We start from the raw sequence: 122558 nt of genomic DNA on the forward strand, positions 1-122558 counted from the left end.
TTCGATCGCTTCAAGAAAATCAAGGCACGGCCCGAGGCCGAATCGAACTGCAACCTCCTGGCGTTCCACTCGGATCGGGGCGGCGAGTTCAACTCGATCGCCTTCCGCAAGTACTGCGACGACGGCGGCATCAAGCACTGCACCACCGTGCCGTACACGCCCCAACAGAACGGCGTGGTCGAGCGGCGCAACCAGACAGTGGTCGAGATGGCCCGCTGTTTGCTGAAGGCCATGGCGGTGCCGACGACGTTCTGGGGAGAGGCGGTGAAGACTGCGGTCTACCTCCTGAACCGTGCGCCCACGCGCAGCCTCGACGGACTGACGCCGTACGAGGCTTGGCACAAACGAAAGCCGGCGGTGCACCATCTTCGCGTCTTTGGTTGTGTGGCGCACGTGAAGCGGCTCGGCCCTGACATCGACAAGTTGGCCGACCGCTCCACGCCGGCGATCTTCGTCGGGTACGAGGAGGGCGCCAAGGCCTACAGGGCCTACGATCCGTCGAGCAAGCGGGTGATCATAACCTGCGACGTCACCTTTGAGGAGCAGCAGAAGTGGGACTGGACGACCACGGCCAACGGAGACGCCGCGCCCGCGGTCGAACACCTTGTGGTCACCTACAGTGACGAAGAGCACAGCGAGCTGTCATCCCCGGCGCGCACTGGCTCTCCGGCGGCCTCCGCTACACCAATCAGCGCCAGCTCTTCGTCCTCCGGGGCGGCAGGGTCGCCTCCCATGGCGTCAGCAGGCAGCACGCCCATGTCCGTGGAGGACGGTTGGGCCACGCCGCCGGACGACGACAGCGAGCGCCACGACCTTGACCACACTCCAACCCGCTACCGCAAGATGAAGCACGTACTCGCGGAGCTGGACGCGGCGGCGAGGGAGGAGCACATCAGGCTATGTCTCATGGCTGTGGAGGAGCCGGACAACGTTGATGATGCACTTGACGAGGCGTGCTGGAAGCGCGCCATGGACGACGAGCTCGCGGCGATCCGCGACAACGGCACGTGGGAACTCGCCACGCTCCCGCCTGGCCACAGAGCTATAGGGCTCAAGTGGGTATACAAGATCAAGAGGGACGCCGCCGGCAACACGGTGAAACACAAGGCGAGGCTGGTGGCGAAAGGGTACGCGCAGCGGCAAGGCGTGGACTACGACGAGGTGTTCGCTCCGGTGGCGCGCATGGAGACTGTGCGGTTTCTGTTAGCACTCGCGGCGCATCGAGGCTGGCAAGTCCATCACATGGACGTGAAGTCCGCATTTCTGAATGGTGATCTCCGTGAAGAAGTGTACGTGCACCAACCGCCGGGTTTCGTCATCGGCGGCGACGCGGGAAAGGTACTGCGCCTTCGGAAGGCGCTGTACGGCCTGAAGCCGGCGCCACGGGCTTGGAATGCCAAGCTCGACGCGTCGCTCGTGTCGCTCGGTTTCGAGCGCAGCCCTCTTGAGAACGCGGTGTACAGGAGGGGTGCGGGCGCGTCGACTCTGCTTGTCGGCGTCTACGTCGACGACTTGATCATCACCGGCGCCGGCGACAAAGAAATTGCAGCGTTTAAAGAGCAGATGAAGAATATGTTTGACATGAGCGATCTTGGGCTTCTGTGCTACTACCTTGGCATAGAAGTTCAACAGAAGGCCGGCGTGATCACCCTCTGCCAGGGCGCGTACGCAGCCAAGATCTTGGATGCAGCAGGGATGAGGGGGTGCAACCCTGCAGACACGCCGATGCAGAATCGGCTGAAGCTTGGCAAGACCGGCGCCGGCGAGCCCGTGGATGCCACACGGTACAGAAGCATCGTCGGGAGCCTGCGGTACCTCTGCAACACGAGGCCAGACATCTCGTTCTCTGTTGGCATGGTGAGCAGGTACTTGGAGGCGCCGGCGGAGGCGCACTGGGCTGCTGTCAAGCAAATACTGCGCTACGTCAGTGGCACACTGAATCATGGCTGCTGCTACAAGCAAGGTGGTGCAGCAGTGCCGGAAGTGATCAGCTACAGCGACAGCGATCACGCCGGCGACGTTGACGATCGGCGGAGCACAACGGGAGTGGTCTTCTTCCTCAACTCCAGCCCGATCACATGGACTTCTCACAAGCAGAAGGTCGTCGCCATCTCGTCTTGCGAGGTTGAGTACATGGCGGCGGCAACCGCAGCCTGCCAAGGCATGTGGCTGTGCAGGCTCCTCGGCGAGCTCACCGGTGACACTCCGACGAGGGCGAAGCTGCGCGTCGACAACAAGTCGGCGATTGCTCTGAGCAAGAACCCGGTGCACCATGACAGAAGCAAGCACATTGACATTCGATATCATTTCATTCGTGAGTGCATCGAAGACGGCAAGGTGGACGTCGACCACGTCGGCACTGACGGACAGCTTGCTGATTTCCTCACCAAGGCGCTCGGCCGGATCAAGTTTGTTGAAATGAGGCAGAAGGTTGGCGTCGGAGTGGTGAGCACCGGGCGTCGGAATTAGGGGGTGAAATGTTGAACCTGTATTTCCTAGCCCGGTTCAGTAGCTAGCTTAGCTTTCTTTCAGTTAGCAAATAAACGGCCAAGTCACGTGTGCATGTACACGATGAGGCCGATCCTAATTTCAGTTAGTAGTTAGCTAGCTTGGCGCGGCCGTTAGTGTTGCATGGGATGGCATGCAGCGTAGCTCGCGGCACGCGCGCATCACTCGCACGTCGAGCATCGTGGGATGGCACGGCCGGTCTGCTCGCGTGTGGAGTTGATCTTTTCTTCTATAATCTCAGTACAAATAAAAGAAGAGGAAAACGGGAAAAGCTGCAATGCAGTATGCAGCACAAAACCACCTGAGTCATCGTCCTCCTCTCATCATTGTTGTCGTGAGCTAGAGTTTGCAGGTCTTCCTGGTTCCAACAGAGAAGCCTAGGCCTAGGCGAACGCGAGCACGGCTCGGCGGCTGGACCGGCGCCATTCCTCGACTGTGCGCCGGAGGCGGCACCGTGTTTCGAGGAGCCGGGCGTTGAACGCGCTGCATCGCGGGGAGCCACACAGGGAGGCGTTGGTCGTCTTTCGGCTGCAGAACTGCGCCGCCACGCCGTTCTGCGGGCTGAGGCGCCCTCGCGCCACAAGGCGTTGCCTGCCGCCGGCCTCCAGGCAATTGCTCCGCCAGCGAGCGTGCTGATAACGTGTTCCAAGGTTAAAGAGAATGAAGTGAATCGCAAATCTACTCTTATATTGATCGATGGAAAAGTTACAATATATACGTCCGTAAAGGACGCGATGGTACAAAGAGACGTCGGTTCCTACTTCCTAGCGAGCAGGCACTACGTCTCTGTAGGGATGTAACCGCAAGTTGGGGATATGGGTAGATTCCCTATTCATTAAACATGCTTAATTAATTCTAAGAATGAGGTACTCCCTCCTTTCCGGTTTATAGGGTTTATCTCAAAATCTTAGTTTTTCCATTTGATAAGGCTCAATTTGGTTATTCCCTATCACAAGAGTATATTTTAAGGAAAATAAGAGCATTAATTGGGTGCTTTTGATAAGGCTTAATTTTCCATTTGATAAGGCTCAATTTGTTTATAAGGCCCTATCACAAGAGTAGATTTTAAGGAAAACAAGAGCATTAATTGGGTGCTTTTGATAAGGCTCAATTTTCCATTTGATAAGGCTCAATTTGTTTATAAGACCCTATCACAAGTTTAGATTTTAAGGCGCATTAAATCATTGCATGCAAGTATTAAAAGAAAATTGACCAATCCATGTACTTTATGCATGCATGCATTGCAATTAATACATTGGTAAACATAAATTTTTTGAGGAAAACAAGAGCATTAATTGGGTGCTTTTGCAAATTACAAAAAGTACTCCACCACTCACCATCTACTTTGGTTGATGAGATTTTTAAATTGAGCCCTATAAACCGAAAAGGAAGGAGTAGGAAAAACGGAATAGTTCTATTGGCGTTCTTGGTAACTTGTGCAGGGCGGTGAGATGGTCCAGGAGTGCCGCAGTTGACGCGACAAAGCCGCAGCCAGAGACTGGGCACATGCACGGGCCGATCGGTCATCTTCCTTCTGCATCCGTGTTTGTAGGGAACGGACATGTTGTCGACGACACGCTCCATGATATAGCAACGCTGGGCGGCAGCACGCTCGCTTGATGGGAGTTGTTCGCAACAAGTCAAGCAGATGGAATTCCTCTTAGAACACTGTCAAGTGTATCCCACAAAGAAAGATTTCAATTTGTTATTAGTAAAAAAACGTAAAAAATTAAGAAAAGTTAAATTAATATCATTCAGAAAAAAATATCAAGTAAAGAAAGAATAATGAAAATAGGGTAACACCAGGAACAAAAACATAAACACAAATTATTCTAAGAATGAATAAATTAAGGACATTGGTATTGCCTAAAACAAGAATGAAAATGTTAAAATGAAACAAATAAAAAAGTGTATTCTTTTGTACTATGCACAAAACTTAAACACAAATTACACAAAAGTTGTACTCCTCCACACTGTGAAAGAACGAGTGTAAACTAGTGCAACTTTTAATAATTATTATGATTTAAGTATATTCGTTTGAAGTAGTGTCAAACTATTTCAACACCAAAAGCGTTGCCTCATGCATAAACATATGAGAAATTCAATCGCTCAAAAGTTGACTAAGCAACAAAAATCCTAGAGGAACTATTAACATGGGTTAAAAGATTTGTTCATTCTACTCACTTTTTTCTCATTAGTAAACAAAGATATATATTTTTTTAAGATGAAATTCTAAAACATAAATTCCAACTGAAGAAGAAGTAATCATGAAAATTATCTTACCTGAAACAAAATCATGAAATAAAATAAAAACATAAACAAAAATTATTCTAAGGATGACTGAATTGAGATCATTGGTACCTAAAATAAAAAATAAAATGAAACAAATAAAAACTTGCACACGAGGTACATCATAGTAGTGTAACACACATCTTTTATTATACTAAGTGATCAAAAATAAAATAATAATGTTGACATTGATGACACATAAAAACTGAATTACATCTCATATCAATGGTAACACCTGCCTTAACCCTATCTCACGCACACTCACAGACATGCACACACCGACACACAATTGCGGACATACACATCAATATACACAACAAATGGGAACCAACATGTGGTTGAATGGGTGTGAGGACAGTGGTATCCCCGACCACCAGGGTTCAAGTTCTAAACTTGACACTGGTGCTCACATTTCAGATTTATTTTAAGCCTTCCGGCGATGTATATTCAGTGTGAGGAGATGTTCCCGTCGACTATAAAAGCGTTGGTGGCGACTTCGTCAATCTCAAGATGATGTCTGGCTCAATCTCTCGGGGGTGCTCATAGGGGTAGGGTGTGCATGCGTGTATTCATAGGGTGAGTGTATATGTGTATGTATGAGCGTCTTTGTCTGTACTGTGTTAAAAAAAACACAGCACATGTGAACCAACTTGTGATGGGTTGGTTAGGTGGACTGTAGTATCCCAGCCCATCAGGGTTCAATCCTATGGGTTCAATCCTAGAGTTGACACTTGTGCTCGCATTTTACTGGATTTATTTCAGACCTATTGGAGTGTCAGGATCGGCCAAGTTCCTCAGAGCGTGTGTCATCTTATTGCATCAGACATTGTGAATTCTTGTGACATTGAATGAATCATTAGATCAGACATTGTAAGGCTCCGATTTCCATTGGTTCGAGATGTACTCTTCTCTGTTCTTGTGTGATTAGTTTGTGAATATCCCTACAAGTACTATGTAGTTCTCAAAAAAGAGAAAAGAATCAGTAGTATACACTAATGGACTACGCGTGGGATCCTACTTCAGCATATATATATTGCTGCCTTCATCCTTGTGCTTTCTTTTTTACATCAGCAATAACAACAAAACAATATTGTCCAACCAAAAATTTCTACAATTAATGTACTCAAGAGAGATCTCAAGATTCAATTACCATAGTGGCTCTGCTTAAATAAAGTCACACCATCAGTCCATCACATTACTGTACTGGAAATTAACTGAAGAGAGGCACCCTGCCAAGCAGGCAACTATATATGTTCAGCCCCGAATTAAGGTTCCAGGTACAGGTGATGAACTTGTAAACAAGAGCAGCATCTAGTACAAACTTACGTGCATATTACATCCAAGTGAAGGAGAGAAAAAAGCAAGGAAGCAAATGACAAACCGAATTTAAATGAGAGGCACTCGAGATACAAAACTATGCTACCAACATAATGACTGGTTTACAAGTTTTTACTAGCTTTTTTAGCCTCGGAGGGTCGCTAGGTACACGATTAATCCCCAACTGGCAACTGCGAAGCCGACCGAGCAATTACCGGTCAACAATTTCTTCATTGCCAGGCTGTGGCAGCGGGAACATGGACTGTGTAGTACATGTGTGCTCATGACGATACACGACTTGAAAGAGCAGCGGGTCAGCGTCAGTGCGCTGCATATGCTTGATCACTGGGCATTTATGCGATCTATAGTGTGCACAGCGGTAGTAATCTCTGTAAAAGTTCCAAGACAACAAAAACATGGGGTCAGCCTCCAGTTGCTAACCTTCGGAAAAAATGTGAGTTCCAGAAAAGGCCTTTGCTAACCTTCGGAACTTGCTGTCATGGATAGTTTTCTGGCCGAACTTCCTCCAGTTGAAGCCGTCAGAGGACAATGAGAGGAGTCCAAAGAACATTGAATTGTCAACACACGTAATGTCAGCTGTAGGACGACTTGAGCGCATATTAATGGCCTCCCTTAACGCTGACACTGCAGCTCTTGTAGTGGATCCCTCGGCACCATATCCCCCAACAATTACAAGGATTTCCTTGAGGCCTAATAGGTACTCGATACCCATAGGTGCACCACCGTAGAGAAAATTGAGTCTTACCTCAAGCTTTTCGAGACTGGGCATAGCCCCTGCCTCAAAAGTCAGCTGTGATATCCTGATGCAGGACAGCCTGAAATGCTTGAGAATAGGGAATCCAATTCCGCAGATGACTACTTTCTCTTTAGCTTCACAAGTTCCTTCGACGTGCAATTTGAGGTGGTTAAGAGATTGCAACTGTGCAAGAATTACAATATCATCTTCCAACACCTCAACTCTAAGATCAAGGTCTATGAGGTTATGGAGCTCGCCAATCCACTTAGGAACCATTGGAAACATGCACAACATGTGAAGCCTCCGGAGAAGGCAAAGAGAAACATGTGAGCTTAACGCATATATACTGTTGATATTAGAATCCGTGTGCAGATATCTGAGGTTGCAAAGTTTTTCAAGGGAACATCTCAAAACATCCAAGCGTTGTGTTGTTTTCCTGTCATGCAATTCATCCATGTAGTAACATATTCGAAGATTCCTCAAATTGGTCAGTTCTCCAAGGCCTCTGATGTTGTCTATAGAATTCAAGCCCACATCAAACTCTTGCAGCGTACATACAGATTTCATGTTGCCAATCCCATCGGGCAAATTTATCCCACTAGGGATGATCAGGTGCTGCAATCGGCGCAAATGAATAACATCTTGCGGAACTTCAAGAGGACATGCTCCTAACTCCAAGGTCTCCAATTGCTCTAGCCCCCGAATTTTCCTTGGTAACACTATTTCACCATCTGCTTTTATTTTTAGATACCTCAGATGGAACAAATGAGATATTCCAGTGAGGTCAGGTATCTCCGACCCATGGTTTCCACTTGTAAATTCAAGAGTTAAAACTCGAAGATGGTTGAACTTCAAGAGAGGAGGTGCATATGCAGAGGTACCGAATCTCGCCAGTGCTCTTACTTGTGAGAGTTGGGCGGTCTCCAATATGGTGCCATCTATTATACCATCCAGATAGAGGGAGAGCCTGCGGACCTTGCCAGACAAACCTATCATGGCTTGGATGTCATGTGTCGCAATTATAAAATTTTCATCTCTGCACTTGTGTACAATAAGGTCGAGGATCATATCATGCACTTTGCAAGATAACACTTCATTGTTATGATCTGTATCAACTGGTTGAATGATGCCCCTGTTAACAAGCTCGTTAAAATAGCCCTCTGCAATAGCCTCTGGATATTGCCCATGTACTTTACTTACAAAACCTTGGGCTATCCATTGCCTGACCAAATCATTTTTCCAGATTATATAGTCCTCTGGATACATACCCAAATATAGCATGCATGTCTTCAAATAATGAGGAAGATTTATGTAACTAAGGCTCAGTATTTGCCTCATTCCTTCCAATGTTGGATTCACCTCGAAATTGGGGCCCAATGAATTCTTTATATGCACCCAATTCTCCTTCAATGTGTTTTGCTCACTAGCCAAAAGGCTAGATATAGTCACAATTGCAAGAGGCAAGCCAGCACATCTTTTTAAAATCTGAGCTGAAACTTCTTCCAAATACAGAGGGCAGGCTTCCTCTGAACCAAATACTCTGTTGAAAAATAGCTTTCTTGAGTCTTCGTTGCTTAGTGACTTCATCTTATAAACATAGTCATGCTGGTTGCAGCAGCAAGCTCTAGCCACAGTATTAATTCGGGTAGTTGTTATTATCATGCTACCGTCCAAATTTTTTGGAAGAGCACATCTAATAACATTCCATGTAGTTTCATCCCAAATGTCATCAATTACAATCAAGTACCTGCAAAATTATCTCATAAAAACTACAATAAGTACTAGGCAATAGTAAACTATGGGCAAAATGTAAAATATACATGAAAGCATACTCAGTCTCTGCAACTGCATGTCAAACAGCAAAAACATCAAAAAAGAACCTTTATCAGTGGAACATTGAAAATGCAAATGTACTTGTCCATGTAATGGAGTAATAGTGGTAAAAGTTGAATCTTCTGTCGCATTTCTGGAAACCAAGTTCATTTGAGGAAGTGTATCTTCAGAATAGATGAGAAATAAATTGTTGCATTCTAGCTTTTCAAACTAATGTTTAACTAGTTTCTCTATGACCCATGAGCATAACAGTTACAAGATCAAACAATACAAAGTTTTCGCAATATGCAAAGCTTGCGTATCATGGGTTACAGTCAATGCAAACAATACAAGATCAAACAATACAAATAACTTTGGGTTACGGTCAATTCCGAACAGGCGTACCTCTTATCCATAAGGAATTGTCTGAGTGCACTGATCAGTTCATCCTCTGCCCATATTTCCATGTTGGTTCCCTCCAGCGCTACATAGCCAACTTGAGAGAGCATTCTTCTCAGAATCATTCGTATGTTTGGTTTCTGGGACACGGAAACGAAAGCCTGACACTCGTACTGCCACTTTAGCCTGTGGTAAATCTGGTTCGCAAGTGTAGTCTTACCAAGCCCTCCAAATCCCACTATAGAGAGGACCTTCCTCTGTTGTGCAGAAACACCCTCTTCACCCACCATCAGGTGTATTAATTCATCCCTCAGGCCATCGATACCCACAAGGCCCGATGTGTCCGCATAGAGTGCCAGCATGCGAATGTCTATGGTTGTATTGTTTGGCTTTGAGACAGCATCATCAATCTTGTACCTCATGCGTCGCTCGCTCACCTCCATGACACGGCTCTTGAGGCCTTGGAACTCCTTGGCGACCTTTTGCCGAGTGTTCATCGTCGTCAACAAGTTCATGCTCCTATGAATGAACCCCTTAAACCCATGGGACTCGCCGTTGGACTCACCTTCCACCAGGAGCATGAACTCATCGACGCTGTCCTCGATGTCATAGGACAGATCACGCACCTCGTTTGCCCAGCACTTGGCTTGCTTGTCGGGCTCCTCCTCCGCCTCCGACATCCTCTCCAGGAATGCTGGCATACTCTCGAGCTCAGCTTTAAGGAACATTATCTTGCCTTTGGCTTGTTTCAGCAGCTTGTACTTGCCAGCGAGCAGATCACCAAGCTTCGCAATCACGAAGCCAATGGCGCCATGCGACACGCTCACCACTGCTGCCTCCATGGAACCGGCAACAGACCCAGTATTGAATTTTCCTTTCTCTTTTTTCTTTCTAATTCAAGAGGAAAGAACTTAAATCACTTTTTGAATTCTGAAGCTGCTAACCCACACTCATGACTGAATTTTCGTTTTCTGGTTGTAGCCCTTACTCAAGATGTGCGTCCGTTGAGTGCATCTGCCATGTTGAAACCACTCAAATCAGCCTTTTGAATCGACTTAATACATGGCAGATGTGCTTGAAAAGGGATGTAAAAAAAAAGGAAGTGGAATCAAACCTTAGGGAAAACCAATCGGATCCCAACTGTCAGACGCAAACTGCGCTGGCTCGCCAAATCCCTCATCCACCGTCGCCCCCTCGCTAGATGGAGCTCGTCGGAGCCCCCGCCACCCTGGCCTCCGGGGTGGCCTCGTCGTCGCTGCAAGCGAATAAGGGAGATGCTCGACCGACCACCGGCTGGCAAGGCGCTCAAGGCACGGCCAGCTCTAGATCTATCGTCGTCGGTGGTTCTTGTGCCCCAGATCTGGAGATGCTAGTGAGTGAGGACTGAGGACCGAGGACGGTCTGCGCGTGGAATGCTTCTTGAATTGATAACAAGGGGACCCTATGCTCTTCAATGCTCTGGTTGGGCGCCATTACTTCTTCCCACTTTCTTGCCGAGCTCTGAAGGCCAGCACGATGCACTGTTCATCCGAGGTTAAATTCCTTTTTTTTTTCCAGAAAACTTCCAATCTATTCATCTTCAATTATGGCAGTACAACGAACATTAGAAATAATAAAAATTACATCCAGATCTGTAGACCACCTAGCGACGACTACAAGCACTGAAGCGAGCCGAAGGCGCGCCGCCGTCATCGCCCCTCCCTTGCCGGAGTCGGGCACAACTTGTTGTACTAGACAGTCGGGAAGTCGTCGTGCTAAGGCCCCATAGGACCAGCGTACCAGAACAGCAACCGTCGCCGATGAAGAATAACGTAGATCGAAAGGATCCAACTCGAAGACACACGAACATGGACGAACAACAACCAGATCCGAGCAAATCCACCGAGGATAGATCCGCTGGAGACACACACTACTACAAAACAGGGCTTTCGTCACAGGGCAATATTCACATTAGTCCCGGTTCAGTCACGAACCGGGACTAATGTGAGCATTGGTCCCGGTTCGTGCGGCTAAGGCATTAGTCCCGGTTCACCTGGGCCCTTTAGTCCCGGTTGGTGCCACGAACCGGGACTAAAGGGTGCGATGCCCATTAGTACCGGTTGGTGGCACCAACCGGGACTAAAGGTCCTTTAGTCCCGGTTGGTGCCACCAACCGGTACTAATGGGCTTTGAGGCATTAGTACCGGTTCATGGCACGAACAGGTACTAAAGGGCCCATCAAACTCTACCCCCCACGTGGACCGCCTTTTCAGTTTTAGAAAAAACAAAAGAAAATGATGGAAATGTCAAAAAATAAAATAAAATATGTTCCCATGTGATATGTGGTCTAGTTGTTGGGAAAATTAACAAATATGAATTTCGACTTTATTTGCAAAATCTCTCTGGAATTTCTTAAAATGGGCATAACTTTTGCATACGAACTCGGATGAAAAAGTTTTTAATATGAAAAATCATCTACTCGAAAAGTCACATCCGAATTTAACTAGGGGAACCCCGTTAAACATTTTCAAAATCCTCAAAAACCTAACAGAAAAAAAGATACGGGGCTTTTAAGATCTGGAGAGGCAAAAAATTTAAAAAAATTCAAATTGTGGTCAAACTGTGGTCAAACAATGGTGAAACTAATTATTTTAGAATATTAGTGTTATTAAATAATTACTTCAGTTTTTTTGAATTTTGGTCAAATCTGGTCAAACTGTGGTCAAACTGTGGTCAAACAATGGTCAAACTAATTATTCCAGAAATACTAGTGTTACTAAATAATTATTGTTTTTTAAAACAATAGTTTCAAACTCAAACAGTGAAATGTGTCACTTCATGCTCAAGCAAAATTCCTAAGGGTTAATAGAATTGACATCTTACTATTGTCAGGAAAACAACAAGTGCAGACTTGGAAACGAGGGAGAATAGAACCCGGAAGTTAAGCGTGCTCAGGCTGGAGTAGTGAGAGGATGGGTGACCGTCCGGGAAGTGAGATGATTTTGAATGATGAAGGGTGATTAGAGATTACAGGATAAATTGAGCAATGATGAGGGGTGATGATTAGAGATTAGAGGTTAAAATAATTCAGAAATTTGAAAATAAAAAAAAATCGCAAAAAAAATTTCAAAAATAAAATATCATATAATTTCCTTTAGTCCCGGTTAGTGTTCCTTTAGTCCCGGTTGGTAAGGTGGAGCTCCAGACTGCGTCCACGTGGACGGCCTTTAGTCCCGGTTCGTGTAAGAACCGGGACTAAAGGGGGGAGGCATTAGTAACGACCCTTTAGTCCCGGTTCAAAAACCGGGACTAAAGGCCCTTATCAATCGGGACAAAAGCCCCCTTTTCTACTAGTGACACCTCCACACGCCCACCAACGATGCTAGATGCACCATCGGAATGAGGGCTAGGCGGGGAGACCTTTATTCCATCTTCAGGGAGCCGTCGCCGTCTCGTCTTCCTGAGCAGGACACAAACCCTAACAAAACTCGAAGGAAGAACTGACAACGAAGCCCTCCCACCGGCCCTTGCCAAGATCCACCGTGCCCCTATGGCCCTAAGGCCACTGAAGACTAGGCGGACCTGCGGCGGCGCCGGCGAGAGGCACGAACCCTAGATTTGTTCATTCGAGGTTAAATTCCTTGTCGTAGCAAGATCGGACAGGAGATATAGTACTCCTAGTTTCGAAGAGGTTAAGAGCTACTCTAGCAAAACTGCTGAAACGGAGGCTGCCAAGGCTATCTGTAGATTAAGATTCGTCAAAATATTGCCACCATGATTTTGTCACAAAAAAGATTGCATACTGTTGAAAATTCTATTTTCAATTAGAGGCATTCAAACACCGACTAAAACTGAATGAACACTCAAACAATGATAAAAAATAGCTAGTTCATATATATTGGGGATAGAGCTACATATATTTAGCGACTAAAAATATTGAGAAGTGACTGACATTTGCTCTGCCATAGTGGAAGAAGAAGAAGCACCGTCAGACCATACCACCTAGACAATGCGCTCTCCTAGGCGAGGAGGTTCAGCCAATAGGCGGTGTCGTGGCACGACGACATGGTCGGAGTCGAAGAGGGGCTATGGGGGCGTTAGAGCTGAGCTAGGGAGAAGAAGAGAAATGGAACTGGCGATGCTCTATTTGGGAGAAGGTGGGCTAGGGTTTGTGCCCTCGGACATGTCGCTAACTGACTTCTAGATCTATGAGTGGCGTCGGAAATGGGGTGTGTGTGGCTGTCATCCAAGCAGGCGAGGCAAGAAGCTGTGTTGTGTGGGTTGGACACGTGATGTCCACCATTAATGGTCAGGGGCAGGTTTCCGATGGTTTTTTCTACATGCGGGCCTATCACGCGTGACAACCCATTAAACAATTAAACACATGGTTGGACTGAGAAGGAAGGATTTGAAAGTTCAGTGACGTGACATTAGTGGCTTTTATATTCTGCTGGAGTGAGTTTTTGCCCCTCCAGCCTCTATATTAACGGTAACTGTGGAGAGAGGGGACATATGACAACTCTGCAAAGGTTGCTCTAAGAAGTAGTGTTAAAGCATCTTCGACAGCTAGCCCAAAAGATGTTACTTAAGCTAGAAATAAATAATGGAGAAAAATGCTTTAATGTCATGTCTGATTAAAGAGATCGTTAATAAAGAATGGGGTTTCGAAAGATGAGAATGGAAGGGGAAAGATAATTAATGAGGCCAATTTGAACTGACGATCCACACATCCTCCCATATATCAATTTCTCTCTCGTCCCATACTCTACAAAAAATAGCTCCCTTGTTAAAAGTATATATGTAATCCCGTAGGATGCTCTGCCATGTGAATGAAGAGCCCCTCTTCATTTTGCTTGCATAGTGTCCCCATCATGGAAGTATTTACTCCTCAAAAATTCTGCACATAGGCTCTCTGGGTCTCATAAAATTCTCCAACTTGTGTAGTGTTATTAAATCAGTGCAAGTATCTAAATCCCATTCCTCCTCTTTTCTTTGAAACACAAAGTTTCCACCAGGCAAATAAGTGCATTTTTCTTGGTTTCGTGGCAATGCACAGACACTAGTTGGTCACCCGAAAAAATGAATTAACGAAATTTTACCGAGTACCGGCCCATATCAGCCCAGACCAACCCTTTCTTTTCTGCCGGTACGCCGAGGTCAGAGCTTTCCAAACAGGCCATGCCAGCTGGACACACAGGTTAAAGGGTGCGGGCTATACCTTGCTTCTAGTGAGGCAACCTTTTGAATCGCTGAATCATCTTCCAGTCCCGGGAGCGTATGGGCCGACCAAGTGCGCGGGAGGCCACTGCCTCTTTTCTTCTATTTTATTTTCATTTTTTTCCTTTTTACTTTTGTTTATACCTGCAAAGATTCTAAATAAAATATATTACAAAAAATTTTAAAAAAAATGTTAACCAAGCATTTGAAAATGCTAAATGTACATGGAGAAAATATTTCCCATGTGTAAAAAATGTATAAAAGAATATATAATATGTGTGAAAAAATTTGATCATGTATTTATAAATATTAATACAAGCATTAGAAAAAAAATTAAACAAGTATTTAAAAATGTTAATAAAACATTTAGAAATATATTAAATGTGTATAGAAAAATGTTGACCATGTATTTAGAAACTATAAATTTGTATTCAAAAAATGTTAATCAAACATTTCAAAAATGTTAAATGCGTATAGAAAAATTACTGATCATTTATTAAAAAATATTAAACTTGTATTAAAAAAATTGTAAATCAAGCATTTGAAAAACTATTAAATGTGTATAGAAAAATGTTGACCATGTATTAAAAATGTTAATCTAGTATTTCAAAAATGTTAAGCAAACATTTCAAAAGATGTTAAGTGTGTATCAAAAAAATGTTGACCATGCATTGAAAAACTTTTAATCTAGTATTTAAAAAATGTTAATCAAACATTTCAAAAGATGTTTTTTTTGTAAAATATGTATCGAAAAGATATCACCATGTATTTAAACAGGTTAATATGGTATTTGAAAAATGTTAATCAAGAATTTGTATGAATTTTTTAGTCCCTTAAAATTTATTTAATCAATGATTTGAATTTGTTAAACGTGCCCTTCTAGGCCGTGCCGTGCCAGGAACGATTGCCGGGCTGTGCAGTGGCGTGCCGGCCCGTTTGGCCAGCTCTGTCGCCTCCCGCTGCCTCGTCCCAAACCCAAACCCTCGCTTCTCAGAGAGAGAGAGGGGGGAAAAAAGAAACTTTCCGCCGTCGCCGGCGCTCCCGCTCCCACCGGCCTCGGATCAACGAGCGTGCTGTCCCGTCCGAGAGCTCACCGGCAAGGGAGCAGCTACCTCGTCGTCGACGGCGTCGCCATCAGGAGACGGCGACCTCGAGGCCGGCCATGGCGTCTAGGTCTTGCAGCGGATAGGCCCAGTATTAGTTCAGGTATGGCTGAATCCATCCCTATTCTGGATCTTCCTCCGTCGTCGGAGTCGCATTGCTAATGCCAATGCCCAAATTTGAGCCGGAATTTACCGTCTTTTCACTGCTTCTCTCTGTCAGATTACTCTTATTATCCCAGTAATGAGGCAAATCAGCTCAATGTTTACTGCCCCAAAACAAGAGAAATTACAGATGTGAGATTGTAGTACTCCACCACTCGATTAATTAGCCTGTGTGTAAATTGCGCTTGTCTGTTGCTTTTCCTTTACTATCTTGGCCCCAAACAATTACTTCCTCCGTTTCAAAATAGATGACTCAACTTTGTACATACCAGCGTCACTTCCAAATCCCTGAATTTTATCAGTATATCTTGTGGTCTTGTGCAACAGGCCGGAGAAAGGAGCGGTGGTTTGGATCTTGGTTTCGGTCTGCAGTACCAGCAGCAAACAGCAAGCAATTTAGTTCTGGTACACTTGAGTTTTGTTGGCGATGGACAGCAGCAACTCCAACAAGAGGAGAGGCGAAGCTCCGAGAGAGGGAGACCGCTGGATGGATGTCAGAATATTGAAGGAGACCCTTGACTGCACAGTCTGCTTTGAGCACTTCAGCACTGAGATTTATCAGGTAAATGCACTATGTATATGTACATATTGACCTGTTTTGAACACAAGCTTTTTTTCCATTTCTTATAAAGATCAAGATAAGAGAAGAGCTTTGACGAATTATCATTGTACGTAACATAATAGTTATGGTAGCTGAAATGATGAAACGTGTGGCACTAACCTGTCTTCTTGTTGTGTAGTATATTCTGTTTTCCCCTTCTTATTTATGTTATTAAAACTTATTCTCATGGGGACCCAATTAATCATTTTGTTTCCACAGTGTTCTGTGGGGCATTTCATATGCTCGTCTTGCCGCGACAAGATACTGGACAAGAAGTGCCCCACGTGCTCTATCAAAACTTCCTTCAACCACTGCTTTGGGATGGAACATGTTGTCCGGTCAGTTGCATTTCCTTGCTCCAATGCCAAGTATGGATGCAGAGAGGGTCACGCACATTGGCGGACCTAGAGGGTGTGCCGGGTGTGCCGTGGCACACCCTGCATTTTGCAGAGTTTTTTTACTATATGTCATCTTTTTCTGATTTTGTTGGTTTTACAGTACTAGAACTAATTCATCTGAAGCTGTACACATATATGCAAACCTAGCAAACCATAGAAGCAACTTGATTGATTTTTTCTACTAGCAACACTACGTGTGTGTCCAGCCAAAGACTCCTGTAGATACATGAGCCCGGTAGAAGCTAGCTAGATCAATTCCATCGATCAACTCAACAGAAACTCTAGCTGCGACTCGTGTAGATTGCAAACAGAAAAAACGAAAAAAATTAGGACTCTTCAATCTACCATGTTATTTTTCGAGACAACTTTGATCTACCACGTGATATTTTCAATGTTTTTTTTTGCAAAAAGGATCAAATCAATTATAAAGATTCACCGGAAGTACAAAACACCTCAAGCATAATAAAAATTACATCGAGGGCCATGGATCACCGAACGACCAGCCACCGTCAGAACGAGCCGCCGACGCGCCGCTATCGCCGCTCCCCTACCGGAGCCGGTCTGACCTTGTCGATAACAGCCGGGAAGTCTTCGTGCACGTGCCCCGAAGGACCGGCGCCCCGGAGCCGTAGTCGCCGCTGTTGAATCCTTGAATAGATCTGAAGAACCTGGCACCAAATATCGCCGTTGTGTGCACACGACGAGAAATCCTAACCTCACCGCCCCGAGGAGCTGGTAAGAATCTATGCCGAAGCTCCATCTAATCCGTCCCAACGGACGAACTTGAGAAGGATCGGAGCTCGGAAGACTGACTCAATGAAGAAGCGCCGTCATCCGTCCAAGCGCCGCCCCTGCAAGAACTAAAACCCTACATATCTACTAGTCGGATTCGCGACACTAGAAATCCCTTCCCCGCCACCGGCCGCCGGAGCGGCAGGCGGAGGGGAGGTGAATCCACGGACTCGTTGGTGAAGATCGAGGGGAGGAAGGCTTTCCCTAATTGCCTTGCGAGAGGGGAAGAAAAGCTAAACAAGATTAGATATTTTCAATGTTGACCCATAAATTTTCTCCCGCATTCGTCCACGGACAAATGGGGATCAGTTCACGGACACGAATGCGGGGCCAGCCAGCCAAACCTAATCACCCGTCTCGACTGCTCGTCTGCATTTCGGACATCGCCGCTCCCCATGCTTCCCTCCCCTCGGCTGCTCGCCTTGTCGCCCGGTCCCTTCCCCTCCTTTCGCCACTGGCCGTCCGCCCCGAAACGCTTGCCATTGACCGGCTGGATGCATGGATCACCTGCATCAGTTGCCCGCTGGTCCGTGGAAATAGGACATTGCAGCCCATTTAAGCCCACATTCTTGTTCGTTTAAAGACATAAAAACTATTAATCATTTGAACAAAACAATCATCACCGTTTTGTTGTAATTGTAGGACTCTTAATTCTTGTTTTGTTGTACTTGCATAACTCAAGACAAAGAGGATTGATAGTATTATGTCCATTTTGTTGAAAACATGAGGTCAAATAAAGAAGGTTGCAACTGAAGGGCAAACCGAAGTTATTCTTGTGTATCTTTCATGCAAGACTAGTTGTATTGTGATTTAGCAGATCCTGTATTGAAGGAAAGGGCCCGACTTCCTCTCAAAAGCTACTGTTTCCTGATTGTTCTTCTGATGACGATGATGATGTGCCCTCAAGATTCGAGCGTGCTCTCCAACGGGTGTCCCTGCTTGATTAATGGGCCGATTGATGATGTACCTTCAAGGTCCGATCGTGCTCATGTATGCTAGAGATTTAGCGTTGGTGTGTGGACGCCGTTAATATGCCTGGGTGGGTTTCACCATTCTGGTTCCAGGATATATGTATGACGAGGACCTGTATGATCTAAGTATCGGAGCTGTTTTGACCTTCTTTATGTGTTATGTTGTACGGAACTCCTGCCCCAACATGTTATGCTGTCCATGATGTACTAGAAAATATTGTGCTATGTCAGTAAATTTGTATGGATGAACCACTAACATGCAGTTATCCTGTTTTATAATCTTGCACAATAACAGGGGTGCCTTCTCTTTCAGTTTCTTTGTGCATTCATGAGTTCCCAATGTTGCATATATCAGCAATATCGACGAAATGAATTGTCTTCCTGAATCATAAGAATATTTTTATTTACTTGTGTGCACAAAGACCAAGCTAGACATATTGGTAATACTGCCAGGCACAATACTGTCTGCTACTATATGATAGCAAAATTGCAACTGGTTACTATGTCCGCACTTTTAAGAAGTTGGTCGTCACATGTTACTGTTTCAAGTTTGAAACAACTGAAATATGTCCACGTATCCCTGTAACGATAGATAGGCATAGATAAACTTACTGTATTTCCAAATATTGTTTATTGGATGCCACGCTATAATTTTTTGTTGGTGTTTTAGAATAAGGATATTAAACTTTTCAAACTCGTTTAAAATAAGTTGCTTGGAGATTTTTTGAATTTGTTTGCAAAAAAGAGACTATGTTTAAATATTGTTCTAAATGTGGTGCCCTTTTGTAATTTAGTTGATCATACTTGTTATCAAGTTGTCTTTTTTTTTTGCGATGAATCAAGTTGTCTTTATTAAACATGTGTCATCTTTGTCTGTTGGTGGATAAATATCTTAAAACTAGTAATCCTCTAAAATGTGCAATCACTTCAAACATATTCTTCTGTGGGGATCTTATAAAATTATTATTCTCCTTCAAGGTGTTTGTTCAATAGGACAGTTGCTTTGATAACTTTCCGTCCACGTCCAACGATGGCAGGCTGGTTCGGGCGAGGGAGTGGCATTCGGTGGCACGCCATCAGCGCGCTTGAGGGGATGAAGGCGGTCGACCACATGGACTTTGATGTAACTTTTTTTATTTTATATGGGGTGTTTGTAGTACTGGTTCAATTTATTAATCGAAGTGCTTTTCATAAAATAATAATTAAATCTCAAATTGTACTTGATTTGGAATTTCGAGACTAATCAACATCTCTGAATTTTTTGATTTAGAGAGAGAAACCGTCATGGAGAGAGAGAGAGAGAGAGAGAGAGAGAGAGAGAGAGAGAGAGAGAGAGAGTGTGTGTTCCAAGCCCATAACTACAGCCCATTATCCTCGGCTCCTACCCGTCTCGCCTGTCGCTGGCTCGCTGCCAGACCCTTGCCGCCGCCGTCGCCGTCGACGTGGCCTCCTCTTCCCCAACACCATAGCTCCGATCAGTCTCAGGTCGACGCGCGCGGGCGGCTGGGTCCAGGTTTCTCCGGCCAGGCCTACCCTCCGGCCGCGGCTCGCTTCCACCACGGCAGCAGCAGGTAACCTGCCTCCTGGCCCCCACCCTCCCTTTTCTTTCCTCCCTTAGATCCAAGAACCGACCCATCCACCCTCCTTCTTCCATCTCCCCTCCGTCAGCCAACCTCTGTTCGTATGGAAAATGTGATGATTACTCCTCTGTACTGCATACTGTGAGACTACATTGTGTAATGGAGCTTGCATGGAAAGTGTTTGTGAAAATGCTTGTATGGATTTTTGGGTTGGATGAGTACGTGCTATAATGCTTGCTGCAGAGCTTGATAGGTGGTTCTCACAAATGCTTGTAGGGGCAAATGTTTGCAAACTGTAGTTCGAATTAGTACACATGATAAAGTGTTTTTGTTCAAACGCAGGAGCAAATGTTTTTGTTTAAACATGTTTGCAGTGCTATGCTCCTGCGGATTGGATAGTGTTGAGTGCATGTTCAAGTTTATAAATTGTTAACATGCAGTACTAGTACCTAGTTACAGCTTTGTTATAGATAATCACAATAGTGTCTAGTTATAGAGGCTAAACATAAACAACAATGAGAGTGCTCAGATATTAAGAATGCCCATATTTGTGAAATTCCAGTCCTCAACCTGTTTGTTGATTAGCCTGTTTGCAAATGTTTAATTATTTTGTTGGCTTTCTATCAGAATATCTTGTGGAACGGGAGAATAGAGCAGTGAGGTTGTGTTGATCGATAGGTTTGGATCTCGGTTGCGGTTTGTGATACCAGCAGTGCACACCAAGGAAGATATTGCGGGCACCTTGGAATTTTGTTGGCGATGGATGGTAGTAGCTCCAGCAAGAGAAAACCTGAAGCGCAGCAAGACGGCGAGAGCAGCGCCAAGAGGCTCAATGTCACCGTGGGGCTGGAGTCCCTTGACTGCCCCATCTGCTTTGTGTCCCTCAGTCCTCCGATATTCCAGGTAAATGCTCTATGTGTTGGCTTGTCTTTGAACCCGAGGTTTTATTTCATTTGTGATAAAGCTCAACGTAAAATTAGAGCTTTTATGGAAGTGATCTTTCTTTGGACGTAGTGCTACTTGGCAAGGACGTGTTTCATGTGAATGTAGCATAATAGCTATGGTAACTCAAACAATGAACTATAGATTACTTACCTATCTTGTTGTTTTATTTTTTTCAAAATTAAAATATATTTATGTTACAAGTTATCCTCACGGAACCCAATTAATCCACAAAGGTTGTGGCTTCGCTGGACCCACAAAGGTGCTCCTGGACCATTTCACCACCCAGCACAAGTGTCCGTCGACAACCCTCCCAGACTCTGGCACGCTGTCTCTCTGCTTACAACCGGGTTTACATGTTGTGAAGTGCACCGGGAACAGCTACTTTTTCTTGCTCAGCATGGCATCAGAGCCTTACGGACATGCCATCTCAGCCGTCTGCGTCCAACCAAACATGACAGAATCCAAGTTCACATGTAATATGAGTTACGACTGCATAACGACGGGCTGTTGTGGAAGTGCAAGCTGCCACATAAGGAGCTCTTCACTCTCTGATGGGCTTCCGACAGTGTATGACTTAATACTTCCCAAGGGAAAGGTTTTTGATGATGCAAACGGTATCATGCTTAGAGCTAGCATTCATCATCAACCTTTAAGCCTCAGCAGATCTTGTTTTCAAGGAAATGGCCTGACTCCTGCTTTTCACGAAACGCCCGATACTTACCATGATGTGATGGTGATGAGGAGGATAATACACCTTTACGTCTCAGCAGATCCTGTCTTCGAGGAAAGACCCCGACTCCTGCTGTTCAACGAAGTCCCGATACTTATGATGATGATGATGATGATGATGATGTTGATGAATGGTTTGCGAGGATGATGATGCGCAGCATGAGGAGGGTATCTGATTATATACCTCTAAGTCTCAGCAGACCTCAAAGTATCTGTCTTGATACTGATGATGAGGAGGATGAAATACCTTGATCTCTCAGAAGATCCCACCCTGCTGCTGAACGAAGTCCTGATACTTATGATGATGATGCGCAGCAGGAGGAGGATGGGTATGATGATAGACCTGTAAGTCTCGGCAGACCTCGAATTGTTCGACGAAGGATCTATTCAGATACTGATGAGGAGGATAATACATGTACCTCTAAGTGCCAGCCGTGCTCGTGTACGCTAAAGGATTAGCGTGGACTTGCTGGTTGCTGTTATTCTGCCTGACTTTTGCACTTCTGGTTGCAGGATATATATGTCAAATCTTTATTTATGGTCTCAAGTATCACCGTTGTTTAGCATTGCTGCAGCTTCTTGAACGCATTAGTAGTGTTTGGCGTGTGGCTCTAGAGTCTGAATGCATGGATGTGATTGCAGCTTTGGGCTCGATGATGATGCCAGCTCATGCAATTTATGAGGAAATCAAGCTCCCTGTGATGCTTCTTCCAAGGGCAACCTTCGGATGATGTTAGATTAGTAACTTTAGCCAAATGATAAGTGTCATACATGTGGCAGGAAGCACTCCGGACTTGACGTTTTTTCGAACTAAAGTTGCCATCCAAAAAGAAAAGAAAAAACTTAAACTTGTTATCCGAAAAAAAGTTGTCATGCTTGACAATTAAAGTTACCATCTTCGCGTCACTGAACTTGCCATAAAAAACGTTCGAAGTTGCCATATATTCGTGCCACATATATGACATTTATCAGGGTCGTAAATATTACTCCACAACTATCAAGCTTATGAACAATAAGGGTAATTCATTTAGATGAACTTTGCAGCAATTTATTGCCCAATATGGTAAACAGTTAATTAGACTATAAGGTCATGCAATCTACAGAAAAAACATCTGTGCGGCACCTCCAAACTTGAGGGCCTCTTTGATTCGCAGAATTCTAAATATGCAGCACCTCCAAACTTGAGGGCCTCTTTAATTCACAGGATTCTAACACACGCGGGAATAGGAAAAACATATGATTGGAATGTCATGTTTATCTCAATCCCACGGCTCGAGAGATTCTAAACGTGGTGATTTATGGACCTGGAGCTTAGTCAAGATTCAAGAGATTTGTCAGCTTAGGAATTAGGCACTCAATTCCACCAACCCGTGTATGAAAGCATCGTGTCATTAATCTGAAGTGCAAAAATGGACAAATAACAAGACTAAAGAGTTTAGAATATCATGTTGTGGGAAGGAGAGTTTCGGGGCGGCCTTTTCTTCTAGCCGGGCCACTAGTTGAGAGATTATCCTATTGAAGGGAGGAAAGTGTTGAGATGGCCTTGTATTTGAGTGACCAACTAGTCAAAACACTCTCTTCATCACCTACCCCAAAAATGGATTGAGTCGCGCTCGAACGCCACAATTGAAACCTAAACATTAATGTATCCACTTTGTCTTGGTGCATGTCATCCTTCACATAAGGAACCCTGCTAACTTACTTCGCAAGCGCTAATGTCAACATATCCCCTATTGATGGATCGTTTGGCAAGGGAAGTTCAGCAGGACCAGGTATGGTGTTTAGAGATGTGGATGGTAGCTTTATATTTTTCATCTTGCGGAGATCTTTTTACCTATAGAGATGCTCTTGAAGTAGAGCTATGTGCTTGTATGGAGAGCTTGGCTTCTTCCATACAAAGATGTGATCTTCCAATAATGACCGAGATGGATTCTATTACTACATTCAAGCTTATCCAGGCGAAGGAGGTATATATAGACCAATCTACTCCTATCTTGTTAAAGAGATTAGACATCTTATGTGTCTTTGTGATTCTGGTATTACTCATGTAACTCACACTCAAAAGGGTTAGCAATAGCTTAGCTAAATTTGCCTGGAAGTTTCTTTAGAGCCATATCTGCTGATGATTGTAAGGACTTGAAGAGTTGAGTAATACAAGTTTTGACCCGCAAAAAGAAAACACCATATCCCCTACTCATACATTGGTTCTATGACAACAACTAGGTTTGTTTTTCTTTGTGTGTTTCCTAGTTGTATACATTTGTGAAGCAAAGGTAGGAAGCTGGACTCTTTTGGGATTGTATCATCTAAATGCGTGATTAAAAATCGATAGGCCTTTAGTAAAGAAATATCATAAGAAGAATACATGTACTTGTTGGGGTTCATAGCAGAATTTAAAAAAAAATTCCTACGCATCACCAAGATCCATCTATGGAGTATACTAGCAACGAGGGGAAAGGAGTGCATCTACATACCCTTGTAGATCGCGAGCGGAAGCGTTCTAATGAACGGGGTTGATGGAGTCGTACTCGCCGTGATCCAAATCACCGATGACCGAGTGCCGAACGGACGGCACCTCCGCGTTCAACACACGTACGGAGCAGCGACGTCTCCTCCTTCTTGATCCAGCAAGGGGGAAGGAGAGGTTGATGGAGATCCAGCAGCACAACGGCGTGGTGGTGGAAGTAGCGGGGATCTCGGCAGGGCTTCGCCAAGCTTCTGCGAGAGAGAGAGGTGTTGCAGGGGAGAGGGAGGCGCCAGGGGCTGTGGTGTTGCTGCCCTCCCTCCCCCCCACTATATATAGGACCCCTGGGGGTGCGCCGGCCCTGGGAGATCAGATCTCCAAGGGGGGGCGGCGGCCAAGGGGGAAGGGGGGGGTGGCTTCCCCCCCAAGCCAAGTGGGGCGCCCCCCACCCCTAGGGTTTCCAACCCTAGGCGCAGGGGGAGGCCCAAGGGGGGCGCCCCAGCCCACTAAGGGCTGGTTCCCTTCCCACTTCAGCCCATGGGGCCCTCCGGGATAGGTGGCCCCACCCGATGGACCCCCGGGACCCTTCCGGTGGTCCCGGTACAATACCGATAACCCCCAAAACTTTCCCGGTGGCCGAAACTGGACTTCCTATATATAATTCTTCACCTCCGGACCATTCCGGAACTCCTCGTGACGTCCGGGATCTCATCCGGGACTCCGAACAACTTTCGGGTTTCCGCATACTAATATCTCTACAACCCTAGCGTCACCGTACCTTAAGTGTGTAGACCCTACGGGTTCGGGAGACATGCAAACATGACCGAGACGCCTCTCCGGTCAATAACCAACAGCGGGATCTGGATACCCATGTTGGCTCCCACATGTTCCACGATGATCTCATCGGATGAACCACGATGTCGAGGATTCAATCAATCCCGTATACAATTCCCTTTGTCAATCGGTACGTTACTTGCCCGAGATTCGATCGTCGGTATCCCAATACCTTGTTCAATCTCGTTACCGGCAAGTCACTTTACTCGTACCGTAATGCATGATCCCGTGGCTAACTCCTTAGTCACATTGAGCTCATTATGATGATGCATTACCGAGTGGGCCCAGAGATACCTCTCCGTCATACGGAGTGACAAATCCCAGTCTCGATCCGTGCCAACCCAACAGACACTTTCGGAGATACCCGTAGTGTACCTTTATAGTCACCCAGTTACGTTGTGACGTTTGGCACACCCAAAGCACTCCTACGGCATCCGGGAGTTACACGATCTCATGGTCTAAGGAAAAGATACTTGACATTGGAAAAGCTCTAGCAAACGAACTACACGATCTTTTATGCTATGCTTAGGATTGGGTCTTGTCCATCACATCATTCTCCTAATGATGTGATCCCGTTATCAATGACATCCAATGTCCATAGTCAGGAAACCATGACTATCTGTTGATCAACGAGCTAGTCAACTAGAGGCTTACTAAGGACACGTTGTGGTCTATGTATTCACACATGTATTACGATTTCCGGATAACACAATTATAGCATGAACAATAGACAATTATCATGAACAAAGAAATATAATAATAACCATTTATTATTGCCTCTAGGGCATATTTCCAACAGTACTCGCATTTTCTTGCTCATGGTTGTATACATGTACTCAGCTAGCACGGTTTGGAGGACCCAGTACTTCAAGCATCCTGTCGGCAGGGATGAAGCCAAATGATTAGAGCTAAAGGTCAACTTCACTACCAAACAATAAATTTCTTATGGGATTTATGAAATTTCATTGAGTTCAAGTGAAATAGGTGATGGCTTTTTGCCTTGATAATTAGTGTGCTTCCTAGTGTTCTCGCGAGTTAGCTAGTTTGCAACCGGGAAGATCAACCGCTCAACATTTGAATGTTTGAGCAAACCTTTTATGTTTTGTTGACTTGAACTGATGCCTCAACATGTGAGGCTGTCCATGATTCTACTAAAAAAAAATATTATGCTATGCCAATACATTTGTATGGATGAACCACTAACTTGGAGCTATCATGTTTTATAATCTTGCACGATAACATGAATGCCTTCTCTTTTGTTATGTGCATACACATGAGATTCCAAGGTTGTAGTTTTTTTTTGCGAAATAACACTTGTATTACTCAAGAAGATTAAGGATTACAATCTCGTCCAACAATATTCAGGACTTCCTCTGGACCAGAGCTCAGCCAGACAGCAGTCCGGCCTTGCAGCCTACCAAAGTTGGCCATGAAATGGCTAGCATTATTAGCACTGCGACGAATATGAGTAATACAAGTATCACGTTCCCCCATACAAATTTCGATCTCTCTAATAAAAAAAGAATATTTAGACATGTTGCTCTGATCACTCTTTACCATGGTAACGGCTTCCAAAGAATCTGATTCAATATCTATTGGTGAGTTGCTCCACTGCAGTGCAAGGGATAGACCCTCCTTTAGTGCCAAAATTTCTGCTTCTAAAGCATCCTCACAAGTGAAAAGATACCGGCAGGAGCTGAAGATAATAGACCCTGCATGATCACGAAGAATCATACCTGCCCCAGCAGTACCCTTGGCCACCGAACCGTCAGTATTTAATTTGACTCTCCCAGGTTCCGGTGGAAACCAAGTACACGATGGGGTTACTGCAATATTCTTGCATGTTGCCATATGAGGAAAGTCAGAGTGGGATACCATTTTTCCTTTGATATCAGCAATGGGGGCAAGCTCCAGCGCATGTAGTGAGTTCACATAGCTACACAAGAACCGAACTGAAACATCAACTGGTGGCGCAGGTTTCGCATGCACAACCTCATTTCTAACATGCCAAATCCTCCACAACAACATCAGTAGCCGGACTCGTGATGCTTCGTCGGCATCGCACACCAAGTTCAGGAACCATTCATGACACGGCTGGATACTGGAGAGAGAGTGCAGTACCCACACGACCTCCATAGCGTGCCACAAATTCCTTCCATTAGTGCATGCACAGAATACATGAAAGCTGTCCTCGTCCTCCATACCACAAACTGGACACGTTTTGAAAACCTCAAGTGACCTTTTATGTTTATCGCACCATGCGGCCAGTGAGTCCGATGCAAGTCGCCAAGGTTGTAGTTGTTGATGAGATTAATTGTTTTCCTGAATCATTACTCCTAACTTGTACACACAAATTAAGTCCAAAGCTATGCATTGTGGCAATGCTGCTAAGCGTGATAATGAAGTATGTAACTATTCGATGTCAGATAAGTTATAACGTATTACGAATGTCTTACTCGCAAAAAATATATTATAATGTCTACATTTTTAACAAGTTGGTCACTACAGGTGACTGCTTCAAAATTGTGAACCACTAACTATCAGTTATCATTTTTTTTAAGTCTTGCATGATAACACGAATGCCTTATCTTTCAGTTATGTGTGCACACATGAGATTCCAAGGTTGACTTAGCATGCTATAGTGTTTATAAGAGGTCTGGCGCAAAGAGGCTTAGCGCGTTGTTAAAACTATAAGACCTACTAATAAAGCAAGGTATGTTTCTCTGATTTTTTTTTTCATCCATTCATCGTCGAACAGATTCTTTTTCTATCCAAGGTGCTAATAAATTTTTATGCTTTCGTTTGCTAGAAATGGAAAAATGGTTTGTCTAGAATCTTATACATGGCCCGCATGCGCTGTGGCCTAGTGAAGCCAGCCCACTTATTTTTTTTCTGCCCACGCAGCAGGGAAAACTCTATTTGCCGCATGTGACAGCAAATAGTCGGAGCTTCACACAAGGCTCCCAAGACTGGGTTGGCCCATTTTTGTTTTTTCTGTGTTTTGTTTCTATTTTCTCTTTATGTTCCTTTCTCTTTTTCTTTCTTGTTTCTTTTTATGCCTTACAATTTTATTCGTAAAACTAAAATTTTCAAAAAATGTTCAGAATTTCAATTTTTTATCAAATATTTGGAAAATGTTCAGAATTACAAAATTTTGTTCCCGTCTTAAAAAATGTGCAGAACTTGAATTTTTTGTTTTCCTTCTAAAATTTGTTAAAAATACAAAAAGCTTCCCATTTCTTCCAAACATGTTTGTGTTTTTCAAAATTGTTCAAGATTTTTAATAAAATTTTGCATTTTTTTCCAAATTTCAGAAAATATGTTTTTTTAGTGAAATATTCATAAATTCAAAATAATGTTTGGGTTTAAAATATAATTTTTCTAAAATTATTCTCAATGTTCAAAACAAGTTCCTAATTTCAAAAATTGTTCTCGAAAATGTTTGTGTTTTTATAAATGGTTCATGTTATAAATTTTTTTGTGAGTTTCAGAATAATATTCTAGTTTCAAATTTAGTTCATGTTTTTTCAAAAATGTACGGAATTTTTAAAAACTGTTAGGGATTCGATAATTGTTCTCGTTTCCAAGAATATTCATTTTTTATGAATATTTCAGAATATAAGAAAAATGTTTCGAATCTGACAATGCATAGTAAAGCCAACCCACTTATTTTCCTGCCCACGCTGCTCGGAAAACCATATTTGCAAAATACAAAAAATATTTCTAATTGTGCAGAGCAAATTCAAAATAGAAAAATTGTTCCATTTTTTATAAATTATTTTGTGTTCCGAAATTGTTTGTGATTTTCAATGTGCCAAATTCGGAAAATATTACTGTTTTTTAGTTCAATGTTCACAAATTCAAATAATTTTTGCTTTGAGAAAACACATTTTCTAAAATTGTTTTGAATGTTGAAAACATGTTCTAGTTTTGAAAAACTATTCAGAAATTTAATTTTTTCGTATTTTCCTGAAAGGTTCATGTTTTGAAAAGATGCTTGTGAATTTCAAGAAATATTCCTGTTACAAATTTTATTCTTGTTTTTTCAGAAATATATAGAATTTACAAAACATTTTTATGGATCTTAAAAATTGTTCATGTTTCCAAGAATATTCGGAAATTCATTCTTAGTTTTTTTCGAAAAGTTCAAAAAAATGTTTTGAATTTGACTCTGCAGTATATTCATAAATATTCCCACTGGGCATTGGTCAGTAGCACGCGTTTGTTCAAGTGGCTAAGAACACGTGGTTGGGTCTTTAAGGTCGTGAGTTCGATCCTTCAAGTCGTCTCAACTTGCGTGGGTCAACATACATGCTAATTAATTTGTTTAGTATAGCCCAACGCTGAGGTGCATGTATTCATCTTTGCTTTGCTTACATAAAAATGGTTGGTCCTCCGATTAAATATACATATAAATTTTGTCTCATCCGCATGTAGTTCCTTTTTTTTTGTTTGACCCCCAGGTGGGCTGAACTGGGCCTACCACGCATGTTTTTTTGTGTCGGACGGACGAGCAGCAAAAAATTTAGGCCGCAAGGGGATTGAACTATGAACCTTCCTTATTGTGGCGATGGACAAAACCAACTCAACTAGCTTGCAGTTGCGATAGGAATAATCCTAGAAGCTTTATACTAAATCCCACCAGTTTTTATATGTCCTTAGGTTGTCTGAAAATAGTCTCGAGAATCATGAGCAAAATGAGAGACTCCATAATTTTTTGTCGGTGCTAGCTTGCACGTGCCAATAAAAAAGAATATGCTGGTTCACTATAATTAAAAGAAATTGTGAGCACGTGCCAATAAAATAGAATATGTTAGTTTGGCTATGATGAAATAAAATTGTGGGCACCTGAGCGTTAAACTAATCGAAGAGAATAAACCTTGATAAAAAAGGGATATTCATGCGTGGCTATGCGTTGATTATGCTAATGAAATAGAATTTATGCACTATAATTAGTAATCCATCACGTTACGCCATCGCAGGACAGAGTGGTTGAAGCAACCGTGCCCCAAAGGTCGCCGCGATACCACAGAATGAGGAGGTAGCCACAAAGCCGAGACGGAGGCGGACCCGGAGGAAAGAAAAGACACGAGTTGGGTGGTCGCCGCCACACCGACCACGGACCAACCCCACCACTATCAAGATCTCGTGGACCAAACATGACATGCGAGATGACCGCATCTCCTCGCTCTATCACCATCGCTGCGGAGACCGTTTTCGGTGGACACATCATTTATCTCTCCCGTTGCTTCTCGCAAAAAATATCTCTTCCATTGCAACGCACGGGCATATGTACTATTAAGTTATGAAAAATTATCATGTCTACAATTTTAACAAGTTGAGCACTGCTTGTTACAGTTTCAAAGTTAAAGCAAAATGAAATATATCAGTATATATATCCCTATAGGTCTAGGCATAGCTTGAACTTTCTCTATGATCAAACTAGATTATTGGATATGATACCATGTTTTTTTTGTTGGTCTTTGTAGCATAAAGATGTTAAGCTTTTATGAACACGATTTAAAGCTTATGAAAGAGGAAAGGCAATTTTAAAGTTTATAAAAGATGCCATATACAGCTCGTATTGGAGTTTGAAACTATTTATTTCTAAGTTAATTAGGAGAGGCAAAATAAGCCTACTCACAAAAAAGTAGGGGCGAATCTACGTGCATGTCTGTGGGGGCGAATGCCCCCACTCGTTTTTTCAGCCCACTTTTACTAGGCCCAACATATGCAGCGTTGCCCCCACCCAGCCCAAAGGATTTGCCCCCACTCCTTTCTTTTTCTGTTGTATGTTTAAAGCTTGTGTGTGAGAAATAAATAATTTATTAGCCCGGCAGCCCATCCAAAGAAAATACGAGCAGGCCTTATGCATATGATCGTGGTTCTCAATTCCCTAAAGGAAACGTTTGGGGCCGGGGCACCGGCGGAACATTGGGCCGATCGCTCCCGCTTCCTCGCGTCTCCTTCATCGCAGCTCCCCCACATCTCGCGCAGCTCGCCGGGGGCGCGCGCCGCCCTCTTCTTCTGCCCCCCCTCCCCGCCCCCCGGTCGCAGCACCACGCCTCCATTCCCCGCTAGAAGCTCGCCATGGCTCTGCGCGGTGACCATCCCATCTCGCCGGCGACCGAGGGGGGTGACCACGGGAGATGCTACAACCGGGGCGACAGGGTGCTACCACAGCGACGCTGATTGAACCCCGCGGGAGGCTGGGGTGTGTGACGGCGATGACCGAGGTGACCGCGGGCTGCAACCACGGCTTTTTCCATCGCCGGTAGCCGGTTGAAGCTTTTCCTACATACGGTTGAAGCTTTCTCTGTCAATGTTCGCAACTTTTTCTGTCGCAGGTCTGGTTGAAGCTTTGTTTCTTAACGGATGAAGCTTTTTTATACACGATTGAAGCTTTTCCAAACCACAGTCGAAGCTTTTCTGAAAACGTTGGAAACTTTTTTCCTTTTTTTTGTGTTTGCTACAACCACATCATTTTTTGCTGCAATCGGCAAGCACAGAAGCTACATCCGTTTAACATTTTGCTACAATGACGGTGGCAGGCTACAGCGGCAAGGTTTTTTTGCTGGAAGCGATTAACTTTTTTGCTACAACCGTTGACATAGAATGCTACGACCCTTGATGAAAAAAGCTTCAACCGAAATGATATAGAAAGCATTAACCAAGACTGCTACAAAGAAAAAGAGCTGCAACCGTTGATAGAAAAGTTTCGACCGCAGATGCAAAAAGCTACAACCATTGAAAGAGAAAGCTACAACCATACACTGCATAATCAGAAAAGTTGCATCCGTTGTAGAGAAAGCTTCAATCATATGTGCGAAAAGCTTCAACCGGCGTGCGTTGCTATCGGGGCTGCAATCACAGTTGATTGCCTGGTAGCCACCGTCGACGCAATTTCGTGCAACGATGAGCATCAATGGTGAGTCTCGGCAGCGGAGCTACAACCGGGGAGAGCTACAAGCGTCGCCGCTGCAAGCTGCAACCCCAGATGTAGTTTTGTTTCATGCGTCGCGGCGATGACGAGGACGGCCGGCGAGGTTTAGAAGCGGCGACGGGGATGGGCGGCGAGGGTGGGGACCGGCGACGGGGATGGCCGGCGAGGGTGCGGACCGGCGATGAGGACGGCTATCGGAAGGGATAGGAGGCGCGGCGCAGCCCGAGCGAGGGGATCGAACCAGAGGAAGAAGAAGCTGGGGCGATTTTTTTTTGCTCGAGATCCAACCGCTGCGTGGCTCACATCGAGCGGCTAGGGCTGGACCGGCCGATATTTTCGGCCGGTGCGCCGGCGCCTAGCGGTGCCCATTCGCTAACCGCTAGCGTTAGAATAGAAACACACGAGTTCAGATCTTGGGATCGGGAGTTTCACACGCGTTTGTGCCCTGTGCGTTGTGACCACCTTGACGAGCCGAAGCCGCCACGACGCCGCCGACAGCGCTGCGCTACACATATCCAACGCCCCTTCGGCGATCAGCCTCAATCCGCACTGCACCGCCCGGCCGGCCGGCTTGCCATCCCCATGGAAGATGTTCTATTGATCAAACATTCAATCAAGGTAAGCCCTAGTAAATTTAGTTAACTTTTTTTAGACAAAGTAGGTTTAGTTATCTTGTTATTCTATTCTGATTTCCATGTAATGAAGCAAACTGTATCAAATATCCATGGGTATAAATTATAGTGTACAAATTGGTAATTAGATTTCGATTGATTGAATCTAGCTTCACCTATAATAATTTCATATGAATAAGTTTGAGCACGTGGGAGCAGAATAAAATCCATAGCAATATTCTGCCTCCATGATTCAAGTTATGTAACATTCAACTATTTGATATTGACAGACAAGTTAATGGAGCGATTTTTTGCAATATCCATAACTGGTAGTATGCCTGAAATAGTCGATCCGGACAAGCTTACTCGTGATTCATCTAAAAGGAAGAGACTTGCAGATTTTAATATCAACCAACATGAGGAGATTAGGAAAAATTGCCGTGGGATGAAACAGAAGGAGGTAACGTGTTTACATTTTCTTTCTATTTAAACACGTATATTTTTTATCACTGCTTGAAGGCTAGAAATCAGGGACGTAGCAACGAAAAGGAACGACATAGTCACATTTCTTAAGGTATTGTGCCTTAAGTGGTTAATTTACTTTTACTTTGGCAATCAACTTGTCATAATTATTTGTGTAATGACATTATCTTATAAGGAAATATTTGATTTTGATTCTTACATACTATATGTATGCTTGTGTGGTTAGTTTTTTAGATGATCTAGCCATTAGTTTGTATAAACGTTTCTGAAAAAAAAATCGTGTACATCTTTGCCCCCTCTTGGTTTTCATCCTGGCTCCGCCCCTGCAAAAAAGGATAGGTAATTTTTTGTGGCAACTTTGGTTGGTGTGAGGATGACAAATTTAGTTTACGGGCATGACAATTTTCTGGCAAGAAAATAAACTTGGGCGGATTTGTTATGGTTGGCAACTAAATTTTTCATCCTCGGTGATCACAAATTGACGTAAAAAACGTTCGGTTTGCCATGGTTAAAAATATGACGTCAGATTTGTATTATTTAGGGGAATGTCAGATTTTGTAGTATTTTTTGAGGAAAGTCAGATTTGTAGTTTTTTTTTTGAGAAATAGTCAGATTTGTAGTTAAGTCGAATTCTTTTACCCAAAACGCAGAGACGACCAGGCCCATTTTCCAGCCCACTCTCTCGGTCTCTCCTACCCCAAGCTTGGCCAGCCACTCCCCTCTCGCGCCGCCAAACCCTCCGCCGCCGTGCCGCCGTCGCGCTCGCATTCTCCTCTTCCCCAACTCCGATCAGGCCCAGGCCGACGACGCGCGGGAGGCGGGGTCCAGCGGAGGACTCGCCGGGGAGGGAGCATCAGTCTTCTGCCCACTTTCCTCGGAGAGGGAGGTCGCCGGAGGCGGCGACCTCGTCTCCGACGGCGCCGCCATCAGGAAACGGCGACCACGAGCCAGCGAAGGCGACCAGGTCTTGCAGCGGACAGACCCCTACGGAGAAAACCTAGGTACGTCTGCATCGCTCTCGATTCGAAAACCTAGGTCCGCCGGCAGTGCCAAAATCTGAATCGGGATAAAAATTTCTTCCTTTTACTGCTTCTCTGTCAGATTACTTGCATATGCATCGTCGCTCTGATTATTACCCAATAACGTACTGCTATCGCATCGGCGAACACCTAATAACGCAAATCGGCTCGAATACACTTATCTCCCAGATCAAGAAAACCACCATATTTGTTAAAAAAATTGCAGTCCTCAACCTGTTTGATCAATTATTCAGTCCCGTTTGCAGATGTTCCTTATGCGCACCACACAAGTGCCATTTTGTGAATTTTATCTGTGTATCTTGTGGAACAGGGGAGCGTAGCGGCGGTGAGATTGTGTTGACAAGCTAGTGTGTGTTGCGTTTGTAATACTAGCATACACCAACCAAGCCAGTGCGCGCATATTGGAATTTTGTTGGCGATGGATGGTAGTAGCTCCAGCAAGAGAAAAGCTGAAGCGCAGCGAGAGGGAGAGAGCAGCGCCAAAAGGCTGAATGTCACCGTGGGGATGGAGCACCTTGACTGCCCCATCTGCTTGAAGCCCCTCAGGCCTCCAATACTCCAGGTAAATGCACGACTTGTTGTCTTGTCTTCCAACTCAAGCTTTTATCTCAGTGATAAAGCTCAAGTATAATAAGAGCTTTGATGAATCTATCTTTGGACATGGTGCTACTTGGCAAGGACATGTTTCTCGTGAACGTAACATACTAGCTATGGCAACTCAAACAATGAACTAGTATAATATTACTTACCTGTCATGTTGTTGTTTTATGTTTCTTGAAATTAAAATGTACATTTATGTTAGAATTTATCCTCATGGGACCCAATTAATTCTTTCTATTCCACAGTGCTCCGTGGGGCATTTCATATGCTCGTATTGCTGTACATATCAAGTGGACAGTAAGTGCCATTTATGCTCTGAAGAAACTACATTCGAGCGCTGCTTTGGGATGGAACATGTTGTCGAGTCAGTCACAGTAGCTTGCTCCAATGAGATGTACGGATGTGCGGAGACAGTCACCTACTACAAGAAAGAAGAACACAAGGAGGCATGCCCATACGCCCCATGCTTCTGCCCAGAGTCTGGTTGTGGCTTCGCTGGACCAACAAAGGTGCTCCTGGAACATTTCACGACCCAGCACAAGTGTCCATTGACAACCCTCCCAGACTCTGGCACAGTGTCTCTCTGCCTGCAGCCGGGCTTACATGTTTTGCAATGCACCAGGAACAGCTACTTTTTCTTGCTCAGCATGGCATCAGAGCCTTTTGGACATGTCATCTCAGTCGTCTGTGTCGAACCAAACAGGAGGAAATCCAAGTTCACATGTAATCTGAGTTACGACTGCATAACAACTGGCTGTTGTGGAAGTACAAGCTGCCACATAAGGAGCTCTTCACTCTCTGATGGGCTTCCGGCAGTGTATGACTTAATACTTCCCAAGGGAAAGGTTTCTGACGATGCAAACGGTATCATGCTTAGAGCCACCATTAATCAGCAAGCTTTAAGTCACAGCAGATCTTGTTTTCGAGGGAAGGGCCCAACTTCTGCACTTCAACAAAGGCCCGATACTTGTGATGAATGATGAGGAGGATGATGATGATATACCTAAAAGTCATAGAAGATCTCACCCTGCTAAGGAGGAGGAGGAGGTGGAGGAGGAGGATGAGGATGATGAGGACAATGAGGAGGAGGAGGAGGAAGATGAAAGACCTTTAAGTGTCAGAAGATCCCACCTTGCTGAGGAGGAGGAGGAGGAGGAGGAGGAGGATGAAAGACCTTTAAGTCTCAGAAGATCCCACCCTGCTGTTCAACTAAGGCCCAATGCTTATCATGATGATGGGCAGGTGGAGGAGGACGAGGAGGATGCTAGACCTGTAAGTGTCAGCAGACCCCGTGTTCGAGGAACGGCTCCGGCTCGTGTTGTTCTACAATCTGATACCGATGATGAGGATGATTTTCCTATAGCTTTCAGAAGCGCCCGTCTCCGAGGAATGCGTCCAGCTCCTGCAGTTCAAGAAAGGCACTATTTTGACACCAGTGATGAGGATGATTTACCTATAGCTTTCAGACCCTTTATTCGAGGAACGGCTTAGACTCCTGCAGTTCAAAGAAGGGGCGTATTCTGATACTGATGGTGAGGATGAGAGGCCTTTATGTTCCAGACTTCCCGTACGCTAAAGGTTTTCCGTGCACTTGCTGTTCTTCTGCCTGGCTTGCACCGTTATGGTTCCAGGATATATGTATGTCAAGTCTTTATTTATGGTCTCAAGTGTCGCCATTGTTAAGCATGGCTGCAGCTCCTTGAACATATTACTGGGCGGCGTGTGGTTGCAGAGTCTGAATGCAGCTTTGGGTTTGATGATGATGCCGCTGATGCAATTTACGAGGAAATCAAGCTCCTGGCAAAGTTTCTCCCGTGGGCAACCTTCCGGATGATGTAACAGTCATGAATAAACTAGTAGAGGTTACCCTGAGGTTTTTACAAGAAGACCGCAAGTTGCTTCAACAATGTGGCTACTAGAAAACAGTACTGTATTCTATGTAGGTACATATCTCTGCATTTACATGACTGACTGCCGAGTATGAACCATGACCTTTTGCGGTTATGATGTTTGTATCTCTCTTTTCCTTTTCATTTCTGCATGGGTTCACGAGATCACAAGGTCGCAGATAGCGGCACAGTATCTGCAGGGTGATAAGACGCGATGTATTTTTCTTCTGAATCGTGCTTTGACTCAACAGATGTTTGGTTATCTGAAGATATGAGCGAAATTCTCTGTCATTTGTAGCTCGCTGCTTCTTTGTCAGCGAGTTATACTACTAGAGTTGTTGGACACTCAGAACAAATTTTGTGGAAGTAATCATGAATTTTGACGGTGAGTTATACAACTAGTCGTAGCCCTCACAGGAGCAGCTGTGGAGCCTTCCAGCGGCATTAGTCGTCTGTAGCTTCCTTTTATCTCTAGCAACTGAAACTTTTTCCACTGTTGTGTGAATAGTCAAATCCAGATGAGGATCCCATCTAGCCCAACATCGGTCTACATGCCAAATAGACAAAGTCAACTTAACAAATGTACAGGTAACTCGTAAATGTCAACAAGTGAAGGAGACGAATGAGCTAAGAGGGATAATCCAAGGATGAAGGTGGATGCGTGAGTGGGTTAGTCCACCATGGACCCTGCACCCCCCCCCCCCCCCCCCCCCCCCCCCCCCCCCACACACACACACACACACATCACCATTTATATCTTGGCCATGTATCAAGGGCTCCTATAGCCTATATAAAGCCCCACATAGGGCATGTAATCATTCACTCTCACTTGAATATAACTCAAGGGAGAGGCATTCAAATGATTTGAGAAGGATTTGGATAAAGTAGCTAGCTTCACGAGACCTCGAAAGGCTCAGAACGACGACGAGGGAAAGGGGAATTTTTTGCTCGACCCGAGCCACTTGAGCACTTCTCCCGTCAAAGGGAGGGAAGTCTTGAGGCGGCCTTACCTTCGATCCAAGTTGATAGTCGAGACACTCTCTTCATCACCTATCCCAAGATAGGATTAAGTCAAGTAACGCTCGAATGAGACGACCGAACCTATTCATAAACATCGACATACCAACTTTTGTCTCGGTATACGGCGACCTTCGCATACTCCCCCATACACAACCCCTGCTAACTTTACTTTGCAAGTGCTAACAATGACATATCCCCTCCTCTTCTGTCGTCTTTACGACAACTATATCCAGGTGTTTCTGTTTGTATGTTGCTGGTTGTGTACATCGACGATGCAGAGGTTGGAAACTGACCTCTTTGCAGTTGCATCATCTAGATACATGGAGAAGAATCTTTAAAACTCTTATTTAAAAAAATCACAACGAAATACACATACACACACTTGTACTTAGCTAGCACTGTTCAGAAGAACCATTACTTAACACATGCTATCGTAAAGCCAGATGATGAGAGCTCAACTTCACAACCAAACATTGAATTTCCTTTGGGGTTTATGAAATCACATTGAGTTCAAGTGAAATAGATGCTTGCTTTGTGCCGTGATAATTGATACTGCACTTCCTTCGAGCATTAGTTGAATTAGCTTGCAACTGCGAAGATCAATTGCCTGTTCCAATGAGTTTCAACTGTTCGAGAACAGATAAAAAGCGATGACATCAATCATATATACACACACTCATTTTTTTAAACATCGCTAGTTAATTAGTATCAAAAAGAAATTCCTGGAAAAGAAGGCATTGAAGAGAATTCAGGTGCCTTACAAGGTTATTATTTGGTACCCTCCAGTAGAACCCCTGGAGCAGGATTGGCGCGACGTTGCATGCTACCAGAACAAAAATCATTAGGGCATGCTTTCCCATCAACTCCATTGGGAGAACCGGCCTCTTGTAACCGTACACGTCCACCTACAAAAATAATATTTAGTACATAAAACAGAGAGAATCAAGTGAAATACCAGAGATAAATCCTACTCCATGCGCATGACAAAACTTTTTCTTTTCATGCTGCAAGGGCGTGCTCAATCCAAGCATTTAAATCTGTGATGCTCTCAGGACTGAACTGTGCCCTGCCAATGTACAAGACAGTGCTCCAAAGGCAACCAAAAACATGCATGGCTCCAACGCTTTTGTTTCTCAGTTTCCTCTTCTCTATTTTATATTTAGCTTTTTTTATTAGAGTAGAATTAATGTGTAAATATTTAAACTAGTCAAATTGCACCGAACCGCCAAAACCTAAACCGAACAACCAAAACCAGACACATTAAATTAATGAGACTATTCTGCGGATGTTTTGGATAATGTGAAAGTGGTTTCCTATGGTCAATAAATAAAGTCAACAAAATTGGAGTAAAACATATAAATAAAACATACCATTAAATTTATTATAAATCAATGAAAGTTTTACATACTATGTAAAATAATAGATACACTAGTACAAAACAGGGCTTTCGCCACAGGGCAATTTTCACATTAGTCCCGGTTCAGTCACGAACCGGGACTAATGTGAGCATTGGTCCCGGTTCGTGCGGTAAAGGCATTAGTCCCGGTTCACCTAGGCCCTTTAGTCCCGGTTGGTGCCACGAACCGGGACTAAAGGGTGCGATGCCCATTAGTACCGGTTGGTGGCACCAACCGGGACTAAAGGTCTAACCTTTAGTACCGGTTGGTGCCACCAACCGGTACTAATGGGCTTTGAGGCATTAGTACCGGTTCATGGCACGAACCGGTACTAAAGGGCCCATTTTCAAACTCTACCCCCCCTTTGGACCGCCTTTTCATTTTAGAAAAAACAAAAGAAAATGATGGAAATGTCAAAAAAATAAAATAAAATAATTTTCCCATGTGATATGTGGTCTAGTTGTTGGGAAAATTAACAAATATGAATTTCGACTTTATTTGCAAAATCTCTCTGGAATTTCTTAAAACGGGCATAACTTTTGCATACGAACTCGGATGAAAAAGTTTTTTATATGAAAAATCATCTACTCCAAAAGTTACATCCGAATTTAACTAGGGGAACCCCGTTAAACATTTTCTAAATCCTCAAAAACCTAACAGAAAAAAAGATACGGGGCTTTTAAGATCTGGAGAGGCAAAAAAATTCAAAAAAATTCAAATTGTGGTCAAACTGTGGTCAAACAATGGTCAAACTAATTATTCTAGAATATTAGTGTTACTAAATAATTATTTTAGTTTTTTTGAATTTTGGTCAAATCTGGTCAAACTAATTATTCCAGAAATATTAGTGTTACTAAATAATTATTGTTTTTTAAAACAATAGTTTCAAACTCAAACAGTGAAATGTGTCACTTCATGCTCAAGCTAAATTTCTGAGGGTTAATAGAATTGACATCTGTCCGGGAAGTTAGATGATTTGGAATGATGAGGGGTGATTAGAGATTAGAGGATAAATTAAGCAGTGATGAGGGGTGGTGATTAGAGATTAAAGGTTAAAATAATTCAGAAATTTGAAAATAAAAAAAAATTAAAAAAATTCGCAAAATTTTTTTTCAAAAAAAAATATCATAAAATTTCCATTAGTCCCGGTTGGTGTTACCAACCGGGACTAAAGGTGGAGCTCCAGGCTGCGTCCACGTGGACGGCCTTTAGTCCCGGTTCGTGTAAGACCCGGGACTAAAGGGGGGAGGCATTAGTAACGACCCTTTAGTCCCGGTTCAAAAACCGGGACTAAAGGCCCTTACCAACCGGGACAAAAACCCCCTTTTCTACTAGTGATAGTCGAAACCACCATGTTCCTAATTTATTTGTTTCTTGTATAGTTTTCTCCTTCTCCTCAATTTCTACATTTTGTTATTGTTTTATCTTTATTTTAATTAAGTTTTGAGATTACTTCTAAAAATCTCGTAGCTTTTCGTATGCTTGCTTGAAGATTTTTTTGTTAACTTTACTGGGTGGTCTAATGCCAACTACTACCATCTGAACACCCTTAGAGTACCAATCCTTTGTTTTCACGGTTGAGGTTTCTATTCGTCTAGTTTTAGAGTTGAGAGATGAAATATAAACTCAAGTTTTGGGATGTGGGATTAATAGTAGATTTTTATAATTAAGTTAAAAATCAAATACTTAAACTCCTTTTGTTTATAGTTACAGACCAACAGATAGATCCCGGTGAAGAAAAGGCCAGCTGTGCCGGCGGTTACACATGTGTAGCTAAGACTGTATAGTGACTTGTTCATACGCAGCCCTGCATATATGTCAACCCAAAACATCTCATTAATCATGATGTTTACAAAGTCACAAACTTATTATTTCTTGCAATCACAAGATAATTAATTAATCAGCAAAATAATTACCAAACAAGTCGAGTGAGAAGCCTAGAGCCAATAAGCTCAACGCCGAGAGGGACCACCGCACCATTCTCTCATCATGCTCCTGCACGAATGATGTAGAGTTAATCATCAGGAACTAGGATTTTGTTGACGGTGAACTAACACATAACAACAAATTGGGTTGGTCTCTGGACATTCCATAGCAACAAGTTTAAATAACAAACAAACTGAATCACCCATGAAAATAATGGTTTCCTCATTTGAGACAAGCAATAACTTTTGCCATGAAAAGTCCCTGGGAGTTGCTTAGTCGGGGAGAGAGTAAAATCCAACGGCCATCATATAAAAGGAAAACTGAGATTCTGGTGAGACAGAAGGATATATATATATATATATATATATATATATATATATATATATATATATATATATATATATATATATATATTTATTTATTTATTTATATATATATTTATATATACTTTAAAGTGGATGATGACATGTCCGAATTGAAGCCCGACCAAGCAGGTGACTATTGCCATCAAGGAGCTACATAGTACATGAAGATGATTAGTATATAGCGAGATTCAGATGCTTCTTCAAAAGGTAGATGCCACTACTTCCACACCTTAGGAGGCCCTCTGGATCGAAAGGGGCTTCACACCATGGTGCCGCGTCAGACGGGAGTGGTCCGTTGTTGGGGGAGTCGATGCTGCACCACTACAAGTTCCAAATGGAAAGACGAGAGAACTTGTCACGACTGTACTAGTAATATTGAACAAACAAGATATCTAGAACTTCATGACCCCACTACTCTTGTGGTTACTATTTGATTGATTATATACCTCTGTTTTGAGATAGACCGGCCGTGTATAAAGATGCTGGATTCCAAATATACTTCGATCGATCATGCCAACGACATTGCAACCTGGTCCTGTATGCCCTCTAACTCCACATTTCACCTGCATTTAATCAAAGAAAAACCACCAACAAAGGTTCTTAAGAAAAAATGCATACGAATACGAAAGGACAAAGAATTTTCAGAAGTGAAAGCTTACCACAAAATGCTTCATGGTTGAGTCCGATGATGTGACATTATACACCCAGTCCGACACGGGCAAACAGTACAAAATCACCGTGTATGTGGATGTGAGGACTAAACCCACAAGACTTCACAAAAAGAATTGTAGGGATGAAATATGTGGATAATAACAAGGCAAATTAACTAGTTAAGTAACTTAAATGACAACGAGTTTGTATAGGTCAGTGTGCTATGCTCACAGCTGGCATCGGTATTTTCTGATTATTGCATAGCCAGAGCCTATGCCATCTTCTCTACCATCCCGTAGCCAGATCTCGCATAGTGCCACCACTAGGTATGCCATTGCAATTCTCTACATCAAGTGAAATATATCAAACAAAAATGGTATTTGTTGTGCAGAATCACATGCACAGATCTCCCTCTTGTTCTTTACATGAAAGTAAAAAATAAAATTGTTATGTGTGTGACCGAACAAAGAATTATGTTCGTAATGGATAGGTTGGCGATGATTGGTACCTGTAAGACACCCATTAACCGTATCTTGCCAATATCAACCCCATATGTAAGATCATGTATGTTGTGGAAGAAGCCACCTTGAAAATAGAAGTTCATAGCTTTACAACCATAAACTGTTGGCTCTAAGAACCACTTGGATTTTCTATTGCTAGAAAAGGTACTTTTATTTTCATGACAAATTATTACTCCACCTTTATTAACTATAATTTACTCCACCATTGTATAACTAATGTAAGAATATATTATATTATGATCACTAGAGTTGTATTATAAACCATTGTACTAAAATTTAATAATATCTTTTTATAAAACATTAAGGAAGAGCATTTTGGGTTCATTGAATACATTTCTAGGGTTTTAGCCCTTTATTTAATTTGAGGCTTTGAAATATTCCTAAACTCAAATTTCTTTAAATTAAAACATGATGCATGATTAGCTCTAATGCAACTATTTACATTATATTATTATAGGGTTGTGACACTATTATAGTATGTGGACAAACAATCATGTAGTATACCAGACTATGTTTGTAATCAAATTGATAGGATGGCCAAAATACCATAGTTGGCATGTCTTCTGATGAAGGTCACTAGCTAAACGCATGTGTATTTACCTTGAAGCAAGAGGCCTAGAAGAAAGAGCTTTCCAGCTCTGAGCACGGCCTTCTTGGTTGCCGACACTCTATTTGACACCCTCTGCACAAAACTTGGTTTAGCAGCGAGTTGGTATTAGTGTTTGACAATTTAATATTATGAGCACTAGTAGTACTTTGTAGGCGAAGGCCAATGAGATTCCCACGACGAAGAGGAAGAAGGGGAACACAAAATCCGCTAGTGTGGCGCCATCCCATGGTGAGTGGCTTATCTTTGGAATTAGACCACCAACATCATCGACAATGATCATGAGCTGTAATGTATAGATATTTCATTGGGTTAAATTAATGTGTGGTGGGAGAGGTAAAGATTAATTTTTGAGGCCTCTGCCCGTGGCTTCCGAGTTGTAACATTGTTTTTCTAGTTAGACCTTAATTAATAAAAGAGAAAAGTATGTTTTTGGTCCCTCAAGTTCCCACAAAGTATAGACTTGGTCCCTCAAGATTTTTTGATATACATTTGGTCCCTCAATTCTCAAAACCGGATAAGTTTGGTCCTAAACCAGATTTTGAGCACGTTGACCGGGTTTGACCGCCACAAAACCGCTCGATGAATACTATATTTAAAAAAAACTTCAAAAAATGACAAAATTTTACTAGAGCCCGTCCGATGTCATTTCATGACAAAATTTTGGTCGCACCTTGCGCACGTAAGCATATTGGACCCCAAAAAATTTCAGAATTTTTGATTTTGTTTTGATTTTTTTAATTTATTATTCATCACGCAGATATTTTTGTTTTTTTGCTACGAGCCCCTCGAGTGCTGAAAGAGCCCGAAATTTTGTTCCCATCTTGCGCATGTAAGCATATTCGACCCCAAAAAATTTCAGATTTTTTTGAAGTTTCTTTTTAAATTACTGTTCATCAGGCGGTTTTGTGGCGGTCAAAACCGGTCAACGTGCTCAAAATCTGGTTTCGGACCAAACTTATCCGGTTTTGAGACTTGAGGGACCAAATGTATACCAAAAAATCTTGAGGGACCAAGTCTATACTTTGTGGGAACTTGAGGGACCAAAAACATACTTTTCTCTTAATAAAAAGAGACAAACCTTCAGCCTTTAAAAAAATGAAATAGAATAGATATGATTTAATGTAAAGGTAGTTTCTTCCAAACAATGTTTCATGGAGGTCCAAAGATTTCAGTGTTGAGGTCTCCAAAAAGCTTAGGACACATATAATTTACTCAGGAAAAACAAATAGTTTTCACAAGTTTTCTTAATTTCACATTGGAAGCTTTCAAATTGTAATTAATAGCACTGTGAGGAGAGGCCCTTACCACAACAACAACAACAATAACAACAACAAAATCAAAGACAACATGTCATAGTGCTAGGACCAGACCATAAGAAATAAAAAACGATTTCTCTCTTCCGTCACATGAAGTTAGCAAGTGGTTGCCAGGTTGAGTGGTTGGAGTAAGCATCGACGGAATTTTGCTGGTCTAAGTTAAGGTGGAGCCCAACTTATGGCCTCCTTATAAAATAAGGGCCAGAATGCCTTTATGCCAAACGATCTTTTTGCTTATTTTTATGTGTAATGTGTCGTATTAACCCCTTTGGAGTGGGTTAGATTATATTATTTGAAGTCTCTACCTTAGTTTTTCCCGGTGCTTTCACGTCATGTATGCATGAAGCTATGTCTTCCAATGTGTACTTTGTGACCAATACTCTATGGGGATAGCTAGAAAGGTAGAAAGTTCGCTGACCGCAACGGTGATCCCCCTGAAGACGTCGAGCGACACGAGGCGCTCCCGCCCCGGCGCCGCCACCCGTGTACTGCTCGTCGTCGTTGTGCCACCGCCGTCACCCGCCTCGACGTCGGGGTGGTGATCCTCGTCTCCTTCCTGAAGCTCGTCACCACTGCCATGGACGATGATCTTCGGAGTCGACATACTGCTGCTGATGATAATGGTGATGGTGAGCGCTACTATCTCTGAGTTTCCACTGTTCCAGCCACTGGCCATTGCAGATTTATATACCGGGTGCGCAAACGTCTTCTACTGCCTCCATCAGCAAACCCGCATTTCTTTTTCTTACACTATAAACACCTTTCATTCAGAAAAATCGGGACCACAAACCAAATCGGAATCAACCTGCATTACAATAAGAACATTCAGTCCCAATGGTCTAGTTCAGTTCAGAGAACCAACCAAGCAAACCTTAAGAACATATTCCATGCACGCGTGTAAAATGCTTTTGTCCTCACCATTTGGCTTCATATAGCTAACATATACTCCCTCCGTTCCTAAATATAAGTCTTTTTTAGAGATTCTAATATAGACTACATACGGAGCAAAATGAGTGAAGCTACACTCTCAACTACGTCTATATACATCCGTATGTAGTCCATGTTGAAATCTCCAGAAAGACTTATATTCGGAACGGAGGGAGTATATTCCTGCAAGTGGGCTAATACGTATATGTTTTCATCCTCCGAATCTCACACGCTTCAATTTGAGAGAGAATTTCACTTCTGTCGACCTCTGAACCAATTAGAGAATTAGAGATGCACACAACCGTTTTTTCAGTATTAGTAGCTGGATTTTTATCTTGACCAAGTCTGACCCTCAAGGATATGTAACTATGAGTACCAAAAGCACTATATTGATGGGTAGTCCCACCTGAGTGATTTTTCTATACCCTGGTGAATTGCACCCATGATGAACAGTAAAATTAAAAAAGTAAATAAAATAGAAAAATCTAAACTTTTTTTTTCTCGAATACGCACAAGCATGCGTATCATCTATTAAAGATAGAAAGGGGGTAAAGAGCCCCTCTACAACAGGATGAGCAACTACGCCCATGTCCACCTAGATTACATAATCGGATTACTCATGACCTATCCACCGCGACAAACTAGAAAAAAAAATCTAAACTTTGTGGCTTGATATGATCAAAGGTTCTAGGTTCTTGCAAAATTTGGTTGCCAAATGACATTCGAGGAGTTCCATAACAAACATAACAAAAAATGTGCTCAAACTTGTGAGCACTGTTTGATGAGCAGAATTTTTGGTTTGTTTATATGGAGCTCATTTTATGTTATTTAGCCACCAAATTTTGCAAGCACCTAAAACATTTGGTCATAATGAAAGTCGCAAAGTTTCAGTTTTTTTTCCTATTTGTTTTGATTTTACTATTCATCATGGGTACAATGCATCCGGGTGTAGTACAACTTTTTCAGTCCGACCACGCACCAATTTGCTTCTCAAGTAAATAAAAGGGAAGATCATATAAATCATGCATCAATTCTAAGAATTAAACCTGGATGGTCAGACGACTGCACAACAAATGCCTAAGCGCATGCACCAATCTCTACCATGGTGCATGCGGATCGAGTAGCGCTTGAAGGTGACTAGGTAGGCTGTCATTTTGTTGATTTTTTTCCGGATTTCTTTTTTGCCGGGCTCCCCCTTTTTTGGTTGTATTCTTCTTTTGTCGGCTTTAATCTTGTGCTGGCTGTCATTTTTCTTGATGGTGATGATGAGCTACTCCCACCGTTGGGTTTATAAATCGGGCACATGTTTTATCCTTTGGTGTTAAAGATTATATGGTAAAAAATTTATTTGACGACGAACCTAAAGATTGTTTTAATGCAATACAAGTTTCCCTAGTCAAATTAAAGACCTAAAAAACCATGCCCGACTTATAAACCTAAACGGAGGGAGTATTATCACTGAGCTTTCACTGTTCCACCCCCTGCAGATTAATACACTGGCGGCGTGAAAGTCTTGCCTTTCTACCGCCCCGATCAGCAAAATCACATATATGTTTTTGTTACGCTATCCATCATTATACTAATAACTATCATGCACGCGAATACCTTAATTTATAGGTGCTTCCAATCTCTACCATGGTACATGCACACCTGCACTTCAGCGTGACCAGGTAGGCTGTCGTCTTTGGTTTTGTTCTTTTGTTGGCATTTTCTTGTGCTTGCCTGTCATTTTTGCTCCTTTCCCCCCATGTTTTTTCATTTCAAATTGGGAGTTTGGGACGCAGACCAGATCAAATTCAACCAGCAGCATTACAATAAGAACACTCAGTCCCAATGGTCTAGTCCAGTACTCAGTTCTATAACATATTCCATAGACGTACGCGTGCAAAATGCTTTCGTCCTCACCATTTTGGCTTCGCATAGCTAACAAACATATACCTGCAAGCTGCAAGTGGCAAAGCCGATGGTGCTAGTGGTGGTGGTGATGACAGAGGATGAATACCAGGTAGGTAGAGTTTTAACATGCAAATGTAACATATCCCTAGCTACAAGTGCCTAATTAACATTAGGTCAGGCCGGGGACCCCGCAGAGAAAAACATTAGGTCAGGGGAAGAAGGATGAGGTATTTAACAGGGGAACGATCAGACTTGGGTGTGTTGTGACACCTACACCAAACCCAACCCCAACCAAAAGTGCCCGACGGCTAGCAAACTTTGGTGTTGGCTTGCTTGGACGATCCATGCCAACTCGTTGCCGGTGCCACGAGTTTATGTTAGTTTCACGGCTAACCGGGGGAGGCTGCAATGGATTTTGGCCGGAGTGGGTGCGCTTTACATGTTGCATATGCTTTGTTAATGGAGGAGTTTCAGTGTGAGATCTTCAAATTAAGCAAGGCATGACTCTTTTTCAGTTAAGCAAGTCGTCACAAGATGCACTTTATGTTGCCCTTTGGTGCTAAGTAGTTTAGCCTATTTGGTCCCGTTGGCTCTGGTCTTTTGGGTGACAGAAGGGGCGCTTATCTTCTTCTCTTTTTCAAAACTAAGAAACCCTCTTTACATTACTTTTTCATGTAAAAGAAACTAGCACCTTGGGCCGTGTAATTGTGCCAGTGACATCTATCTCTCATTTTTATCCTAGATTATATTTTATGCATATATTTGATATTAAGTAATTTGTAAACCTTGACCAAGTTTATAGAAAAATGTTAACATCTACAATACCAAATCAATATCATTTGGATATGTTATTGTACATATACTACTAGAGTTTTTGTAAACTTTTATATTGCTTTCCATAAAGTTGGTCAAACTTGTGAGGTTTGACTTAGAAAAAAATATAGTTTGCAAAGTAAAAATACAGAGGGAGTACCTTGGTGGTTGCGATCTGCTTCTTTTCAGCGAGCTATACTACTAGAGTGTCTGGACATGAAAAATGTTTATGTGGTAATTTAAAGTTTTTAATGAAAATTTGAATTTTTCAGTGAAACAAAGTGTAGCTCAAAGCAATTATTTTTCAAGAAACAGCTCAATGCAACTAATTAAGCAAGCTGAAAGAACACATAGCCCAAGTTCCTTGTAGCCTATGAGAACTTGCACACTGGGGCTACTACACCCTGACCCATATCCAGCCCACATTCTTCTCTCCTCCTTCACCACACTGCCTGTAATGTTAGGTTTGGTCTTGACAAATCATGTTGCCGCCTCTCATCTCAACGACGCCTCGCCGTAGAGGAAGCAGTAGTCTTCTACAACCTTTTTTGGCATTGGAGCCCTTTGGACACGCTAACTCAGTTGTCTGTGTCCAACCTAACGACTTGGGCCCCAAGTTTATATGTAAAATGAAGTCCGACTCATTATGAGTGGCTATTGTGAACCTCATGTGACGAAATAAGAGACTCTTCATTATTTGATGGAGTACCGACATGCTATGACTTGATTCTGCCCAAGGGCAAGGTCTTGAACGACCAAATGGTATCATGTTCACAACAACTTGGGTAAGGTACAAGGCTCGTGGTGGGTGTACCCTTTATTGAACTGATGACTATGGCGATTACTTTAGTTTCCACAACTCATCGAAAATGAAGGTCAGTAAGAGTAAGAGTAGTTGAACTTTTTTTATGGATCGAGCAATGGATAATCAGATGGTTGATTATTGAGTCAATCCATGATGGTCTGTAGCTACTGTACTTGATTGCTTGTTGATTGATATATGATTCTTTATATGTTGAGTTGAGCTAGTACCATTTTTCGACATCATCTATTGAGTCAAGCTATTGGAACTATCACATTCCTTGTGTAGTTGGACTTTGAAATTCTGAGCATGTGGTAATTAATTTTTAGGATAAATAAATGGGAAAGATTTTTTAGGACTAAATGTGATAACTGGCAACTAGTAAGAGCTTCATTTAGATCATCGGTCAGTTTTTTAAGAAAGACACTCAAAGGACATCTTAGCTGATAATTATCAAGGAAACCATGCAGTACAATGGAAATACAACTGGAAGCAGACCGACCAGTAAAAAATAAAATTAGAATGAAAATCATACTAGCCTTTTTTTCCTCCGATTCATTGCCGCCCGTCATAGATTGAAAATTGAACTGAACCAACAATAAAGGAAATGAGCACCTGCAAACGCCATCGACACACCAGACTTTAAATACCGCAATAGTCACTTGTTGCTTGAAACGAGATCTAGGAGCCGCTGAAGAAACACCGGTTGGAGCATCACCTCACACAGTACATGCTTGTAGTTCATCACCACTGGTCCAGAGAGTTGGAGAAAGCAAATCATGCCATAGAGCAACGTGAAAGAAGATGTCGAAGTCACCACACCCATAGCCATCCAATTGTTTTCATTGATAGACACGCCAACTTCCAAGATCTGAAGAGAGGCAACAGATATGATGACACGAACTCTCACAAGCCCTTTGTTGACATGGATCGAAATCATTAAGAGGGGGGTGGGGGCAGAGAGAGACCTTATCCCACATGACATTGCCACCGCCACCTCGTCGGTGCCGCCAGAAAAACAAAAGCTAAGAAAAATAAGGTAACTAATGGGTGCACACTCCTCTTGAGGCCGGCATGACCGCTAGACGGGAGAGAAGAGGGGGACTGATGCGACGGCGTGGAGAAGACACTTTGGCGGGGGCGACGGCTAGGGTTGGCCAGCAATGCTATTACTCCAGCTAGGGCTCTTTTGAGATTAAGATCTTTGGTCAGGCATGGGTGGAAGACATTTTTTTGTTGAGGGGTGACTTTTTTTTAGGTGAGAAAGATTTTTTTGGAAAGCAAAAACAAAAAAGAGGAAGGTTGTTTTTAGGCCTGGTTCAAAGCAACTCACTCGTAAGAATGAAACAGCCCAAGATCTTATAATAGGCAACAGTTGTATGCCCAGGCCCAGCCCACCCTTTTTGCTCCTCCATCCAGCGCACGCATCCTGCGTCCGTTCCCTCTCGATTAGGCACCTTCCCCCCTCCGCCGGAATCGCACTTCACAGCCACGCCAACTCTGAACCGGAATAATTTCTTTGTGTATGAGCTATTCATGTTATTTCCCCTAGATACTTCTGCTGATTGCATGAAGGAGATAAGCAAAACAGCTCAAATTTTCGATTTTCTGTGGAAATAAGAAGCGTAGAACAGGAGCAGATTATATATATGTGAAATTTTGTTACTGCCCGCCCCCCTTTAGCTATGTCATTTTGAGGAACAGGAGCAGGAGCAGATTACAATTTCCCTTGCTAGATTTGCAGAAACCGTCGATCATTTTCGCTTCTGCGTGCCGTGTCATTTCTGTTATGTTCTCTTGATACTTCTGCTGAATTGATCAAGGAAACACTGAAAAACAGCTCAAATGTTCAATTTTCCTTTCTGAACAGAAGTTTACTGGACAGGAACATATTACATTTATATGTGAAATTTTATTACTGCCCCCCTTTAGATGCTTGTATTGTTGTTTTTCTCTCTTTAGTTTAGCAGAGAGCATGAAGCATTTCTGGCTTCCGCCTGCCACACCAGTATCACTTCCATGATGACTGTTGTTGTGTTTCTGTGGAACAGGTACACGGGGCTGTGAGATTGTGTTGATCAATTGGTTTGGAGCCTGGTTCTGCTTGTAGTTGCAAACTAGCAATATCAAGTAAGCAAGTGGTAGTTACTTTGAGTTCTGGTGGCGATGGACGGTACTAGCTCCAACAAGAGACAACTGGAAGCTCAGCTAGAGGGAGATAGCAATGCTAAGAGGCACAATGTCACCATGAGGTTGGAGACCCTCGATTGCTCTGTCTGCTCTGAGCCGCTCAGACCTCCGATATTCCAGGTAAATACAATATGTGGATGCATATATTTACTTGTCCTCAGACACCAGCCTCTTGTAAAGTTCGGGATAAAATGAATCTGTTGTCTGCTGTAACGCTAGTTGTCAAGAGAAACTTTCTTTCGGACATACTTAGCTATGGTAGACAAAATAACAAAATGTGCAGTACTAATGTATCTTCTCATTCTGTAGTACTCCCTCTGTAAATATATATAAGAGCGTTTAGATCACCACTGAAGTGGTGATCTAAACACTCTTATATTTCTTTACAGAGGGAGTACTTTGTTTTTCTGTCGCAAGTTATGCTCAAGTGAGAGCCCTGTTCTTTTCTGTTCCAGTCTTCTTTGGGGCATTTCATATGCTTGTCTTGCCGTTCCGAGATCCTGGACAAGAAGTGCCACTTGTGCTCTGCCGTAACTTCCTTTGAGCGATGCTTTGGGATGGAACATGTCATCAAGTCAGTCACTGTTGCTTGCTCCAATGCCAAGTATGGATGCGCCGAGCAGATCATCTACTATCAGAAGGAAGAACACGAAAAGATGTGCCCAAACGCCCCATGCTTCTGCCCAGAGTCTGGCTGCGGCTTCGCTGGGTCTACAATGGCGCTCCTGGGCCATATGACCGGCAAGCACAAGTGCCCGTTATCAACCTGCGATGATCCTAGCATGGTGAATGTTTATCTGTACTTGGAACCGGGCTTACGTGTTCTGCACTGCCATGAAGATGATCAGTTTTTTCTGTTCAACATGGCATCTGAGTCATTTGGGCATGCCATCTCTGTCGTGTGTGTACAACCTCGGGTGACAGAACCCAAGTTCACATGTGATTTGTATTACGACAGCTCGACAACCGACGATTCTCAGAATTCTTGTTGCAAGGTAAGAAGCTCATCACTGTCTGATGGGCTACCAACGGGCTATGACCTGATTGTGCCCAAGGGGAAGGTTTCTGATGAAGGAAATGGTATCATGCTCAGAGCCACCATCCGTGAATAGCGCAACGTTTTCTATGATTCCGATTCTGATGAAGTACCCAGGGCTTTAGGTCGCAGAAAAAGGAATGGCCGGAATCCTGATTGTTCTGATCCCAATCATGAGCGACCCGTACCCTTGGCTGCCAGATTGATTCCTGATTATTCCGAGTCTGAAGATGAACGGCCCTTGGCTGCCAGATTCTCCAAAATTCGTGGTTATGAATGCTGAAGGTTGCGGACATGTGATTTCGTGGTTGGCTTCAGGGTTTTGGTTCCAGGATATTATTATGCCGAGTCTCAATATCTCAGACCTTCTGGTAGCATGGTTGTTCTAGTGAAGTTACTTCTGTTTCCGCGTTTGATGTACTGTCGCAGGGCCGTGTGGCTCTTGCTGATCTAATAGGAAAATTCTGGGTTAGTGTTGCTGGATGGTATGTTGCTAGCGCATTTCTGAGCTACATTTTGGTGATGCGAAGGATCCCCTCCCGTCGGAGGTTGGACATATCAGCAGGATAGTCTTAAAACTAAGGTCCATAAAATTCAAAAAATTAAGGTCCATGAAAAGTTGTCACTTACCTTATCCAACCATGTGGAAAATAGAACTTCTTTCCTCTGAATATGGTGGTGGCCAGTCAGATGTTTCTTTGTTTTCTTTGAAATGGTGGATCAGATGTTTGATAGTGAGCGGGAAGTCTTGTGGAATTGTACTAATTCATAGTAGCACAGTAGTTAACTGCTTGGTGGTTGCTCTTCGAGCTGTTGAACTCTGGTGGTATCTGTTTATGAGGAGTTAACTTTGCGAGTGGAAGATTATTTCATAAAGCCCTTCCCTGCTGCGGGTGACCCCCCCTCCCCCTCCCCCTACCTAGGATTGCCCCATGTGTAGAACCCGCCCTTCGGTGCACAGCACGCCAAACCAAATTCCATAGAAATCGAAGCCAAAAAGAGCGTGATGATATGTGTGGGACACTGTTACATCCAATTTTTGTGCAATGCAGCCAACCATCATCGTATCATGTCAGTTTCCCCTTTTTGTAACTGGATGAAAAAAATTGCTTCATATGCATCAATCATCGTAAATTAGAGAGAAGAGTTTATAGTACATAGGCACACCCACGATATGCTACTACCTCATAAACTTCAAAAACGTCTTATATTTTGATATGGAGGAGAACAAACTACCTATTCTCGCGTCATGATTTGCCCCAAGTGCTTTGCGTCCATGATGACCTAAACTCCAAATGGCGATCTCCTTGATGTCAAGGAAAAGAATGGTTGGAGGTTTGAATTTATGTTGGAATACATTGGTGTTCCTCACATTCTAAATTTCCTAATTGACAAGCATGATAAGAGTGGCCATTGCATTCTTATTTGGGACGACATGCGCCCTGGACATATGTTGATCCACCGAGACTTTATGGAGCGCTCCAAGGCCCAGGTGGAGGTATCAAGGATATCAAGGTGCAACCATTGCTTGATCAAGCTCCATAACCTAACCAGGAAACAACATTTTGTAGAACAGGTGTGTGCGACGGGTTCGTTCTCTGTCTAGCATAGGGGGCATAATTAGCCACAGTTTGGCCACCTTCTCGTGTCTAGCCTATCTGCGGTCCAAATCCTATTTTACATGGCCAACCATACAAAGTATTTAATTAACTTTTGGGGGTGTGATGGTGTCCTGGCTAGGGGGCCTCTCACCATGTCGACTCCTGGCCTGTTGGACCGGGCTAAGGACCCCTAGGTCAATTCCATCTTATCCCACTTTGGGTGACCCATTGCGATCTACAAGAAGCCTTGGCGTACAAGACAAGGACTCCTTATTTGTGGATGACTCTCCTCCACCGATGTAGCCGACTAGAACTCCTGCAATCCTAGACCTCAAGTATCTTATATAAGCCGAGGCCAGTCTCGTGGTACGACATCATTAGACATATTACATCTAGACACAACAATCTCAGTGTAGATCTTCTGTACTTTGTACTCCAATCCAAAGCAGTAAACACGAGAAAGACGTAGGGTATTATCTCATCGGAGAGCCCGAACATAGACAAAAACTCGTGTCCTGTTACCATCGCATATAGTCTTCTAGTTCAGGATTCCCTGCCCCGAGATCTGCTGGATTTAGCTCCGCCATGATGCCCAAGCCATCCAACTCATGGCCTTCAATGTTACTTGGGTGGCTCCCACAAATTGCGTCTTGTAAGCGGACGTCATCAAGTAAAGCCCACTAGACTAGTGTTTCCACACAATGTCACCCATAACAGCCTCGTCGAGATGAACGCCCCGAAGATGTGCCCAAAGGTCAACAAATTCCTGAATGGGCCATCGACCACTGGTTGTGGCTTCTTGAGCTTCCGGATGCATGCATCATCCTCCATGGCCTCCCTCACCTTTCCTTTTTTTTCTCATGGGCGGGCCCAAAGATTAGAGGTGCAATATCACTAGGCTTGTTTCCATGGAGCCAAGGTGAGTACCAAAAAATTGCTTTGTCTAAAAAAAAACCCCAAAAAATTGCCAATGGAGGTCGGCGTTGAAACATAGAACAAGGTTATGTCCTTCTCATCACAAGGGTTTTCCACGCCCACCCACATCCTTGTTGGATCTTTTCATTCGTACCACAGCAATGTTAAACCGAAACTGCTCCACACACAATAAACTTTGAACGATCTGTGCACGATTAAAGAATCCACCGGCGGCTGTTGCTCGGCCATGAACAAGATTGCTCCGCGGGATTTAATCGTGGGCTGCAAATCGTCTGAATTGCACTACTCAAGTTAAACGGAGAGCTCTTGCAAAAATTTCTCATATCCATGTGCGGCTAATAAGGCTGGTCATAGTGAGAGTAACTTAGCAAATAACATAGCATATTTTTTTTGAAAAAAAACATAGCACATTTCAAGACAAGTTTGCTTATATGGCATATAGTTAATGAGGAGAGATGTGTTTGAAGTAACATAATATGTTACTACTGTAACATGACGCAACCTAAAGCAAAATGGGTCTATAATGTAATGAATGTTATCATCTATGATACTACTTGTATGTTACTTTGCACTATGAAGGTAGTAACAAAGACTAGTGTCATATGCATGACACTAGTCTAAGTTACTCCCCACCGTGACCAGCCTTGTATGTTACTTTGCACTATGAAGGTAGTAACAAAGACTAGTGTCATATGCATGACACTAGTCTAAGTTACTCCCCACTGTGACTAGTCTAAGGCTGGTCATAGTGGGGAGTAACTTAGACTAGTAACATGCATATGTTACTAGTCTATATTACTACCTCTATAGTGCATAGTATCATAGGTGGTCTTATTTATTGCCATGCATGACACATAGTAGCATCACATTTATTATGTTACGGTATCTATCTATGTTACTATAACCATCTCTCTCTTCTTTAATTGTCTGCCACATAAGCATGTTTGCGATTCCCAAGTGCATGATACTACTTATGTTACCCCCACTATGGCCAGCCTAAGACTATCCACAGTGGGAGCAACATAGGTAGTAACATCACACATATCTAGATAAAATAGATGATGTGGCAAGCAATAAATGAAGAAATGAAGGAAAGCGGTAACATAGCTAGTTACTAGTAGTATGAGTAATATCACACATATCAAGGCAAAATGAGTCTATAGCCTAATAAATGAAGTATTGCATGTTACCACACATATGTTACTCCCCACTATAGAGGTAGTAACATAGACTAGTAACGCACACAACATACCACAGCCAGTAGTACTGCATGCAATTAAATTGCACGCCCAACTTGAAGTCTGGTTTCCTCGTAATCAGAAGAGATCGACCACTATTGGTTTTCATTAACTGGCTTGGTGCGGTGCGGAAGACGAAACGAAAAGGCTCATCGTGCATCTTCCACTGGCATGCACCTCCCTCGCTCAATATATATATTGGCCCTAGCTTCCCATCACCATCGTCAGTTCGTGGGGTGAGGAGACGTCCTTCCTTCTACGAGAAGCTTGAAAGGAGCGCCCGCAAGGTGACTGTGAAACGAGCAATGCTACATTCACGGAGGCTTTACGGGCGTTTTACGGGGCTACGTTGACGTGGGTTACGCTAATTGGGCATTAGGCGACACGGGCTTACCCTTAAAATCAGGGGGTTGAGATTAGTGAGGAGGGAAAGGAAAGTCTGTTGATTAAGTAAAAGTAGTCCATGAGTGTAGCATTTTTGCCGTGAAACTGAGCCAAAGCAGAAGGATGATGGCGGCGGCAGCAGGATCATATTCACCGTCGACCAGGAGGCATTCCAGTGCCCCGTCTGCATGTAATAAATTAGCGTGCGCTTTAGCGGTTTTCGGTGCCAGACAGTTCATTGTTCGGCAAGTTTGGTCATTCAGCGTGATCCCATGTTGTTGAACTCGGCGAATTCAGAAGAACTCGCATTGACCGACTTTTCACTAATTGTTGGAACGGAAGGTTGTCGGACAATCACAGAAACACGAGGAGGCAAATTTTGCCGGGCGACGAACACCCACAGCAACGGACGCCCGCCCCGGCAATGAACGCCGAGGCCTGTTTTTCCTCTGTATTCACTAGGTTCGGCAGCACACCAGGGCCCCTACAACCTTATACCCTGGCGCACACATGCACGCACTAGTCTAACTAAGTACATGCCGGTGTGGCACTTATCCACTCAACGGATTCCTACATGCATGCAAGTCTAGCACGCAGCTCTCACCAACGGCCGCTGCCAATGCATCGGTGCTTAGATGAGGTGCTAAGCATATTAAATAACTTAGCAACAATACTCTCCAATGCATAGGTGCTTAGCTTATGGTAGCTAAGCTTGCTTCATTTAATGATTTAGCAACAAAAACTCTTCATGTATTGGTAGGCTTTTTTCATTTAAATGTTTTGCCTAGGTTCACGCGCTTAGCATTGTTTCTTTCTGGGATCACCACACTCATCTCTCTCCTTTTAAATAACTTACCACATCAGATTTTTTGTCTATGTGAAAGGCTTAGCACCTGTACAAGGTGGAGCATTGGGAGGGCCTTACGCGTCGGACTCAGAGTGCATGTGCCACCGCGATACACACACACACACCACGGACACGGACACGGTCCATGAACCGGCACCCGAACTCGCCCCAACCCGTGCAGGCACCTAAAAACAGAAACCGTAAAACGTGTTTAAAGTGTCCCTCAAAACATTTTTTCTCCGAAAGAACAGATACGGTAAAAGGAGACTGTAAAAAAGAATTTACATGGATTCGACAATTTCTCCCCTTTGCCTTCTTCTTCAGCTCACTCGCGCCGCCCATCCTCACTGCGCTGCTCGTCCACCTGCTCGCGCGCGCGCCTGTGCAGCGCCGCTCAGATTGCTCGTGCGCGCTCGCCTGTGCAGCGCCGCTCAGATTGCTCGCGCGCACTCGCCTGCTCAGCTGCAGCTCGCCCGCGCCGCCGTGGAAAATTGGACGGTACACTCTCTAGCCCTCTGGTACGGACGGCGGCGCGCATGGAAAGCGGAGAATTCCGCCCAGTTTGTGGCCTGTATACTGCCCTCCAAACGGTATAAATATAGGTCGGAGGCTCGCGTTTTTGGTGGCGTGTAAAACATTTACAGTTTCGCGAACTTTTACAAGTCTGTTCTGAACACGAAATTGATCTGAAACCGTAAATCCGCCGGAATTTTACAGGTTTGGCATTTTACGGTGTCTGTTGGAGATGCTCTAGCACTAGTGTCAACAGTTTTCCAGAATCAGATCAAGTAGGAATAAAGGAACAGCGAGCCAGGGAGATGGTTTGATGAGGTTTCGTCTTCCGCACCTCGCTCCTGGCCCTGCAGTGCACAGTACGCCAAACCAAATTCTTGGTCGAAACAAAATTTGAATGCAGTATCTGTAAACGCCATGCCGGAATGAAATTGCACGTACTCGTCCAATTTGAATTCTATTGTTTCCTCGGAATTGCAACAGACGACAGAGATCGAAAGCCTTCAGCCTCCTCGGTACCAGTATAAATGTATAATGTTAGTCTTAAGTGTGGAAGATGAAACGAAAGGGAAACGTTTCCCCACGGTGCGCCGGCCGAATCATTGGGCCGGTCGCACCACTCGCTCTGTGACTCGCTTCCTCTGCAAGTAGGCCCACCACCGAACGACCACCTCCCACGTTATCTTATCTCTTCAGGAACAACGCCAACCGCTCATAGCGCATCTCGTCTACATCGCAACCTCCGCTCTTCCCCTTTTCTTTCTCTCTGTAGATGCTCGCGCCTCCCCCACCGGCAACTGGCTGTGCCGCCAGCCATGGCCATCGCGCCTCCCCCACCGGCGACTGGCTGTGCCGCCAGCCATGGCCACCGTGCCTCCCCACCGTGGCTGCCCCACCCCGGCCCCTCACTCCCCACCAGTGACTAGTGCTGCCAACCAATCCCCACCAGCGCTGCCGATGGCGGCGACAAGTGATGGAGAGCCGCGGCGGCCGGCGTTGGAGCGTTGCAACTATTGGAAATATGCCCTAGAGGCAATAATAAATGGTTATTATTATATTTCTTTGTTCATAATAATTGTTTATTGTTCATGCTATAATTGTGTTATCCGAAAATCGTAATACATGTATGAATACATAGACCACAACGTGTCCCTAGTAAGCCTCTAGTTGACTAGCTCGTTGATCAACAGATAGTCATGGGTTTCCTGACTATGGACATTGGATGTCATTGATAACGGGATCACATCATTAGGAGAATGATGTGATGGACAAGACCCAATCCTAAGCATAGCTCAAAGATCGTGTAGTTCGTTTGCTAGAGCTTTTCCAATGTCAAGTATCTTTTCCTTAGACCATGAGATCGTGCAACTCCCGGATACCGTAGGAGTGCTTTGGGTGTGCCAAACGTCACAACATAACTGGGTGACTATAAAGGTACACTACGGGTATCTCCGAAAGTGTCTGTTGGGTTGGCACGGATCGAGACTGGGATTTGTCACTCCGTATGACGGAGAGGTATCTCTGGGCCCACTCGGTAATGCATCATCATAATGAGCTCAATGTGACTAAGGAGTTAGCCACGGGATCATGCATTACGGTACGAGTAAAGAGACTTGCCGGTAACGAGATTGAACAAGGTATTGGGATACCGACGATCGAATCTCGGGCAAGTAACATACCGATAGACAAAGGGAATTGCATACGGGATTGATTGAATCCTCGACATCGTGGTTCATCCGATGAGATCATCGTGGAACATGTGGGAGCCAACATGGGTATCCAGATCCCGCTGTTGGTTATTGACCGGAGAGGCGTCTCGGTCATGTCTGCATGTCTCCCGAACCCGTAGGGTCTACACACTTAAGGTTCGGTGACGCTAGGGTTGTAGAGATATGAGTATGCAGAAACCCGAAAATTGTTCGGAGTCCCGGATGAGATCCCGGACGTCACGAGGAGTTCCGGAATGGTCCGGAGGTGAATAATTATATATAGGAAGTCCAGTTTCGGCCACCGGGAAAGTTTCGGGGGTTATCGGTATTGTACCGGGACCACCGGAAGGGTCCCGGGGGTCCACCTGGTGGGGCCACCTATCCCGGAGGGCCCCATGGGCTGAAGTGGGAAGGGAACCAGCCCTTAGTGGGTTGGGGCGCCCCCCTTGGGCCTCCCCCTGCGCCTAGGGTTGGAAACCCTAGGGGTGGGGGGCGCCCCCCTTTGGCTTGTGGGGGAAGCCACCCCCCCTTCCCCCTTGGCCGCCGCCCCCCCTATAGATGGGTTCTAGGGCCGGCGCCCCCCCTCCAGGGGTCCTATAAATAGTGGGGGGGGAGGGAGGGCAGCAACAACACAGCCCCTGGCGCCTCCCTCTCCCCATGCAACACCTCTCCCTCTCGCAGAAGCTCGGCGAAGCCCTGCCGAGACCCCGCTACTTCCACCACCACGCCGTCGTGCTGCTGGATCTCCATTAACCTCTCCTTCCCCCTTGCTGGATCAAGAAGGAGGAGACGTCGCTGCTCCGTACGTGTGTTGAACGCGGAGGAAAAGATGCTTGACATTGGAAAAGCTCTAGCAAACGAACTACACGATCTTTGAGCTATGCTTAAGATTGGGTCTTGTCCATCACATCATTCTCCTAATGATGTGATCCCGTTATCAATGACATCCAATGTCCATAGTCAGGAAACCATGACTATCTGTTGATCAACGAGCTAGTCAACTAGAGGCTTACTAGGGACACGTTGTAGTCTATGTATTCACACATGTATTACGATTTCCGGAGAACACAATTATAGCATGAACAATAGACAATTATCATGAACAAAGAAATATAATAATAACCATTTATTATTGCCTCTAGGGCATATTTCCAACAGATGGAGGGTTGGGAATCGGATTGGAAAGCCCTCTGCCTCCTCTTCCACGAAGGCCACGACCTGCTGCCCTTCCATCACCACCGCGCGGGGTTGTAGTAGAGAGAGGAAGGCGACGGAGGGCTGCAGACTGCGCCGGCGGCACCGGCGGCGGCGCCCTTTCACCTGACTTCGGACGTGAAGAGGCCACCATGGGGTTCGTCACCGGTGGTGGCACCCTTTCTCCAGATCAGACCGACGGCTTGGTAAAAAAATGTATTTTGCCGGGTTTCGGGTTCGGGGTCTACTGAAACGGGTGCAAACCCACGAAACTTGTTGGGTTGTATAGTGTGCCCAACAACAGCCTCGCGGGGATGAAAAGACGTCCATCCCCGTCCCCTAATAGGGTAAAAACCTGCGGGGACGCGGGTTTCGGGGCCCCATTGCCAACGGCAGCTAAGCGTCCTTGCATTTTGATTATTACTGAAAGCTGGCTCCACATATTCAGGTCTCATGAGCGGATCCAAAACCAATAGGGTGGATAGGTGGGTGGCGTGCCACACCTAAGGCCAACTCCAACGGGCGACCCATTTGGTCGGGCCGTATCCGTTTAGGTCAAAGCGGACAGAACTCACGGCCAAGCGCGCTAGAGCAAGCGCAAATTCTGTCCGGCTCGTGTCCAGCTTGACCCAAATCCGACACAATTTTGGGCCTGATTTGCGTCCATATGGACATTGTATGGACGCGTGCACGTCGTCTGTTCCTCCGCCCCTGGGCCCGCCTGTCGGCCATGCAACGGTTCCCCACCAGCCCCATTTAATCCGCACGTCCGGCGGGGCCCGTAAATCAGCCGCCCAGCCGTCCTTTTTAATGTGAAAGCTGTGGACCGGCCATCCACTTGCACACACTTCCACTTTCACCCATCCTAGCCTCCTCGGACAGGACTCGTTGGTGTGGCAGTCCTGGGCGTGGCCGTCCACGGTGCCCTGCATGCCAGAGTACATTTCTGTGTCGCCCGTATGGGTGGGCGCTGATACATGGTCACCGTCATCGCCACGACCACCAGTGGTGCAGGCACTGCCCGCCCATCTTTGGCAGCCATCGCAGGGGCCGCCCGCCCACCTCTGGCAATAGCCGATATACGTCGACCCCACCACGGATGATGAAGACGAGGACGGCGGCAATGACATGAACTGGGACAGCCGGCATGGCGACGATGACCATTCTAGGGTTTTCCTTTTTATGTTTTTAGTTCAATTTTATTTTTAATGTTTGACCAGGACGTGTGGACTTTAAATATGTAATGTATTATTGTTTCTAGTTGTTTTTATGTTACTAGCAAAAGAGCCCGTGCGTTGCAACGGGAGAAAAAACACAACACACACTCTTAACCGAACAACCATCACTCAAGACCACAATAGGTCCATCTCCTTTATTTTAGCGACGCATCATATTTGTGTTGCCGCTTATCCTTCTTCTCACCCTCGCCGGCGGTGGCCTTAGTGTTCACACAAACCAAAACGTGTTAGAATGTGGTTAATCCTAAGACGTCTCTCTCTCCCTCTCTCCTCCCTCTCCCTCTCTCCTCCCTCTCCCTCTCTCTCGCTTTCTCTCACACTCGCGATGAGAAATCTGTTGTTTTCCCCTGCGACGTATTCAGAGGTATGCATGTGTAGCTCTCGATGTTTTTTTCCCTATATGATTATAGTGGGTGTTTATTTGCAATCCTGATCGCCGCATGTATGAAAGAAAAATGAATCGTGCGCTATAGTTATAAGTTTGCTTCCAAAACAATATTTAAATAATATTTAACAGGTAAAATTAACATCATATACAGATTTCACACATTTTTTAATCAAATTTCATAAATAACATATTAAAATCAGAGTTACGGTTTAAAAGATAGGTATAATTTAAAAAACCATTTGTTTGAATTAAATATCTTCCAAAATAATATTTATAAATACTTAACAGGTTAAAATAATCTTATATTCATATTCTACATATTTTTCTAATCAAATTTCATATATAACATGTTTAAATCGAAGTTACAGTTTAAAAGATATGGATGGTTTAGAAAAGCATTTGTTTGACTTAAATATGATCTGCGGATGGAATACCTAAAAAGTCAGGGGGGGGGGGGGTTTGAAAAAGTGTAAAATAACGGTTCGGTGTGACTTAAATCTGGACTGCGGGTTGATTTCATGAAAATGCAGGGGCTTTTTTTGCAAATTGGAGCGACAGACGGGCAGAAACCCTACGTGCTTTATTATTACTAGCAAAAGAGCCCATGCATGCAACGGGAGAGAAAACATAACACACTGTCTTAACTCAACAACCATCACTCAAGACCACAATAGGTCCATCTCTCCTTTATTTTTGCGAGGCATCATATTTGTGTTGCCGCTTATCCTCCTTCTCAACCTCGCCGGCGATGGCCTCGGTGTTCACACAAAACAACAAAAAACATGTGTTGAATATGGTTAATCCTAAGGCGTCTCTCTCTCCCTCTCTCCTCCCTCCCCCCCCTCTCTCTCTCTCTCTCTCTCTCTTTCTCACTCGCTTTCTCTCACTCTCGCGATGATAAATCTGTTGTTTTCCCCTGCTACATTTTTCAGAGGTATGCATGTGTAGTTATCGATGTTTTCTTTTCCCTATATGGTTATATTGGGATGTTTATTTGCAATCTGGATCGCCGTCGGTATGAAAAAAACCGGATCTTGCGCTATAAATTATAAGTTTGCTTCCATAACAATATTTTTAAAATATTTAACAGGTAAAATTAACATCATATTTAGATTCCACACATTTTTCTAATAAAATTTCATATATAATATGTTAAAATCAAAGTTACGGTTTAAAAGATACAGATAATTTAGAAAAATCATTTGGTTTGACTCAAATATATTCCAAAATAACATTTAAAAATACTTAACAGGTAAAAATAATCTCATATTCATATTCTACATATTTTTCTAATCAAATTTCATATATAACATGTTCAAATTGGAATTACGGTTTAAAAGATATGGATGATTTTAAAAAGCATTTGTTTGACTTAAATATGATCCGCGGATGAATTACCTAAAACATCAGGGGGGGTTTCGAAAAATGTAAAATAACGGTTCGGGTGTGACTTAAATCCGGAAGGTGGGTTGATTTCAAGAAAAGACAGGGACTTTTGTGCAAAATACAAAAATAACGATACGTTTTAACTTAAAACAGGACTGCGGGTTGAATTTTCCGAAATAGAGGGGCTTTTTCTAAAAATGCCATGACGGACGAGAGAAACCCAATTAACTTTATTATTAGGTAAAGATTATTAGGTAGAGATTTTTATTTAAATTTAAGACCCGAGGGCCGGACACGTTTGGCCCTAAGGCATAACCCGTACTCGATAGAGCTTAGGCAGGGGCGTGCCGCGCAGGACAACAGCGGCAGGCCAGCAACAGGGCGCACCGTCGCAGCGCGGCACTGCAGCAGACGGGCAAAGTTCCGTACGCAGTCCTCCAGGGTAATTGGAACCAGCCGATCGGCAGCACTTCAGGTGCTAGCCTTGCCTCTTTCTCTGCTTACTATACTTTAGGGTTTTTTTTATTGTGGCATCGATTCATTATAGATCAAGGAATACATGAATTGATTAAATTTCATCATTGTGGCAACGCCAAGTGCTGAAAGGTTTTCTTCTGCAATGAATTTCATGAAGCATAAATGCATAATCAACCATGCGCAGGTTTAATTCCTGCATTCGTCCAGCGCGTTATTGCAAATTTCAAAAATGCAATTTTTTAATGTGTGATAGTCCTTTCACTAAGATAGAACTCAAGAAGATAGTATAGCTACAACAGAACTATTGTTCCTCCCCCTACTCTTTAGCAGCCAGGGCAAACTCTCCCCTCCAAGATTCGCCGGCGAGCCCATGGAATCTTCCCTCTGCCGGCCGCTCCGGTGCCCAATGGCGAGGAGGGGAATTTTGGTGTCTCCACTCCACTTAGCAGTTTAGGTTAGGGTTGCAGCGCTCGGGCGGATGACGGTGCTCCTTTTCCGAGTTTCACTTTCTAGCTTCGAGCCTCCTAGAGTTCTTCCGTCTAGACATAGTCGACCGAGCTCCAACGTAGATTCCTACCATATGCTTTTTTCACAAAAAGAAAATCCTACCATATCCTTTGGGGCGGTAGGTTAATGTTTCCCGTCATGTAATGAGATTTGGTGTCAGGTGTTTCAAATCTATTCAAGGGTTCAATAGTGACGCTGTGGCTTCAGGGCGCTCGTCCTTAGGGGCACTTGCACAAAGAGTTTCTGGCTATCATCGATAAGGTCAAGCCGTTTCCGATAGGGGAGCAACGATAGTGCGGCGCGCCAACGGCTTGTTCTGGTGGCGGTAGAGGTCGTTTAATTGTCTCGGAATCGCTATGTAATTTTTACTAGGTTTGAGGTGATTGAAGAACTTTTATAATAGGTCTAATTGGTCTAAATCCTTTCCCAAAAAACATGATATAGCTAATATATGCGAATTTCGAATGTAATAATTGAATTTATGCTACCTGTGAGAAGCATGAATCTAATTCCACCGCACTTTGCATACGTTTACATTGGAATATTATTTTGTGGTTTAGGAAAAAAAAGATGCTAACTCCTTTTTTTTTTAGGGGGTCTACTCATAGGTAGGTCCACCGTAGCGTCAAATCCTAGATCCGTCGATACTCTCAACTTCCCGATGACTCCTTGCGAGGTTTTAGGAGTAAATCTCTCAAGTTTCCTCACAAAAATAGGAGTAGAATAGAAAAGGAAAAGAGACACGTAAAAAGACACGGCTCCTATCCACGGTTTGTCGCCCTAGCGCTGCTTCATCTCCCCGCTCCCATCGACCATCGTGCTCAGATCAACGCCGCGCGCGGGCCCGGTGGAGACCTCGCCAGCAAGGGAGCAGCAGCCTTCTCCCCTCTTTCCTCGGTGGAAACCATGACCTTGAGGCCGCCCATGGCAACTAGCTAGGTCTTGGAGTGTATAGGCCCCGAGGCGACCAGGTAGTTTCAGGTACGGCTGCATCCCACTCGATTTGCCCTTCGCCGGAGTCACACGGCTACGCTATGCCAGTGCAAACGTTTAGCCCTAATAGATTTATTCTTTTACCGCTTCTGTGTCAGAATACTTGCATATGCATTGTCAACCTGTTAAGGAAAATCAGCTCAGATACTCTTTTCTCCCAGAACAAGAAGAGCCAAAAGAGGCGTTGAATTGTAGTCCTTAAGGCATCTCTAACTGATCCCCAATAACCGGTTCGAGGAGGCTAAATTCAGGTTTTCTCCTCTAACCAGAAACTAACCGAACACCAAAAACCGTTATAGTGGAGTAAAAAAATATTACTCCGCGGCGGCCGCGACTCCTAGATATACTCGATAGCCGAATCCCTACCGGTCCGCCCCCACCCTCACCCACATCCACTACGGCATTGGTCTGCTGCCAATAATGGCCGGATCCGCCCGTCACCCATCCCCAGCTTGTTCCACGCCACCACGAGCGGTCTCGAGCCCGTGCCAGCGTTGGTGCTTCCTCCTCCCGCGGCGACCACTTACCCGGTTTCCCGGACCTCCCACCATCGTCACAGAGGGAATACCTCGGCGTGCGTCAACGCTCTTGGGGGATGTGGGTCACCGAGATTTTCGACCTCAATACAAAACAGTGCATTTGGATTGGCTCCTTCCAATCGGTGATGTTGGCGGCATGCGAGTATGACATTATGTCGGTCCGCCTCCATGGCGCGAACACTTGGCGCAACTTCCTTGACGGCTTGCCACGGCTGGAGCCCGTTGACCCCCCGGGTGGCGACCGCATGGGAGAGGCGGGAGGATCGCGAGGCCCATGAGTACCTCGAGGCCGAGCAAGCCGGCGAGGCCTACATGGCGGACCTCCGCCACCTCTACCCAGAGCGCATCGAGGCGGAGTGCCGGTTGTAGGAGCAGGAGCAGTATGCGGCCGGTGCGATGGGTGTCTTCGAGCTCTTCAGCGACTCCGATGACGACGGCAATGGCGGTGGCAACAGGGCAGGCTAGGGCGGTGACCCTGTGATCGGACGGCTTACCGAATCGGACTGGGAATGCCTAGAGAATGAGAGCGATAGCGAGTAGTTTTCTAATAAGTTTTTGTGCAATGTAATCTAAATTTATTTTAATATATGTAATATATTTCAAATTTGCAGCAAATTTTGTTTTAGTAAGTTTTATGTAGTAGTTTGAACCAAATTTGCACCGAATTTGGGTTGATGCACCACTGATTCTTTTAGTCCATTAAGTATTGGGGATTGGTTTAAAATGCCACTTTTTAAAGGAGGAAATATGCTCCTCTTAACGATACTCGGCCTTATCTTCCTCTATATTGTTGGGGGTCGGTGAGAGATGCCCTTAGAAGTTAGAACTTTTGTAAATGTTTACTAGTTCTGCTGCTTTTACTTAGCTACTTTGTCACTTCCATGACTTTTATCCATGTATCTTATGGAACAGGCGAACACACATTGAGATTGTGTTGCCCAGTAGGTTTGTGTCTCGATTGAGTTTGCAAGCTAGTGAGGGTACCTCTTGGAAGTTTGTTGGCCATGGAAGGTAACGCCAATACAAAAAAGAAAAAAGTTGAAGCAGAAGGAGAAGGAGAGAGCAGCACAAAGAAGCTGAAGGTCACCATGGGGGTGGAGACCATTGACTGCCCAATCTGCTACGAGCCCCTCAGGCCTCCGATATTCCAGGTAATTGCAGTACGTTTTTGTAGATGTTGACTTGCCTTTAAACTTAATTAAGCTTTTATTTCATTTGTGATAAGAGCTCAAGATTAAAGTAGAGCTTTGATAAATCAATCACTGGATGGGTGCTACTTGGCAAAAAGTGTTTCTTATGAAATCTTACATAATAGCTATGGTAACTGACATAATGAAATGTGCGGTACTAATCTATCATGTTGTCGCGTAGTGTTTCAGTTCTTTCTTTCTGGCAAGATTTGTTCTCATGAGGATCCTTTCTATTCCACAGTGCTCCGTGGGGCATTGTATATGCTCGTCTTGCCGTGAGAAGCTGGACAAGAAATGTCCCGTGTGCTCTATCAAAACTTCCTTCAAGCGCTGCTTTGCGATGGAACATGTCGCCCAAGAAGCCAAAGTTGCTTGCTCCAATGATAAGTATGGCTGTGTCGAGGGGGTCATCTACTACCAGAAAGAAGAACATAAGAAGGCATGCCCAAATGCCCCATGCTCCTGCACGGAGTCCGGTTGTGGCTTCACTGGACCAGCAAAGGTGCTCCAGGACCATTTCATCATCCAGCACAAGTGTCTGTCTACAATCCTCCCAGACTCCGGTACGGTGTCACTTCGCTTACAGCCGGGGTTACATGTTTTGCGATGCACCGAGACCAGCTACTTTTTCTTGCTCAACATGTCATCAGAGCCTCTTGGATATGCCATCTCAGTCATCTGCGTCCAACCAAACGTCACGGAACCCAAGTTCAAATGTAATATGGAATATGACTGCATAACGACGGGCTGTCGTGAAAGTATAAATTGCCACATAAGAAGCTCTTCACTCTCTGATGGGCTACCCATAGTGTACGACTTAATAATTCCCAAGGGAAAGATTTCCGATGATCAAAATGGTATCATGCTCGAAGCCACCATTCTCAGCAGATCATGTCTTCAAGGAAAGGGTTCGACTCCTGATCTTCAACGAACGCCCTGTATTAAAACTGCTAATACTGCTACTGCTACTGTTGATGATGACAATGATGATGACGACGATGACGATGACGATGATGATGACGACGACGACGACGACGACGACGATGATTCTAGCTCATCGTCATTATCGTCCTCGTCATCGTCGTCGTCGTCTTCATCGGCATCATCGGCGTCCGAACAAGAAGGAGGAGAAAGAGAAGGAGAAGGAGGAGGTGGTGGGCGAGAGCCAAGACGAGGGCAAGTGCGAGGGAGAGGGCGAGGTCGAGGGTGAGGGCGAGGACGAGGACGGGGACGAGGGCGAGGATGATGAGGACGAAAGGGCCTGAGTCCTACTCTTTGAGGAAGGCCTTTTGGTTTTGCAGGAACGAAGGCCTTGTTCTTGATAGTTCTGATAATATTGATGACGATCATGATAGACCTTAAAGTTTAAGTATTTGCAGACCCCGTATTTGAGGAAAGGACCCAACTTCTGCTCTTCAATGAAGGGCCTGTGTTCATCTGATATACTCAATTGTGTTTCTGGACCGTCTTCGATGAGTAGAACTTTAAGTTTAGCTTGGACTGACTGTTATTATACCTGGCTTTCACATTGTGTTTCTGGGATATATAAGTTGAGAGGGTCTTTATAGTCTTGTTAAGTATCACTGTTATAGAGCATGGCTGCGGCTCCGTGAACACATTAGTGGGCAGCCTGTGGAGATGCATCTTCAAGGGTAACCTTTTGGATGATGCAAATCCTAAATAGTTAAATGTTATCCTGAGTTAGAAAGGCATCGCAGTTGTTTGAACAATGTATCTACTAGAAAATAGTAGGTCTAAATATATGTTATGTCAGTAAATTTCTCTACATCACATACCTACCTTTTTGTAGTTATTTAGTTTTAGACTCCTGCACACATGAATGCCTTCGCTTTCATATTTCTGCGTTTTTCCTGGATCGCAAGGTGGAAAATCAGATGCCTGATCATCTTTAAAAAAACAAATTTCTAAACGTAATTTCTGACGAAAGAAATGTTTTAATTTGTGATGTTGCCCAAGGGCAAACGTTTCTGATGAAGGAAATGATAGTGAGTCTCAAGATCTCAGACTTTTTGGTACCACAGTTGTTTCAGTGAAGTTTCTTCTGTTTCACCGTTTGAATTGCTACCATAGTGCGGGTGTACTGTTGTTGATGCAATTGGAAAATGGTGGGTTAGTGCTGCTGGATGGCATTTTCCTAGCTCATTTCAAGTCAGTCGTCTTTGAACCACCTTGCAGCAATTTTATCTGCATTGGAGCAGCATGCATCTACAGTTTGCTCTTTGCCTATGCGGTTGCAGGTATCAGCAGTGTAGCAATATAAAGTATCAGAGATCGATTAATTGGACGCCACTTACCTTATCCAATTATTCGAAGAAAGAAGTAATGTCCACACTGATGAATCTGGTAGTGGCCAATCAGATGTTTGAAAATGTGCAACTATGAAGCCCTACGGAATTATGTAATTCCAGGTAGTAGTTAACTTCTTGGTGGTTGCTCTCTGCTCCTTCGTCTCTTGATTTGTTGAACTCGATAAGTCTAGCTATAATAGTGTCTGTTTATGAGTTGATAACTTTGCGGATTGGAAGATTCATGCAGCTTATTCTGGGAATAAGTTTCATGCAGATGTATTGTCGAGCCTATTCTATATAGTACTGACACAATGGGTCTGGTACTATGAGAAGGTATCTAATGGGTAAAATTATGCTAATAAGCTGGTTTAGAAATCACACTGGCCACGTATACTGCAGAGTTATAGAAAAATTCATTCGCGGCCAGACTGCAGTACATAAACGGCAGCTTCCTGCGTCAAGGATAGAATGAAAATGTTTGTCGAGCTTCTACAGCCAGAAGATAGCGTGGATCAGCAAGGATTGACGGAGCAAGAGGCACGTGAATCTAGCGACGACACAAATGAATGGGACGATGTGGTAACAAATAAACGAGACATATCATCAACGAACCCTCGTTCGTTTGGGTCCGCGCGGACAAAAAACAAGGTCCAACGTGCCAATGAAAAATGGACGGTTGTCCATTTCATGTCCGCTTCGACCCATTTTTAGCCCAAATTTGGTCTGGATTTCGGTCCGCACGGACACCCCACGGACTCCCACAACGTCCTCTGCATGTGCTCCCCTTGCACACCATTTTCACTCCCACCTTTCCTCTCCCCAAAACCTCCCTCCGGCCCTAGAGCCATGCCCAACGAACCCACCCCCGTCCCTGATGTGCACGCCTACCTGTGCTGTGGCCCCCAAGAACCCAAACAAGGAGATCACCCCGTAGCATAGGGTGTCCGAGACAGCGGAGCGGGCCAACCGGAAGAGGAAGGAGAAGGCACAAGAAGACACCACCATCGCTCCTGCGGACATTGAGGCCATCGCAGCCAAGGCCACGCAAACCACACTCCTCATGCTTAGGGGTGGGTACTTTCAAACCGAAACTGAATCAAACCGTTTAAAGTGAAATATAGGCTAACTCGGTTTTTGGTTATTTGGTTCGGTTTAAAAAATAGACACTATTCGGTGTTCTTTTCAAAAATCGATTTTCAGTTGACAAAAACCGTATACACCGAAATAACCAAAATTGTGAGTCTGCCACCCTCATTTCTCTCCCACGCTAGCCGATTAGTCTAAGTCGCTAGCTAGCTAGTGTGCAATCGTACATAGATTCATGCAAGCACAAGCACGATTATAGGATCTCGATTTCATTAATAAGTACTAGATACCCCAAAATGACTTTCATGAAAAAATTCATGTGAGTCCACATGTTTTTGAAGCCCGGTCGGCAGGTTCGGCGGCCGGGGTGGCGGCGACGCCCTCGACTCCATCCTGCGGGTCCTGGGCGCTCCACTTCTTCCCAGCTCCGTCTCCCGCCGGGCGCTCTCCGGTGGCGCGGACGCGGATGGCCCCCGGGCGGTGACCTGGTCGGGCTCCCCTCTCTCTGCCTCCTCGGTGCAAATTACTGAGTTGCCTGACGACGTAACCTGCATGGAGGGGGAGGATGTGGGCCCGCCTTGCATGGGTGGGCATGCAGCTGCTCCCCCCGCGGACTCGCAGCTGGCGGTGCGTGGGGAGGGGGCGGGGCGACGCAGCGCGCGTTTGGCTCTGGCAGACACGGGCGCGTTCGTTCCGATTGCGGACAAGGCGGCCAAGCGTCGTGCTCTTAAGGACGCGCTGATCGGTTGTTCTCCCCGTCTCCAGGCTAAGGCGGCACGCGACCGCGTCATCGATGCGGTGGTGCAGCCGCTGTCTTCTGCGTCCGTGGCGGGGCTGCGTGCAGCCGCTGCTGTCAAGGCTTCGTCGGTGCCGGCTCCTCTCCATGACTAGAGTCCTCGTTGGTTCTGCCCCCGGCCGGGTGTGTTGCTAGGGGCCTGTTCCTGCCCCTCGTTCTTCTCTTTTCCCCGTCAGTTTGGGTGACCATGTATCTTACTTCAGTTGTGGCGTGCGCGTTTGTATCCCCCCTTGGGTGCCAGCTGGTGTCCATGGTTAGTCGCGTTCAATGCATGTCCTTCCTTTTCTGGAATGTTCAAGGCCTTGGGGAGCCTGATAAGTGCGATCTCGTTCGTAACTCCATCTCGTCCGCGACTCCCGCTGTTGTGTGTCTCCAAGAATCCAAGCTCGCGTCTCTCGATGTGCTCAAAGCTCGATCCTTCCTCCCCCCTTATCTCTCTGAGTTTGTCACTAAGGACGCCGGGGTTAGTGCTTGGGATCCCCGCATACAATCCCTCGTCTGTTGTGCTAGATCGAGTTTTTCCCTTACCACTAAGCTAGCCTCCACTGTCTCCGACCTCTCCTTCTCCGTAAGTAACGTTTATGCCCCAGCTGATCACTCTCTTACAACGGCTTTTGTGGACGATATGCTCTCCTTATCGCCTTCCATTGACGGGGCGAGGTTGATCGTTGGGGACTTTAATCTCATCCGCTTGCCGCGGGAGAAAAACAACGATCGTTTTGACGCCGGCCGCGCGTCCGCTTTCAACGCCATGATCAACGCTTTGGCGTGGCTGGAACAGGGGCGGAGACAGGGGGGCGAGCAGGGGCTAGACCCCCCCAACGATCGGCCCCCCTCAAAGAAATATAGTACGGGCCAGTACTAATACCCGTATATATATGCGCTAATGGCCGGAGATTACCTGCCTAATTATGTCATTTAAGCCAAAAAAATCCACGTTGTTGTTCATGCGCCAAAGCCCAGGATGCAACAAAGATAGCCCATCTACCTTGCCTGTGTATATAGACGATAGATCATGGAGGCCTGGTAGTTCGTTCGATCTCTTCTCGCCTGACGATCAGATCGCTAGATCTATCTATCTCGCCGCCATGGCGCTAGGACGTCTGCCGCCGGACGCCGGTCCTAAGTTGCTGACCTTGGACTTGATTCCTGGCTTGTCGATGCAGCGGAGTAGCGGGGAATACGACGGCTGCCGCCGACAGTCCTCTTGGTCGCTTCCGTCCACACACAACCAGATAATTAGGCAAGGTACATACACGGTATTGTACTTTATATACCTAAAAGTTCTGCCAGTATGATGTAACCCCCTTTTCCTTTTGTTTGGCTATATATACTTTGTTAGTCGGAAAACAAAGAGAATTGTTCATGTGAATTGCCTCAATCTCAAATCTGTGCTGGGGCCAAAATTTTGGATCGAGACATTGATGAATAGTGACAGTAGAGCTATATTTTAAAAATAATAATAAAGTACAGCCAATTTTAAAGTTTTCTGTGTTTCTAAATTTTAGTATTTGGGATTATTTGTTATTGACCTATATATTTTTAAACATATGTTGAGATACTGTTTTGGTTGATAAATCCTACTATAGGTCTATAGTTCTATAGTACTAAACTAGTGATCGTCATCACTCGCCCCCCTTATATCCAAATCCTGGCTCCGCCCCTGGGCTGGAACTCCCTCTCTCTGATCGGTTGTACACGTGGTCTAGCAAGCGTGACCACCTACTCTCGCTCGGCTCGACCGGGCTTTTTTTGACGCGGCCTGCGACTCCCTCTTCCTGACTCGACGCTTGCCTCTCGCCCTAGAACCACATCCGACCACGTCCCCCCGGTCGTCTCCATCTCTACCCGCATCCCTTCGGCGGGGCGTTTCTTCTTTGAAAACTCCTGGCTGCTGGACCCCCTGTTCCTCCCTTCGGTTTTGCCGTCCTGGTCGCGCGTCCCTCGCTCTCCCTGTGCCGCGACTCGCCTTGCTCGCCAGAAGAAATGTCTCAGGTCTGCGGCCAAGGTTTGGAAACGCCAACACAAGTTCATTCCTGTTTTTGATAACAACTGCAAGTTCTTGATTGACCTGTTAGATTACCTGGAGGAGCATCGGCGGCTCTCCCCGGCCGAAGCTGCGCTGCGGAGTGATGCCCGTCTATCGTTGGCAGGCTCTGTAGCGCGGCAAGCCGCCTACTGGCGGCAGCGGGGGAAGTGTCGTGCCGTTGCGGAGGGGGACGAGAACACCGGCTACTTCCATGCCCGGGCGTCCAAACGGCGTCGGGGAAATGCCATCCGGGTGCTCGCTGTCAACGGAGTCGAGCTGGTCGCTCACAACGCTAAGGAGGCGGCGCTGCGACCATTCTTCTCCAACCTGATGGGCCGGGCCCCCCACACCTCCTGGGGGTTCGACTTGGCGGCCCTTTACGCTGGTGGCGCCTTTCTCCAGGGCGGAGATCCGGGCCGCTGTCTTCGCGTTGGACCGGAGTAGCGCTCCTGGCCCGGACGGGCTCGGGCCCGCCTTCTACCAGGCCGCTTGGCCGGCGGTATCGGGAGACCTGCAGCGCTTCTTCGACGACGTACATGGAGGCACCGTGTGCCTCGACGGGGTCAACAGGGCCCTCATCGCTCTGCTGCCCAAGAAGGAGGGCGTGCCAACCCCTGGAGATTTCCGTACCGTCTCGCTGCAGAACGGTGACGTGAAGATCCTCCGTAAGGGGCTGACCACGCAGCTCCAGCGTCAGATCGGCGACCTCATCGATGCGGATCAGTCCGGCTTCCTGTCCGGCTGTATTATCTCAGAGAACTTCGTCTATGCGGCAGAGCTCGTGCAGTGCTGCTGTAAGCGGGGGGCCCCTACGCTGGTGTTCAAGCTTGACTTCGCCAAAGCCTTCGACTCCATTGCCTGGCCCAGCCTTCGACGGATCATGGAGGTGTGGGGGTTCCCGGCCGCTTGGTGTGACTGGATGGATCTCATCCTCAAGTCCTCGAAAGCTGCTGTCCTGCTGAACGGGGTGCCAGGGAGGTGGTTCGCGGTCTGCAAGGGGCTGCGGCAGGGGGACCCCGTCTCCCCTTGCCTGTTTCTCCTGGTCGCCAACGTGCTCCAGCGCATGATCCGGGCGGACGGGGCTCCCCGGCACCCGCTATGTGAGGGGGCGCCGCCGGTGGTGCTCCAGTATGCTGACGACACTTTGATCATCATGCGCGCCTCTCCGGATGGGGCGACTCGGCTACGTGTCATCCTTGACCTATTCGCCACCGCGACGGGGCTCGTCATCAACTTCGCCAAGAGTACTCTCGTCCCCATGCATGTTGCTCCGGATGTGCTCGAGGCCGTAGTGGCCGCCTTCGAGTGCACGGTTGGCTCCTTCCCGCAAACTTACCTGGGGTTGCCGCTCTCCTGCGACAAGCTCAAGATCGACGACTTTGCCCCCATGCTCGCTAAGGTGGACCGGTACTTGGTGGGGTGGCGTGCGAGGCTGCTGTCCCCCGCGGGGCGTTTGGTGCTCATCAACGCGGTCCTGGACTCCATCCCCACTTACGCCATGGCTGCCATGCGTCTTCCGCCGGCCGTCTTGGCCAAGCTGGACGGGCTACGCCGGGCGTTCCTGTGGAATGTTGCTGATCGAGGCTCTGGTGCTGAGTGCCTCGTCGCCTGGACCGCGTCTGTCGGGCCAAGGCGGAGGGCGGACTCGGAGTCCGGGCACTTGGGGCCCACAACGATTGCCTCCTCCTCAAGCTGCTTCATCGCCTTCACTCCGGCGTGCCGTCCCGGTGGGCCTCCTGGGTTTGGGACCAGCTGGCCGGCAGGGCCCTCCTGGGCCGCAGCCGCTCCCCCCTCCAGGGAGAGCACTGGAGTGCCCTCCTGGGGCAGCAGCCCCTCTATTGGGCCCTCACAAGGGTCGCCTTGGGGGACGGGAGGTCGACCTCGTTTTGGCACGACGACTGGCTCGCTTGTGGGGCGCTCCGGGTTGCCTTCCCTGCTCTCTACACTCATGCGGCCTGCTCGGAAGTATCGGTGTGGGCGGCGCGTAGACAGGGGGTGCGTGCCATGCTCGTGCTCCGGCTCACCCCCCGGGCCGTTGGGGAGTGCGCTGCCGTCCAACTTCTGATGGATGAATGCCCCCCTGGGGATGGGCAGGACTCCCGGATCGCCGCGCTGTGCGCAACCCCCGGTGGAGGTTTCTCGCCCCGAGGTGCGTACGCCCTCTCGCAGTTCGGTGGGGTGGAGTCGCCGTCGGCGTCCTTCCTCTGGTCGTCACGGGCGCCGTCGCGAGCCAAGTTCTACGGATGGTTGCTCTCCATGTCTCGCATTCATACGCGGGATGTGCTCCTCCGTAAAACCATCCTCACGGCTGCGGAGGTTGGGTGCCTTTGCTGCGATGCTGTGCTAGAGACCGCCGACCACCTCATTTTTGGCTGCCCGTTCGCGGTGCGTTTTTGGCGGAGCGTCGGCGTGTCGCCGAACGGAGCTGTGGTTGGGTCTCTTCACCTCCTGGACGTTTCTCCGGCAGTCGGTGCTGCCTCGCCGGCCGCCTTCGTCCTCGTCTGCTGCTGGAGGCTCTGGAAGCGGCGAAATGCTGTCGTCTTCAGGGAGGATTCACAGTCCCTTGTTGCTATGTTGAAGGCCTGTCGGGATGACGTGGTGCTCTGGCGTGCACGGCTGAAGGCTGCTGATCATTCCCACATTGATGTCTGGTTGTCTGTGCTTAGAGCTCGTGAGTTGGTCTGATGTAATTTCTCCCCATCTCTCTGTAATTTCTCTCCATCTCTCTGTAATCTGACCTCAGGGGCTGTGCCTCTTTACGTAATATATTCAGGTGGTGGAGGCCCCCCTCCCCCCGGTGAAAATTCAAAAAAAAAAAAGGTTTACGTATATACTGATTTGTTCGTACGTGAAAAAGGTATATTACAAAAAGTACATCACAAATGATATTTTTTCAACCAAACTCGTATTGGGGTATCTTAAAATATTTAATGAAGTATATTGAGAATGATAGAGGGGTATTATCAATGCGTACGACGAAAGTGCCTTGGAGCACCCGGCGACTACGCCCACTGTAATCACTCTCATTGAATCGTCTTGGGCTTCCAGCCACTATATTAGGATCATATGTACTAGATGAATTTGCACCATGTATAGCTCTCTAGCATTTTTGTATCAAATGACTTCACACGCTATCTGCAACAACCACCAACACCCACCAACCTAGCTTTCAATGCACCCCGACTCCACATCGTCCCATCACTGCTCTTCTTCTCCAGGACACCCGATTCTTCCCCATCGAGCTTGTTGTGTCCTATGCGGCCATGGCCAACGACAGCACGTCTGCCATGGCCGCCGACACCAAGCATGCGTTCTGGAGGCCAGTGACAACGTGTGTGAAGAAAGCGAGGACGAAGACAATTGCATGGTAGACATTGTTGTTGTTGTGCTTGCCGCGTTCTCGGCACCGCGTCTGCCTTGGCGTCGACTCCATGTTCTGCGTTCCCACGGCCATCTACAACATCGCCGCCGGCACTGCCTCCTAGCATACGTTGTCCGCGTCCTGGTTATCCCCGTCGCCGTCAAGCTCGGTATGCCCATGCTCTACCTAGGCAACAATGTCATGTACACCGTGCTCGCCCTGGTCAAGGTCGTGGGCTTCATGCTCGTCGTGGCCGGCGTCCTGGACCTGGGATTGTCCGTGCCCAGCGTCCTGGACCTTGGCTTGTGCGTGCCCGGCGTCCTCCGAGTCTCCGAGCCTGTCCCCGCTTGACGGCTTCATGCTCGCCGTGGCCGGCGACCTGGACCTGAGCTTGCGCGTGGCCGGCGACCTTGACCTGGGCTTGTGCGTGCCCGATGTCCTGGAGCTTGGCTGTGCATGGCCGGCGTCCTCTGAGTCTCCGAGCCTGTCCCCGCTTGACGGTCTAATGTTTCCTTTGCAGATATATTAAATGCCGAAGCACAAGTACATACTGCTGCCTTGTACGACGGGACGCGTATTAACCGGCAACAACCATTTCCTCCAAAGTTACACAGATCCCTAGAGACTGGAGAGGGCGGACGTGATTTCGATGGGGCTCGTCGCTGAGTGCTCCTAATCCGCCTCCATGCGTACGAGAGATATATTGAGGATGGGAGTATATATAGATGCTGCTTTTGATGGTGCACGCATATTTCTGTTTTGCGGTTAACCGAACAAACCAAACTGACAAATTTCGGTTCATAAGGTTCGGTGGCAATTTTTATTGTGATTATTCCGGTTGTTATTTTACAGAAACCCAAATTAATAAGCCAAACGAATTAACCATATATCATCAAATATAGCACATTGATGGCATGCTATGTTTGATGATAGTATATCAAATATTGATTAGTCGAAGAAAAAAATGGATAGGACAGACCAAATGGGCCGTCCTGCTGGGTGATGCGGCCACTGGAGGGCAGACATGGGCCGGGTGCCCTCCGTTTGGCGACCCAAATGGACAAAAAGCAGAAAAATCTTCCGTCCATTTGTGTTGGCCGGTTGGAGTTGGCTTCACAGCATGTCCTAGAGGCCGTCAACTGCCCCGGCCTGACCTGTGGTGGTGGAAAGCTCATGCCCTGATTTGAACATCACCTCGACCGCAGGGCATGCCCCTAGCATGACACTCATTGACATCCTCCAGCGAGATGCAATGTTGCGCCAGTGCACACACATTTGCCCATCCATGGAGGCCACGGGGCAACACATTGACACCCTTGAGCGCGAGCTCGCCAATCTCCTTTGCCACCTGTGGCACTCCGAGCAAGTCGCAAAATTTGTTGCCGGCACCAGGATTCCGGTGCTAGTGAAGGGGGTTGAAGGTGCGGTGTGGTGGGGAGGGGGAGTTTCTATTTTAACGGTAACCAGGACGATGAGCAGCCAGAGTCATGTGTCTGACGGCGGCGGACGGGAAGAGGGGGGGTCACACAGGCAGAGGAGAATGATTTTTTCCGTGAAAACTTGTGGCGTCTCCTTAAATAAAAATGAGAAAGTGGCTCAAATTTTTAAGCTTAACTACTTAAAATTTGAAGTAGTTAAATAATAATCGACTAAGAGATCGGCTAGATGTGATTAACTCCTCAAAATAAACATTTTTAAGGAATTAAAGTTTTCTTTAGGGATCAGCTAGGGTTGCCCTGAAAATCGCCTCGGATGACTGCCTTCTCCGCCCGCCGCTATCCCCTGCTTCACCGGACGCCGAAGCACCTCCGCCTGCCTCTGCTTTCCACCGCGCACGGGAGCCTCCCGTCTCCGCCAGCACCTGCCACCCCCGTGCACGGAAGCCAGAGCCCCCCTGCCGTCCGTTGCAGGTCGCCTCTCCCTGACCTAGCACTCCGGCCACCGGGTCCCCGTCGCCTGCCACCAGACGCCTTCGTCGCCCGAAGCAGGTCGCGTACCCGTCCCCCTCTCTGCAATTTAGGATTCTGTTTCTCGTCTGTCACAGCACCACTAGTACTGTTCATCCAGCGTGACCTTGGCAGTTAGATCTCATCTGCTCTGGGCAGCACCGACACCCTGCAAACAATCAAAATATTCCGCCACCATATTCTGCTGCATTTAAATTTCTGTAGTTTTATAACAGTACACAAAAGATGCACTGATGAAACTATGCATTGCATCCCCTTCTTCTTATAGCACTAATTCAGTTCATAGGGGAAGGCAATGCCCAGTGTTGCTTAACTTAAGCAACAATGTGATAGCGGACATGCCATTTCTATGTTTGAAAAATATATATTTGAATTTGAATTATGATGTTTGAAATTGTGGAACGACGACCTTGAGGCCAGCCATGGTGACTTAGGTCTTCTTGTGGATAGGCCCCGAGGCAACCAGGCAGTTCAGGTACGGCTGTCCCTTTCTATGCTGGACATGCCTCCATAGCTCGATTCAGACTGCTACGCTATGCCACTGCAAACTTTTAACCCGAAATTTTTTCTTCTTTTACTGCTTCTCTAGAGATTACTTGCATATGCATTGTTGACCTGATAAGGAAAATCAGTTCAAGTACTATCTTCTCCGAAAACAAGAAAAACCAACAAATGTGTTAAATTGCAGTCCCCAACCCATCGATTTATTAGCCAGTTTGTAAATGTTTACTAGTTCTGCTGCTTTTCCTTTGCTATTTTTCCCAAAATAGCACTCTTTTCCTTTGCTATTCTGCCCAAAATAATTGCCTTTCTGGCTTGTTTCCTTTGCTATTCTGCCCAAATAAATGTTTACGAAACATAGAAATTCTGTAGTTTTATAATTACAAAAGATGCACTGATGGAACTATGTATTACATCCCCTTCTTTTTATTGTACTAATTCAGTGCATAGCGGAAGGCAATGCCCAATGTTGCTTAACTTAAGCAACAATGTAAACAGCGGTTATGTCATTTCTATGCTTGAAAAATATATTTGAATTTGAATTCTGCTTTGAAATTGTGGAACGACGACCTTGAGGCCGGCCATGGTGACTAGGTCTTGTAGTGGATAGGCCCCGAAGCGACCAGGTAGCTCAGGTACGGCTGTATCCCTCTTGATGTAGGATGTGCCTCCATCGCCGGAGTCACACTGCTACGCTATGCCAGTGCAAACTTCTAACCCGCATAAATTTCTTCTTTTACTGCTTCTCCGTCAGATTACTTACATTTGCATTGTTGTCCTATTAAGGAAAATCAGCTCAAGTACAATTTTCTCCGAAAACAAGAAAAACCAACAAATGTGTTAAATTGTAGTGCTGAACCCATTGGTTTATTAGTCTGTTTCTAAATGTTTACTTGTTCTGCTGCTTTTCCTTTGCTATTCTGCCCAAAATAATTGCCTTTCTAGCTTAACGCCTGTCAGTTTGTCAGATCCATGACTTTTATCTATGTATCTTGTGAACAGGCAAACGTTTTGTATCTTGGTTGAGTTCGCAAGCTAGTGAGGGTACCTTGGAATGTTGTTGGCGATGGATGGTAGTAATACTAATGCTAGCAATAGAAAAGTTGAAGCCGATAGAGAGGGAGAGAACAGCACAAAGAAGCTGAAGGTCACCATGGGGGTGGAGACCCTTGACTGCCCCATCTGCTTTGAGCCCCTCAGGCCTCCAATACTCCAGGTAAATGCACCACGTGTATGTACATGTTAACTTGTCTTTAAACTTAAGGTTTTATTTCAATTACGATAGTGCTCAAGATAAAAGAAGAGCTTTGATAAATCAATCATTGGATGGGTGCTACTTGGCAAAATGTGTTTCTTATGTAATCTTACATGATAGCTATGGTAACTGACATAATGAAATGTGTGGTACTAACCTATCATGTTGTCGTGTAGTGTTTCTGTTCTTTCTTTCTGGCAAGATTTGTTCTCATGAGGATCCTTTCTATTCCACAGTGTTTTGTGGGGCATTTTATATGCTCGTCTTGCTGTGCGAAGGTGGACAAGAAATGTCCCGTGTGCTCTATCGAAACTTCCTTCAATCGCTGCTTTGGGATGGAACATGTCGTTCAAGAAGCCAAAGTTGCTTGCTCCAATGACAAGTATGGATGTGCAGAGAAGGTCACCTACTACAAGAAAGAAGAACACAAGAAGGCATGCCCGTATGTCCCATGCTTCTGCCCACAGTCTGGTTGTGGCTTCGCTGGGTCAACAAAGGTGCTCCTGGACCATTTCACTACCCAACACAAGTGTCCGTCAACAACTCTCCCAGACTCCGGCACGGTGTATCTTCGCCTACAACCAGGCTTACATGTTCTGCGATGCACCGGCTACTTTTTCTTGCTCAGCATGGCATCAGAGCCTTTTGGACATGCCATTTCAGTCCTCTGCGTCCAACCAATAGTTATGGAACCCAAGTTCAAATGTAATATGGAATACGACTGCTTAACCACCGGCTCTTGTGAAAGTACAAATTGCCTCATAAGAAGCTCTTCACTCTCTGATGGACTACCCGCAGTGTATGACTTAATAATTCCCAAGGGAAAGATTTCTGATGATGGAAACGGTATCATGCTCAGAGCCACCATTCTCAGCAGATCATGTCTTCAAGGGAAGGGCCTGACTGCTGATCTTCAAGGAATGCCTTATACTAAAAATGCTATTGCTGCTGCTGTTGCCCCCGCTACTGCTGCGTCTGTTGCCCCCGCTACTGCTGCTGCTGCTGCTGCCAACGCTCCTGCTGCTTCTGTTGCCCCAGCTACTGCTGCCCCTGTTGCCCCTGCTAATGCTGCTGCTGCTGCTGATACGTCTCGACGAGAAGGAGAAAGAGGACGAGGAAGAAGAGGAGGCAGAGGAGGAAGAGGAGGAGCAGTAGGACGAGGACAAGGGCCATGGTGAGGACGGGGACGAGGATGATGAGGAGGAAAGACCCTGTTCTGGATACTATGGACATGTCTTTTTTGTCTGGTTTCACTGTTTTTGTTCCAGGATATACATATCGAGTCTCAAGATCTCAGACTTTCTGGTAAGACTGGTTGTTTCCTTCTGTTTTGGCCAACGAAAAAAATAGCGTGCTACAAAATATAGCGTGGCCCTTCTTTAAATGCTACACAAGTTATAACGCGCTAATAGCGTGCTATATTTCAGAATAGCGTTTGCAAAAAAATGCCAAATATATCCAGAAATAAAGTATTTCAGTAACTTCAGACAACATCATAGAGAGACATAATCTAGCCATAGATAGGAAGCATAAATTTTAAACTGAATCTCAAACTTTAGTCAATCTATTCAACATATAAACTCTGAACATTGAGCACCGAGCCTACATCTACCATGCAGTAACCACCAAATAAACCTGCGTTGGCCTACATCTACTTTGAACGCTATAACGCTACACGCTACAACGTTATAGCGGCCTGTAGCGCGCTAATTACGTGAATAGCGCCGTAGCGGCCGAATTTGCTAAAATATAGCGTTTCCTTTCCGAGGTTATAGCGCGCTATTTTTTTCGTTGGTTTTGACGTTTGAGTTCCTGCCGCAGTGCCTCTAGCTGTTGCTGATGTAATAGGAAAATGCTGGGTTAGTGCTGCTGGATGGTATTTTGCTAGCTCATTTCAGAGTCGGCTGACGGTGAATATTCTTGTGGCAATTTTGTCTGCATGGGTAGCAGCATGCAACTGCAGTTTGGTCATGAGAAGGCCCCTTTGCCTCCAAGGTTGCAGATATCGGTTAATTAGATGCCACTTACCTTATCCAAACATGCAAAGAAAAGAAGTAATTCTCACCCTGAAATGTTTGATAATGTGTAATTCAAGTAGTAGTAGTTAATTGGCTAGTGTTTTTTTTTTGCGGGTGAATTTGCCTAGTGGTTGCTCTTTGCTTCTTTGTCTTTTGAGTTGTTGAACTTGGAAAATCTAGTGCTATCTGGTTATTAGGTGATAACTTTGCTGAGTCTAAGATTCCTGCAGCTTATTCTACGAATCAGTTTCATGTAGATCTATTGTGGAACCTATTCTATATACTGGCAGAATGGGTGTGATACTATGAAAAGATAGCCAGCGTGCAAAATTGTGCTAAAAAACTGGTTTAGGAATCACACCGACCATGTACACATATCTACTATATGAGAGAATTCCTTTATTTGACCCTCTCCTACTATATAGTGTCCAGTTTTGAATTACAGCGCTGCTATACACATGACAACCCAGCAGCCGAGACGATCCCATGTGGCAGCTCCAACCGCGTCCGTGCACGCAGGAGGCGATTGTTTTTTTTTTAGCTGATGATGCGTAGAGAACGCATCGTCCGCAGATCGTTCATGCTGTATCGTGTGTGAAGCAATTTCGGTGTTCAAGTTGCAAAATTACCCAGGTCTCATCTAGTCCAATCTCTAGAGAAAAATACTAATAAACCGAGTTCGATGAAGGCCTTTTTAACCTCGGCTACTAAGCTAAGTGTGGCACCCGACTTAGTTAGTATATTCGGCTTACATCATACCGGCAATTCAGGATAAGCCAAGATCTTTTCCACAGGGACTTGGCTTATCTATAAGCCTATACCAAAACCCTGCCTCTAGGCAAAATAAAGGCACATGACGGCCACCGGACGGAGATGGAGTGCCCGGTGGCCTCTCTGTAAGCCGATTGCCACTCTTCGATTAACTTTTCTGCCCGGAGCAACCCCATGCCGCCATGTGCCCAGATATAAGCCGGGTGTATTACATATGTTCACAACTTATAGGTAAGCTGGGAACCTTGTCCATGCATTGCTTAAAAGTAAGTCGTGCCCTGCTCGGCTTTATTTCCCTACCCGGAGCAACCACGTGCCCATCTATAAGACGAGTGTGTTAGTACACGAGCACGACTTATATCTAAGCCTGAGATCCTCGTAGGTTTGGCACGGTTTATAGGTTACATGTAAGCTGAGGTGCCCTCTCGGCTTCTACATGCACAGGCAATTCCATTTAGTCAAGAACTAACACGTGTCTAGTAAGCTGAGTGGTATGCTTGGTTTAAATGTGCAAACCGAGTTCAATACTGCCTTATATCCCATAATTCTTTTTCTATTGGGACAACCATGCAGTTCGTACATCATATATACATATCCAATAGTAAATGTCCAGCAAGCAATATAAGCAACATGTACATAGCACCGCTGAGGACTTGGCAATATAAAACAAGTTCACAACTAAAAGCATGAGTCCAAGCTCACAACCAACCATGAGTTCCAATTTCATGATAAACCACCATACAAGTCCATATACTAGCAAATGTTCACAAGCAAGCATGAGTTCCAAGTTCAGATAAGTTCATAAACAACAAGCACCACACACTCTTGGAGTAGAAGATGGTCTCCGTGGACACGAGCTCTAGATATACCTCTTCAGAGCGTTCATATTTTGCCGGAGCATCTACAAAAGAATCACAACAAACAATTTCATAAGATCATGTTGTTGGTCATGTCTTATAGAAACGAAGTAATATTTGTCCAGATGTACTAACACTAGTAGAAAAAGACCCATTTGTCCCGGTTCATAAGGCCCATTTGTCCTAGTTCCGGAACCGGGACTAAAGGGTCGGTACTAAAGCCCAGTACCTTTAGTCCCGGTTCGCCTACGAACCGGGACAGATGGGGCTCCACATGGCCGCTGCGGCTTGCCCAGGCAGGAGGGCCTTTTGTCCCGGTTGGTAGCACAAACCGGGACCAAAAGGCATCCACGCGTCAGCAGTTCAGAGGCTGGGGTTTTTGTTTCTTTTAAGGGGGGGGGGGGGGGGGTTGGGGGTTTTGTAGGGTTAATTTAGGGGTTTCATATATTGTGTTAACTAGCTAATACAGAGAAGTGTCCTCTCTTATCTCCGTGCTTGGTCGACGCTACGTACTATACGTATAGAGAGGACTCGACACGCTAGCTAGTAAGCAAATGAAGGAAACCATTAAGTACACAAGATCGTCATGAACATATACAAAGAGAAGTGATCGACCTCTCTTTCTCCGAGAGATTGGTCGAACAACAAGTTTTCGTATATCTATCCGACGCTACTAGCTACATATATACAATATAATCTTACAATCCCTAACATCTGATGTCAAGTTCCACATGGTATTCTCCGTCTTTATCTATGACGTGGTCAAGAAAGAATCCCGCCAATTCCTCTTGAATTGCTTTTATGCGATCTTGTGGTAGGAGTTCACCCCGCAGCTGCCAAAGCTAATTTTAAGAAGGGGGTCAATACATATATATGAATGAAACTCAACAGAAATGATGGTAATAAAATAAAGTTATGAATATTATTGCTTACGCACTTCATAATCTTCTTTAGAATAGCCCCGCTTAGAGGTCGTCGCTTTGTAGATGTACTCACAAACGTAGTATCGTCAAAAATTATTCCCGCCTTCCTGCCACAACCACTTTACGAGAATTAGAGGTCAATCAAACTAATAATCAAGCATTATAAATGGTATTGATGAAACTAGCTAGAATCAATGAGAGATGCGCGGAACTAGCTAGTAGTACTTACTTTCAGGTGTGTAAATCGCAGCTCCCCCGGCAGTCCCGGAGCTTCTGCGGTGAACACTTTCCAAACCCTGCGAGACAAAGAAAATAATACTTGATATTAGGAAATGAACAAAGTTGCCGATATGGTGCGATAATGATCGATTGAACTTACTTCTGGAGCATTTCAGTCATGGCCGCATACTCCTTGGGATCTTTTCGTCTTAAGTCTAAGACGGTTACTAGTCCCTGCTCAAGCTTAATCTCTAGGAGAATAAAGTGGAAGCTGCGAACGCATGCATAACTCATCAATTACATTACTATAACCTCGAGTAATAAGGGAAACCTAATATGCACAAGACAGTAACACTCACTTGAAGTTGTAAGGAAAGATTATTTTCTCTTTGTTTTGATTTTGAAGCAATGATTTTAGCAAGTTGGCCTCGTTTTCTTTGGCATTTAATTTAACCGTCCATTCATCTATGAGATTTGTGTTAATGAACCCAATATCATAGATTTGTGCTTTTCTACATTCGACGATCTTCAATCTGCATAATATAGTGAGGATAATTATATATACATGCAATGAAAGAGCTAAGCTATATATAGAGACTTAATTACAGAAGTAGTACTTACAGACAGTAGCAAGTGACGATTATTTTATCGAGGGCCTTTTCATTGAAAAACTGGAAGAACTCCTCAAATGGAACAAACAACAGATCAATTCCAACGAGGTCGTGCTCCTCTTTAACTCTCAACATCAAAATATCCTTCCCAGACTTGCTTGTGTCCATGTACCATTTATGGAATCTTCGCATCATCGTTGTTAGAGGAGGATGACCAGGTTTGACGAGACGCTTCCCGTACCGGTATTTATGTTTGTCCACCTCCATTGTATCAAAATGTGCATCGTCGGGCAGGTAATCACCAGGATTGGTACCGGGCAGCATCCCCGACAGATTTGCGACGATATCGCTAGACACCTTGAGCGGGGGGCACGATTGGTTCGCCTGTTCGCCGAGCTGGGAAATTTACTTCCCACTTCTTCGTTCTTGTAACCTTTTGTCATTTGAAGTAGTTCCCGACCGGCGCGCTCCTTGCACTGCATTTTTAAGAGCGCGGACATGGTTGTCATCCGGCGGAGGCGGTGGTGGTTGCTTCAGGGCATTGATAGTGCGCTGATGTGTCACCGGATCTATCTTCTCCTCCGGAGGCGGATGTTTCTTAGCTCTTTGCGTTTCAAAGAAGTCCCTCACTTGGGCTTTACAGATCTTCGCATTTTCCTCCTCGGTCATCTCGTATGGTAACTTCTCTAGAGGCTTGAGAGATGGACCAAATCTGTATTGCCTCCCGCCTCTGGCTGTACTACTAGACGCCGGAGTAGCAGGAGCGGCGACAACTGTCTTCTTTTGTTGCTTCCGAGGCGGAGAAGGAGGCGGAGTGCTACGACGTGCCGTCACAGCCGGAGCGGCAGCGGCTGTCTTCCGCCATTGCTGACGAGGCGGAGGAGGAGGTGGGCTGCTCTGATGCGCTAGAGTAGGCGGAGAAGGAGGCGGAGTGCCGCCACTCGCCGGAGCAGCCGGAGAAGGAGGCGGAGTGCCCTGATCACTCGCCAGAGGAGGAGGCGGAGGAGGAGGCGGAGTGCCCTTACTCGCCGGAGGAGGAGGAGGAGGAGGAGGCGGAGGCGTCCAGTTCGGAAGGTTGATGTGCTCCTACCGCCATAGACATGGAGTCTTCAGAGCAAGACTCAGCTGAGTCTCTCCTTCACCGGTAGGGTGGTCAAGCTCGAGCTCCTCAAATCCCTCCGTTATTTCATCGACCATCACAACAGCATAGCCTTGTGGAATCGGAAGACAGTGAAAAGTTGCCCCGGGTTCAGGAGGTGCAACAAAGCCAACAGTCGGCTTGACTTTGAGGTGCTGCCATTGTGTCATAAGGTGGCAATCTTGAGCCTCCGTGATAGCATCCACGGGGTAGCTGGGAGCCGTGAAGTCAGGCTGCTGAAGGAGCTCGGTGGAAGCCAAGCTGCTTCTCTGCTGAGATGGCAGGGTAGCTTCTGGGGTTGCTCCGGCAGGTCGCTGGCTCTGAACTAGTGCTTGTTGTTCCTCTAGCGCTCGTACCCTTGCATTCAGCTTCTGCAGTTCGGTCAGCTCCACTTTCCTCCTCCTCTCATGGGTTTTGTAACTGCCTGTGTTGGGAAACCCAACCTTCCATGCAACAGAGCCTGCCGTGCCTCGTGTTCGTCCTGGGTGCTCAGGATTGCCGAGGGCCTGTGTGAGCTCGTCGTTCTCTCTGTCGGGAACGAACGCCCCTTGCTGCGCTGCGGCGATATACTTCTGAAGTTTCTTGACCGGTATTTCAAGTTGCTCCTTCGTCCAACGGCACTTCCCTGTTTCAGGGTCCAAGGTTCCCCCAACCCCGAAGAACCAAGTCCTTGAACGGTCTGGCCAGTTCAATGTCTCTGGTTCGACCCCTTTATCAAGCAGGTCCTTCTCAGCCTTGTCCCACAACGGCCAGGCTTTGAGGTAGCCACCTGACCCCGTGCGATGGCGATGCTCCTTCTTTGCAGCATTTAACTTGTTTGTCGCTGACATCTTCTTACTCTTCTTCGATGTCTTGTGGGCCACAAATGTAGCCCAGTGATCTCTTATCTTCTCAAATCGGCTGGTGAATTCTGGAGTCTTCCCTTTGTCGACAAACGTTGATTTCAACTCATTCTTCCACCTCCTGAATAGATTTGCCATCTTCTTAAGAGCATGAGCCTTGACCAATGGCTCTATAACAGGCTTATCCGGACCCTCCTCTGGCGGTAGGGTGAAATTTGCCTTCAGCGCGGTCCAAAGGTCATCTTTCTGTCTATCGTTGACATAAGACACTTGAGGGTCTTCGCTCTTAGGCTTATTCCATTGGTGGATGCTGATCGGGATCATGTCCCTAACAAGAACCCCGCACTGAGAAGAAAATGCTTCCTTGGTTCGGCTGGGTTCAATCGGTTGGCCATCGCCCTTGATTGCTGTGATCGTGAACCTTTCACCCTGGTGCAACCTTTTCTTCGGGCCTCGTCTCGTTACCGAAGTTTGGCTCGATCCGGAGGGCTAGGTAAGAAGAAAGAAGAGAGTTTATATGTGTACATACCAAAACAATTAATGCATCAATTAGCTAGTCAGCACAGGCTAAATTAATATATATATACCTCGCCGGACTTTGCAATAGCTCCTTCCTCCGTTCCGTCACCGGAGCCGTCATCACGGTCTCCTTCTTACACCAGAATTCGGTCACCGGAGCCATCATTATCATGTACTTCCACCTCCATTGTTCGGTCACCAGAGCCTGCTTCACCCTCTCCTTCCAGACCATCGATGCCGTTAAGAAACGACAAGACTACATCAGCTCCTCCACAGATGATGTCCCCCAACAACTCTTCTTCTTCTAAGTCTCTTTGATGATCGATAGTTTCTACAAATATTACAACATGACAATTAATATACAAACATGAGAGCTGAATATATTAGTGGCAAACATAGACCTAGCTAGCTCTACGCTTCTACGGTTTGGGGTGGCCTCGACAACGCTTCTAGGGTTTGGGGTGGCCTCAACGACAACGCTCTTTTAACTTTGTAAATTTGGATGGCCTCGGAAATGCTTCTAGGGTTTGGGGTGGCCTCGACAATGCTTCTAGGGTTTGGGGTGGCCTCACGACAACGCTCTTTTAACTTGGTAAATTTGGGTGGCCTCGGCAACGCTTCTAGGGTTTTGGCCGGACTGCCTCTCTCATGATTGTCTGACGTCCGGACCGACAAGGGATTTAACAAAATGGCGCCATTCTGGTGTGCAGAAAATGGTCCATATTTTTCCTGATATCATCTACCCTTCTATATGTCACGTTGTCTAGTGTCAAAGAATTCAAGAAAACCATGACTTCATCATTAGCCGGAAATGACAGGCGCATAATGGTACGAAGCTCTTTAAAGTTGTTTTGGAACGGAGTTTCCGATAGAATAATTCGCTTTTTGGTACATAGTTAAGCAAGAGCCTTCCGAATATCGCTATTTGGAAGGCCTTTGCTGAAATTCGTACCAAAAGGCGAATTATTCTATCAGGAACTCCATTCCAAAACAACTTTGAGGAGCTTCGTAGCATCATACGCCTGTTACTTCTGGCAAATGATGAAGGCATGGATTTCTTCAATACTTTGACAGACAACGTGACATATAGAGGAATATATATATATATATATATATATATATATATATATATATATGAGATCAGAAAAAATTTGGATCAACTTGTGCACATCCATAATGGGGGCATTCTTGATAAATCTGGACCCTCGACCCCTGGATGACCCTCGACCCCTTGACGACCCCCGACCCTCGACCCCTCGGCGTTCCTCGACCCTCGACCCCTCGGCGTTCCTCCACCCTCGACCCCTCGACGACCCTCGACCCTCTATCCTAGTTCACGACCCTTCTATATGTCATGTTTGTCTAGTGTCAAAGGATTCAACAAAACCATGGCTTCATCATTAGGCGAAAGTAACAGGCGCATGATGGTACGGAGCTCTCCAAAGTTATTTTGGAACGGAGTCCCGGATAGGATAATCCGTTTTTTGGTACAAAGTTCAGCAAGAGCCTTCCGAATATTGCTATTTGGAAGGCATTTGCTGAAATTCGTACCAAAAGGCGAATTATCCTATCCGGGACTCCGTTCCAAAATAACTTTGGAGAACTTCATACCATCATGCCCCGGTTACTTCCAGCTAAGGATGAAGCCATGGATTTCCTCAATACTTTGACAAAAGGCAACCTCTCGACCCCTCGGCCATCCTCGACCCTTGACCCCTCGACGACCCTCGAACCCTCGGCGACATTCGACCCCTCGGCGTTCCTCGACTCCTCGATGACCCTCGCCCCTCGAACCCTTGGCGACCCTCGACCCCTCGGTGACCCTCGACCCTATACCCTAGTTCTCGGCCCTCGACCGCTCGGCGATCCTCGACACCCTCGTTCCCGATAAAAATTAAGAAGAGGAAGAAGAAGAAAAAAAAGAGGAGAAGAAGAAAAAAAGGAGAAGAAGAAGGAATAGAGGAGAAGAAGAAAAATAATCTATTTTTCTTCTTCTCCTCTATTCCTTCTTCTTCTCCTTTTTTTCTTCTTCTTCCTCTTCCTATTTTTTCTCCTCTTCTTCCTCTCCTCTTCTTCTCTTCTTCTTCTCCTTCTTTCTCTTCTTATTTTTTTCTCCTCTTCTTCTCTTTTTTCTCCCCTTTTTCCTCTCCTTCTTTATCTTCCCTTCTTCCTTCTTCCTTCTTCTCCTTTTCCATACATATAAAAAGTATAAAAAATACATACATACACACAAAAATACATCCATACATACATACATACATATAAAAAGAAATCATATATAACAAAAAAGCATATATAACGAAAAAAGCAACGCGTCGGTGGCGGCGGCGGGGCAGGGCAGGGGCACGGTGCTCATAGAGGAGGCGTCGGGTCGGCGTGGGGGCGGGCAGGGGTCGGCCGGGCGGCATAGGGGCGGCGTCGGGGCAGCGTCGGCGGGGGGCGGGCCGGGGCGGCATCAGCGGTAGGCCGGGCAAGGGCGGGCCGGGCGGCGTCGGCGGCGGGGCGGGCAGGGGCGGGCCTGACGGCGTCGGCGACGATGGCGAGGTGGAGTAGCCTGACGGCGTCGGGGCAGGGCTCGGCGGCGACGGCGATCGACGAGGAGTAGCTGGGCGTCGGGGCGGAGAAGACAAGTGATTTTTGGAGAAACTGCTAAGTTTTTCTTATATACACGAAACATTTGTCCCGGTTGGTGGCACAAACCGGGACCAATGCCCCCCTTTGGTCCCGGTTCGTGCCACCAACCGGGACCAAATGTCTCTTTTCAGTAGCCCAAAGGGCGGGAAATAGAGACCTTTGGTCCCGGTTGGTGGCACCAACTGGGACCAAAGGTGGGCATTGGTCCCGGTTCGTGCCACCAACCGAGACCAATGGGCCTTGCACAACGGCGTGGTGGGAGTTTAGTCCCACCTTGCTAGCTGAGAGAGAGCCGCACCTGTTTATAAGGTGCGGTGCGCCTGAGCTGTCGAGCTCCTCTCTAAAGTAGGCTTATGGGCCTAACCTCTCTGTGCAAGCCTGTGGGCCTACTGACCCTTCTGCGGGCCTGAATCCTAGCACACCTGTATGGCTGGGTTTCTAGTCGTATTCAGGCCATGGTGGCCTAGTAGGCGGCATTTTTTTTTAATTTTTTCTAGTTTTTTGTTTTGTTTTTTGCATTATTTATTTTCTTTTGTTTTTTGCTTTATTTTTTAATTCTTTTTGCTTTTAGGTCACATAAATTATAAACTTTCTGTTAGTGCCATTAGTTTTCAAATTTGAATAGTCTAATTTGAATTCTTTGAAATTTGTGTGAATCACTAGTTTGTGATTAACTTTACTATAAAAATAGATTTTGGAGTGATTCTTTTTCCTAACAAAAAAATAGATTTTGGACTTTGTGATTAAACAGTTTTTGTTATTTTAGTTTCTAACAAAAAAATCTTTATGATAATTCTTTTTGCTATTAATGTTTCTAACAAAAAAAGTTCTTTATGAAAATTCTTTTTGATTTTAATGTTTTGAACAGAAAATACTTTGATAATTTTAGTTGCATAAATTTTATATAATTTTAGTTTCAATAATACTTGAGGTTTATAACAATATTAAAGTTTTCTAGTTCATTGTTTTTTCTATCACAGTTTCATTAAAGTTTTCTAGTTCATTCTTTTAGTTTATTATTTTTGCTATTAGAGTTTCATAAAAGTTTTCTAGTTCATTTCACGCACATAGCATGTGCTAAAAAGTTGAGAGGGTTGCGTCAAAAACTGGATGCACTTCGTGTACAAAACGGACAATCTCTTTCGAAGTATCAGTTCGATACGAAAACTCGTCTCTTACAAAGGGATTTCATTTCTTTGAACTTATTTGAACTCCAGACTTTTTGTGTGTTCAAAATGCACCATTCAAAGCCACACCATCAATTTTCAACCCTTTCTGACTTCATTTGTTATTTTCCATGCATTTACTGATTTTTTTGAGCTATATGACCCTGAAATGAAAAAGCACTACAAATGAACTCTGAAAAGGTTTAAAGTTGGCATGGTATCATCATTTCACCCACATAGCATGTGCTAAAAAGTTGAGAGGGTTACGGCAAAAACTGGATGCACTTCGTGTATAAAATGGACAATCTCTTTCGAAGTATGAGGGTTTGAGACGATCTTTTCGTAGATCCATTGTAATCTTGAAATTCTATAAAAATGGAAACAACAACTTTAGTCGCCATCTCCATCTCTATAAAAATGGAAACAACAACTTTAGAACTATCTTCAATGGTTTTTTTTGAGCTATATGACCCTGAAATTGAAAAGCACTACAAATGAACTCTGAAATGGTTTAAAGTTGGCATGGTATCATCATTTCACCCACATAGCATGTGCTAAAAAGTTGAGAGGGTTACGACAAAAACTGGATGCACTTCGTGTACAAAACGGACAATCTCTTTCAAAGTATCAGGGTTTCTGACGAAAACTCGTCTGTTACAAAAGGCATTTCATTTCTTCACATGTAACTGCAGTGATATTCTAGATCAAAGGCATCGTCATAATAGTTGTGGAGAGAAAGTCTTCACTTTTTCTTCGCTTGTGTCCTTTGCTTATTGCGTCGTAACCATGGATAATCTTCATCCTTTAACAGGGTTCTTGGGTCAGCATTGACTTTGAAGGGAGGAATTTCATGAAACTTTTCATAATCTTCAGACATGTCTGTCTTGCCCTCCACTCCCACGATGTCTCTTTTTCCTGAAAGAACTATGTGGCGCTTTGCACTCGTACAACGACGTGCTATTCAAATGGTTTTTAACCCCTTTCCGCGACGGCATTTGGAACTGTCGCCAAGTGAGTGTGGGCGATAGGGGGTCCTTCCCACACGACCCAGAAATCGTCGGGTATAGGCCCTCCTGGAACCTAGGCTGGGGCCGTGTGCAATTGGGCGAGGCATCGAAACCCAATCATTTCCGTAGGTATGTACATCCCACATGGTAATCCAAGAAAATCATTTCCGTAGGTATGTACATCCCACATGGTGAATCCCAGAAAATCATTTCCGTAGGTATGTATATCACACACAGTCAATCCAAGGAATACGTTTCCGTTCTTATGTACATCCCACACAGTCAATCCAGGGAAAACGTTTCCGTTCGTACGTACATCCCACACGGTTCTTTGTGTGGAAACGTTTGTGCAAGGTGACCTAACGCAAACAGCTCGCTGCCGGAAGTCGTGTGTGATTGTTAGTTGATCGAACATGCCTACTTTCTAGAAACCGTGCGGGTTGTTTGAGTTCATCGCCCACGGTGCTGTCTGAGTAACCGTCTGCAATAGAAAACCTCAATAAGCAGGGTAATTACCCTATTAATATTGATAATCCATGTATTAATCAAACTGATATTTCTTATAAAACACACCAGATATTTCATATCCGTATGAAAGCAACCAGGATTTCATAATCGGATTACATCAGATAGCTTCAGCACTCAGTTACGCCATTACACAATAGCACCAAGTTTCACATGCAGCATCAAAAACCTTTGGAAAGTAGCATCATACACGGTAAATAGACAGATGAATCTCATCTGGGAAACTGCAGAAGCGGAAGGCAAATATTGAGCTTTCAGTGATGTTGAATGTCTTGCAACTTTAGGCCAGTGGCTATGGATAATTGCCCGCCCAACCTTCGTCCTCTTCAGCGAGACTTCAATATTGTACCGTGGGTGTTGAATGAATACCTTCCTCACCTCTTGACCATGCAGGTGGTTTGAGAGGTAATCATTGATACGGCTCCAACGTATCTATAATTTTTGATTGTTCCATGCTATTATATTATCCATCTTGGATGTTTTATATGCTATTTCATATGATTTTTGGGACTAACCTATTAACCAAGAGCCCAGTGCCAGTTTCTGCTTTTTCCTTGTTTTTGAGTTTTACAGAAAAGGAATACCAAACGGAGTCCAATTGACGTGCCAATTTTTGATGATTTTTTATGGACCAATAGAAGCCCCCGGAGTAAAAGAGTTGGGCCAGAAGAGTCCCGAGCCATCCACGAGGGTGGAGGGCGCGCCCTACCCCCCTGGGCGCGTCCCCCCATCTCGTGGATGACTCGGAGACCCCCCTGACGTGAGACCGACGCCAAAAATTCCTAAAAATACAGAAACCTCCAGAAAATAACCTAGATCGGGAGTTCCGCCGCCGCAAGCCTCTATAGCCACCAAAAACCAATCGGGACCCTGTTCCGGCACCCTGCCGGAGGGGGGATCCATCACCGGTGGCCATTTTCATCATCCCGGCGCTCTCCATGATGAGGAGGGAGTAGTTCACCCTCGGGGCTGAGGGTATGTACCAGTAGCTATGTGTTTGATCTCTCTCCCGTGTTCTTGATATGGCACGATCTTGATGTATCGCGAGCTTTGCTATTATAGTTGGATCTTATGATGCTTCTCCCCTTCTATCTTCTTGTAATGGATTGAGTTTTCCCTTTGAAGTTATCTTATCGGATTGAGTCTTTAAGGATTTGAGAACACTTGATGTATGTCTTGCATGTGCTTAGCTGTGGTGACAATGGGATATTCACGTGATCTACTTGATGTATGTTTTGGTGATCAACTTGCGGGTTCAATGACCTTGTGAACTTATGCATAGGGGTTGGCACACGTTTTCGTCTTGACTCTCCGGTAGAAACACTACTAGGAAAAAGCCTAGTAGTAGCGTGGGTTAAAAGCTAGTAGTAGCGCGGGTGCCTGCGCTACTACTACGGCGCTACAGCTAACTAGTAGTAGTAGCGCCGTGCATCCCGCGCTACTAGTACGTGTGTTAGTAGTAGCGCGGGTTCGACACGCGCTACTACTAACTATCTGTAGCGTGTGTATGTGACCCGCGGTACTACTATTAATTTGAAAAACCAAAAAAAAATCTCGACCCCATGTGTGCTTTCAATGGTGTCAACGGTTCGGTCGACGGCGCCGACAGCCATGGCGACGGGGCGGCGGCGACGCACACGTTGGCCGGGAGCAGGGAGATCTCGGCCATGACGCGCGCCTCGTGGAAGCCGTTGAGGGCGGCCGCGGAGGCTAGCCCGGCGTGGGCCGGGAGCTGAAGGACCTCGATCTTGGTGTCATGCATGGGGAGCAGCACCTCGCGGCGGCCGTCGCTGTTGAGGTCAGCGAAGAGTGGCGGCGGGAGGCTGCCCATGTCGTGCTTGATCGGGAACCCGTCGTCCGACAGGTGGTACCACGCCTCCCGGAACGACAAGTCGCCCTCGTGCTGCCGTAGGAGGAGGGGGATGGGTCAGCTAGGGTTCCAGATCGAATCGGAGAGGGGGGAGGAGTAGGAGGGCAGGCCTGGAGCGAGAAGAAGACGGCGTAGGCAGCGAGGAGGAGGGGGGGGGGGAGAAAGCAGAGTGTACCAGCAGCGGCCACCGCTGGAGTACGTGGGAGAGAGGGGGAAAGTGAGAGAGGGGCAAAGTGAGGGAGAGAGGAGGGATTCGGCCGAGGATATGGGGATTTCACCTACCTCGTATTTAGTAGTAGCGAGGGGTATAAAACCGCGCTACTACTATCAACTTAGTAGTAGTGCGGGTTTGTACCCCTCGCTATTACTATGGCATGTCCCGGGAGGGCACGGTAGAGACCGCTTAGTAGCAGCGTGGGTTAAAAACCCGCGCTACTAGTATCAACTTAGTAGTAGCGAGGGGTAAAAACCCGCGCTACTAGTAAGTAGCAGTAGCGAGGGTTATAAACCCGCGCTACTAGTAAGCGTCTGCCTATAAGCTTTTCCCTAGTAGTGAAACTTTGGGGCACTCTTTGAAGTTCTTTGTGTTGGTTGAATAGATGAATCTGAGATTGTGTGATGCATATCGTATAATCATACCCACGGATACTTGAGGTGACATTGGAGTATCTAGGTGACATTAGGGTTTTGGTTGATTTGTGTCTTACGGTGTTATTCTAGTACACACTCTAGGATAGACCGAACGGAAAGAATAGCTTCGTGTTATTTTACTACGGACTCTTGAATAGATCGATCAGAAAGGATAACTTTGAGGTGGTTTCGTACCCTACAATAATCTCTTCGTTTGTTCTCCGCTATTAGTGACTTTGGAGTGACCCTTTGTTGCATGTTGAGGGATAGTTATATGATCCAATTATGTTATTATTGTTGAGAGAGCTTGCACTGGTGAAAGTATGAACCCTAGGCCTTGTTTCGAAGCATTGCATCATCGTTTACGCTCACTTTTACCACTTGCTACCTTGCTGTTTTTAAATTTTCAGATTACAAAAACCTATATCTACCATCCATATTGCACTTGTATCACCATCTCTTCGCCGAACTAGTGCACCTATACAATTTACCATTGTATTGGGTGTGTTGGGTACACAAGAGACTCTTTGTTATTTGGTTGCAGGGTTGTTTGAGAGAGACCATCTTCATCCTACGCCTCCCACGGATTGATAAACCTTAGGTCATCCACTTGAGGGAAATTTGCTACTGTCCTACAAACCTCTGCACTTGGAGGCCCAATGACGTCTACAAGAAGAAGGTTGTGTAGTAGACATCAAGCTCTTTTCTGGCGCCGTTGCCGGGGAGATCTACGCTCAAGTCAAGACATACCAAGTACCCATCACAAACTCTTCTCCCTCGCATTACATTATTTGCCATTGGCCTCTCGTTTTCCTCTCCCCCACTTCTAAAACGATTTTCAAAAACCTTTGCCTTTCTATCGTCATGGCCGAACCAAAAGGGGCTAAGGGTTTTCTCCCGGGTTTTAATACTTTGGATAGTCCTTCTGTCCTTTCTAAGCTCATAAATAATGATGCTATGGAAAGACCTACCGGGGTTATTGATGAGAGTTTGAATAATTTCGATGAAGATGACCCCGGAATTTTTTGTTATTTGCTTGATGAAACTTTGAAAGATGCTTGGGATAGCCTATTAAGGATCCTAGCCAGCTATGTGCCCCAATATCAAATTGAGATATACTTAAAAAGTTTTTATGTTGGCTTACCATCTTCTTTCAAGCAAGTTTTGGATTCTATTTTTGAAGAAGGTTTTCTTGAGGGGGATGCCATCGATACCTATGAAAAGATGAAAGCTATATTTGGGCACCCTATGAGTGAAAAGGTTGAATCCACTTCTCTTTTGTGTTTTTATTAGAATGAAATTATCAAAGAGATCAAGGCTAGTCTAGATGCAAATTTTCGTAGTGTTCTTAATCTTTCTTCCACCATTAATGGCCACGTGCTTTCACAAAATAGAAAGATAAGTGCTTTAGATAAGAAACTTTCCCTTTATCACCAAAAGGGAAAAGATGACAATACCTAGATCTATGCTTGCTTTTATGCCTAGCTAGGGGCGTTAAACGATAGCGCTTGTTGGGAGGCAACCCGATTTTATTTTTGTTCTTTGCTTTTTGTTCCTATTTATTAATAAATAATTCATCTAGACTCTGGTTAGATGTGGTTTTGTGTTTTAACTAGTGTTTGTGCCAAGTAATACCTTTAAAATAACCTACGGTGATAGTTAATTTGATCTTGCTGAAAAGCAGAAACTTTTGCACGCACGAAAATAATTTTCATAAATCACAGGAACATGATTTTCAGTTGATTCTTTTTGCAGAAGATTAATAAACAAATTGCTTAGGACTTCCTAATTTCTCAGAATTTTTGTAGTTACATAAGTATGCGTATGAATCAGATTGCTACAGACTGTTCTGTTTTTGACAGATTCTGTTTTTTGTGTGTTGTTTGCTTATTTTGATGAATCTATGAGTAGTATCGGGGGGTATGAACCATAGAGAAGTTGGAATACCGTAGGTTTAACACCAATACAAATAAAGAATGAGTTCATTACAGTACCTTAAATTGGTGGTTTGTTTTCTTATACTAACGGAGCTCACGAGATTTTCTGTTAAGTTTTGTGTTGTGAAGTTTTCAAGTTTTGGGTAAATATTCGATGGACTATGGAATAAGGAGTGGCAAGAACCTAAGCTTGGGGATGCCCAAGGCACCCCAAGGTAAAATTCAAGGACAACCAAAAGCCTAAGCTTGGGGATGCCCCGGATGGCATCGCCTCTTTCGTCTTCGTTCGTCGGTAACTTTACTTGGAGCTATATTTTTATTCACCACATGATATGTGTTTTAATTGGAGCGTCAATTTATTTTGTTAGGATTTGCTTTCTGTTATTTATAATAATGTTTTGTGATAATCCCCAAGTGCAAGGAATCATCGTAGCAATTTCCAAAGGTGGAAGTGATAAGTATGGAGTGTCGAACCCACAAGAAGCTAAAGGTAAGATCAATATTCTCTCGAGCCCTATCTGCCACAGATACGACTCTACGTACACCGAACGTTTGCTTCCAACTAGCAACGAGAAATAGAACTATGTTGTGGGTATGAAGAGGAATACTTTGTATGATATCGGAGAGCTAAAATATAAAAGTAGGTGTTATTATCATAAAGTTAGAATATATTACTAAATATTATAAATAGCGAGTGTGGAATAATGGTGGATCGGTGTGCGGAATTGTCCTAGGCAATTGTTAACAAGACTGATAGTCGTCATTGCAATTTCATATGAGGTAGAGGCATAAGCTAACATACTTTCTCTACTTGGATCATATGCACTTATGATTGGAACTCTAGCAAGCATCCGCAACTACTAAAGATTATTAAGGTAAAACCCAACCATAGCATTAAAGCATCAAGTCCTCTTTATTCCCATACGCAACAACCCCCTTACTCGGGTTTGTGTTTCAGTCACTCACCAACCCACTATAAGCGAATCATGAACGTATTGCAACACCCTACAGCGGGAATCCCTCACGCTTGCGCGACACGGAGGGCACCATAGGACAGCACCAAAATAAAACATACAACTCGTACCAATCTAGATCATCAATCAACCCAAAGACAAAGGATATCTACTCAAAACATCATAAGATGGCAACACATCATTGGATCATAATATGTGGCATGAAGCACCATGTTCAAGTAGGGATTACAGCGGGGTGCGGGAGAGTGGACCGCGTAAAATAGATGAGGATGGTGATGTTGATGAAGACGATCACCGCGGCGATGATTCCCCTCCCGATGGCACTCTGGCGCCACCGGAAGAGAGGAGGAGAGGTTCTCCCCCTTGTGCTTCCTCCTCCATGGCCTCCCCCCTAGATGGGGAAAGGTTCTCCCTCTGGTCCTTGGCCTCCATGGCGATGATGGCCTCTCTAGGATACTCCTCCATGGCCACCGGTGATGATGGCCCCCTCCGGTAGGGTGTCGAAGAGGGCCTAGATTGATTTCTCGTGGCTACAGAGGCTTGTGGCGGCGGAACTTCCGATCTAGGTTTCTTTCTGGAAGTTTGGGTATATATGAGAGGTGTTGGCATTGATTTCACGTCAGGGGGTTTCTGGGCTGTCCACGAGGCAGGGGGCGCGCCCCAGAGGGGTGGGCGCGCCCCCCACCCTTGTGGGCAGCCCGGGACTCTTCTGGCCTACTTCCGGTACTCGATGGGCTTCTTCTGGTCCAAAAATGATCTCCGTCAAGTTGCACGTCAATTGGACTCCGTTTGGTTTTCCTTTTCTGCGGTACTCTAAAACAAGGAGAAAACAGAAACTGGCACTGGGCTCTAGGTTAATAGGTTAGTCCCAAAAATCATATAAAAGTGTATAATAAAGCCCATTAAACATCTAAGATAGATAATAGAACAGCATGAATACTTCATAAATTATAGATACGTTGGAGACGTATCAGCATCCCCAAGCTTAATTCCTGCTCGTCCTCGAGTAGGTAAATGATAAAAGAAATAATTTATGAAGTGTGAATGCTAGCAGGTGCACAAGTTTGATCAATGATAATTTCAATCACCTTTTCTAGCATCATTATATGTCATAACAGTAGCTCATCTCATAAAAAATTTCATGATCAAGTAAAAAGCTATCCACATGTTAAAGTATAGATCGTAAACTTTCCTGAAAACTAACAAACAATATTCTCAGTCATCAAACAATTGCAATTCATCTTATTTTTAGGAAGAGTTTATGTCGGAGCTTTGATTTAGCAAACTCCACATACTCAACTATCATTTAGTCTTTCACAATTGCTAACACTCACGCGATATTTATGGGTTCAAAGTTTTAATCAGACACAGAGAAAGATAGGGGCTTATAGATTCGCCTCCCAACCTTTTACCTCAAGGGTAATGTCAACAATAATAGTTCATGATGCCTTACATCAAATTGGATATATATATCAGAATCTTTCCAACACAATGCGCTTGCCAAAGGATAAAATGTAAAAAGGAAAGGTGAAAATCACCATGACTCTTGCATAAGGTTAAGAGATAAAAGTAAAAGATAGGCCCTTCGCAGAGGGAAGCAGAGGTTGTCATGCGCCTTCAGGGTTGGATGCACAAAATCTTAATGCGAAAGAATGTCAATTTATATTGCCACTTGTGATATGGACCTTTATTATGCAGTCCATCACTTTTATTTCTTCCACATCACAAGATCGTATAAAGCTTATTTCCTCCACACTAATCAATCATACGTATTTAAAGAGCAATTTTTATTGCTTGCACCGATGACAACTTACTTGAAGGATCTTACTCAATCCATAGGTAGGTATGGTGGACTCTTATGACAAAACCGGGTTTAAGGGTATTTGGAAACACAAGTAGTATCTCTACTTAGTGCAAAGAATTTGGCTAGCATGAGGGGGAAAGGCAAGCTCAACGTGTTGGGCGATCCATGACAATATACTTTATTTCAGATATAAGAAAACATAACCCATTACGTTGTCTTCCTTGTCCAACATCAACCTTTTAGCATGTCATATTTTAATGAGTGCTCACAATTACAAAAGATGTCCAAGATAATATATTTATATGTGAAATCCCTCTTCCTTCAATATTCTTTCATGAATTGTTCAAGTGACCAATTCTACGTTTGCTAACTTTCAATAAGTTTACTACCTGTACTTATTATGTGTGAAGTCATTACTCCCCATGTTATAAGCATATGAAACATATATAAATTTAGGTTTATGACATTCAATTTATTCAACCATTTACTCATAGGATATACGTGAAGCACATGAGTAAATGACAAACTACTCCAAAAGATATGAGTGAAGAACACTGAGTAGTCAAATAATTAACTAGCCATGGGAGGATTCTTTTTCATTCAATATTTCAGATCCAATGATTTTATTCAAACAGAAAGTAAAATTGAAAATACGCTCCAAGCAAAACACATATCATGTGATGAATAAAAATATAGCTCCGAGTAAGGTATACCGATAGTTTTGAAGACGAAAGAGGGGATGCCTTCCGGGGCATCCCCAAGCTTAGGTACTTGAGTCTTCCTTGAATATGACCTTGGGGTGCCTTGGGCATCCCCAAGCTTAGGGTCTTTCCACTCCTTATTCTCCTCATATCGATATCTCACCCAAAGCTTGAAAACTTCAATCACATAAAACTTAACCAAACTTCGTGAGATAGGTTAGTATGATAAAGAGTAAACCATTCACTTTGGTACTGTCAAGGACAAGTTTCATAATTGTTCTCACACAATTCCTACTGTACCATATCATTTCTACAATTTATATTGAGAAATATAAGTCATAGAAACTAGAAAACAAGCAAACCATGCAATGAAAACAGAATCTGTCAGAAACAGAACAGTCTGTAATGATCTGAACATAAACCATACTTCTGCTACTCGAAAAATTATGAAATAAGCTGGTGGACGTGAGGAATTTGTCTATTAATCTTCTGCAAAAAGAATCAACTCAAAAGCACTCTTCTGTAAAAATTGACAGCTAATCTCGTGAGCGCAAAGTTTCTGTTTTTTTTACAGCAAGATCACATTGACTTTCTCCCAAGTCTTCCCAAAGGTCTTACTTGGCACTTTTATTGAAACAAAAAGCTATAAAACATGATTAATACAGTAGCTTAATCATGTAAACACACAAAAACAGTAAGGGTATATATTGGGTTGTCTCCCAACAAGCGCTTTTCTTTAATGCCTTTTAGCTAGGCATGATGATTTCAATGATGCTCACATAATAGACAAGAATTGAAACACAAAGAGAGCATCTTGAAGAATATGACTAGCACATTTAATTCTAACCCACTTCCTATGCCTAGGGATTTTGTGAGCACACAACTTATGGGAACAAGAATCAACTAGCATAGGAAAACAAGTATAACTTCAAAACTTTAAGCACATAGAGAGGAAACTTGATATTATTGCAACTCCTACAAGTATGTATTCCTCCCTCATAATAATTTTCAGTAGCATCATGGATAGCAAATTTGTTCTCAAACTCAATTGGAACCTCTTCCGAAATAGTGGAATCATTACTAGCTAAAGTTGACACTCTTCCAAATCCACTTCCATAAATATCTCACTAAGATTCAACACCCTCCAGAATAGTGGGATCACTAATTCCTAAAGTTGACACTTTTCCAAACCCACTTTAAATTATAGTATTATTCATACTCCAAAAGATATAAGTGAAGTTCATGGAGAATTCTACAATTAATATAGACTAACCAATATCCAAGCTCAAAATGTATAAGTGAAGCACATGAAGCATTCTATAAAACCATACTCAAAAGATTTAAGTGAAGCACAAAGAGCAATTCTATAAGATCATACTTAAAATATATAAGTGAAGCACATGAAGTATTCTATAAATCAATGAAGGGCTATCTCATGCTATCATAGTTCTTAAAGGAAAAACAAAAACACAAAAGACACAAATCATGTGAAGCAAAAACCGAGGTATACCGATATTTGTTGAAGAAGAAAGATGGGATGCCAACCGGGGCATCCCCAAGATTAGATGCTTGAGTATCCTTTGAAATATTTACTTGGGGTGCCTTGGGAATCCCCAAGCTTGAACTCTTGCCTCTCTTTATTCTTCTCATATTGATAGCTCCTCGACCTTCGGACACTTCATCCACACAAAACTTTAACAAAAACTTGTGAGATCCGTTAGTGTAATAAAGCAAATAACTACATTTAGGTACTGTAATGAACTCATTATTTATTTATATTGGTGTTAAAACTACTTTATTCCAACTTCTCTATGGTTCATACCCCCCGATACTAGCCATAGATTCATCGAAATAAGCAAACAACACACGCAAAACAGAATCTGTTAAAAACAGAACAGTCTGTAGTAATCTGGAAGTTTGGTAAACTTCTGTAACTCCTAAAATTATTAAATAAATTTTACAATTTGAAAAATTTGTACAGAAGTAATGTGCAAGAAGTTTCAGACCCATTTGACTCTCCAGTAAAAAATGTAAATTCATGCACTACAGCCAAAGTTTCTGTTTTTGTTCTGCACATAGTAAAGCAATCTAATCATCCTAAAACCAAAGCTTGGCACATTATTTTTATAATACAATGGATATATACAAGGGGATAATTATTTACAGAGAAACTTCCATGAAAAATTCTACATTGTTTCCGTCAGCATGCACACAAGTGCTCAAGGTCGACCCTCACTTCTTCAATGCATAACTTTCCAATCACTTCTCTTTTTGAAAAACTTTTTAGGCATGAGAGGCAAGTAATACTTTTTTTGTATTTTCTTTCTTTTAATTTTTTGTATGTTTCACACACAACTAAACAGAAACAAAAGGAAAAAAACAAAATCTACTTAGTGAAGAAACCAAACAAGCACACACGAGAATATCAACCCCACGCTATTGCTCCCCAGTAACGGCGCCAGAAAAGAGCTTGATAATCCCCAAGTGCAAGGAATCAACGTAGCAATTTCCAAAGGTGGAAGTGATAAGTATGGAGTGTCGAACCCACAAGGAGCTAAAGGTAAGATCAATATTCTCTCAAGCCCTATCTGCCACTGATACGACTCTACGTAGACCGAACGTTTGCTTCCAACTAGCAACGAGAAATAGAACTATGTTGTGGGTATGAAGAGGAATACTTTGTATGATATCGGAGAGATAAAATATAAAAGTAGGTGTTATTATCATAAAGTTAGAATATATTACTAAATATTATAAATAGCGAGTGTGGAATAATGGTGGATCGGTGTTCGGAATTGTCCCAGGCAATTGTTAACAAGACCGATAGTCGTCATTGCAATTTCATATGAGGGAGAGGCATAAGCTAACATACTTTCTCTACTTGGATCATATGCACTTATGATTGGAACTCTAGAAAGCATCCACAACTACTAAAGATCATTAAGGTAAAACCCAACCATAGCATTAAAGCATCAAGTCCTCTTTATTCCCATACGCAACAACCCCCTTACTCGGGTTTGTGTTTCAGTCACTCACCAACCCACTATAAGCGAATCATGAACGTATTGCAACACCCTACATCGGGAACCCCTCACGCTTGCGCGACACGGAGGGCACCATAGGACAACACCAAAATAAAACATACAACTCGTACCAATCTAGATCATCAATCAACCCAAAGACAAAGGATATCTACTCAAAACATCATAAAATGGCAACACATCATTGGATCATAATATGTGGCATGAAGCACCATGTTCAAGTAGGGATTACAGCGGGGTGCGGGAGAGTGGACCGCGTAAAATAGATGAGGATGGTGATGTTGATGAAGACGATCACCGCGGCGATGATTCCCCTCCCGATGGCACTCCGGCGCCACCGGAAGAGAGGAGGAGAGGTTCTCCCCCTTGTGCTTCCTCCTCCATGGCCTCCCCCCTAGATGGGGAAAGGTTCTCCCTCTGGTCCTTGGCCTCCATGGCGATGATGGCCTCTCCGGGATACTCCTCCATGGCCACCGGTGATGATGGCCCCCTCCGGCAGGGTGCCGGAGAGGGCCTAGATTGATTTCCCGTGGCTACAGAGGCTTGCGGCGGCGGAGCTTCCGATCTAGGTTTCTTTCTAGATGTTTGGGTATATATGAGAGGTGTTGGCGTTGATTTCACGTCAGGGGGGTTTCCGGGCTGTCCACGAGGCAGGGGGCGCGCCCCCACCTTGTGGGCAGCCCGGGACTCTTCTGGTCTACTTCCGGTACTCCGTGGGCTTCTTCTGGTCCAAAAATGATCTCCGTCAAGTTGCACGTCAATTGGACTCCGTTTGGTTTTCCTTTTCTGCGGTACTCTAAAACAAGGAGAAAACAGAAATTGGCACTGGGCTCTATGTTAATAGGCTAGTCCCAAAAATCATATAAAAGTGTATAATAAAGCCCATTAAACATCCAAGATAGATAATATAACAGCATGAATACTTCATAAATTATAGATACGTTGGAGACGTATCATTTTGCATCTATATTTTCAATAAAAATGTCAAGGATAGCCCTTACCATGCTTATTTTGCAAGTACACATGTTGCTGTTTCAAAACAGAAAGTTTATCGCTATTGCAAAAACTCCGTAGAAAAGTAAGAATATGATAAAATGTTGAAACTTTTTGCATATTGATCTCTGATAAATTTTCTACAGTGTGGTAAATTTTCATAATTTTTGGAGTTAGGGAAGTATGATGAATCTTGTATTCTTTACAGACTATACTGCTTTGGCAGATTGCTGTTATGTTTGCATTGTTTGCATATGTTTGCTTGTTTAATGATTCCATTCGAGGATAGGAGTATTAAATATGCGGAGGCATTTAGTATGCAATGTTGAATAATAATTTTTGTGATTTGCTACAGTAGAGAATGATAAAGTTTTTGCATTGGTTTATACTAACTTATCTCACGAGTTCTTGTTGAGTTTTGTGTGGATGAAGTTTTTGAGATTTAGGGAAACCGAGATATGAAAGGAATTAAGGAGACGCAAAAGTTCAAGCTTGGGGATGCCCAAGGCATCCCAAGATAATATTTCAAGAACTCTCAAGCATCTAAGCTTGGGGATGCCCCGGTAGGCATCCCACCTTTCTTCTTCAACAATTATCGGTTAGTATCGGTTGAACCTAAGTTTTTGCTTCTTCACATGAGTTGTGGTATTCTTGGAATGTCATTTTGTTTTGTTTTGCTTGCTGTTTGAATAATATCCCAACATCTAAAATTCTTAAATGTTAGAGAGTCTTCACATAGTTGCATAATTATTCGACTACTCATTGATCTTCACTGATATCTTTCGGAGTAGTTTATCATTTGCTCTAGTGCTTCACTTATATCTTTTTAGAGCACGGCGGTGATTTTATTTTGAAGAAATTATTGATCTCTCATGCTTCACTTATATTATTTTGAGAGTCTCTTAGAACAGCATGGTAATTTGCTTTGGCTATAAAATTAGTCCTAATATGATGGGCACTCAAGATGGGTATAATAAAAACTTTCATATAAAGTGCATTGAATACTATGAGAAGTTTGATACTTTATAATTGTTTTGAGATATGAAGATGGTGATATTAGAGTCGTGCTAGTTGAGTAATTGTGAAATTGAGAAATACTTGTGTTGAGGTTTGCAAGTCCCGTAGCATGCACGTATGGTAACCGTTGTGTGACAAATTTGAAGCATGAGGTGTTTCTTTGATTGCCTTCCTTATGTGTGGAGGTCGGGATCGCGCGATGGTTAACTCCTACCAACCCTTCCCCTAGGAGTATGCGCGTAGTGCTTGGTTTTGACGACTTGTAGATTTTTGCAATAAGTATGTGAGTTCTTTATGACTAATGTTAAGTCCATGGCTTATACGCACTCTCACCATTCCACCATTGCTAGCCTCTCTTGTGCGGCGCAACTTTCGCCGGTACCATAAACCCATCATTTACCTTCCTCAAAACAGCCACCATACCTACCTATTATGGCATTTCCATAGCCATTCCGAGATATATTGCCATGCAACTTTCCACCGTTCTGTTTATTATGACACGCTTCATCATAGTCATATTGCTTTGCATGATCATGTAGTTGACATCGTATTTGTGGCATGGCCACAATTCATAATTTTTCATACATGTCACTCTTGATTCATTGCACATCCCGGTACACCGCCAGAGGCATTCACATAGAGTCATATTTTGTTCTAAGTATCGAGTTGTAATTCTTGAGTTGTAAGTAAATAAAAGTGTGATGATCTTCATTATTAGAGCATTGTCCCATGTGAGGAAAGGATGATGAAGACTATGATTCCCCCACAAGTCGGGATGAGACTCCGGACGAAAGAAAGAGGCCATTAAAAAAAGTGAAAGGAGAAGGCCCAAATAAAAAAATGATGAGAGAAAAAGAGAGAAGGGACAATGTTACTATCCTTTTTCCACACTTGTGCTTCAAAGTAGCACCATGATCTTCATGATAGAGAGTCTCTTATGTTGTCACTTTCATATACTAGTGGGAATTTTTCATTATAGAACTTGGCTTGTATATTCCAATGATGGGCTTCCTCAAATTGCCCTAGGTCTTCGTGAGCAAGCAAGTTGGATGCACACCCACTTAGTTTCTTTTGTCGAGCTTTCATACACTTATAGCTCTAGTGCATCCGTTGCATAGCAATCCCTACTCACTCACATTGATATCTATTGATGGGCATCTCCATAGCCCATTGATACGCCTAGTTGATGTGCGACTATCTTCTCCTTTTTGTCTTCTCCACAACCACCATTCTATTCCATCTATAGTGCTATGTCCATGGCTCGCGCGCATATATTGTGTGAAAGTTGAAAAGGTTTGAGAATACTAAAGTATGAAACAATTGCTTGGCTCAAACTGGGGTTGTGCATGATTGGAGCATTTTATGTGACGAAGATGGAGCATAGCCAAACTATATGATTTTTTAGGGATGAGCTTTCTTTGGCTATGTTATTTTGAGAAGACATAATTGCTTGGTTGGTATGCTTGAAGTATTATTATTTTTATGTCAATATTAAACTTTTGTCTTGAATCTTTCGGATCTGAACATTCATGCCACAATAAAGGAAATTACATTGAAAAATATGTCAGGTAGCATTCCACATCAAAAATTCTATTTTTATCATTTACCTACTCGAGGACGAGCATGAATTAAGCTTGGGGATGCTTGATACGTCTCCAACGTATCTATAATTTTTAATTGTTCCATGCTATTATATTATCCATCTTGGATGTTTTATATGCATTTATATGCTATTTCATATGATTTTTGGGACTAACCTATTAACCTAGATCCCAGTGCCAGTTTCTGTTTTTCCTTGTTTTTGAGTTTTACAGAAAAGGATTACCAAACGGAGTCCAATTGACGCGCCAATTTTTGATGATTTTTTATGGACCAAAAGAAGCCCCCGGAGTAAAAGAGTTGGGCCAGAAGAGTCCCGAGCCATCCACGAGAGTGGAGGGCGCGCCCTACCCCCTTGGGCACGCCCCCCTATCTCGTGGACGACTCATAGACACCCCTGATGTGAGTCCGACGCCAAAAATTCCTATAAATACAGAAACCTCCATAAAATAACCTAGATCAGGAGTTCCGCCGCCGCAAGCCTCTGTAGCCACCAAAAACCAATCGGGACCCTGTTCCGGCACCCTGCCGGAGGGGGGATCCATCACCGGTGGCCATCTTCATCATCCCGGCGCTCTCAATGACGAGGAGGGAGTAGTTCACCCTCGGGGCTGAGGGTAGGTACCAGTAGCTATGTGTTTGATCTCTCTCTCGTTTTCTTGATATGGCATGATCTTGATGTATCGCGAGCTTTGCTATTATAGTTGGATCTTATGATGCTTCTCCCCTTCCATCTTCTTGTAATGGATTGAGTTTTCCCTTTGAAGTTATCTTATCGGATTGAGTCTTTAAAGATTTGAGAACACTTGATGTATGTCTTGCATGTGCTTATCTATGGTGACAATGGGATATTCACGTGATCTACTTGATGTATGTTTTGGTGATCAACTTGCGGTTTCAGTGACCTTGTGAACTTATGCATAGGGGTTGGCACACGTTTTCGTCTTGACTCTCCGGTAGAAACTTTGGGGCACTCTTTGAAGTTCTTTGTGTTGGTTGAATTGATGAATCTGAGATTTTGTGATGCATATCGTATAATCATACCCACGGATACTTGAGGTGACATTGGAGTATCTAGGTGACATTAGGGTTTTGGTTGATTTGTGTCCTAAGGTGTTATTCTAGTATGAACTCTAGGATAGATCGAATGGAAAGAATAGCTTTGTGTTATTTTACTACGGACTCTTGAATAGATCGATCAGAAAGGATAACTTTGAGGTGGTTTCGTACCCTACAATAATCTCTTCATTTGTTCTCCGCTATTAGTGACTTTGGAGTGACTCTTTGTTGCACGTTGAGGCATAGTTATATGATCCAATTATGTTATTATTGTTGAGAGAACTTGCACTAGTGAAAGTATGAACCCTAGGCCTTGTTTCGAAGCATTGCAACACCGTTTACGCTCACTTTTACCACTTGCTACCTTGCTGTTTTTATATTTTCAGATTACAAAAACCTATATCTACCATCCATATTGCACTTGTATCACCATCTCTTTGCCGAACTAGTGCACCTATACAATTTACCATTGTATTGAGTGTGTTGGGGACACAAGAGACTCTTTGTTATTTGGTTGTAGGGTTGTTTGAGAGAGGCCATCTTCATCCTATGCCTCCCACGGATTGATAAACCTTAGGTCATCCACTTGAGGGAAATTTGCTACTGTCCTACAAACCTCTCTGCACTTGGAGGCCCAACAACGTCTACAAGAAGAAGGTTGTGTAGTAGACATCAATCATCGGTGAACTGCTTTGAAAAGTACTGAAAACAAAGCTATGCATAAATCGCTGTTGTAAATTTTGAAATGGCGCAAGGGGTAAAAACAAGGTAAAGGAGTTGGTACTATCGTATAGTTGACCGATGTATTCTTCATTGTGGAAACAAAGATCTTCTGTTATTCGTCGCAAGTTTCTTCATCCTAACAATCTTTCTGAGTTTCTTGACTTGACTGATATTCATGGACATCTCATTTCCCCATATGCAAAATGGGTCGAACAGTGGGTCTAAGCCTCTGACAGCAGGACCTACATGTGCAAGACCAAATTGTAAGAAACCTCAATATTAGAATGATTCCTACAACTACACAATAATGTGCTATTAGCCAAAGGACCCTGCTTGAACAAACCTCGATGGTAAACCGCAGTGTCTCACATTGTTTCCTTGCAACACACATAAGGAAGATCTTGATCAGGTTAACTGAGAGTTGCCATACTATCAGTAGAATATGTATTGAGTACAGCCAAATTCGATTGGTGTCACATGCATAACAATACAAAATTGTACCCACAGCAAATGAAAATCAAATTGCAGAACTGAACCAAACAGTTAAATGGACAACAGACCAAATGAACCAAAATAGTTAACTCAACACGACATTGCAGAATAGAAACATGTCCTAGAAGATAAGACAGTTAACAAAACAAAGAATGCTTGAGAACAGTACTACGAAATGTAGCAATTGTTGGACCAAAGTGTTAACGGAACATTACATTTCAGATGGCCAAACTGTTAACTGAACATCATATTGCATATTAACATTATAGAGGACGGATCATTAGAAGGCACTGGCGGTGGCCTCGAGAAAACAGCACAAACTGTATTTTAAAGTAGACAACCGCGTGGCGGTGTCGACGGTGGCCTCGAAGACGAGGTGCTCCTCCAAGATCAGGCGGTCGACACGCATGGCAGCCATAGAGACCTCGTGCGCGCGTGCGGCCGCATGCTACTGAGCTCCATGTTATACTGCGTGCAAAATGGATGTGGGTGGCACTTAATTGGAGGAGGGGGGCAGTGATTTCGGTGGAAGGTGTCGCGCCGTCGGTTGGGGCATGTGGGATGGGAAAGGAGGAGGATGGTGTGGGTGGGGTGTGGATTAACTGACCATATCGACGAGGCCATGCAGCAAGAAGAAGGGTCGGTGGCGAGGAGGCCGCGCAGCAAGAAGAATGGTCGCCGGCGAGGAGGCAGCGCTGCAAGAAGAAGGGTCGCCGGCGAGGAGGCGGCGCTGCAAGAAGAAGGGTCGCCGGCGAGGAGGCGGCGCTGCAAGAAGAAGGGTAGCCGGCGAGGAGGCGGCGCTGCAAGAAGAAGGGTCGCCGGCGAGGAGGCTGAGCTGCCAGTAACTAGCAGTGAAGGTTCGAACATGGAAAGCAAGGAGGAACAGTGGAAATGTAGCTTTTGGTAGGAGGGAGGGGGCGGGGAGATAGATATTTCCGCGGTGGCAAAAAAATTTCGCTCGGTGCCGCGAGAAACTGGCACGCAAGTGTGGTTCAAGCGGGGGCGGTGGACTGTAGACGATGAAGCTCCCACACGATTCTTTCTAGTAAACTGTTTGTGGTATACCTGATTTTTTCATTATGTTTTGAAAGACAAAATGGTGTTACGGAGTCAAAGGATGGTGTTTGAATTGCTAGAACATTTACGTACATTGAACATGAAACTAGTACATGAGTGTCGTGTCTAAATTTGGAATTATTCCGGGTTCGTTTGGCATTTTTATGCATTAATTGAGTTTCTGGGCATTTAATGTGCATAATTCAAATTTGAACTACAAGGACATGCTCGAATGCACCAAAATTTGTTAAAAAATCACATGTGTGTCTTTGGGCGAATTTATAGGTCCCATGCAAGAAATGGGAATGAAATTCAAACATCTGGGCATCGTGGCTCGGCCGGAAAGATTGAGAAACTTGGTTTTTAGATTCCTGTAAATCCAAAACACGCCCGAAAATCATGAAACTTGGCATGGTGTCATGACATGGCACCAACATCCTGCGGTAATTTTTTGGCCGAATTGGGACAAGCTTTGTGTAAGTTTCTTACAAACCGGAGCTTCCCTCAAGAAGGCTCGTGGTTCCGAGAGGGAACGTGTCACCTCCATGTGCGAAACGAGATACGTACACTGCCTTCTCCCACCTTATTTTTTTACACAGGCAGATTAGACCAAATAGAAGTATCGTGCTAAATTTTGAAATTATTCCGGGTTCGTTTGGCCTTTCTTATACATTAATTGAGTTTCTGCGCATTTAATGTGCATAATTCAAATTTGAACTACAAGCACATGCTCCAGTGCACCAAAGTTGGTTCAAAAATCACATGTGTGTCCTTGGGTGTATTTATAGGTCTCATGCAAGAAATGAGAATGAAATTCAAACATCTGGGCGTTGTGGCTCGGCCGGAAAGATTGAGAAACATGGTTTTTAAATTCCTGTAAATCCAAAACACGCGTGAAAATCATGAAACTTGGCATGGTGTCATGACATGGCACCAACATGCTGCGGTAATTTTTTAGGCCGAATTGAGACAAGCTTTGGTGTAAGCTTCTTGCAAACCGGAGCTTCTATCAAGAAGGCTCGTGGTTCCGAGAGGGAACGTGTCACCTCCATGTGAGAAACGAGATACGTACACTGCCTTCTCCCGCATTAATTTTTTTACACAGGCATATTAGACCAAATAAAAGTATCATGCTAAATTTTGGAATTATTTCGGGTTCGTTTGGCCTTTTTTATACATTAATTGAGTTTCTGCGCATTTAATGTGCATAATTCAAATTTGAACTACAAGCACATGCTCCAGTGCACCAAAGTTGGTTGAAAAATCACATGTGTGTCCTCGGGTGAATTTATAGGTCCCATGCAAGAAATGGGAATGAAATTCAAACATCTGGGAGTCGTGGCTCAGCCGGAAAGATTGAGAAACCTGTTTTTTAAATTCCTATAAATCCAAAACACGTCTGAAAATCATGAAACTTGGCATGGTGTCATGACATGGCACCAACATGCTGTGGTAATTTTTCTGTCCGATTTGCGAAGGCGCACACATTAACAACCAACAAAGTCATTTTGGAACAAGTGTTTCCACGTTACAAATCGGAAACACAAGTATTATTGAAACCGTGGGAGTTCTACTTACCATTTACGTGCCGCCACGCGTTCCTTTTTTTATTGGCTAGGAGGTGCCATGCGGGGTATCTATTTGAGTACGGGAGGCGTGCGATCAGACCCCTGCGCGTGCTCATCGGGAGGAGAGCCCTTTGACCGCTACCCACCGCGCACCTCCCTCCCAATGTCTCCATTAATGGTGCCCGAGCCCCTGTTCTATAGCGTGGCTATGTGTCTCACTGGACTGAGATTTAAGAGAGAAAAATGAAAATCTGAAAAGAAAGTTTTGCACGGATCTTGATGTAAGATCTAACGGACCTATATAACATTGACTGCGACTTATAGCAAGCATGATGAATATAAGGACGATGACAGTGGACAATAATTGTCTTACATATTTAGGAACATAATTAAAGAAAAAGCCACATGCGGCAACGCCCGAAATAAACAAGGGTAAAAGAAGAAGAAAGACAACGATCTGCCTCACTGATCTCTATGTTGCTGCAGGCCGCGGGAACTAGTCTCCGCGGAGAGCGGCGATGAGCCCTTTCTTGTCCTCAAGATGCTGTTTGAGAGCATCCACGGATTCCTCCACCAGCCTTCTGCGCTCGATGCGCAGCATGGCATTCTCATCCATAAGTTTCTCGACGATGATGCCGGTCCTCTTGAACAAGGTACTGGTCTCCTCCTGCTGCTCCGCACTTCCGACGATCTTCGCCCTCAGCAAGTCGCGCTCGGCCCGGAGCTTCGCATTGCTCTCATTTAGTTGCCGGATGACGCCGGCAAAAGAGGCTTTCATGTCGTCCTGCAACCTCGCCCAGCCGGAGATCTGATCCATCTGGCTATGGACGATCGCATGCATGCGCGAGTAAGAGTCCTCGCCTGCCCGTGAGACATTTTCCCAGGCTGCTGTGGCGCGGGAGGACATCTCTGCTGCATTCGCGGCGCGGCGGGACATCTCTTCTGCTTCCGCGGCGCGGCTGGACCAGTCTGCAGCATCGACGGTGCGGCGGGACCTGCGTGCTGCTTCGGCGGCGCGGCGGGACCTCTGTGCTGCTACGGCCGCGCGGCGGGAGATGCCGGCTGCGTTTGCGTGAGGCGGGACATCTCTCGTGCTTCCGCTTCCATGCTCGCATCTCCCTGGTGGCAATCTCTCGACCCAGAACTCACGCTGGCCATGGCAGACGCAAAGGGAATGATGATGAATGACTCTTTTTTGTGGATAAGGAGTTGAGGAGGAATGTGCAGTCATCTTGGAGTAGTAGTATTTATAACCGAGTAGTAATACGCTCCTAAGTGGAAACCGTTTAGGTTTTGATCGGTGTGAACAGGTTTCCAATTTGGAATGTGACGGGACGCATGCTCAAAATTTACTGACGGTTATAAGTGCGACACTATTCCCGGAAGGCGTAACGTGGGCACGTACACCTTCTCGGCCGCGTACGTGGCGTTTGCACCATAGGGTGCACCGCAATAGGTAATGTCAGCACACGTCTTGTTCGAACAACCGTGCGCGCTCGTTATTACCATCGCGCATGCTTCTTTTAATTAGAATGTGTGTGCCCGTCTAGCGCACACACGTTGATCTATCTAACTGTTTCAGTTTGATGTGGCTAATCGCAAACAGTTCATCCATGTGAAGTGTATGTCACTACTGGAATCAGCTAATTAGCCATCTGCCAGCTCTTTGCCGTCTGCTAGCTGACGGCAAAGAAGCTCTTTGCCATCAGCTACACATAAACAGACGGCAAAGAAAAGGCTGACGGCAAAGAAGCTCTTTGCCATCTGCCAGCTCTTTGCCGTCTGCCAGCGGACGGCAAAGAGTGTGGTGGCCCCCACCCCCCGCTCGTTTGAAAAAATCCTAACGGCCCACCTCTTTGCCGTCCGCTAGCGGACGACAAAGAGGCAGAAAGGCGGACGGCAAAGGCTGGCGGACGGCAAAGAGGGCACTTGCCTAACGGCAGGTACCCCCCGCCCGTTACTCACTTCGTCCTCGCCTCGCCCTTCTCCTCCCACCCCGCCGCCGCCGCCGCCGCGCGCCGCGCGCCGCCGCCCCGTCGCCCCCGCCGCCCCGTCGCCCCACCGCCCCGGCTCCCCGCCGCCCCACCGCCCCGTCGCCCCCCGCCCCGGCCCCCCGCCGCCCCGCGCCCCGCCGCCGCCCCGCGCCCCACCGCCGTCCCGGCCCCCCGCCGCCCCGCGCCCCCCGCCGCCTCCTCCACTGCCCCGCCCCGGCCCCCCGCACCCCATCCCCCCCGCCGCCCCGGCCCCCCGCCGGCCGGGCCCCCGCCGCCCCGCCTCCTCCACCGCCCCGCCCCGGCCCCCCGCCGCCCCGCCTCCTCCACCGCCCCGCCCCGGCCCTCCGTCGCCGGCCCCGCCCCGGCCCTCCCCCACAGTGAGCCCCTCCTCCCTTTTTTTTCTTCTGTTTTTTGTTTTTTTTTCTGTTTTTTTGTTTTTTTTCTGTTTAAGTTTAGGTTTAATTAGTTTAAATAGTTTAGTTTTAATTAGTTTAGGTTTTTAGTTTAGGTTAGTTTAGGTTTAGGTTAAGTAGAAGGGGGAAGAAGAAGAAGAAGAAGAAGAAGAAGAAGAGGAGGAGGAGGAGGAGGAGGAGGAGGAGGAGGAGGAGAAGGAGAAGAAGAAGAAGAAGAAGAAGAAGAAGAAGAAGAAGAAGAGGAGGAGGAGGAGGAGGAGGAGGAGAAAGAAGAAGAAGAAGAAGAAGAAGAAGAAGAGGAGGAGGAGGAGGAGGAGACACCCCGAAGCCCCGACCCCGAAACAGCACCCCGACCCCGACACGGCACCCCGACACCGACACGGCACCCCGACACCTACACGACACCCCGACCCCCGACACGACACCCCCGACACCCCGACCCCGAGAACCCGACCCCGACCCCGACCCCGACACCCCGACCCCGAGCCTGACCCGACACCCCGACACCGACACCGACACGGCACCTCGACCCCGACCCGGCACCCCGACCCCCGACACCGACACGACACCCCGACCCCCGACACGACACCCCCGAGACCCCGACCCCGAGACCCCGACCCCGACCCCGACCCCGACACCCCGACCCCGAGCCTGACCCGACACCCCGACCCCGACACCGACACGGCACCCCGACCCCGACCCGGCACCCCGACCCGACACCCCGACCCCGAGACCCCGACCCTGACACGGCACCCCGAGACCGACACGACACCCCGACCCCGACACGGCACCCCGAGACCGACACGACACCCCGACCCCCGACACGACACCCCCGACACCCCGACACCCCGACCCCGAGACCCCGACCCCGACCCCGACCTCGACCCCGACCCCGACACCCCGACCCCGAGCCTGACCCGACACCCCGACACCGACACCGACACGGCACCCCGACCCCGACCCGGCACCCCGACCCGACACCCCGACCCCGAGATCCCGACCCCGAAAAGGTGTTCTTTGGCCTTCCAGAAGCCGACGGGGTCATATATTTGTGAATTATTAGTTAGGTCATATATCTTTCGATTTTGTTATGAAAAACATCATATATAATTGTGTTGATCAGGTAGTTTTCAATGTGCAGTTGTTTCATCGCTGCGAGGTTTGGTGTTCGACGACCTCGCCGTGCGTTTGACGAGCTCTGCCCCTTCGTTCGTGGGTGAGCACAAATGACATGTCCTCCTCCCCCATTAATTATTTGATCTATTCCGATGAAACTTGATAGCTAGATATATATGTGTCTTGAATCATCAGTATTTGTAACCAATATGTGTCTCCCGTTCGAAAGCGTCATAGTTATAAATATGCATGCATTTGCATATTTATAACCTTGATTCTTTCGAATTGTCCAACGCTATCCATGGACAGCCCGAGTATGTTTAGATTGGGTTCGTTTTCACATATGCTTTGCTCCGGATCTGACGCATAAATTTCGTCAGTGCCTCCCCTGTTGTTCTCCGGGTACACATCCTCTCTGTTTATTGCAGAGATGTGTATCAGGAGAACAACGGGGAGGTGCTGCCGAAATTTTGCGTAGGATCCGGGGCATAGCATGGGAAAATGAACCCAATCTAAACATACTCGGGTGGGATTAGGACCTATCATTACCTATTAGAGTGTAGGTTGCATGGACGTAATAAAATTGACAAAGTAGATCAACTGATGAATACATACATGGTGAATTATATATATATATATATATATATTTGTTGTGTGTCTAGTAGCTCTGAAAGTCAAGATGAGTGATCGTGCGTGGATGTACACCGGTCACACTGGTCAGAACAAATGGAGCACTGAATGGTTCACAAAAACCAAGGGGTTTGTGCGAGCCGCATTTGCAAATGGCCAGAGGAAAACCTGGTGCCCCTGTTTACGGTGCGGCAATTGGGAAAAGAGGACAGAGGCTGAAATGGGCAAACACCTGCAGAAGAGTGGTTTTACGTCCGATTATACGGTGTGGACATTTCATGGTGAGTCTGCCCAACGTGACCGAGCTGAGGTGGATCGTCGTCGCACCGACGAGCATGGTACCGGTATGGAAAACATGGTGCAAGACTTTGATGATGCTCGGGATTCGGACGAGGAGATGGAGGAATCTGCAAAGGCCTTCAATGAAATGTTGGAGTCTTCAAAACGTCCGCTCCATGAGCACACTAAGCTTTGTCAGTTGGATGCCATCTCACAAGTAATGGCTCTGAAGGCTCAGTTCAACTTGGGCAGAGAATGCTACGATGCAATGATGACAGTATTTGGACGCTTTCTACCCAAAGGCCATGTAATGCCTGCAAACCTGTACCAGTCGGACAAAATCCTCCGTGCACTGAAGATGCCCTATGATAAGATACATGCCTGTGAGAAAGGATGTGTCTTGTTTAGGCTTGACTATGCGGACTTGAACTGTTGTCCCATTTGCAAGTCTTCCAGGTATGTTGTGGTAGACAACGGTATGGGTGAGAAGACATAGACCAAAATCCCCGTTAGTGTTCTTCGGTATATGCCAATCGTACCAAGACTTCAACGTCTTTTCATGGTCGAAGAGACGGCTAGACAGATGACATGGCACAAAACGGGCAAAAGAACCGAACTAGATGCAGATGGGAATCTGATGATTGTACACACATCGGATGGTGTTGCGTGGAAAAAGTTTGATGAATTACATGGTGACAAAGCGGCAGATCCGAGGCATCCTCGAGTCGGCATCAGCACGGATGGGTTCAGTGTGTTTGGTATGACGGCAGCCCAATACAGTTGTTGGCCCGTATTTGTCTTTCCACTCAATCTCCCCCCCGGACAGATTATGCAAAGAAAGAACATTTTCCTGACGTTGATAATTCCAGGGCCCAACTATCCGGGGAAAAATATGAATGTGTACATGCAACCGCTTAAGGACGAATTGCAAGAAGCCTGGGATAATGGGTTCAAGACATACGATGCCTATAGCAAACGGAACTTCATAATGCGTGTCTGGTACATGTACTCGACGCATGACTTGCCGGCGTATGCGCTATTCATTGGCTGGTGTGTGCATGGAAGGTTCCCGTGCCCCACATGCAAGGGAGCTCTTGAGTTTCGTTGGCTTCAGGCCGGTCGCAAGTTTTCTTGCTTCGACATGCATAGAGAGTTCCTGAATCCTCTCCATAAGTTCAGGAAAGACAAGAAGAACTTCATCAGAGGTAGAGTTGTCAAAAACTCTGCACCACATGCATTGACAGGCCAACAGACCCTGGATCAGTTAAACGCTCTCGAGCCAGATCCCGAGCGTCCAGGGTACTTCAAGGGGTATAATTCTAAGCACGCCTGGACTCACAAAACATGCTTATGGGATCTGCCTTACTTCAAAGACCTCCTTTGCCCACACAACATCGACGTGATGCACACTGAGAAGAATATCGCCGAGGCACTTTTTGGTACATTGTTCGGCATAGATGGGAAGTCAAAGGATAATACTAAGGCTAGAGTCGATCTGGAGGCGCTATGTGATAGGCCGTTACAAAACATGAAAGAACCGAAAGGAAAGCAGAACTGGACGAAGCCAAAGGCATGGTTCAATCTTGGAAGGCCGGCTATGAGGGAAATTATCTTGTGGGTGAAAATGCAGTTGATGTTCCCCGATGGGTATGCAGCGAATCTACAGAGGGGAGCCAGTCTTGATAAATTCAAGATATTTGGTCTCAAGAGTCATGATTGGCACATATGGATTGAGCGGGTAATGCCGGTGATGTTGCGTGGCTTCATCCCTGAGGATGAATGGCTAGTACTGGCAGAACTCAGCTATTTCTTTCGTGTTCTTTGTGCGAAAGAACTATCGCCTAGCGTGCTAGAAGAAATGGAAGAGTTGGCGCCGGAGTTGATCTGCAAGTTAGAGAAGATCTTTCCACCGGGCTTCTTTAATCCAATGCAACATTTGATTTTGCATCTCCCGACCGAGGCAAGATTGGGGGGGGGGCCCGTGCAAAATCGTTGGTGCTACCCAACTGAGAGGATGCAGAAGACGCTTCGACAAAAATGTAAAAATAAACTTAGAATTAAAGCATCGATGGCTGAGGCATTCATCACTGAGGAGGCGGCAAACTTCGTGACAGCACACTACGAAGCCAAAAACCGTCATTTGCATAATCCGAAGCCTCGGTACAATGCTGACGACCCTAAAAAGGGTGGATCCAACCTCAGCCTATTCAAAGGGAATCTCGCACCAGCCAGTGTTTCAAATCCAGTATCTTTGGATAACGAACAATGGCGGACCATTTCGTTGTATATCTTCAACAACCTGATAGAAGTGCGGCCGTACATCGAGTAAGTTCTCGGTACATAGTTTCACAACTTCTATTTCCTTTGAACTGCTCTTATTCCTGGATATTTCATACAGTCGATACGTCGCCTTATTCTCGTATGGAGCGGTGATCCAAAAGGATTCTGTCGAAGAGTATGAGCTTCTCGCAAAGCAAGGTGGCGGCTATCCCGGTTTCATCTCTTGGTTCAAACAAACGGTAATTTCTATTAGACTTGTAGGCTAATTTGTAGGCGGCTATCCCGGTTTCATTCGCTAATTTGTGCGTAATGCAACAATCCTTTCATATTAAACTTGTAGGCTAATTCAGAGTCTATGGACGCCGAATTGAGACAAGTCGCTAATGGTTTTGACTATAAGGTCCGTTCATTTGACAAATACGACATCAATGGGTATCGCTTTCGTACCTATGGCAAAGAGCTATCTATGGCCGACAGAAAGTCTACAAATTGGTGTGTATCTGCTATCGGCGAAGGAGGTACCGAGTATTATGGGAGAGTTGAAGCAATTTATGAACTTCTATTCTATGGTGAAAACCCACCGAATGTCGTAGTCTTCAAATGTTATTGGTTTCAGCCGAAGGAGACTAGAAGAACTCATGAACATATAGGGCTAGTTGAAATCAACCAAAGCACCCATTTAGATGTTCCTGATGTCTATATTACGGCTCAACAGGCGACCCAAGTATTCTATCTACCGTGGGCCTGCCAAACTAATCCAAATCTGAAAGGTTGGGATGTCGTTTATGAAGTGCCGCCACGTGCTAGACTATCTCCCCCAAAGGAAGAGGATTATGAACCTCACATTAACCCAGACACATATGAAGGAGAATTCTTCCAAGAGACACGTCTTTCCAAAAAGCGTTTCAAGAACCGCTATACTTCACCCCAAAACATTGAAGTAGACAGTGACAGTGAATCCGACATCACCCCAGAGGAGGAACAAGAAGAGCTGGAACAAGAAGAGGTTACTGCTGCGGATGACCTGTCATTGCTTGACCGATTACGTCAAGGTGGCCTTGCACATGTTGATGCCACTGAACCCTATGAGCCCGTCATTGATTATAGTGATGATGATGATTATGCATTTATTGATGATACTGATCGAGATTATTAGTAGTGTCAGGTATTAAATTTTTTGATGTTGTACTTGATGATGATACACTTAAGTGATACACATATTATTATTCATGTCGGTCTTTTTTTTATGTTGTACTAATTTCGTTTACTGTTTGTCATGGCAGGTGTTGAAAGATGGTGGGCGCTGGTCGGGAGCGCGCCAAGGCCCCTTCTTCCTCGGCGCGTGGTCTGAGGTCTTCGATTCCAGACGTACCTCTTCGCCGAGCGTTGCTGGACAGTATGTCCACACTGCCGGGCCCTTCTTCGTCCACCGCGGTGCCCAGCAGGGGACGAGGTAGGAAGAGAGGAGGTGGGGCACGTGGTCGCGGGAGAGGAGGTAGGGTGACTGCTAGGGCGCCTTCCTCGCCGCCACCCCCAGCTGTTTCACCCGAGCACGTGACTGCTAGGGTGGACTCGTCCGAGGAGGAGGCTACACGGACTCCGGTCCACGAGCCTCCGGTCCACGGGTCTTGGGCCCACGAGCCTCGGGTCGACTGGCCTTCGGCCCACGAGAGTTCGGCCCACGAGACCCCGGAGGAGCACACGTCCGGATGGGGTACCTGGCCGGATCAGCCCGAGGAGCCGAGTGGCCATGCTGATGATGGCGGGGAGCCGACTGATCTTGAGGAGGAGGGTGGCACCGTCTACCAGCGTGGTGCTACACGGCTCCCGTCCGTGCCGGCGACCTGCGAGCAGAGGTGGTTGATCTTCCCTGATGGGGAGAGGTACGTAAGTGCATTTAATATTTTTGTACCTTCTGCATTCACGTTTCTTCAAATAACTAATGCGTTGGCCTTGTCATGCTGCAGGGGTTGGGACCACCATCATAGTGTCCGCCGGCCCAACTCCGTCCTTGGAGTTCTTTGCCGGCAAAACTTCCCGGGGTTTGTCACGTTGCCTGGTGAGGGTCGGCTTCCAGAGCTTGGGTTGAGCTGGGAGCACTACGTGGCTGCCCCGGCCCCGCCGGATGTCATTATCGACGGTGTCGTGTGCGACACGAGGGCAGACATGGTGATCAGGACGTTCTGGGTAATTTCTCCTTTACACATTTCAAAATCTTCAACTAGCTAGTTATTAATTGTACTAATCAATATTGTCTCATTTGATTGCAGACATTCTACAGGTGTGAGGAGGGATACGAGGAGGACTGCGCAAATGTTATCCAGAACGTCTGCAAGCGCCTACTCCAGAACTTACGGCACGAGGCTCGGGTGCAGGCTGTTCGAGACTACTACGTCTTGCGTGGTATCAAGAAGACCAAGCCGGCGTGCCGCGATAAGTTCCTGAGTAACGAGCAGTACATGAAGGTAATTCTTAAGGCCTTCTACTTAAGTTCCTTCATTTAGTAATTCTTAGCCGTAGCGCTCAAGTTTCTATTTGCTAACTTAGGCGCCTCCGAGATGGTGTGCGGATCGGATGGATTGTTGGGAGGTGTTGGTCGATGAGTGGTGCTCACAAGAATGGCTAGCCCTCCACAACCAGGCCAAGGACAAACGTGCCCAAATGGAAGGTGTGCCACACCATCAAGGCAGCTCCAACTTATATTAGTTCGGGCGCAACTGGGTATGTGGTTTGCTTCATGATTCATGCAATTCATTCATCATGCTAGCTTGAGCCCTTTAATTACTAATTTTCATTGTTTCTCTCTTTCAGGCAC

At 45.3% G+C, this 122558-nt stretch overlaps 6 protein-coding genes and 2 long non-coding RNA genes across 9 annotated transcripts; 6 read left to right on the top strand and 2 right to left on the bottom strand.

The window, feature by feature from the left end:
* Positions 1-5932: 5932 nt before the first annotated feature.
* On the bottom strand, positions 5933-10591 carry LOC109779277 (disease resistance protein RGA5). Its single transcript, XM_020337880.4, has 4 exons — positions 10197-10591; positions 9089-10096; positions 6597-8618; positions 5933-6503 (listed from the first exon to the last, which is right to left on the bottom strand). Exons 2-4 carry the CDS (start codon positions 9922-9924, stop codon positions 6326-6328), a joined length of 3036 nt encoding a protein of 1011 aa, XP_020193469.1. The 5' UTR covers positions 9925-10096; positions 10197-10591; the 3' UTR covers positions 5933-6325.
* Positions 10592-15236: 4645 nt separating this feature from the next.
* On the top strand, positions 15237-22246 carry LOC123493441 (E3 ubiquitin-protein ligase SINA-like 7). The gene is made up of 4 exons (XM_073511445.1): positions 15237-15484; positions 15871-16105; positions 16364-16547; positions 21064-22246. The coding sequence occupies exons 2-4, from the start codon at positions 15971-15973 to the stop codon at positions 21705-21707; spliced, it is 963 nt and encodes a 320-aa protein (XP_073367546.1). The 5' UTR covers positions 15237-15484; positions 15871-15970; the 3' UTR covers positions 21708-22246.
* On the top strand, positions 19131-21030 carry LOC120976351 (uncharacterized). The gene is made up of 2 exons (XR_005771650.2): positions 19131-19876; positions 20513-21030. It is a non-coding gene; the product is annotated as an uncharacterized lncRNA (long non-coding RNA).
* An 11297-nt stretch (positions 22247-33543) lies between the features above and the next one.
* Positions 33544-36688, top strand: LOC109739189 (uncharacterized). Its single transcript, XR_012204053.1, has 3 exons — positions 33544-33895; positions 34245-34496; positions 34780-36688. It is a non-coding gene; the product is annotated as an uncharacterized lncRNA (long non-coding RNA).
* A 1088-nt stretch (positions 36689-37776) lies between these two features.
* Positions 37777-44873, bottom strand: LOC109739188 (uncharacterized). Of its 2 annotated transcripts, XM_073495863.1 has the most exons (13): positions 44648-44873; positions 43059-43196; positions 42904-42985; positions 42291-42367; positions 42014-42126; positions 41791-41902; positions 41578-41694; positions 41361-41452; positions 41215-41281; positions 40757-40835; positions 40556-40647; positions 38205-38348; positions 37777-38069 (listed from the first exon to the last, which is right to left on the bottom strand). In XM_073495863.1, exons 1-13 carry the CDS (start codon positions 44831-44833, stop codon positions 38043-38045), a joined length of 1326 nt encoding a protein of 441 aa, XP_073351964.1. In that variant the 5' UTR covers positions 44834-44873; the 3' UTR covers positions 37777-38042. The 2 variants fall into 2 exon arrangements, with proteins under 2 accessions (XP_073351964.1, XP_073351963.1); XM_073495862.1 differs by lacking the exon at positions 37777-38069 and having other exon boundaries at positions 38102-38348.
* A 5960-nt stretch (positions 44874-50833) lies between these two features.
* Positions 50834-57410, top strand: LOC109739190 (E3 ubiquitin-protein ligase SINA-like 7). The gene is made up of 4 exons (XM_020298275.3): positions 50834-50977; positions 51313-51852; positions 52323-52378; positions 57224-57410. Exons 1-4 carry the CDS (start codon positions 50834-50836, stop codon positions 57408-57410), a joined length of 927 nt encoding a protein of 308 aa, XP_020153864.3.
* A 14902-nt stretch (positions 57411-72312) lies between these two features.
* Positions 72313-75938, top strand: LOC109738933 (uncharacterized). Its single transcript, XM_040402057.1, has 4 exons — positions 72313-72472; positions 73303-73612; positions 73656-74874; positions 74946-75938. Exons 1-4 carry the CDS (start codon positions 72313-72315, stop codon positions 75936-75938), a joined length of 2682 nt encoding a protein of 893 aa, XP_040257991.1.
* Positions 75939-78377: 2439 nt separating this feature from the next.
* LOC109738932 (putative E3 ubiquitin-protein ligase SINA-like 6) lies at positions 78378-81701 on the top strand. Its single transcript, XM_040401899.3, has 3 exons — positions 78378-78602; positions 80085-80298; positions 80574-81701. The coding sequence occupies exons 2-3, from the start codon at positions 80137-80139 to the stop codon at positions 81513-81515; spliced, it is 1104 nt and encodes a 367-aa protein (XP_040257833.1). The 5' UTR covers positions 78378-78602; positions 80085-80136; the 3' UTR covers positions 81516-81701.
* Positions 81702-122558: the final 40857 nt, after the last annotated feature.

This window comes from Aegilops tauschii, chromosome 3 (genome assembly GCF_002575655.3).
Source record: "Aegilops tauschii subsp. strangulata cultivar AL8/78 chromosome 3, Aet v6.0, whole genome shotgun sequence".
Lineage (NCBI taxonomy): Eukaryota > Viridiplantae > Streptophyta > Magnoliopsida > Poales > Poaceae > Aegilops > Aegilops tauschii.

Bases quoted from the DNA above. Each gene is read 5' to 3' on its own strand.
- LOC109779277 (XM_020337880.4), bottom strand. From the start codon at position 9,924: ATGGAGGCAGCAGTGGTGAGCGTGTCGCATGGCGCCATTGGCTTCGTG. The intron at 8,619-9,088 runs GTACGCCTGTTC...ATAATTTTGCAG, and splicing joins CAATTCCTTATGGATAAGAG to GTACTTGATTGTAATTGATG. The intron at 6,504-6,596 runs GTTAGCAAAGGC...GAACTTTTACAG, and splicing joins CATGACAGCAAGTTCCGAAG to AGATTACTACCGCTGTGCAC.
- LOC123493441 (XM_073511445.1), top strand. From the start codon at position 15,971: ATGGACAGCAGCAACTCCAACAAGAGGAGAGGCGAAGCTCCGAGAGAG. The intron at 16,106-16,363 runs GTAAATGCACTA...TTGTTTCCACAG, and splicing joins TCAGCACTGAGATTTATCAG to TGTTCTGTGGGGCATTTCAT. The intron at 16,548-21,063 runs CCTAGAGGGTGT...TAATCCACAAAG, and splicing joins GGGTCACGCACATTGGCGGA to GTTGTGGCTTCGCTGGACCC.
- LOC109739188 (XM_073495862.1), bottom strand. From the start codon at position 44,833: ATGTCGACTCCGAAGATCATCGTCCATGGCAGTGGTGACGAGCTTCAG. The intron at 43,197-44,647 runs GTCAGCGAACTT...TATACATTACAG, and splicing joins TCAGGGGGATCACCGTTGCG to CTCATGATCATTGTCGATGA. The intron at 40,648-40,756 runs GTAATTATTTTG...ACATATATGCAG, and splicing joins CTTCTCACTCGACTTGTTTG to GGCTGCGTATGAACAAGTCA.
- LOC109739190 (XM_020298275.3), top strand. From the start codon at position 50,834: ATGGACGGTACTAGCTCCAACAAGAGACAACTGGAAGCTCAGCTAGAG. The intron at 51,853-52,322 runs GTAAGAAGCTCA...GTACTGTCGCAG, and splicing joins CTCAGAATTCTTGTTGCAAG to GGCCGTGTGGCTCTTGCTGA. The intron at 52,379-57,223 runs GTATGTTGCTAG...CTTCTTCTTCAG, and splicing joins TGGGTTAGTGTTGCTGGATG to CTCACTCGCGCCGCCCATCC.
- LOC109738933 (XM_040402057.1), top strand. From the start codon at position 72,313: ATGGCGCTAGGACGTCTGCCGCCGGACGCCGGTCCTAAGTTGCTGACC. The intron at 72,473-73,302 runs GTACATACACGG...TTGACCTGTTAG, and splicing joins CAACCAGATAATTAGGCAAG to ATTACCTGGAGGAGCATCGG. The intron at 73,613-73,655 runs GTTCGACTTGGC...GCCTTTCTCCAG, and splicing joins GCCCCCCACACCTCCTGGGG to GGCGGAGATCCGGGCCGCTG.
- LOC109738932 (XM_040401899.3), top strand. From the start codon at position 80,137: ATGTTGTTGGCGATGGATGGTAGTAATACTAATGCTAGCAATAGAAAA. The intron at 80,299-80,573 runs GTAAATGCACCA...TCTATTCCACAG, and splicing joins TCAGGCCTCCAATACTCCAG to TGTTTTGTGGGGCATTTTAT.